The sequence below is a fragment of the Ursus maritimus genome, unplaced genomic scaffold, assembly GCF_017311325.1.
Source record: "Ursus maritimus isolate PB19 unplaced genomic scaffold, ASM1731132v1 scaffold_8, whole genome shotgun sequence".
Taxonomy (NCBI): Eukaryota; Metazoa; Chordata; class Mammalia; order Carnivora; family Ursidae; genus Ursus; species Ursus maritimus.
This window is the reverse complement of record NW_024426996.1, coordinates 3,389,640-3,522,838: the sequence shown is the minus strand read 5'-3', so window position 1 is coordinate 3,522,838 and position 133,199 is coordinate 3,389,640. Positions and strand designations below refer to the sequence as shown.

At 39.8% G+C, this 133,199-nt stretch overlaps 2 protein-coding genes across 3 annotated transcripts; one reads left to right on the top strand and one right to left on the bottom strand.

The window, feature by feature from the left end:
- Positions 1-44,160: 44,160 nt before the first annotated feature.
- Positions 44,161-108,792, top strand: METAP1 (methionyl aminopeptidase 1). 2 transcript variants are annotated; one of them, XM_040625301.1, is made up of 12 exons: positions 44,161-44,300; positions 78,147-78,198; positions 84,151-84,263; positions 85,419-85,479; positions 89,522-89,613; positions 90,767-90,850; positions 93,021-93,159; positions 94,666-94,797; positions 98,487-98,630; positions 102,484-102,549; positions 107,108-107,294; positions 107,382-108,792. In XM_040625301.1, exons 1-11 carry the CDS (start codon positions 44,187-44,189, stop codon positions 107,269-107,271), a joined length of 1,161 nt encoding a protein of 386 aa, XP_040481235.1. In that variant the 5' UTR covers positions 44,161-44,186; the 3' UTR covers positions 107,272-107,294; positions 107,382-108,792. The 2 variants fall into 2 exon arrangements, with proteins under 2 accessions (XP_040481235.1, XP_040481234.1); XM_040625300.1 differs by having other exon boundaries at positions 107,108-108,792.
- Positions 108,793-117,480: 8,688 nt separating this feature from the next.
- ADH5 (alcohol dehydrogenase 5 (class III), chi polypeptide) lies at positions 117,481-131,827 on the bottom strand. Its single transcript, XM_008707189.2, has 9 exons — positions 131,713-131,827; positions 128,229-128,330; positions 126,321-126,462; positions 125,711-125,798; positions 121,686-121,905; positions 121,275-121,535; positions 120,302-120,437; positions 117,943-118,081; positions 117,481-117,807 (listed from the first exon to the last, which is right to left on the bottom strand). The coding sequence occupies exons 1-9, from the start codon at positions 131,722-131,724 to the stop codon at positions 117,783-117,785; spliced, it is 1,125 nt and encodes a 374-aa protein (XP_008705411.1). The 5' UTR covers positions 131,725-131,827; the 3' UTR covers positions 117,481-117,782.
- Between the last annotated feature and the right edge of the window lie 1,372 nt (positions 131,828-133,199).

Here is a 133,199-nt window from a genome sequence, read left to right as displayed (position 1 = left end):
AAGAGCGTGTGACTCTTGATCTCAGGTCGTGAGTTTGAGCCCCACTTTGGGTATAGAGATTACTTAAATATATTTAAAAAAACTTTAGAAGAAAATACCAACAGCATTTTTCACAGAACTAGAACAAAAAATCCTAAAATCTATATGGAACTACGAAGACCCCAAATAGCCAAAGCAATCTTGAAAAAGGAAAGCAAAGCTGGAGGCATCATAATTCTGAACTTCAAGTTACATTACAAAACTATAGTAATCAAAACAGTATGTTATTGACACCAAAAAACACATAGATTGATAGAATAGAATAGAAAATCTAGAAACAAATCCACAATTATACGGTCAATTAATCTTCAACAAAGCAGGAAAGAATATCCATTGGGAAAAAGACAGTCTCTTCAACAAATGGTGTTAGGTTTTCCCAACTGGACAGCAACATGCAAAAGAATGAAACTGTATCAAACATAAAATAAATTCAAAATGGATTAAAGACCTATGTGAGACTTGAAATGATAAAAATCCTAGAGGAGAGCACAAACAGTAATTTCTCTAATATTAGCTGTAGGAACTTTTTTCTAGATTTGTCTCCTGAAGCAAGGAAAACAAAAGCAAGGATAAACTATTGGGACTACATCGAAATAAAAAGCTCTGCACAGCAAAGGAAACCATCAACAAAACTAAAGGCAACCTACGGAATGGGAGAAGATATTTGCAACTGACATAGCTGATAAATGGTTAGTATCCAAAATATATAAAGAACTGATGCAGTTCAACACCCAAAAAGCAAATAATTCAATTAAACAATGGGCAGAAGACATGAACAGACATTTCTCCAAAGACATACAGCTGGCCAACAGACACATGAAAAGATGCTCATGATCACTTATCATCAGGTTAATGCATATCAAAACTACAGTGAGATATCACCTCACACCTGTCAGAATGGCTAAAATCAACAACACAAGAAACAACAGGTGTTGGTAAGGATGTGGAGAAAAAGGAAACTCTTGCACTATTGGTGGGAACGCAAACTGGTGCGGCAACTGTGGAAGATAGTATGGAGGTTCCTCAAAAAGGTAAAAATAGAGGGGCACCTGGGTGGCACAGCAGTTAAGCATCTGCCTTCGGCTCAGGGCGTGATCCCGGCATTATAGGATCGAGTCCCACATCAGGCTCCTCCGCTATGAGCTTGCTTCTTCCTCTCCCACTCCCCCTGCTTGTGTTCCCTCTCTCGCTGGCTGTCTCTCTCTGTCAAATAAATAAATACAATCTTAAAAAAAAAAAAAGGTAAAAATAGAACTATTTTATGATACAGCAATCATACTACTGGGGTATTTACCCAAAGAATACAAAAACACTAGAGTGCTTAGTTGGCTCAGTTGATACAACATATGGGTCTTGATCTCAGGGTCATGAGTGCAAGCCCCATGTTGGGTGTGGAGCCTACTTACAAAAAAAAAAAAAAAAAAAAAAGGGAAAAAAAAGAATACAAAAATATTAATTCAAAGGGATACATGCACCCCCATGTTTATAGCACAGCATTATTTACAATAGCCAAGATATGGAAGCAGCCCAAGTGTCCATCAATAGATGAATGGATAAAGAAGATGTGATATATATATATATATATATATATATATATACACACACACATACATACATATACATTTATATATGTATTTTATATATATGGAATATTATTCAGCCATAAAAAATGAAATCTTGCCATTTCCAATGGCATGGATGGAGCTAGAGAGTATAATGCTGAGTGAAATAAGTCAGTCAGAGAAAGACAAATACCATTTTATTTCACTCACATGTGGAATTTAAGGAACAAAACAAACAGGCAAAAGGAAAAAATAAAAGAGTGAGAGAAACAAACCAAGAAACAGACTCTTAACTATAGAGAACAAACTGATGGTTCCCAGAGGGGAGAGGGTGGGGGATGGGTGAGATAGATGATCGGGATTAAGGAGTGTGCTGAGCACCAGGTTATTAAAATAAAAACTTAAAAAAAAAATCACTGGGGAGTGAAATTCCTCCAAATGAGCACACCGTGCACTGGATTCTCCACTTTGCATGGAAAGATAAGTGGCCTACTGTTAGAATGTATAAAAACCCACGTCAGTGGTGAATGGCTCAGCCAGCTACAAAGAGGCCTGAAAGAAGAAATATCAGAAGATTAGAGCCAAGCAGATCTGGGGTAGAACATGTGGATAAACATATGTGATACAAGTATGAAGATCCGTGTGTCACATGTTCATGTCCACCAGAGAGCATCTATCATGGAAGAGTCTCTAAACGACCAAGAAAACAAAATGACTTGGCCACTCGACATTACCAGCCTCTGTCATCAGCCACCTCAGTGCTTGCACCATGGGTACATGGACAGAATACCCATGGGGACAGTGAACGGAGGCCACACGAGGCCCCCAAAAATGAACTCACCAAGGCTGATGTAGCTACTGCCACTGGGAAGCTCCAACATGGCGGACAAAGGAGGACTCATTGTTCCGTCAGAAGTCATTGACCCCGCGGATCAGGATGGGGTAGAGCTGCTGGTAAGCAGTGGGGCAGGGAGGATACGCTCGGTGCCCAGGAGATCCACCCGGGGGCCTCCCGTTACTTCCTCGCCTAATTTTAAAGGCAAATGGACAAAGAAGGGCATAGCACCCTGGGAATCAGACCAGGGTGAGGACCTGCGCCAAACCATGGGCAAACTATTGAGACCAGCACAGGTGCTTTCTGAGGGTGAGGAGCCTCTGGAGTGGCTAGTGGAGGAGGGAGAGGAGGAGGCTCAGCCACAGCCCCGACAGCAGCTGCTGGCGTGGAGTCTGTAATTCCTCCCACTCATCTTCCACTTCCAAATTTCCCTTGGAAACCAGGCCCACTGTGACCTGGTTCAGACTCTTCCAGAATATATGTGATGCAGTGGATCTGCACACCTGAAACTAATGCAATACCGTGTGTCAACTGTACTTCAATAAAGAAATAAATTAAACTTGAAAAAACAGGAGCGGATGTGAGCAGCACAGGGTTTAAACTATCGTCGATGCGATGGTGACCCACCAAGATCTGCCTTTAATAATGACTCGTTGCCTCAAGCTCTGCGTCAGAGTGTAGAACGAGCAAAAACCAGTTACGTGATACTTTGTTTGGAGCAGGTATAATTAGATATATAGGTGTAGAAGAACATCTATATTTAGTACATTTTAAATGAAATATTTTTAAAAATATGTACCAACAATTGAATAGGCCTAGAGAAATTCGTGATTGAATCATAATTTATGAATAAATTAGAAAATATACAATGCATAATTGTCATAAAACCCTGAGTACATAAACTGAGCTGAATATGTAAATCAGAGTGAAAAATATTAAATTGCAATGTGACACATCTGGCTACTTAAGCTGTGATTTCCGGATTTTTTTTCGAAATTGCTATATAAAGAATTCATATGTTCTGACTTAAAGGATTATTATTGCTTTTTAGGGTAATACAGTTTGAGAATGTGGCTGAATATTATTATACTTAGATGGGTGGCTTACTCATTTCTATATTTGGAAATGCTAAAATCCTGAAACTATACTTTATGTTATTTATAATGTTCCTGCTATTTTTTTTGGATTGAGAACAGGTAAAAATTCATTTAGACATGCTGACCCCATAGTCTCTAATCCTCACAACTAAATTCTAACTCAGGCTGCTAGGACAAGACCTTCCCAGTAAGTGATCTTATGTGAATATATTAGGGTTCTCCAGAGAACCCTAACCAAACAGAATAATATCCTGCTATAGGACATATATGTATCTCCTATATAAATGACTTATAGGAATTGGCTTATGCATTTACAGAGGCTAGGAAGACTCGCAATCTGTTGTCTACAGGCTGGAGAACCAGGAAAGCCAGCGGGAGGATTCAGTCTGTGTCTGAAGGTCCGAGAACCAGGAGAGCCAATTGTGTAAGCCCTAGTGCAAGTGCAAAGGCTGGAGAACCAGGAACACTGATGTCCAAGGGCAGGAGAAGATAGATGTCCCAGCTCAAGCAGAGAAAAAATTCACCCTTTCTCCACCTTTTTATTCTGGTTTGGATGTTGCCCACCCACACTGGTGAGGGCATTCTTAGTCTACCAGTCGATTGCTAGTGTCTTCCAGATGCATCCACACAGATACACACAGAAAAAATGATTTGCCAGCTATTTGGGCATCTCCTAGCCCAGTCAAGCTGACTCATAACATTAACAAGCACAGTGACACTGAAATAGCTAAAAATAGTATCTGGGACTCACCAGCTTAAAGTAGAATTGGAGTCTTATTAACCAGCCTCCTCCAATGTTGACCAGATGTTTTATTTTTAAAATAAAGTGTTGCAGGGGTGCCTAAGTGGCTCAGTTGGTTAAGCAGCTGACTCTTGATTTTGGCTCAGATATTGATTTCAGGGTCGTAAGATCAAGCTTGGCGCTGAATGTGGAGCCTGCCTCAGATTCCCTCTGCCCCTCCCCTACCCCACAACCCCCCCAATTGCAGGCACATGCTCTATCTCAGAAAAATTTTAATAAATGAATGAATGAATGAATGAATGAATGAATGAAGTGTTGCAGGGGCACTTGGCTGGCTCATTTAGTAGAGAGTGTGACTCTTGATCTTGGGGTCATGAGTTTGAGTCCCATGTTGGGCATAGAAATTACTTAATAAAAAAAAATTTTTTTAAGTGTTGCAGGTATTGTTGCAACCCCTTTTGTATTCCTCCTACATCACACTTCCCTCCAACCCTCCCAAATAGTCCTAGAGCATCCTTCCTAAAGACTCAACCTCTAAAAATCCTTTTATATATTGTTGGTCATATGTAACTTATAAGGGTTAGTAATCTTTCCTGATTTAAAATGATTGCTGTTTACCAGCCTCAAGAAAATTTTCAAGAAATTAATATTAAGATACTTTGTCGGAACCTGCCAAATGGAATTCCTAGTTTGAATACTAGTAATTAATATGACATGTAATTCATCAAGAGATTGTGAATAGAATTGATGAAAAATGTGCTTTTAACTATGAAAATTATGGTTGTATAAGATGACAGAGTATGTTTATGTGACTCTTACATCAGTCTTGGTGATTTCTTTTTTTTTTAAGATTTTATTTTTAAGCAATCTCTACACCCAACATGGGGCTTGGACTCACAACCCCAAGATCAAGAGTCCCACGCACATTCCACCAACTGAGCCAGCCAGGCGCCCCAGTCTTAGCGATTTCTGACTCAAAGAACATGATATGATCCTGATTGTGTGTTTGCTCACTGCATGTTTTCTTTTCTTTTTTTTTAAAGATTTTTTTTTTTATTTATCTGAGAGAGAGACAGAGATAGTGACAGGGAGCATGAGCCTGAGAAGAGAGCGTGACACAGGGATCAATCCCAGGACCCTGGAATCATGATCTGAGCCAAAGGCAGATGCTTAACTGACTGAGCCACGCATGTGCTCCTCACTGCACGTTTTCATCCACGCACTGGCAACAAGGAAAAAGTACTGATAGTCTGATCCAGGTGATTCTACATGAGTGGTCCTTGAAGAAATAGCATCCTATATTCACAACTTTTGAGGATCCTATTAGTGAAAATAAAGTTCAAAACACCCTGTGTACCCCTTAATGACATATCTCGAAATGTCTTGTTTTGTTGAAACAAAGACAAGAATGAACTAACTCTCAGGAACAAGGAATTTGAACGACTTCAAAACCTCCTCTGTCTGTTATTTGCGCTGTGCAAGTCTGCTTCATTCTTTCTCACTGCAAACTGTCTCGAAATTGTAGGAAACACGGCTGCCCAAAACTCTCAACTTCATTGTCATACTATAGGACTTGCCACCATTCTGGTACTGACTCCCACGGTCCTGTGCTAAACTGATCGCAGGGAAGGAAGGGTTCTAAGTCATGGGCCCACATCTAGACCACAGCCGATGAAGTCCGGCAAGGGTGGGCTGTTATGATTGGCCTGACAGGTTACATACCCCTCTTGGACCAGTCAATTCTGCCTGGGAAAGAGGTAGCATTTGTAACAATGTAGAAACTTCTGTGGGAGTCAGAGAGCTGGAGGAGACGAAAGAGTAGGTTACAGAAAGGTGAATGGAGTGATGTGTTGCCAAGAAAAGAGTGTAAATTTAGTATCGAAGAAAAACCAAGACAAAGCCTTCATTAAAATCATACACGGGGCGCCTGGCTGACTGAGTCAACTGAGCGTCAGACGCCTTCGGCCCAGGTCATGATCCCGGAGTCCTGGGATTGAGCCCCGCATCAGGCTCCCTCTTCAGCAGGAAGCCTGCTTCTCCTTCTCTTCTCCACTTGTGCTCTCTCTCGCTGTCTCTGTCTCTTGCTCTCAAACAAATAAAAATCTAAAAAAAAAAAAAAAGGTCATACATGGATGAATAATTAACCTGCTCGACCAACCTAGATATTATAAGATAAATAATCTCTAACAATAGAGTAAAAACCAAGCATATTTTGAAAGAACAATAATATGAAAAGATCCAGAGGAATACATATCCATATATTAGCAATGGTAATTTCTGGAGAATGTGTGGGGGGAAGGGTCGTGCAGAGACTTCCATGTTTTACACATCCATAGTGTGACATTTTTATGATTATATGTACATTTGTAGTGTACCAAACTTGTGAAGAAACAGCAAACAAAGACAGAAGACCCAAGAGTCCTTAACAGTCTGTTAAGCAACAACAATAGAGGACTGTTACGTACTGGGAAACCACAAGAAGTGTCATGTGGGATGAAAAACACACCAGAACCTAAAAAATGCAACAGTCACTGATTCTGTGAATCTGAAATGAAGAGAGGGAACGGTTCTTTTGCTCTCTGGGAGAAGAGTATCTGCAAAAGAAATAACAGCCAGGCTCATGAAATGGGTAAGATACTGACTTGAGGTCACAAAATGCATTGGAGGCTAGATAGATAAAAAAAGAAAAATAAGTGATTAGAGGAATCTGAAGCAAGAGAAAGAGAGTTAGGGATAGTTCAAAGATTTCTAAGGCCTAGGTTGTCGAGGTAACCCGTAACCAATACCCCCCAAAGGAGGTAGAGAGTAAATTTCGTTGGTTCAAGAAGCTAAAAGCACGGTATGACACAAAGTGATCAGTGCACTTCCCCAGTGAGAATGGAACTCTGGAGTGTAATGTGCTGTCTGTTCAGGGAGAACTTGACATTTGTGGTAACAAATTTAAAAATTGCCAGGCACTACTCTAAGCAGAGACAGAATTTCAGTTTAGAGCAGATTTTTTTGAGGCTGGGGGAATAGAATCACCAGAGTGGCTGCTTTTGGTTACATAAATGTAAGAACACAGGCATCCCAAACCCTTTATTTTGTCTTGACAAAGGCTGCCCTTCCACATGCTTCTTTTTTTTTTTTTTTTTAAAGATTTTATTTATTTGACAGATATAGAGACAGCCAGCGAGAGAGGGAACACAAGCAGGGGGAGTGGGAGAGGAAGAGGCAGGCTCATAGCGGAAGAGCCTGATGTGGGGCTCGAACCCAGATCGCCGGGATCACGCCCTGAGCTGAAGGCAGACGCCTAACCGCTGTGCCACCCAGGCGCCCCCCACATGCTTCTTGATATGCAAATTTTCATAGAAACCAGGGAGCCTCCTGGGTGGAAAGGAACTAAGACCTTGACCTCTTCTCTTCTGATATTCCAATATATTACAATCTATTTAATAGATTGAGATGGTCTCAAATGATGCCCTCTGGCAGTAAAGGACACTGAAGGTACGAGGAATTAGCCATGAAGAAAGGGGGCATCTGGGGACAGGGACAAATCCCTATGTCTCATAGCATTTGGCTCACAAGTAAGCTTTTCTCCTTTTTTTTTTTTTTTAAAGATTTTATTTATTTATTTATTTGACAGAATGAGAGAGAGAGAGAGGGCACGCACACAAGCAGGCAGAGAAGCAGGCAGATGGAGAGGGAGAAGCAGACTCCTCCCTGAGCAAGGAGCCCCATGTGGGGCACCATCCCAGGCCCCCAGGATCATGACCTGAGCCAAAGGCAGATGTTTAACTGACTGAGCCACCCAGGTGCCCTGCTTTTCTCCTTTCTACCTCACAACTTACTTGTCTTGGAGAGTGTGTTCTTTAATATGTTAAAATGCTATAATTTTGGGGGTGCAAACCTACAATGACCTGTGCCCCATTTGGACCAGCGAGGTATTATTGTATTAGTAAACAGAATCATAACCTCAAACTAGAGCTGTTGGTGGACTGGTATGCTTCTCCAATTCTCTTTTCTGTAGCTAAGCAGTTTAGGATTAGAACAGGCCTTCTCGGACTGAGTAAGTTTCCAGGCTTTTTAATAATTCAGGGGTTAATGCCAAAACACAGCATCCTCCTCCAGTAATGAGTGGACAATAACAAAATTCAATAAAGATGTCCTAGGTATAAATTTAGAGAAGCACAACTGGATTGTGATTTTAACCAAGAAACTGAAATGAAGTGGTCACAGTATATTCTGGCTGAACAATTGTGCTTTAACAAGGGAGAGGGAGTTGGTGGTAGGTAGTCTCCCTGTCATATCTAAAAGGAAAGTTGAGAAAGATAATTTTGGCTGTTCTGCCTGCGTATTCAGGGCCTCGGAACACAAATATGGTAGCTGACCTGTGAGCCAGGAATCTCTCCCTATTCTAGACTGACAAAGTTGGTGACACTTGTTGTTTTTAAATAGGACATAAAACTTAAAGGTAACCCTATAAAATTAATCTTAAAAATGGCTTCCAGATGAATGCTAATGAAAATAAGTGGAATCCAAAACATTACTAATCTCTCTTCTACCTAACCAACATTTTTCTTTTCCTGAATTCTTTATCCTGGTTAATGATAAAAATCACCTTCTAGTCCCTCTTTTTTCTACAAATCTTGTCATCAGCCCTCCACTGACTATCTCTCTCATCTTCCATATCTAGAAAATCATCAGGAATACACAATTCTTTTAACCTTCCGAAACATCCCCTCATCTCTTCATTCTCACTATCTTACTGTAGTGGACATCTTTTGGTCCCATAGCTCAGCTTTCCCCTTCCTCTGGTAACAGTGATACTCTTCTTCGGGTGACCTACTCCTCTCCCACTCTAACCCTGTGGTCCTCCTGGGGTCCCTCTCAGAGATCTCCTTACTCCAGCCACAAGTGGGGCACAGGACCCAGGGGAGGAAATTAAAAGGGGAGGCAAACTTGAAAGGATGTGCTTCAGAAACTTCACCTTCTGCAAGTCAAGGTTACTGTGGTGGTCTTGGGAGATGACTCCCCAGCAGTGGTCTCTCCCCAGACGATTAGCCGAAGTCAGTAAGTCCCCACACTATTGACATTTGCAGTCAGCTAATTCTTGGTTGTGGGGGCTGTTTGGCACATTCTAGGAGGTTTAGTGGTATTCTTGGTTTTTACCTCTTAGATGCCAGTAGCACCCTTCCCCGAAGTTGTGACCAGAAAGCCTCCAGATATTGCCAGATGCCCCCTGGAAGGCAAAATCACCTCAGGTTGAAAACTACTGGTCTAAGCTATTTACAGTAATTCTCCTACTTATTCCAGTGGTGGATGTAGGACTGGGTGGGTATCCCAAACCGGGCCCCTGTGTTATTAAGGAATTGCCCACTAGAGGGCTTCTAGGAAGAGTTCCTCACTCCTAGGAAGAGTTCCTCACTCCTAGGAAGAGTTCCTCACTCCTAGGAAAGTGAACCTGAAAAGAGACACGCTTGCCAGAAGTTGTGTCTGCATGCAGGTACTTAAACTGCCGCAGCTCTCTCGTAATCACAGAAGAACAAGCTCCAGGATGAAGCCAATATGGAGGGAGAAATGGAGAAATGTAGGAATGTAGAGAAATACAAGAAATGGGCATCCTTAAGTACTGACCTGATGATTTCCTTGCATGTTCCTATACACAATCTTATTTCTGGAATACCACTTATTTGTGGCTGTATATACACAAATGTAGTCATTCGGTGCATATATATATATATATACACATGATAAACAGCAGTATATATAGTGTAATCCACTTGGGTGTGCATATATTTTTGAGTGTATATACACTTTTTTTCATATATAGATAATATTTTCACATAATACTTGTAGGCGATCCTTCCATATAAGTATATATAGAAATAATTCCTTCTTTTCATTGACTGTAAATGATTCTATTTTATAGATGAAGGGTGATTTATTTAGCCAGTATCCTGGAGGCTTTTATGTGTTTTCTTAAACATTTTTTAAGGCAAAGAATGGTTCGACAAATTTCCATATACATAAGGAATTTCACATGTGAGTATGTGTATGGAAGAGAATCCAAAAGAGGAATCACTAGGTAAAAGTGTATGTGCATATGTGATTCTGACAGATAATTGTAAAATGTCCTGGACAGATAATAAAATACGTAATACTCATTAGCAACACATGACAGCGCCTACTGACTCATAGCCTCACGAAAAAGTGATCAAGCTTTGTGTACTTTAGTAATTTCATGAAGTATGGTATTGCAATGTTGTAGTTTGAATGTCTCTTCTAATGAATGAAATTGAGTGTTTCTCCCTATATTTAAGAACCATGTGTAGGGGCGCCTGGGTAGCACAGTTGTTAAAGCATCTGCCTTTGGCTCAGGGTGTGATCCCAGCGTACCGGGATTGAGTCCCACATCGGGCTCCTCCGCTATGAGCCTGCTTCTTCCTCTCCCACTCCCCCTGCTGTGTTCCGTCTCTCGCTGGCTGTCTCTCTGTCACATAAATAAATAAAATCTTTAAAAAAAAAAAAAAAAGAACCATGTGTAATTTCTAGTTTTGTGAAATGTCTTTTCGTATCTTTGCCCATTTTTCTATTGAGTTGTGAAGTCATCTTATTATTGACTTTAAGGATCCCTTTATGTAGTAAGGAAATTTTCTCTTTGTGACATGAATTGCAAATATTTTTTCCCAGTTTATAGTTTGTCACTTTTCTTAATTGTTGATGAGTGTTCCCATTCAAGAATTTAAAAAATTGTTTTATGTGATTCATTTTATCAGTTTCATGTTTGACGGCTTGCGGGTTTATTTCATACTTAGGGTACTCTATCTTATTTTAAGAGCATGATTTTTGGTTTGTTGTTTTAAGTAGGCTCTGTGCCCATCGTGGGGCTTGAACTCACGACCCCGAGATCAAGAGTTGAGAGCTCCACCGACTGAGCCAGCCAGAAGCCCCTCTAAGATTTTTTTTTAATCTCTTTTATGTAGTTTTATATTTTTATTTTTACATCTAAGTTTAAATCTGTGAATTACTTATATTTTTTAGTGGAATGTGTTGTGTAAGAATCCAACTTTATTTTTCTAAACTATCAACCAGTTGTACCATATGTTCTTTTCTTTCTTTCAGTTCGTACATTTATTTATTACTGCAGGGTTTTTCTTCGTAGTTGCATCTACGAGCAATTCTATCCAAGTCTGTGTTTTTGTCCAAAAAATATTATTGATGAATTCTCCTTGGTTGCTCAGTATCTCTCTACCTGGGAACTGTTAGACTGTCCTATAATATTAGGGATGGGTAAATTTTCTTTGTTATAACAACCAATATCCCTTATTGTGATACGTAATATGTACAAACCCAGCTTCTGGAGCCAGAATGTTGCATTGTGTCTGTTGTTTACTAGCCGTATGCCCTTGAGCTTTTTTTTTTTTTTTTTTTTGTAAGATGTTATTTGTCGGAGAGAAAGAAGAGCACAAGCAGGGGGAGCGGCAAGCAGAGGGAGAGGCAGAATCCCACTGAGCAAGGAGCCCCATGCAAGACTCAGTCCCAGGACCCTGGGATCATGACCCGATCTGAAGGCAGGTGCCTAACCAATTGAGCCACCCAGGCGTCGCTGACTTTGAGCTTCTTAATATCTCTGTGGCTCAGTTGCCTTACCTGTAAAATGAGGCTGTTGTGAGGATTAAGTGAGTTTTATGCTTGTAACACATCTAAAATGATGCCTGGCATATAGGCAAACTCTGTAAGTGCTGGGTATTACGAACATTACCCTCCTGTGGCTTGGAAGAGGGAGGAAGTGGGCTGAGGCCATGGGCAACTTGAAGGCTTTGTACGTCTTGGACTTTTAATTGAGAAATGATTGTATTCTTAGCCTCTAATGCTAATGCCTCTCCTTTAATTTTTCCTCAGTTTTGCCCAAATGCTTCTGTATTTGGAAGATGTTTCTCCAAGTTTGGAAACTATTTCAATTTGTTTTTAATATAGAAAATTCCAAACATATACAAAAGCAGTAAAAATCACAACAAACTTCATTCCAGCTTTAACTATTACTGACGTATGGCCTTCAAAGTTCTTGGTATGAGGTTCCTTAGTTGCCACACAAGGGAGGCTGTTGTCCTGACACCTAGGACAGGGATGATCTCTGGGCTTATACCTATCCTTCCAGGTTTCTAGAAAGCCTCAAACCTAATACTTGAGCTATCCTGATTAGCTGCTTTTTCTTGCAACTGTAACAGCCTATAGAAGTATCTCCACTCTAATTTCCTTACTCTGAAGATTTTATTCTTTTAAAGTAAATTCCTCACCCAATGTGGGGCTCAAACTTACGAACCCATGATCAAGAGTTCCATGCTCTACCAACTGAGCCAGCCAAGCGCCCCATAATTCCCTTACTTAGGACCTTCATCACTCTGTATCTGAATCATTGCAGTAGCAGCCTAATTCCTGTATTCAGACCTCTATGTCCAGTCTACCCTTGCACTGATGAGAGATTATTCTTCTTATACCTCAAGCCTAATGATAACACTCAGAATCCCAACAATTGCTCTCCGTTGCCCAGACAACAAAATTCAAATTCTCTTTTTTTCCACAAGAATCTGAGATGGGCCTTCTAAGCCTTCCACTAGAGTACTTTTCACTACATGATCGCTTTAAGAACAGCCTCTGGGTCAGGAAACAAGAGCACAGTGAGCCCTATACATTGTGGATAAGATACATCATGATATCACAAGTATTAAAATGTAAAGACATATTTAATGATTCTTATAATCGCAGATACAGTATTAGGGAAACAGCAAGAAATAAGTGGCATAATAAACTGAGTGATTCCAGGAGAGTTTAGCAAGGGAATTACTTATAAGACACGAACAAAGTTTAGGTAGTCAACAGGACATGGTGCAGTATCCTTAAGTCTAGCTCTGGGATAGGATGGGGGGGTATTACAACCTCTAAGTCTGAAGGGGCAAGTGAAGGACCATTACCAAGACCTACCAAGGGAAGTATATTGAGCAGGCCTCTAAACGAGAGGCAGCAAGCCAGGGAAACTGGGCAGGGTGGGGTACGGGGAAGAAATATCCCTACCTCACTCTTCCCCCACCCTCCTATCTTCATGTTAGCTGAACCCCATCGGAACCCAGAGGAAAAGCAAGTTTATGAATGCAGGCAAACTTCCCGACACACAGATCATGATGAAGCAGACGGGAACACAGCGAAGAGGGAAACCGAAGGGGCAAATGGAAGATAGCTGGCACAGCTTCCATCCCGTTCACTCTCCCTTGTGAACCACACATTCAATCGCCACAGGTCTGTAGACTTGTATTTTGCATCTAGTCTTCAAGCCCAACTTAATTTCCACCTTTTCCGTGAAGGCTTTCCGACGTCTTTAGCCAATTAGTCCTCCAATGTGTTCCCGTTAAATTCCATTTAAAAGATTTAAATTTTACACTTTATTAAGAGCTGTCTATATGTTTATCTTCTCTGACATGGTATAAACTCTTTGATAGTGAGGGACATTTTACCATCATTTTGTCTCCTAGTTCTCCCCGAAAATACATAAAGCTACCTGTCTGAATGTCTCCTACCCAGAATCAAATATCTCAGAGCTGGAAAAAGTCCTAGAGACATGTAATTGAACTGCCTCATTTTATAGGTGAAAAAATTGGGTCTCAAAATCAGCATTGGTAAGAGCCCCATAAATGCTAGTTGAAGTGAAAATGAAGATTCAGCCAAATAAGCCAAAGGGTGTCTTCAAGAATGCTTTGAAAACAGTAGGGAAAAAATTATTGGGCAACCCTCTTGGTCCCCTCCCTCTCGGGGTGCTTTGTACTATCACTTTACTATCACTCGATAAACTTTGCTTTGCTGTCCGCCAAAAAAAAAAAATTATTTTCTTGTAGAAAACCTATGGTGCTCTGTCACCTGTGATACGGTCTGTGATTTTGGTTTTTACTCAGGCTTCGGTGCCTTTATGAGAAGAATGAAATAAGTTAATGCATATGAAGTGTCTTAGCAGAGTGGCGGGCACATGGTAAACCTAAAAGTGGGTATTTGTGCTAGGGAGATTATGGTGAGATCTTTCAATAATTTAGAAATAAGGAAATAAAATTTTCCTCTGATCTTAACCTTAAAATTAACCACAAATAAACGACAGAAAATTCATGCAATGTAATAATCCATACCTGTTAATATAATAACATACATTTCTAGTTATTGACAGAAAAATATCTATAGTATATTATTGACTAAAACAGTACATTATATAAAAGCATGTATAATACTTTTTTAAAATTGAAGATGATTGGAAAGGATGTTTACCAAAATGTTAAAAGTGGTTTTAGCTGGGTAGTAGGTCTCTGGTCAATTTTACATTCTTTATGCTGTTCCGGAATATTTAAGTGTGTTATAACCAGCTTGTATTATTTTTAAAATCAGAAGATAAGTGTTACTCTTATGTCAAAAGCAAAAACCAATAATGGTAAAGTCATCTTAACCAGAGTGGCTTCTAGACCAGCTTGACTGGACTGTAAAAGATAGAAAGCATCAACAAATCAAAAGAAAGAAAGTGTCAACGTGTCCGCCAGCAGGGACTTGTCTGCTATAGGGCAGCATGGAATGAGAAGAGTCAGAGACACAACTTTAGGCAGTAGCCATCCAAGTGCTGTCCGGGAGAGGGAGGGGCTTGGCCGGTGGAGCGGCTTTATTGACAAGACCATTCCTACTGTGTTGATGAGTTATTTCAGGCACTCTCAGCCTCATGGCGTTAAATTATAACAAAAGAAAGCAAAAACCCAAAGCTTTCATGTGAGGAATGAGAGAGAATGAAGCCAAAATTTCAGAAAAGAGTTTTAAAACTCACATGAACATGTTATATACAACTTTATTGCAAAAAACATTTTTTAAAAAAAGAATTTAGTCAAGAGATACCTGGGTGGTTCAGTTGGTTAGGTGTCTGACTTAGGCTCAGCCAAGAAGGGTCATGGCTGAATATACTAGTAAAAACACGGAAAATTGAGAAGATGGTCAAAGAGTTAACTCTCCCCAAAACAAAGGGTCAAAATGGTTTAATTGATAAATTATATCAGATTTCAGAGAGCAGATACTATACATTCTATTTAAATATTTTGGAGCAAATATAAAAAGATAGAAAAATTTTCTTTTAAGAGGCTAACATGATTCAGACTTCAAAACCAGAGAAAGAACAAAACTTAAAATTAAATCTATAGAAACAATCACTTAAAAATAGAGAAAAAAGATGGGGCACCTGGGTAGCGCAGTCGTTAAGCGTCTGCCTTCGGCTCAGGGCGTGATCCCAGCGTTGCGGGATCGAGTCCCACATCGGGCTCCTCCGCTGGGAGCCTGCTTCTTCCTCTCCCACTCCCCCTGCTTGTGTTCCCTCTCTCGCTGGCTGTCTCTCTATAACATACATAAATAAATAAATAATCTTTAAAAAAATAGAGAAAAAAGAGGGGTGGGAGGTGATTGAAATGGGCAAAGGGGGTAAAAATACAAACTTTCAGTTATAAAATAGTTAAGTCCGGGATGTAATGTACAGCCTGGGTAGTATAGTTAATAATACTGTATTGCATATTTGGAAGGTGCTAAGAGAGCATATCTTAAAACTTCTCGTCACAAGAAAAAATGTTTAACTATATACAGTGATATATGTCGGCTAGACTTACTGTGGTGATCATTTTTCAATATATACAATTTTTTTAAAGATTTTATTTATTTATTCGACAGAGATGGAGAGGCATAGAATGCATAGTATGCATTCCAAATGGTATGATAAATGAGAAGGCAGACGCTTAACCGCTGTGCCACCCAGGCGCCCCTACAATTATTGAATCATTATGTTGTATACTTGAAACTAATATAACATTATATGTCAATTATTCCTCAATAAAATAAAAAAGAGAGGAAAAACAATTCCAAATAAAATATTAGACAAATATACCCATGTGTCTTAAAATGAATCATGGCAAAGTATGATTTATTCCAGCAATGAAAAACAATGCATTTATTAAAAGCCTATGATATGTATTCGTGTATTATATATAAAATTGATGACCTTAAACCCTTATAGGAAAAAGTTCACAAACTCATCGAGATAAATACCGAAAATATGTTTAATAAAAATTCAGTGCCCACTTCAGATTCAAACTAGAATTGTAATCTACTTCTTTATTATCATAATAATTACTTATCTGAAACAAATAGCCAGTTAGTCATTCTTAACAATGAAATCCTACAGGCATTCGTCTGAAGCCACTCCCGGACATTTTTATTCTTCTTGAAATCTTTACCAAGATAATAGTTGCTAAGGCTTTCTTTACATATTCACTTAAGCAAAGTTTCTGAACATAGACCAGAAACTTCAATACCTACAAGACCAGGCAGATGACATAAATGCATATGACACAGCCAGGAAATAAAAAGTATATTTTGCTGCAAAAAAGAATGCCATCTTCTTTTTTTCAGGAAAGCAGGCTCCCCGTGGAGCAGAGACCCCCATGTGGGGCTCGATCCCAGGACCCCGGGATCATGACCTGAGCCCAAGGCAGACGCTTAACTGACTGAGCCACCCAGGCACCCCAAATTTTTTAAAAATCTTAAAAAAAAAAAAAAAGAACAATTTGTCCTGAACTGGATTAAAGTTAACTGCAAGAGGCGTCTGGGGGGCTCAGTCAGTTAATCGGCCCACTCTTGACTCTGGCTCAGGTCACGATCTCAGGGTTGTGAGATGGAGCCCAGAGTCAGGCTCATGCACTGGGCGTGGAGCCTGCTTAAGATTCTCTCTCTCCCTCTGCTTTCCTCTCTCTAAAAATATAAAATAAAAATAAAATTAACTGCAAATCTGATTATAACAAGTCACTAATGTAATTGACTAATCTGTTTTAGTTCCTACTGAGTTTACGTATTTCTTCGGTTCCTGTAGCTGGTTGTTTATTTGTTTACTTTTTAATGTTTGTGCCATTCCCAGAAGAGCATTTTTTTTCATAGTATGCATTCCAAATGGTATGATAAATGAGAAGCAAATCAATGGTTGGCATGCGTAAAAGAAAGACTATTTCCCTTCAGTATTTTGGCCTGTGGTCTCCCAGCAACGTGGCGAAGTGGCTGGGGGAGAGCCACATACTAGAGCCACCCGGCGTGGTTCACAGTCTGATGCTGCACGTGTTAGCAATGTGAGCCTGTACGATGTACGTTACATCTCCATGCCTCAGTTTCCTCATCTGCAAATGAGGATAATAACAGTCCTTATGTCATGGGGTTGTGGGGGAGATTAGACACATAACGTCCTTAGAACATTGCCTGACATGTGATAAAGCAGAAGTGATTTCTATTATTATTCCTTTAACTTATGTACAAATACTCTTTCAGTTAAAAAAAAAGTTGGGGGCACCTGGGTGGCTCAGTTGGTTAAGTGTCTGCCTTCTGCTCAGGTCATGATCTCAGGGTCCTGGGATTGAGTTCCACATTGGGCTCCCTGCTCAGTGGGGAGTCTGCTTCTCCCACTCACTCTGCCTGCTGCCCCCCCCCTTGTGCTCTGTCTCTCTCTCTCTCTTATAGATAAAATCTTTTAAAATTTTTTAAAAATTTAAAATTTTTATTTATTTATTGGAGAGAGAGAGAGGGAGAGAGAGAGCACACAAGCAGGGGGGAGGGGTGGAGGGAGAAGCAGGTTCCCTTCTGAGCTGGGAGCCTATGTGGGGATCAATCCCAGGACCCTGGGACCATGACCTGAGCTGAAGGCAGACGCTTAACTGACTGAGCCAACCAGGTGCCCCACAGATTGTTCTTGAATCCCTAATAAATGCTTTTGACATTTCTCAACAAAGCTAACTGAAAACTTCATTTTATTTTCTCTGTTTAATTCTGTTTAATTTGGATAAAAACTTTGCTTTAAGCAAATCTAATTTAGTCACTCTCTTTGAATTACCATGATAGATTCAGTCTTCATTTGTTCTTCAGTCCTATGAATTACTGACAGCTTTCTAAATTATTCTAAGATTCTGGAGTGCAATGATTTATTATTTGTGCAATAATTTTGGCAGAGCTGTTGAAACCTGGCAAGTCTATAACTAATTACATATATTAGACTAAGCATTTGGCTCTGACATGAAGTGAGTTTTGTTTTTCTCATCTCTACAGTTTTTTCTGTCACTGTGTTATCACTCCCCTATCTATAGGAATGCCTTGTTTCTGTTTTAGTGGTGTAGAGAGCATATGTATTTGTGCACATTACTTGAAGATCTCCTTTTAATCTAGAAGATAGAACTGGGAAAGAACAATATATCAAGTAGTACTGAAGTATAGAGTGGAGTCCCAATTTGAAATCAGGGTAAGTTTCTGGCATGAGCAGGGATGTCTGGCAAACTGTAGGGTGGGCTCCCCCAGAACCATGTTTATGAAGACAAAGTGGTCCCTTGGGAGAAATCCCTTGAAGAAAGACCAAGTCAGAAACAATGGACTTGAGTTTGTCAGAGAGCCTTATTAGGAAGAGAATGGTGCTCTGTGGGCCTCCTGGTGGCTGCAATTTAGCTCATTCTCATTTACAAGTGGGGAATCTAGGGCTTAGGGAGAGAGAGGGCTCTAAGTAAAAATTGTAAGTGTGTTTCACTGAAGGCCATAAAACACTGACATTGCTGGTTTGGATTCCCCCTATCAGAATTGATAGGGGAGAAGCATATTCCTGCAGTGCCTTTGTGATAGTGCGTGCTGACAGACGCTGGCAGGCAGAACCAAGGCTAAGGCCAGTAAGAACCGCCATGCCTGCTGGAGAAGAGCAGAAGCTGGGATGCCCCATGGAACATCGCAGTGTCTGCCGGGAACTTGGGACCTCCAGTGCCCATCAAGTGATCTGTAGGCCTCCCTGAACACCAGCAGAACCCAGCAGAAGTTGCCATGCACAGTTCCTGCTAGGGAAACAATGCTGGGGGAAAAGTTCCAGGCTCCTGTGAGCAAATGTGGTACCTGGTGGGTGGTTGCTGAATCAGGGTGTGTTGGTGAGCATATGTGAGACACCCACTGAAGATGCCTAAAACACCTCAAGAAAGTGAGATTTCAAAAAAGGACTGAAGTCCTGCATTATGCAGGTGATGACATAAGCCAGTGACTATTGGGTTATTCCTCTTAACATGACCTTATTTGCATCCACAAGCTAGTGGAGGCTGGACAGATGGATATATAAAATAATCTAGAGGTCAGAAGTCATCATCAGAACTATCGAGGCTATTTGAAGGAAACTTGTGTCATAATAATGTAGACACACACGGAACGTGTAATCTGATTTTGTAGCCATAGGCTACCTTGTTGTGTAAGGTCTTGTTTAAGACTAAATGACCCAGACTTTGGAAAAGGTACCAGTTTGGACTCTGGTCATTGCCTTACAGAGGTCATGGAACCAAACCATGTCTGCATGGGGCAGGATGGGGTTTTATCCCCAAAGGAAAGGATAGGTTTATATTCTGAAAGCCATATTTCCTTTATTTACTCCCCTTTGATAGTAGCACTGAGCAAGCGAAGCCTTAAGAGGTTCTTGTCTGTAATATTCCAGAGTTTTACTTCTACATAGAATTCTCTTCTTGTATAAAATCACCCTGTCATCTTAGCCACAGTTGTTGTGAACAAAAGCAGTTAGTTATCTGATCCAAGGAAAGCCAATCACCCATTCGGTCAATAACATACAAGTTGATCTTTCATAGAAACTCAGTTGGGAATAATTGTAGTTAGTTAGGCCAATGACTATCCTCTTTCCTTGAGAGGTGCTCAAATGGTAGCACAGGCAAAAATTGAAAGACAAAGCTTGAGAAAAGGGAATTAGTAGAGGCCCATATATAAGCAGGAGAAGCCAAGAATGAGGAGAAGCTAAAATTAGCAGATGTCGGTATTTTGAGAGAAAGAAGCTGGTCAGTTTAGCGGTGGCCTCTGGAGCAGGACAATCAGACACAGAGTAACTGAGTCTTTGTGATGGTCGAGCATACAGTGAAGGTCACTGGAAGGTTACCCAGTCACTAGAACTGCTGAACATCATGACGGACCTTGTAGTTCCCGAGCCATATTCTGTCCGCTTGAGTTCTGGTAACTTGAGTATGTCTCTATTCCTGTAACCTGCTAGACCCTAGCTACCTCCTACACTACTGCAATGAATTTTGTCAGTTTAAAAAAAACAGTACTGATTTGAATAGTGTACTTGTTTATATGATATACCTCATAAAGTTAATGATATGAGAATGACAATCTGAAATCAGAATTTAAGAATAATAAATTAGTAAATATCCTCACATCAAGGTTCTATAATTGTTATGTGTATTGAGCATAAAATTGGAACCCAAGCTTCCAGGTATCAAAGGCAAGAATCAAAAAAAGTAAGACCAAAATATTTCAAAACATTTAACTTTTATCTCTTTATTTTTCCCTTTCCTTTTCCCTAGGTAGGTGGGCCAGATCTTTGCTTTCTTCACCAAGAAGAAGTATGTACTAAGGATGGATATGGAAGTTGCTGGGAAAACTTTCTGGCTCTTATTTCAAAAGGCTAAGCCTCAGTAGAGGAGAGAAGTTGCAGGTAGAGACAAAATTGCTTGGAGAAAGTTGAAGTAAAAGAACTTCCCTCACTTTAGAACAAAAAGATTCTATAGGCTCGATGGGGGCCAGAGGACTTGGGTTTTGGATGCAGGAACCTGGATCATGCCCTCGAATAGTATTGTTAGGGAGGAAGCAAGATAGACCTCAGAAAGGGATGGCTGCAGGGTACGTGAGACCTCAGGCTTGGAATCCTTGGTAAAACTATCCATTCTGCAAACCTGGTGCAGAAGCAGCTGAGAGGGGCTGGACCTGGAGGCACAATGCAGACAGAGCATGGTCTGGGCTGTGAGTGGATGACCCACAACCGACAGCCTTTCTTCCACCTGAGTGATGCCTTGGCACCGCAGAAGACTCCAGCACTATGAACAGCCCCATGCAAGTTGGGCTCGGCTCCAAGAATGAACAAGGTCAAATTTCCACACATCCGGTGGAATGATGGTGGTAGGGGTCAGCAGTAGGAAGTACTTTGATAGAAAACATTTCTGCAACTTTATATCTTCGAACTGAGATTCACAAGGCACTATACTTGCATTATCAGAAAAGAGAAAAGTACCAAGATCACTTCTTAGTTGCAAATGAATCATAGTGGCTACGAGGACAGGCTCTTTCAAATCACAAGCCAAAATGACATGCTAGGGGAGCGTAAGTGATAGGGCTTTAAAGTAAGGCAGACAAATAGCTGTCCTGCAGTCAGCCCCCCCCCCCGCCCCCACTGGAGTGAATCCAGAAGGTCGTTTGGGATATTAGCATTGTGTTGTCGGGCTGCCATGGATCCCTGCTGCAGTCCTATACCATCCTGGTGACTCAGCTACTCTTTGTAGCTGCTCTTCCTGCTATTCCATGCTCTCCATTGTCTTCCTTAGCTTTTGCCATTCATGGTTTCTGACTACTGTTGGGTTTTATTGTCTCGTGGCTTCTGATTATTGCCTTTTCTCTGGGTGTCTGTTTGGTTTTGTTCTTTTCATTTTTTGAATTCTACCCCCATAATAAACTGCTGACCTACTCAGTGCGTCATACACTCGGCCTTTGCGAAAGAGGATACTGGTCCATTCATTTAGTTATACGGCCACCTGTCTTCAGTGGCGCTCTCACACCTGTATCATCCTGCTGTAGCCAGCGCAATGGGTTCTTGAACTTTTCAGGGCCTACCTCAACAAGGAGTGTTTTAGGGACAGACTCTTTGAAAATAATAACAATAATATCTAACACTTATGGAGAGCTAACTATGGGCTGGACATTGTTCCAAGTGCTTTACAGTTAGTCTGTTTGAACCTCTGAATAAAATCCCCATTTTATAGGTAAGGAAGCTATTTAATGGTTAGAGGTGAGCAATATTTCCAAGGTCACACAGCCAGTAAGCAACCAGGATTCTAACCAGGCATTCTGGCTTGTACAAACTACCTTTCTAATTTGACTGAATTTAAAGAAATCTACACTGGAGCTGCTGTGCACAGCAGAGGGCCTAGCTGACTACTAACGGCTCAAATTCTGTGTTCATAGTGGAGGGTTGTAATTGGGAAGGAGTCGCCCAGCCAAGGACTATGTTTTTTGGTCCCTTTTTTAAAATAAAATTAGTCTATTTATTTTAAGTAGGCCCCACACCCAACATGGAGCTTGAACTCACCTGCTGGAGATTAAGAACCACATGCTCTACTGACTGTAGAGCACCCCTGTTTTCTAGCCCCTTTGAACCTAAGTAAGAGCATATGACTGGTTCTTGCCGATGTGGACACAAGCGATGTGTTTCACATTCAGGTCAGAGAGCTTAGTGTCTGGTGAGCCTTCCTCATGCTCTATTCCCCTTCCACGGAAAACTTGGAATCTACCTATTTAAGATGGTAGTGCCATAAGATGGAAAGTGCCTGGTTCTCTGACTGACCACTCGGAGAAGAATTGTCTAGGAGAGCTGCCAATCAGGAACATCTGCAAGAGTTCGCAAAGGGGAGAAATAAACTTTCACGGGCTGAGCTTTGGGGGCTGTTATGGCAGTTAGCCTATTCCGACACGCGCAACATGTAAGCACGAATTTCTTGACTAAAATTTGTAAATTTGTTGATAAATGTGTGGTTGAGATGTTCTAACCATATAAATGTTTTAGACATTGATGTTAAGTGCCCTCAACAGTTTTAACAAAGGCTCTGGGAAGAAAATGTTGTTAACTCTTTACTGACCTTTACTAAAGATTAATACCTTCCAGCAGTAATTGACTCTTCTCGTCTACATATGTGTCTATCTATGCAAATACGGTTATATGCTGGGGCATCTTTCCTTGAACCTCCTAGAATCATTATGTGCATAATTAAGGTCATCCGTTGGGAAATACTGTGAACTGCTTCCACATTTCCTGAATCTAGATTCTGATAGATCTTATTGAGATTATATTTCTTAATATTATGGGCTGAACTATTTCCCCCAAAATTCCTATATTGAAGTTCTAACCCCTCAGTACCTCAGAATGTGACTGTGTTTGGAGATAGGGTCTTCAAAGAGGTAATTAAGGTAAAATGAGATTGTGTGGATGGGCCCTAATGTAACAAGACTGGTGTCCTTCTAAGAGATTAGGGCACAGACAGCACAGACCAAGAGAAGACTATGTGAGGACACGACAAGAAGGTGGTCATTTGCAAGCCAAGGAAAGAGTGGTCTCAGAAGAAACCAAACCTGACAACATCTTGATTTTGGACTTCTAATCTCCAGAACTGTGAGAAAACAAACCCTGTGAGTGACATTCTGTTATGGCCACCCTAGCAAACTAATACATCCCAAAAGACCTTTTGTCCCTCAGAATTAACATTCTGCTTCTCTATTTTATTTATTTATTTTTAAAGATTTTATTTATTTATTTGACAGAGATAGAGACAGCCAGCGAGAGAGGGAACACAAGCAGGGGGAGTGGGAGAGGAAGAAGCAGGCTCATAGCGGAGGAGCCTGATGTGGGACTCGATCCCATAACGCCGGGATCACGTCCTGAGCCGAAGGCAGACGCTTAACCGCTGTGCCACCCAGGCGCCCCATCATTCTGCTTCTTTAAATCTCCTGAATCATCACAGGTATAATCTTGCACACTGTGGGTAGGATTTTTATGTACGAGTTGATCTCTAAATATTATGAACACAAACCTTTTTTTTTATTTTACCAATTCCATGGCCAAAGCACTTTTCTAGCGTCCTATAAAATCCCCGTGTGTTAGAAGTTGTTCCTTTAGGGGCGCCTGGGTGGCACAGCGGTTAAGCGTCTGCCTTCGGCTCAGGGCGTGATCCTGGCGTTCTGGGATCGAGCCCCACATCAGGCTCTTCTGCTATGAGCCTGCTTCTTCCTCTCCCACTCCCCCTGCTTGTGTTCCCTCTCTCGCTGGCTGTCTCTAACTCTGTCGAGTGAATAAATAAAATCTTTAAAAAAAGAAAAAAAAAAAAAAGAAGTTGTTCCTTTATTTTCTGACTTGAGACAGATAATCCAACTCTTCAATTAAGTCAGGAATATCCCCACCAAGCTGCTGATTGCAGTTCAACCTTTAAGTATCACTCACAGAAAGATTCTTTCAAAAATCTCACAAATTCATTAAGCTTTTTTTTTCCTAAGTAAAAAAGAAGATAGAGATCTGATTATGGTAAATATTTTTCTTCAATATTCAAAACTGTGAGGAGCGTAACGTGGTTTTGCTGGGGACCTCTATTTTTGTTTATTTTAAGGAAGCCTTAGAAGAGTGGTTTCACTAATATCAGACTTTTCAGAGAACCCTTTAAAACTGTTTTATGGTTGGCGTGCCTGGGTGGTTCAGTCGGTTAAACATCCAACTCTTGATTTTGGCTCAGGTCATGGTCTCCGGGTGTGAGATTGAGCCCCACATCGGGCTCCACAATCAGTGTGGAGTCTGCGTCTTTCTCTCTCTCTCTCCCCCTCTGCCCTTCCCCCTGCTCATGCTCTCACGTTCTCTCTCAAATAAATAAATAAAATCTTTTAAAAAAGTGTTTATGGTTATGTCACATTCAGTTTTTATAAATGATAAACCAAGTATTTATAATCCTGATGTTTTAAATATGATAAAATGGGGGCACCTGGGTGGCTCAGTCGTTAAGCGTCTGCCTTCGGCTCAGGGCGTGATCCTGGTGTTCCAGGATCGAGGCCCACGTCAGGCTCCTCTGCTGGGAGCCTGCTTCTTCCTCTCCCACTCCCCTGCTTGTGTTCCCTCTCTCACTGGCTGTCTCTCTCTCTGTCGAATGAATAAATTAAAAAAAATAAATAAATATGATAAAATGACGTAAGGATTGGAAGACTATGTTGTTCGTCATTGTAAAAAATACCAGAATACATGGAGAAACAATGATAAAAAAATAAAATTACTTCGGAATCCTTAGAGAGACATTATTAATATTCTTGTTGTAAAGACTATTACTTTTTTTAAAGTTTATTTATTTTTTTAGTAGTCTTTACGCTCAACGTGGGACTTGAACTCATGACCCCTAGATCAAGAGTTGCATGCTTTTCCAACTGAGCCAGCCAGGCGCCCCCATAAAGACTATTATCGAAAAAAAACTTGCCTAAATGCACCAAGTGTTTGAGAAGAAATGTGGTTTAACTGCAAGACAAGGAAAGAGAACTGAATTGCATTACTCAGTTACATTATTCATTTTGATGCTGATGAGATTGGACTAAAGCAAAGTAGATAGCTTATGCGATCCCAGGTTGCACGTTGATACTTTGAATTATCAAGAGATAATTAAGCAGCATCACACCATCACACTGGCCATTCTCACACAGCAGCTGTACTCACAGCTGGGTGAAGTGGCATTCTCACAAAGGCAGTCTGACCTTGGAAGCATGTCTGACCTCTCCTTTGAGTCTTCTCTGCTAGCTTCTGTAGATCTCACCTCTTGCACTGCTTTTAGACATGCCCAGAATGGAGCTGAAATGGAGTCCTGCCATAAATCAAGGTCCGTGAGCGGATACCATAAATTTCCTGATTTATATGCTACATGGTGTGTGTTCCTTTGACAGCCATAAAGCTATGCAAATAGAGTAACTAGAAGGCATGATCGAGAAGGACCATTTTGCTTCCTAAGAAAGAAAGCAGTAGAAATCAGTAAGCTTGTTTTCCTTGAGTATCCCACCAAGCAGTGCCAAAGGGCAGCTGTAGAGGGCCTTGGAAGACGCTCGGCTCAGCTCTCAGAAAAGAAGCGGATAAATTTATCAACAGACAGCTGCTTGTCTTTCACTTCCAAACGGGTTTGGTGTGGTGTAGTTGTCTTTCCCGCCATCTACCTGGAAGGTATGACAAACCATTCTGTGTAATTAAAGCCCAAAGTGAAAGATGTAAAAAATTGTACTTCCCCTTGCTTCTTTCCAGGGCCTCTGTCTTTGCTAAAAGGGTTGCCATGAACATAAGCTCTTTCCTTGTATATAAATTGTAGATGGGTAATCAAATCTCTTTTAGATCCTGCCAGCCTGCAGATGACATGTTCCTTTCGCAGTGCCGATGATAAATAAAGTTCAGAATCTGCAGTGTGACTTTGGTGCTAATATATATACGTCACCTATTCCACAATTTATGGATATTTGTCTCTCTCTAATCACTCAAGGATTTCACTTTTTAAAAAAATTTATCACAAGCACTCAAGACAGAACACGAGAACGGTGCTGATTGTACACTACATCTCCAAATCCTCTTTTAAAAAAATCACTTTTAGTTCAACTTGTATGCCTAATCAATCTTAGAGCCGTCTTATAATACTTTGAAGAATATGTCAGCAGAAATAAATTCAAGCAACTCTTCAGTATCTCTTGCTGCCTCAAAGGGTTAGCAGATGATGCCACTTGACATTTTAATTTGTTTAACAGTATTGAGGGAAACCAGACTGTAACGTGGAACACGTATTTCAAATTAAACTTTGTAGTGCTTGGTTTGGTATTTATCTGAGGCATTGCATTTTCGAGTTGTATTAGCACAGAATTTGAGTCAATTAATTCTGAGGCTGACTTGTACCTGAAACATGTGTTTTCCATGAAAAGTAATGAAGATGATCCCAGGAGTTTGCTGGGCTTTTGAGTTCAGTACTCTTTCTTAGACACTATATTTTAGAAATGCAGGTTGAAAAATCCCCATCTTTATAATCGAACTGAAATCCAGAACTTGTAATTAATTAAAAAGAAAATGGAAGGTTTGGACAAATAGTGTGGCTATTGTATTTCTTATTATTTATAAGATTGTGTAAGTTAAAGAAATATTTTTTCTTTTTAAAACAGCTTTCCTCCTTCATTCTAAGAACATATTCATTAAAAATACTGGAAAATACAGAAATGTATAGGAAAAAAAAAACCTATTTGTCATTGTTCCACCATGCAATGATAGGTATTATCCATATTTGAGTATGTTTCCTCTATGCTTTTTAATATTTCAGTTTTGAGTTTGTATACAATTATTTTTTTATTCTGCTCTTTTTAGTTAACAGTAATAATACCATTTATCTATGTTAACACATATCTCTACAATTTTAAAGGGTCATACAATTTTCTATTAAATGTGGGGTCTGCAAATTATCTAGTCCCAGGTCATTACATATTTAGGTTATTGTAAGTTTTAAATTTCATAAAATATACTACTGTGAACATCTTTGTGCATAGGACAAACTTTTAATTTTGAATTTTAGATTATTTATGTAGGCTTTCTTCTCAAAAGGGAAATCATAATTAAAGACTTTAAAAAAAAAGGACACTACTATCAGATACCATCAGAAACTTATGAGAATGCTGTTGAATGGCATTATTGTACCAGTTATCATTTAAAAAAAAGATTTTATTTATCTGAGCGAGAGAGAGAGCACGAGTGGGGTAGGGAGGGGCTGAGGGAGCAGCAATGTACAGTATTATATATATGACTTCCTGTAAAAAAGCACCATGACCATATACATTTATTTTCTTCTCTACTCAAAGCTTCATTAAAGAGGCAGTAAAAAAAATTATGTATTCTAACTCAGAAGATTAAAGAAAATGGGAATGAAAATATGAACTCTGGGAGCACCTGGGTGGCTGAGTCGGTTAAGCATCTGACTCTTGATTTCAACTCAGGTCATGATCTCAGGGTCCTGGGATTGAGCTCCGTGTGGGGCTCTGCGCTCAGTGGGGAGTCTGCTTGGGAGTCTCTCTCTCTCTTGCTCTCCCTCTAGAAAAATATGAAATCTGGACCACAGGAAGCAGTGACTCCGGGAGTTGACCAGAATCAAGGGAAAATATGCAGACTCTTTGCTGGGGGTTGAGGCTGTCAGATATATACAACTTCTTGGCAGGAGATAAGAGAATTATTTTCTGGAATAACTTAAGATCAGGAGAAAAGACCACCAAATAATAACATTTTGGGCTCTTAACACAAGGGCTGGCTTGTTGTCTGAAATATTCAGACAGAAACTTAGAGAAGAGAAAGGGCAGAAAATGTAAAAAAGAACCTAAGAGTCACATAAGACACAGAAAAGAAATTGAATATATGTGTAATTGGAATTTACTTTAAACATATGTGTAATGAGAGATACTAAGAATTTTCAAAATCTGACAAGAGATATCAAGCCACAGAGCCAGTAAGCAATAGTATACAAGCAGGATACAAACAAAGAAATTTATGTCTAGGCACATCATAGCAAAACTACTGAAAATCAAAGGCAAAGAGGGAAATCTTTAAAGTATTCTGGTGGGGGGGGTCACTTTCAAAGGAACAACAACAAGCTAATGGCTGGCTTTTTAACAGAAGCCCTAAAGACCATGAGATAATAGAATGATAACTTTAGGGGCATCTTGGGTGACGCAGTCAGTTTGGCTCTGCCTTCAGCTCAGGTTATAGTCCCGAGGTCCTGGGATCGAGCCCCTGCTCAGTAAGGAGTCTGCTTCTCTCTCTCCGTCTGCCCCTTCCCACCCCACTGATGCTCTCTCTTTCTCAAATAAATAAATAAAATTAAAAAAAAGAGTAACTTTTTTTTTTTTGAAGATTTTACTTATCCATTTGACACAGAGAGAGAGAGAGAGACAGAGCTCACAACAGGGGGAGTGGCAGGCAGAGGGAGAAGCAGGCTCCCCGCAGAGCATGGAGCCCAATGTAGGAATCGATCCCAGGACCCTGGGATCATGACCTGGGCCAAAGGCAGATGCTTAACCAACTGAGCCACCCAGGCGCCCCGAGAATGATAATTTTAAAGTCCTTTTCAGGAGTATCTCCATGAATCAGTCTTTACGTATTTTTTCCTTTTTTGTTTCAAAGTAACTTTAAAAAATTGAGATATAAGTCATATATCATAAAATTCACCTTTTCAAAGCATATAATTGAGCATATAATTAGTATATTTACAAGGTTGAACAACCATCACCAGTATCTGATTTTTGTTATGCAAAAAGAAACCCTCAGTCACTCTCCATTCTTTTCGCCCTCATCCCTGGAAACCACTAATTTAATTTCTGTTTCTATGGATTTGCCTAATTTGGACATTTCATATAAATGGAATCATACAATATGTAGCCTTTGTGTTTGGCTTCTTTCACTTAATGTAATGTTTTTGCGATTTCCCCATGTTGTAGCATGCATTACTCTGCCACTCCTTTTTATAACTGAATAATATTCTGTTACATAGATAGAATGACTTTTAAAAAATTCATTTACCAGTTGATAAACATTAGTGTGGTTTCCATTAATTTGGAAAATGAATGTATGGATTTACTTCTGGACTCTCAATTCTATTCCATTGATTTATATGTCTGCCTATAAGCCAATACCACACAGTTGTGTATTTTTTATGAAAGCAGTTATTTATTTGATTCTTGTCAGAACCTTCAAGAATACAAAGTCTATGTTGTCTGTTGTATCCTGAGAATCTAGAATAGTGCGTAGGATATGGTAGGTAGCAATAAAACATGCTAATTCTACTGTATATCCAGAGTAAAAATTATTATTATTATTATTTTTAATGATTTTTTATTATATTATGTTAGTCACCATACAGTACATCCCTGGTTTCCGATGTAAGGCTCGATGATTCATTAGTTGCGTATAACACCCAGCAGAGTAAAAATTATTATTGGAGATACAATTTACCATATCCATTATCTAACAAACACCTGGATATTGCAGATAAGCACAGGGATATGCTTTATGTGGTTCATAGCCGAAATGTGCATTTGTGCGATCCCACTGTGCTTTGTTACTTGGTGCACATAAACACATAAAAACATACACAAATATGTACATTGCTAATATTAATTGTAAAAACACTTTCTAGTAGAATTAAAATACAGACATGTAAAAATTAAAGCATTTGAATCAGGGTCAAAGTACCACCTCAAAGTGGATCAGTCAATTTTCACAATACCTACAGGTAACTTTTTTTTTTAATTGTAGGCAGAGTTTATTATGCAATGCATTAGAAAAATTAACTAGCATACATTAAACATGATTTTTTAAAGATTTATTTATTTTAGAGAGAGAGAGAGATCGAGAGAGAGTATACAAGCAGGGGGAGGGAAAGGGAGAGAGAGAGAGAGAAGCAGACTCCTCGCTGACCTCAGAGCCAGGCATGAGGCTTGATCCCACGACCCTGAGATCATGACCTGAGCTGAAACCAAGAGTGGGAGGCTCAACCAACTGAGCCACCCAGGTGCCCCCATAAAATACTACTTTATACATACTTTGCATAGGATGAGGCTACTTTTCTTGAAACTGTCGCAAACTTAGAGAAAAGTTGTAAGTACAATGCAAAAATTATTTTTTCTTTAGCTATTTGAGAGAAAATTGCCTACCTGATGTCCCATCACCCCCTAATACTTTAGAGTGTATTTCCTACAATGAGGAGGACATGGCCCTCTGTAATCACACACTACCATAAAGATCAGAAAATTAAAAAAAAAAGACAAGACAATTACCATTGACACATTACTACCATCTGATCCGCAGACCCCACTCGAGTTTTACCAGATGTTCACATAATGTCCTTTATAGCAGAAGGATCCATTTCACAATCATGAGTTGTGTCTGACTGTCATGTCTCTTTAGTTTTCTTTGTCCAAAACAGTTTCTTAGTCTTTCCTTTATTTTCATATTAAGGGAGCTGTCTACATAGCGTTCAATTTTGGTTTGCCTGATGTTTCTTCGTGATCAGATGCAGGCTATGCATCTTTAGAAGAGACATCCATTGTCATTGCATCCTATCAGGTGGAAGGAACACTATTTCGATTTGTCCCTTTGCTGCTGATGTTTGCTTTGATTACTTGATTTAGGAGGCATCTGCTGGGCTTGTCAACTCTGAAGTTACTTTTCCTCCTTTATGATTAATAAGAATTTGTGTGGTAATATTTAAAATCGTGTAAAGAGGGATGCCTGGGTGGCTCAGTCGGTTAGGCATCTGCCTTCAGCTTGGGTCCTGGTCCCAGGGTTCTGGGATCGAGGCCTAAGTTAGGCTCCCTGCTCAGCAAGGAGTCTGCTTCTCTCTCTGCACCCCCCCCCCACTCATGCTCTCTTTCTGTCTCTCTTTCTCACAAATAAATAAAATCTTTTAAAAAATAAAATAAAATGTAAAGATTCTATTCCTTATCAAACTGGCAACTTACTCATTTATCATTTTATAGCAGTAAATGATTTATGAATCATTATTTCTTACTTTATTTAATGGACTATAATCTACTACCCTTATTATCATTATTTTGGTTCCTTTTAGCAGAGACTGATATTTAGGAGCTAAGATCTGGCACTAGGTATGATCTTTGCTATTGGGGTGATGCTGGTCTCAGCCTCACTCAGCGGATAGAGCTAGGGAATGTGTCTTTATTTACATACACACATATACTTACAATTAAATGTATACTTGTGTCTATATCCATCTCTGTATATTGAAAATCATAGCTCACACTGATTCCATCCAATTTCATTCACCCCCCACAGGGTTTCTTCCCGTGCTCCACCTTTCCATATTGGCAACTACCTTCTCTGACAGAGAGAACTGGCTTCGATTATTCTTAACAGATTTATTTGCTGGATCCAGCATACACAACCAATCCCCAGTGGCAACTGTGTGTGGCGTCGGGCTCTGATACTTAGCTTCAAGCTGCCCCTCACATGGACTCCCTCCACACCTGCTTAGGTTCTGACACTCTATTCTGAGCTGCACTAACCACCACCCCTCCCCCCCACTGCCGCATGGACTCTTTCCTCACCTCTTTAAGCTCTGACACCCTGTGTCATTTGGTTCCCCTCACCTTCCCGTGGACACTTTTCTCACAGCTCCTGGTGCTAAGTACTGAGAATCTTTTGAAAAAAAAGAACTAAGTAGAAGGACTTGCTCTTTCAGATATCAATACTTGTTATAAAATTACATTAATTAAGGCAGTACAGTATAGAGCCAAGGGATAGCCAAACAGACCAACATCATTTAATAGTGTCAAAACACAAATACACTCACATACGGACCTTTGATTTAAGACAAAGATGGCGAGTGGAGCAGAGGGAAAAGGGCAGACTTCAAAAAATGAAGCTTTGTGTCCTGTTTACGAAATTGCTAGCTTCCACAATGTCATGGAGATATTTTCCAATGTTACTATCTAGAATCTGTATTGTTTTACTTTTCATATTTATATCTATAATCCCCAGAAACTGAATTTTTCTGTGGCTATCCATAAAAAGGAAAGAAAACGAAAAGAAAAAGAAATGTAAGCCCAACACAGAAGTCTCAAGGAAGTTAGACTTCCTGCATGGTGGTTAGGCACCCACAGGGAATATTCCAAGAGGAGTAAAAGTTGAAGCTGCAGCTCTCTTCAGGTCTGGCCTCAGAAACTTCAGCATTCACTTGATGACACAAGTGTGTTCACCTGTGTGTAAACTGAGGCAGGGATGATGTCGCTTCAGAATGGAATAGACAGGGATTACCTTTTGGACAGCAGATCGAAATTACAAGCCTTCCATGTGAGATTTTGGAAGCAAGATTTCAGGAGAAGGAGCTTCTGGCTCTGTCTCTTAAGGAAGGTAGACGTTGGCATGATGCTGTTAGAGAACGGGTCTAGTAATGGGGCAGCAGCAGCATTTGCTAACCAATCTCCCCAGACCCCACCCCTGGGAAATGAGACTCTTGAGAAACTACTAGGTTCTCAGTGGACCTTAACAGCACGCAGTGAAAAAGCTGTAGTCACTTTAGCTGACACGAGTTCAATATTAAGGTACTTTTTAAGGCTAAAAAAAAATAAATAAAATAAAGTGGATGTTAGGCACATGCATATGTGTCTATTTCATTAATTTATTTATTCCACAAATATCTATTGAAGGCCATAGCAAAGACTGGCTAGATGCTGATCAAACTCATTTTCTCTTATTTCAAGGCTACAGGGACTACATTTTCTAGCATCACTTGGAATAGGACATGGCCAGGGACAGACTTCTGGCTAGCAGAAGAGACTAGAGTGAAGTGTACCACTCCCAGGATTGGCCTGTTCAGTCTCATGCACGAGAACGCTCATGCGCTAGCCTAGCCTCAAGCGAGGATTCCAAGAATCTAGGAGGTGGTGGAGTTAAAAGATGGGTCTGGAATCTCTGATGACTAAGCGGCAGGGCTTCCCTGCTTCCCTGGCTGACCTACAGCTGACTCTGATAAAGAGAGATACAAACTTTTTTCTTAAATCCCTGAGTTTTGGGATTGTAACAGTAGTTAGCCTTCCTTATTTAATACTAATGCAATGCCTATTCTGTACCAGACCTCATTCTGGACACGACAGCAAACAAACAAGAGAGACGAGGTTTCTGCTTTTACAGGACATGTTATACAAGAGGAGGCAGATAATGAACAGTGATCTTTTACATTCATATGGTGCTTTACAATCTACAAAGTATTTTCATAGGCACCAATTAATTTGATTTTCATAATATTTTACAGATGAAGAAACAAAGCTCAAAGATTTTCCATGCTTTGACAAGACAAAGTTATAAACTAGGTACATGGAGCTCAGTTTTCCAACTCCCAACCTATTGTTTATACCATGTTTCTCCAATATAAAGATATGACAGAGCAAAGAAAGAGTTCTTGTCAGAAAAATCCATCATTCAATTTTATTTAAAAAAAATGACATATTATGTGAAATCTTTACGGCTGTACTGATTGTAAGAGCACAATGTGGAAAACAACGTAAATGTGTATCAGCAGGAGAATGCATATACTGCGGTATATTCAGAGAATCGAGTACTCTATCGTAGGGAATGTAAACAACCTAGAGCGGTAAGTGTCCACAAGGATGAACCTCACAGTCATAATGAAGAAGGAAGGTAAGACGAAGACCACAAACACTTTAATGCCATTATAAAATTTGAAGGTATTCATGGGAACAACAACCTGAGGATAATGACTCCCTCGCAGGAGAGAGGGAGGCCATAGGGGAGGGGTACACTGAGCACTTCAGCGGCATTGGCCATACTCCATTTCTGAAGATGGGTGGTAGGACGGTGTTGTTCTGGATTATCTTCCATTTGCCACTGTGGACCCACGTTCCATCCTTCTCAACCCAGCCCTCGGCCCTGAGAGGCTGACTTGTAGGGTCCACTGTAGATCAATGGGCTCCTTATCCTTTTTAGCTTTTAGAGGATTGGAAGGAGGGAAGACAATGAGGTCTCAGATTCCTAACTTTAGGGTGGCTTTGGGTTGGCTCCTGTCAGAGGCTCTTTCCTTCCAACTTACTCTAAGTTTTGGTATTTTCCCAGTCCTCTTACTCTTTCAAGCCTGGGAATGGGAATATTGCCCCATCGTTAACTGCTTATTGCACTATTTCTGTTATTTTTCCAAGACACTGACTTGCCTTGGTACATAATCACTTTATGAAATCTTTCCCTCTTCCCAAATTATCCAGCTTGCGAGTGTCATCTGCTTCTTGCTGGGTTCTAACTAATAAACTAGGTATTCTCTCTTTTTCTTTCTAAACACACCCCCCCCACACACAATCTTTTTTCTCTTTTGTATATTTGAGATAATTTATATTTACAAAAACCTTAAGGGAAAACATTTATTGAACATTTATTATATGTCAAGCATTGTGATAGGGTTAAGGATTGGGAATAGAGAGGAAAACAAGATATAAACCTTCATGTCCAAGAAAGTCACACTCACAAGAAAGTCACAGTAGAAGAGACAGGTGAAAACTTCCAGGCAATGAAGTATAGTGGTTAAGAGCAAGGGATTTGTAGTCAGACTTTCAGACTTGAGCTCAAGTCCAGGCTAAGCCACCTACTGGCTACGACATCTTGGGCAAATACCTTCCTCACAGGGTCATTGGGAAGATTAAAAGTGAACCCATTAGCATCTATACTTACTTACTATACGCTCAGCATAGATAGATACTATGATCTACTTGTGCTTAGCATAAATTAAGTCTTCAATAAATACTACTTAAAATTATTGTTAATTGCAAAAATAGCACTTTGTGCCTGGTTTAGAGGTAGCACAGAGAAGGTATTGATTAGCTAGAGCTGAGGTCACCAAAGTTTAATGGGTGAAATAATGTCTGAGCTGGATCTTGAAGAAATAGTAATTTCATCAAGAGATCAAATAGGGAAAGACAGTTGAGAGAGAGGGAACAGCATGTATAAGAACATGGAAGAATGAAATAGCATTGTATGTTTAGGGAAACACGAGTGATTTATTTTTGCTGGAGGGTAGAGGCCAAGACATGAAGAATAGTGAGAGTTGAGGCCAGTGAGTTAAGCAAGGGCTTAACACGCAAACAGCCTGGTTTGGACTTGATCGTGCAGGTCATGAGCAGCTAGAAAAACTTTCAAAACCCTCTTTTATATTGAAATAATTCAAACTTAGAGAAAAGTTACAAGAATTGTAATTGTAAAAAGAACACTGGTATACCCAGGTTCCCTAATTGTTAACATTCTACCACAAATGTCTTATCATTCACTTTCTCTGTCCCTCAGAATTTTGACAATATAACTGTAAAAATCAGGGAATTCTTAAGGATACAATACTATCATTATATTTCCTTTATGGCAAAACCATTTTTTTTCTTTTCATCCAAAATCCAACCCAGTTGTCATATCTCTTTAGTCTCTTTTGATCTGGAAGGGTTCCTCAAATCTTTGTCTTTGGGATATTGACATTTTGAAGAGTACAGATCATTTATATTGTATATTGTTTTCCGTTTGGGTTTGACTGATGTTTCCTCATGATTAGAATCAATTATGCATTTCTGCCAAGAATACCACAGAAGATAGATTGTGTTCTCAGTGTTTCATATCAGAAGATTCACAAAGTCAGTTTGTCTCATTACTGGTGATTTTAACTTTGATAACACAGTTAAGAGAGTATCTGCAAGGTTTCTCACTGTAAAATTATTATTTTGCCTTTTTATTATTTTTTAAAAGATTTATTTATTTGAGAGAGGGAGGGAGAGAGAGCGAGAGAGCGAGCGCGTGTGGCAGGCGCAAGTGAGTTGGGGGAAGGCCAACGGGAGAGGGAGAGGGAGAATCTCAAGCCGACTCCTGGCTGAGCTTGGAGCCTGATGTGGGGTTCCATCTCATGACCCTGAAATCATGACCTGAGCCAAAATCAAGAGTCAGAAGCTCAACTGATAGAGCCACCCAGGCATCCCTATTTTGCCTTTTTAAATGATAAATATTTTGTAGGGAGTTTCACTGAGACTATGAAAATATCCTGTTCCTTAAGAACCTTTCACCCAGTGAAAGTGTCAAGTTTTGTTTGTTTGTTTTTTTTTAGCATCCTCTGATGATTCTGGCCTGAATAAATTACTGCTATAATGATTGCCAAATGATGATTTTCTAACTCTTTCTTTCCATTATTTATTTTTTCTAGTCTTATTTTATTAATTTATTTTTAAAAAAGATTTCATTTACTTGAGAGAGAGCCTGATGTGGGACCTCACCCTGGGATCATGACCTGAGCCGAAGGCAGACACTTAACCAACTGAACCACCCAGGTGCCCCTTTATTTTTTAATTGAAGGATAGTTGACACACAATGTTACATTAGTTTCAGGTGTAAAACATAGTGATTTGACAACTCTATACATTACGCTATGCTCACCACAAGTGTAGCTACCATCTGTCATCAAACAATGCTATTTCAATACCTTTGACTATATCCTCTATGCTGTACCTTTCATCCCCACGACTTATTCATTTTATAACTGGAAGCCTGTACTTCCCATTCCCCTTCACCTGTTTTGCTCACCCCCCTACCAACTCCCCTCTGGCAACCATCAGTTTGTTCTCTCTATTCCTGCTTTTTGTTTGTTTGTTCATTTGTTTTGTTTTCTAGATTCCACATATAAGTGATCATACACTATTTGTCTTTCTCTGACTTATTTCACTCACCATAATATCTTCCAGGTCCATTTATGTTGTTACAAATGGTAGGATCTCATTCTTTTTCATGGCTGAGTAATATGCCATTACATATATATATGCCACTTCTTCTTTATCCATTCATTTATTAATGGACACTTGGGTTGCTTCCATATTTTGGCTATTGTTAAGTAATGCTGCAATAAACGAAGGGTGCATATATCTTTTCCAATTAGTGCTTTTGTTTTCTATGGGTAAATACCCAGTAGTGGAACTACTGGTGTGTGTGGTATTTCTATTTTTAATTTTTTTTAAAGATTTTATTTATTTATTTGACAGAGAGAGAGACAGCCAGCAAGAGAGGGAACACAAGCAGGGGGAGTGGGAGAGGAAGAAGCAGGCTCCCAGCAGAGGAGCCAGGATCACGCCCTGAGTTGAAGACAGACGCTTAACGACTGAGTCACCCAGGCACTCCTATTCTTAATTTTTTGAGGAAACTCCATACAGTTTTCCACAGTGGCTGCGCTAGTTTGCCTCCCCACCAACAGTGTATGAGAGTTCCTTTTTCTCCATATCCATGTCAATACCTGTTATTTCTTGTCTTTTTTATTTTAGCCATTCGGACAGGTGTTAGGTGATATCTCATCGTGGGTTTAATTTGCATTCCTCTGATTAGTGATGTTGAGCTTCTTTTCATGTGTCTGTTGGCCATCTGTATGTCTCTTTGGAAAAATGTCTCTTCAGATTCTCTGCTCATTTTTAAAAAAGTTTTTTTAAAAAAGATTTTATTTATTTGAGAGAGAACATGAGAGAGAGAGAGAGAGAGCATGAGGATGAGGAGGGAGAGGGGGTGGGAGAAGCAGGCTGCCCGCTCGGCAGGGAGCCTGATGCAGAGAGCTCTATCTCGGGACCCTGAGATCGTGACTTGAGCTGAAGGCAGCTGTTCAACCGACTGAGCCAACCAGTGCCCCTCTACCCATTTTTTTTAACTGGATTGGTTTTTTTTTTTTTTTTTTTTTTTTTGGTGTTGAGTTGTATAAATTCTTTATATATTTTAGGTATTAACCCCTTATCAGGTGTATCACTTGCAAATATCTTCTCTCATTAAGTTGCCTATTTTGTTGATAGTTTCCTTTGCTGTGCAAAAGCTTTTTATTTTGGTTTAGTCCCAATACTTTATTTTTGCTTTTGTTTCCCTTGCCTGAGGAGACATACCCATAAGTATTTTGCCAGGGCTGGTGTCCAAGAGATTACTGCCTATGTTTTCTTTTGGTTTTATAGTTTCAGGTCTCACATTTTGGTCTTTGGTCCATATCGTGCTTCTTTTTGTGTATGGTGTAAGAAAGCGGTCCAGTTTCATTCTTCTGTATGTGGCTGCCCAGTTTTCCCAACACCATTTGTTGAAGAGACTGTTTTTCCCCCATTGCGTATTCTTGCCTCTTTTGTCATAGATTAATTAACCATATAGGTATGGGTTTATTTCTGGACTTTCTTTCCTGTTCCCAATGATCTATGTGTCTATTTTTGTGCCAGTACCATACAGTTTTGATTACTACAGCTTTGTAGTGTATCTTGAAATCTGGGATTGTGGTATCTCCAGTTGTTTCTCAACATTGCATTAACTATTCAAGGTCTTTTGTGGTTGTATACAGATTTTAGGATTATTTGTTTTATTTCTGTGAAAAATGCTACTGTTATTTTGATAGGCATTGCATTGAATTTATAGATTGCTTTGGGTAGTATGAACATTTTAGTAATGTTAATTCTTCCAGTCCATGAGCATGGAATATCTTCCCATTTGTTTGTGTTGTCTTCAATTTCTTTCACCAACGACTCACAGTTTTCAGAGTAGAGGTCTTTTACCGCCTTGGTTAAGTTTATTCCTAGGTATTTTATTCTTTTGGTGCAATTGTTAATGAGATTGTTTTCTTAATTTTTCTTTCTGCTACTTTGTTATTAGTGTATAGGAATGCAAGAGATTTCTGTAATTAATTTTGTATCCTGCAATTTTACTGAATTAATTTATCAGTTCTAATAGTTTTTTGGTAAGTGTTTGGGGTTTCCTGTATATAGTATCATGTCATCTGCAAACAGTGAAAGTTTTACTTCTTCCTTACACAATTTGGATGCCTTTTATGTCTTTTTCTTGTCTGGTTCCTACAGCTAGGACTTCTAGTACTGTGTTGAATAAAAGTGGTGACCATGGACATCTTTGTCTTGTTCCTGATCTTAGAATAAAAGCTCTCAATTTTCTTCCAATTTCTTAGTTGACAATCTATTGTAAAGAAGTGCTTACTTTTGCCCCTCATTTGGTTGTTTATCTATATATTTTTTTATCAGTATGGGCTCATGGAATACTATTTTTCCTCAGTGGGTTATCATCTGATACTATCATTATTTATTCTGGTGTTCAAATTATATTCAGTTTGGCCAGTGGGAGACGCTTCAAATTAGCTACTGTGTCCTTTCTATAGTCTCCATAATTTGTGTCCTCTACCTTATGTTCTGGTACAATGAGACTTTCCAGAATTGTACTTGCTCTGCTCTGGTCCTGAAATGAGCCAGCTCTTCAAGGAGATCTGATTCCTTTTAGTGAAGAACACTATTTTGAAACCAAGATCTGAAAATTAAGTGTGCTCATTGCCTATAGGTCCCCTTAGTGGTCAGAACTTCATATATATATATATATATGCACATGTCCATATTATCTATTAATCAAAACCTTGAGTTCACGTCAATAGTTCTAATTCCAATACAACATGACATGATTCATCCTAGCCTTCATCCTTTTCCTATTTGTAACTCCCTCCTCAGACAGTGATAAACTTGGCTCTCATTATCCTTAATTTAGTTACTTATTTGCTATTTTCCCTTTTATGTACCAAGCCCCTGATCTCCTTGACTGTGTCTTTAGCTTTGGCCTTGGTGGTCCACAGATCTCCTTAGTCCTGACTGTTTCCTTGCCACCATTCTGCAGGCTCTGGCCACCTTTTGACCCTATCCCCAGCTCTCCCATATTAGCCAAGGCTTTTAAGCAGGGGAAAGGTATGATCAGATTTATCTCTGAGAACAATCAGCTTGATGGCAGGGTAGATCCAGTGGATTAAAGGCAGTTAAGAAGCTACCATAATAGTCTAAGCAAAGGCTTAAAATGGCCTAAATTAAAGCTGCAGCCATAAGAATAGAGAGAACACATTAAAAAAATATTTAGAGGATAAAATCTACAGGGCTGAGCAATTCATTTGACGTGAGGGGATGGAGAAGAGAAGGGGCCCACTTTTTAACTTGAGAGACAAGAGTTGGTAAAGGATGTCACTAAGCAAGACAGGGAAGTCAGGAGAAAAAGCAGATTTAAAGGGCAAAAGTGGGTAAACAGAAGATAATTGTTTCTTTTTGGCCATGCTGGATTTGAAATGTCCATGGACACTGGAAATATAGTAGCTAGTTGGACAGATGGCTTTGGGCATGTGCTTAGACACAATCTCAAAGGGGCTTCTCTCTGTGCAGAAGTCCCAGGAGACAAGTGCCTTCCAAGGCCAAAGGACTCTTTATCATTGCCAAATTCTCACTGAGATTCTGAAGTCCACTCTTCCACCTGGAAGTGGGTTGGCTGAACTTTGCCCACAGGAATTAAAATAAAAACAGGATGTCCAATGGGGACTTTGAGTTAAAATCTCAGAATGAAGAGAAGAATAAAACAGGGACTCTGACTGATATAATTTTGTAAAAATCTCCTATTTCGTCACTTTTTTATGCTTAAACAAAAGGGATCTGCATGATTATCTTAAGAAAGCTGGTCTTAGGAAGTTTCTCTCACTCGATAGCTTGTTTTGTGGAGGGTGAGGAGGACCAAATAAGGAGGACCTAGTAGCAAGTCTAAGTATCACTTACAAAAAATCTAAGCACTTCACAAAATCTATCCAATGTAATTAGCATAAAACTCTATGGGTAAGTACTCTAGCCGGTGTTTTTCAAATATGGAAAATGAGGTTAAACAAGTTGCTTATGGAAACATGACTCAAGAAGAAGAGTTGGAGGCAGGGGTTTCAACCGAGGTCTGCCTATCTTAATGCAACATCTGTGTTCTTAATTGCCTCACAGCCTAAAGGTGCAAGGACACAGCAGCTTCCAAAGCAGACAGCCAGCAAAAGGAGAGTTTCCAGTCTCCCCTTGCCTGAGAAGAACCCCGAGGGCCTTTTGGACTAGAATTTTCAATAATTCCTGTTCTTCTATTTGATTAGCTTAATCTGAACACAACCCATCAGGGGAAAACAAACTGGAATTCCTCCAGATTAGACGGAGAAAGATTGCAAGGGATCTAAACACACTACAAGATAAAAGGGGATGCTGTTAAGACTGACAAACCATAAGACATGACAGTCTCAAACACATAAAGAGCTGTCATGTAGGAAAGGAATAGAACTTAGTGTTTTTCCTAAATCGAAGATTAATCCGTGGCCTAATATTATATGAAAATGTAGAATAAAAAATTTTATCAGTAACTGCAAATAGTAAACACTGAATATGCACATGGATAAGGACTGAAGGTGACAAGGACAAGGCGAACAATGTGTTTAGGTGATGGTATTGTGGCTAATTTGTCTTGGCTTTTTTTAAGTATTGTTCTGCAAAAAAGAAAAATTGACAAATAAAAGCAAACACATACAGGAAAACGTACAAATGCTGATAATCAGAGACAAATGTTTGGCCTCATTATAATGTAAAATAAAAAAACAAGATACAATTTTCCATTTATCAAAATGACAAGCATTAAAAATAGGTAATAACTAGCACTAGTAAAGTCTCAGGAAATAATATGTCAGAATTGTTCTGACCATATTGTAAATTTGTATACACTTTTTTTTTCTGAAGATTTCATTTATTTATTTGAGAGCGAGCGAGCAAGAGAGTGAGTGCACAAGCAGGGTGAGCGGCAGGCAGAGGGAGAGGGAGAAGCAGGCTCCATGGGAGCCCTACCTGGGGCTTGATCCCTGAACCCTGGGATCATGACCTAAGCTGAAGGCAGACACTTAACCGATTGAGTCACCAAGGTGCCCCTTGTATACACTTTCTAAAGGAAAATTAGACAAATTATATTATAAAAAATAAATAGTGACAACCCTTTGATGCAGTAATTCCACTTTTTAAGAACATATCTTCCTGGCACCTGGGTGGCTCAGTCAGTTAAACATCCCACTCTTGGTCTCAGGTTGGGACTTGGTCTGGGGTTGTGAGTTTGAGTCCCAGAGTGGGCTCCATGCTGGGTGTGGAGTCTACTTAAAAAAAAAAAAAAAAAAGAATATATCCTAAGTAAATAAGGATGTACACAAAGTTCTAGCTAAAAGAGTATTCACTGAAGCCTTGCTTATAATATGTAACAATTAAAAATAACTTAAATGCCTATTTTTAGTGAACTTGGTCAGTAAACTATCCATACAAAAGAATATTATGCAGATGTTAAAATTATATGGTAAATTTAATTATAATTAAGTCAAAATTTAATGATTTAATTATAATTAAATCAATAATAATATATTAAATTATACCATATTTAATGACAGTAAAGGAGGTTCACAATGACTGAAGAAAGCAAGTAACTAAAGACTGCATGGTATGGCCCAGTTTTTGTTAAAAAATATTTTATATATATACACACATATGTATCATTTATACATATACACCTATACACATATATATTTACTGGTTGGTTTCTTGTTGCTCAGGTCTAACCTTTTAAAGTGTATTTGGGGGCACCTGGGGGGCTCAGTCCCTTAAGTGTCTGCCTTTCATTCAGGTCATGATCCCAGGGTCCCAGGATTGAGCCCTGCATCCAGCTCCCTGCTCAGCGGGGAGCCTGCTTCTCCCTCTCCCTCAGAACTCCCCCCATCTCTTCTCTCAAATAAATAAATAAAATCTTTTAAAAAATTTATTTGATTTTATTACATTGTTTGTATTGCTTACCCAGCAAAACTTATTAAAAATAAAAGTAACATGGCTTTTTCTCCTCTATTAAGTATGTTGTTTAAAAAAATATGGATTAGATAACACGAAGTTCACAACATTTAGTTGACGATCAGTAAGTACTAGGAAAGGGTCCCTTCCCTAGTGACAGGAGGTATTCAAGCACAAGTTAGAAAATGGCAGATCTGGGACGTAGTTGAAGAGATTTGGGCAACAAGTTGCATCAGATGACCTCTAAAGCTCCTTTCAACCCTGATGATTCAAGATTAATACAATTCTTCCCTACTCACCTTTTAAACAATCGACTGGGATAATACAAAATTGTTTTATTGAATATCTAGTAGTCGTAGTGTTACTGTCACTAGCATTGCACATTATGAATGGGAAGGGGGGGTTGTGTGAAAAAAAATCAGGCACGAGGGAGGGCTGATGCAAATCTCAGCCCACCTCCTCCTGACAGCTCTCTGGCTCCCCTTTCTATGAATGACTGAGTGGTGGTCCTTAGGCCTCAGAGCAGACGCTGTCCGTGAGAAACAACTTTAAAAAGGGAATTACTTTCCTTTTCCGAGGAGCTGCCGGGTGACCAACGCAGAGGAGCGGGACGCCCTTTCCAACCTCCTGTGAGTGTGGGGGATATTCAGGACCCTGCGATCCAGCAAGGCACGACCAGGGCGCTGTCTCTGTAAGTACAGAGAGCGCAAGACATGAGGGGCCCTCCCTCCCGGCCGCACCTGGCCTTCTCCGCCCGGCGCCAGAAGGTCGCGCTGGTCCGGGACACACGTGAGACCGCGCGGAGCTGGTGGAGACCTCCGCCAAGCTCCCTCTAGCCCCCACGTGCGCGCCTGGCGCCGGGAGGCGGGGGCCGCGGGCGGAGGCGGGGCGAACGCTGCGGGGCGGGGCGCCAGTTGCGCGCGCGGGGCGGGGGCGGGGCGCGCAGCGTGGTCTGGGCCGGCCCGGCGCTCCTCCAGCTTCCGCGCCCAGGCCCGGCGGGCCGAGCTCCTCCCCCGGCTCGGCCTCTGTCCCCTCCTCTGCCCTCCCTCCTCCTCCTCCTCCTCTTCCTCGGTGAGGCGCTCCTCCAGCAGCCAGGCAGCATGGCGGCCGTGGAGACGCGGGTGTGCGAGACCGACGGCTGCAGCAGCGAGGCCAAGCTCCAGTGTCCCACCTGCATCAAGCTGGGCATCCAGGGCTCGTACTTCTGCTCCCAGGTAGACGCCTGCTCCCCCGCGGCGCCGCCACTGGCGGCGGACTTCCTCCCCTCTCAGCCTGCCCTCGCGGCCGGTTGGGACGCGCTCCTCCTCTTCCAACCCCCCGGGCGCGCCGGCCGCGCTTCCTCCTCCCCCTAGCCGCAGCGCCGCCGCCCCCTCCCGCCTCCGGGGATCCTGGGCCCCTCGGACGCGGGCGCGGTCTTCCAGCGGCCATGTGGGCTGGGGGCGGAAGCGACTTGTCCCGGGTAGCCCGGCGGTCCTAGGGCGCCGCGTTTAGGGGCGGGTTCCCGTCACGCATCCTCTGCCCTTGCTGGGACTGCCAGGTGTGCGGGCTACCTGAGACAGGTGGGGACGCCCGGGGAGGGGGAGCCTCAGCCGTGCGTGTCCCCACAGTCGCAGCTCCCGGCAGGACTCTGGTCGTGGTCGCGGAGGGTTGCAGGGCCGGGTAGTCAGTCACTCTGGTCCCGGCGGGATTGGGGGTCGGAAGAGACCCTCTGGGTTTTGAGGAGTGGGTTGCCCGGGGACGCAGAGAGGAGGAACGCTAGCTCCAGCCCCACCTCTCTCCTTGTGTTTTACTACCGCGCTTTGACACTTAAGCAACTTTGGGCTTGGGGGTAGATAAGGGTCTGTAATTCATTCTTTTGCTTTGGCATCCAAAATTATTAACGTAGAAAACCATAAGTTAGCGCTATGAGTCACCGTTCTCATTTACAGAATTTCCCACTGAGTGAAAAGTCAGTTCCATTAAGGGTTATGCTTTAAGGCCGTGGTGTATTTTAATAAGTTTTGTGCAGTGAAGCAAACCCAGCACTGAATGGGGTCCTGACTGAAACGTGTGCTCGTGTTTATGTTTACTGAAAAGTACTAGTGTTCCGGTTGCATTTGGACACTCAGAGTATTGGCAGGGCAGCAGTGGTATGGCTCTTAGTTACAGTCCAGGTTTGCTGAAGAGAGAGACACAGGAAAGTTCAGGTATTAAATTAGTAGCGTCCTGTGGGGAGGAGAAGAGCATGAACAAAGAGTCTGAAGGCCTGGTCAGGGCCCTGCCCTTGCCAAGTCCTGTGCAATCTTGAACTGGTCAAGTTCCCTAACCTTTCTGAGCTCCAGTCCTTCCACTGTGCAGAGGGGAAGATGATACTCTTACTTACATATTTCACAAGGTTGTTCTGGAGCTCAAATTATCCAGTGAATGTGAAATGCTGAAGCATTTTTTTTTTTAAAGGCTGTAAGTACAATGCAACACTGCCATACGACAAATATAAATGAATGGAATGAAAACAAATACATAAGAATTGTATATACAGGTAATATGAATATTTAAAATATGAAGTATGTAAACATAAAGGTGTATGTAAAGTACAAATAAATCCTTCCGGTCACACCACTTGTACATAAGCCATTATAAGAGATCTTAGAGCTATGTTGTATAGGTCTTGTTTTTAGATAGGATATGCTCCTTGACCTTGTTAGTATCATTTGGAAAAAGTTGCACATGAGAAGTGTTGCTCTTTCTAAAAATAGCATTGGGACTACTCAGCATGCTAAACCTGGTATGAGTCTATTTCTTTGAAATAATTTTCAAATTTTAATTTGTTGAAGCCTGTGTGGGACCTGGATTTAAAACAAAAAACCCAATAATTTGCTTTGGAAATTGTGTACCATGAGTGGAATAATGTAGTTTACATTGAGTTTAAAATTAGGTTGCATTTTATAATGCTAAATGAGTTATAGACACTACCTGTTGAGATTTTGAAAAGGTACTGTGAAATCATATTCATCAGGCATAGGTGATGTTCTCTTACGCATGGTATTATTCAGTAGAAAGAACATTGTCTCCTTATGATTTGTGGAAAAATGCGAACACGTTTGTGAAAACTTGACACTAGGGCTTCTCCTCGCCACTTCTCTGGTCATCTTCACTAGGAGTGTTCTGTCTTCTGTCTGCCTGCTTCTCTGGTCCCCAGCTTGGCTGTCTGGCCAGCTTGTGTGGGAACAATCTTGAGAACAAAACTATAAGAGAACATAACAGAGGTAAGCCTTTCCCAGTTACTTTCTCACAACACCTTCTTGATTTCCTTTAGAATATTTTACACAATCTGTAATTATCTCATTTGTTTTCTTATTTATTTTTTAATCACAAGGTGAGATTCATGAATAAGCTATCTTGTTCACTGCCCTCTCATTTCTCAGCACAGTGCTATGCATGCAGTAGGTGGGCTGTGAATGTTTGAATCAATGTTAAATGTATCACAAGGCTGAATAGGGAGGTACACACTACAGTTGAATGATGACTCCATCGTTTACTAGCTGTGTGATTGTGGGCAAATAACTTGACTTCTCTGTTTTATGTTACATTCTTTTAAAATGGGGCCATTGATAGTACAGAATTTTGGTGATTGTATGTAAAACACTTTGCACATTAGTAAATTTAATCAATGTTAGGCCTTTTTTTTTTTAAACATTAAAAAAAATTTATTAGAGCACACGCTAGTGGGGGGTCGTGTTGAGGGAGAGGGAGAGAACCTCAAGCCGACTCCCCACTGAGTGGGGAGCCCATCGCCCCGCCCAGTCTCAGGACCTTGAAATCACCACCAGAGCCAAAATCAAGAGTCGGATGCCCAACCGACAGAGCCACCCAGGTGCCTCTCGGTGTTAGGTCTTTTTAGTATTATGCTGTGTTTAATGCTTAAGGTAAAAAATATTTTTAACTAAGATGCTTAATTTATATTTTAAGTTTGGTTTTTTTAGTAATCTCTGTACCTAATGTGGGGCTTGAACTTACAACCCTGAGATCAGGAGTCACATGCTCTTCTGACTAAGCCAGCCAGGTGCCCCTAAGATGTTTAATTTTAAGAAAAGTTTTCGTTCTTTATATGAGTAAAATCCCTTTTACTTGAAAATTGAGCTTTTCTGATGTTTGATGGTATTTCCTTATAGAAGTGTCCATTCTTATTTGATAGTAGTTTACCAGTTTTAATAGTGTAGTAGCTTAGGCCTAGTTCCTAGGAATCTGTAAGAGTATTTTGAGGATGGAGTCTGTGCTTTACATATTTTCATTTTCTCTACCTTGTACACCGTAGGCACTCAGTTTCTTAACAACGAAAAGAGGTGGATGGGCCTGAGAAGGAAAGCAAAGAGCATTCAAGCCCCTTAGTAAATAGCCCAGCGTAGATGCTATCTTGTCTGTAAAGGATCAGCTGAGAAGGACCTGAGTGATTTGTAACCATTCATAAGATATAAGAACTTTAAAGAGTATAGTATGAGTGGAAGTAGACAGGGTTTATAGACTGACTTGGGGTTCTTTGCTGCCAGATCTTTGGCCAAATTCTCTCTTAAATTTGTAGTAGAGGGCTAATGGTGTATCCTCTTCATGGAGTTGAGAGGAAGGTGAATAAGAGAGTATGCAAAGTACTTAGCACAGTGCTCAGTGAGTGGTTTTATTATGCATGTAGCCTCAGGTCTAATACTATTACACTTATAGTTTTTTTTTAAGATTTTGTTTATTTGCCAGAGAGAGAGAGTGAGCACGCACAAGCGGGGGGAGCAGCATGGAGGGAGAAGCAGGCTCCCCAAGGAGCAAGGAGCCCAGTGCAGGACTTGATCCCAGGACTCTGGGATCATGACCTGAGCTGCAGGCAGACGCTTAACCAGCTGAGCCACCCAGGCGTCCCAGTTATAAGGAAGGTTTAAAAATGTTTAGAGAGAAGTTACCATTTGTTATGAAAATTTTATTTTTGTTTTTTTTTAAATTACAAAAGCAATTTTTGTTTTTCCATAATAGCTATTGAAAAATAAAATTATGAAAGATGTTATAGTAGCACCCAAGGAAATCAAACAACTGGGAAAAATCTGATAAAAGCAACAAAAGATCTCTACACTAAAAAATTCATATCATTCCTGAGAGAAATTAAAGAAAGCTAGAAGTGGAGGTATACATAGGTATACCTATATATGTATATGCACAGACATATATACGCCTGTTTTATTGTGCTTTCACATACTGTGTTTTTTACAAATTGAAGGTTTGTGACAATCCTGTGTCAAGCAAGTCCCTTGGCCCCATTTTTCTAATAGCATTTGCTGACTTTGTGTCTCTGTCACATTTTAGTAATTCTCACAGTATTTAGAACTTTTTCATCATTTTTAAAAGTTTTTTAGTTCGAGTATAGTTGACACACAATGTTAACATTAGTTTCAGGTGTATAACGCAGTGATTCAACATCTCTACCTTAGGCTGTGCTCACCACAGTGTAGCTACCGTCTGTCACTATACAACACTATTACAGTATCATTGACTGTATTTTCTATGCTATGCCTTTTATACCTGTGACTTATTCTGAAACGAAGCCTGTATCTCCCACTCCCCTTCATCCATTTGCCTATCCCCGCCACTCCTGCTCCTGTTTGTTTATGGGAATTTTGAAGAAATTCTTGCAGTAGATTGTTTCAAAGGGGCAGTGGCAAAGTGGCAAAGTAAGGTGATGATTTTGGTCTCCAGGAAGAAAGTGAGTAGCTGGGCATCTTGGGGGTTGGAGTTGGGAACTGAGGGAGGAACTGCCCTTCCAACATGTAGCATCTTTGAAATGTGACTGTGCCCTCTGAAACTCTTTGTCTTTNTAACAAAGTTCCTGATAATGCAGCGTGTTTCTGGAACTCATCTTCATCATTGATGGAGATATTACCATATTATAGTTTGTATTTATAGGGATTATCTTTCAATTCCTTGCATTATCTCACACCATCCCTAGGTACCACTGTAAGTTAGGTGATTGGGTATAACTATCATAGCTTCTTATAAAGCTCATTGATCTTATAAAAGACCATTGTTGGTTAGAGGACATTGTGGTGGTCAGTGGAGATATCCTTTCATTGACACACTTATAAACAGTTATGCTGGGGTTTTGGCATAGTTATATTTGTATTCCAGTAGAACTTGTAAAAAGCAAACGTCATTTGGTAGGTAATCAAAAATTGAACAAGTCTTGAACTCAGTTGTTTTTAGAGATTGAAGGGCTGGTGGAAGTAGATGTGGTCTTATATTGTTCATACAGTTTGTGGATAGAAGTTCTAGTCATTTTTTGGGGGGCGAATCTCATGTTTGGTATACAGAATTTTTATTTTTTTATTTTTATTCTTCTTAAAGATTTTATTTGTTAGAGCACAAGCAGGGGGAGCAGCAGGCAGAGGGAGTAGCAGACTCCCCGCTGAGCAGGGAGCCTGATGCAGGGCTCAGTCCCAGGACCCTGGGATCATGACCTGAGCCGAAGGCAGACGCTTAACCCACTGAATCACCCAGGTGTCCTGACATACAAAATTTTTAGTTTGGTTTTAGTAAATTTGGTAGGGGTGGTGTAACAGACACATGAGCGCATAGCTAAGAACATACTTAGCTCTAGATGTTAGAAGAGAGAAGCAATAGCGTGGTAATTCCTATACTAATGAGGAATTGTCCCTGGTATTAATAGCAAACCCATTTAGTAGATGTAGTATAGGCAGGCATACTCTATAGAGCAACCGTGAATCTCTGCATAGTAAAGTTTTAATGTAATGGAGTATAAATATAATTATTACCTTTTCTGCTTGATCCCGAACCTCTCCTATCTCTCTGTTTTAACATGAGGCATTTGCTTGTTCATGCTTGGGCAGGTAGTACTCCTAGCTCAACAATTATGTCTTTTTATTTTGATTTCTTTGATTGGTATCAGTCTTGTGCGTGGCTTTGAATAAAGAGCAATTCAACACACTCTGTAAGCTAGGTCTTCTTTTCTCAGTGTGTTGGCAGCTATAGTTGAGCCTGGTAGAAGGACCCTGTGATACTTCCCTCAAATTATACATTGCAAATAAGTTCTCTTCTTGTAGCACTGTTCACGGTGGCTAAATTGTGGAAACAACCAGAATATCCATGGATGGGTGAATGGATAAACAAATTGTGGTATATACATGCAGTGGAATACAATACAGCCTTAAGAAGGAAATTCTGCAATATGCCACATTGTGCTACCTGAAATAAGCCGGTTACAGAAAGATACTGTATGATTCCGCTTACATGAGGTTATCTAAAATAGTCAAATTCATAGAATCGAAGAATGTAATGGTGGCTGCCACAGGCTGGGAGGAGGGAGAAATGGGGAGCTACTAACCAATGGGCTTAAAGTTTGAGTCACACAAGATGAATGGGCTCTTGACATCTGCTATTCAACCTTGTACCTACAACAAGGAAAATTATATTGAGACTTAAATTTGGTAAGAGGGTAGATCTCATGTTAAAGTGTTCTCACATTAAAAAAAAGTTTTCTCCTGTTTTTGTCTCCAGTAACATCTGTTTTATTGCAAGGTTCAGTAGGGACTTCTTCCTGATACACTAGAGTGTGCCGTGCCTGTTGGAAAGCATTCTTAAAAACCCTGTCAGCTGGGGTCCGCCAGTGTGGCATTTATTTGGGTCATAGGCTCAGGCCTCTAGTGGTTAGGGTATAAAAGATAAATGAAATTGTGATGTTAGCAGTTTCCTTATCATCATAAAGTAAGAGGCAACAGAGACTTCTCTATATTATGAACCTGTATTTAACGATTCTGCCTTGATAAAAGGTGCAAAAGGGCAACCTTTTGTATCGGATTCTGAAAGCTACTTTGTCTTATCCATCAAGCTATGAGCTTAAATCATTCAGTAAACTAGGTAACTGTAGGTGCCATTAGATGTGGCATGGCTTTTGTTTTTTTCCTTAAATGGGCATAGCTTTTTGGGTGGAGGGATTTATTTTATTCCTCATTTTTTTGCTAATTGGTACTACTGATAGGTCTGACTGTTTGAATAGTGACCACTTTGCATTGTTCACTGCTAAATAAATGGTGGAGAACTGTAAGTGCAGTTATTATGTGAATAATTTAGTATTGTTTTTGAATTGAGGTTTTATGTACCTTAAAGTCAGTTATTATCTTTTTTTTTACTCAGTTATTAGATTTTGAGTAGAATAAAAAACTAATAGTAAATCATTAATAGAATCTAAAAAAAATGATATAGTAAATGCCTGTGTACTTAGCACCTCATTTATTAAAAGAACATTACTAGTAAAACCAGAAGGCTTCAGTGTGTTCCCCACACAAGAGGAACTGCTTATCCTGAATTTTGTGTTTACATTCATTTTCTTTTCCGTATGTTTGATTCCTTAGATAATGCATTGTTTACCTTCGATGTTTTTGAAATTTTTATAAATGAAATCACTGCTAGTATTCTTAGGTAACTTGCTTTCTTTGTTTAACATTATGTTCTTGAGATTCGTTCATGTGTGTAGCTCTAGTTCATTCATTTTCATTGCTTTATGATACTCCAGTGAATTCACATATGATAGTTTATTCATTTCTTTGTTAATGGAAATTTGGGTTGTTCCAGGTTTTTGTTGTTGTAACCAGTGCTGCTTTAAATATTCTTATTCCTAATTCCTGGTGCCTATGTGCGAGTTTCTCCTGGGCATACACCCATCAGAAAATTTCTCGAGTCCTAGCATATGCATGTGTTCAGCTTTATTTTGATGTTGCCAAATTGTTTTCCAATGTGATTGTACTTACACTCCTATCATCAAAAGCTTTATATTGTTCCATATCCTTGCTAAGACTTGAAATTAATAGACGTTTTGATTTTTATCAAACTGGTTTTTTGTGTTACTTATGAATAACTTGTCGGTTGGGCTATTTGCGTATTTGTAAACCTGTAAAAATTTAACTGTCCTCAAGGGACTTAAGGTTACTTGTACAGACAGGAAATACTTTAAAAAAAGATAAGTGATTGAACCAAGATTTGTGCACCTGAAACTAATATGTGAAGTATGCTTTAATTAAGAAAAAGATAAATCACAAGGAGATGCTAAATGAAAGTTAGAGACAAGGAGTTATTTTTCCCCTTACTTATTTTACAACTTTATTAAGTTTCCCTAGCTTTTTATTGTGAAAAAATTCTATTAATAACTAATTGCGGTATACTCATCACCTAAATTAACATTTTGACCTGTTTGCTTTGTTTTTGTCTGCTTATGTGTGTATTGCATTTGTGTATTTGTTGAAACATTTGAGAGTAAGTCACAGACAACATGACACCACACCCGTGAAATATTCAGCACGCCTCTTTTAATGACAAGGACATTCTTCTTTCTTAATTACAATGCCATGATTACATTTAAGAAAATTGACAAGAATTCCCTAACATCATCTAACAGTCAATCCTATTCAGATTTCTCAGTTATCCCCCAGGCATCTTTAAGAGTTGTAGTTTTTGCTTTTTGTTATTTTTTTGGAATTAAGCTCTTATCAAAGCTCACAGATAGCATTTGGTTGTCATGTCTCTCAGTCTGTTTCAATTTAGAAGAGTCCTCTCATCTTTATTTCATGATGCTGACTCTTTAAAGAGACTAGCCAGTTGTCTTGTTCTGTTGTATCACGTTAGGAGACGAAGATTGCCTGGTTGTCCCACTCCTGAATTTGATCATTTGGTTAAAGAGGCTGCTGCCACATCGCCACTGTAAGCATACATCTTTCACTTTGCCATGACTGTGTAATCTGTGGGGTGATACTCTGGCATGATGAGAATAGGCTTTTCGTCAATGATCTTTCTCCAAGTGGCTTTAGTATCTGTAATGATCCTTGCCTGGTAATTATTTCAATAGGGGTTGCAAATAGTGATTCCCCTTCCAACCCCATTCTGTCATTTACTAGCTGATTTTTTTTTCCCTCTAAGGAAGTTCTTCCTCATCAACTGGTTAGTAAACTATGTTCTACCTAAAAATGATAATATTCCTACTCAAAAGATGTGTAATGGTAATATATTGGTCACTTCCAGTGATCACAAATGTTTGTTGTAGTTTCCTCATTTTTCAGTATAGGGACATTTGGATTTTTTTTCCCTCCATGCCCCCGCCTGGAGAGAGAAACAGAGCATGTAAGAGAGCGTGCCAGCGATCATAGTGGGGGAGGGGTAGAGGGGGAGGGAGAGAGAATCCCAACCAGACTCCACGCTCAGTGGGGAGCTGGAAGTGGGGCTTCATCTCATGACCCTGAGGTCACAACCCCAGCCAAATTCAAGAGTCAGATACTTGACCGACTGAGCCACCCAGGTGTCCCTTCTTTCATTAAACATTAAAATAAGTTAAAATCCTTATTCTTTTTGATGTTCAGGTTGTCTCAGTTTCGGTTGGTGATACCACTTTCAGAGTGGCTTCTATATCCTTTTGACCCTCTTGCATTAGTCTCTGATTACTTCCTGGCCTTCTGGCGCAAGACAAACCAGACTTACCTGGTAATTTTCCCGTCCCAGGTCTGGAATCAGGCCTCTCTCTAAGGAGCTTTTGTTTCTTGTAGGAAAGTCTTTAGAAATCCAGATGTAGAAATCCAGATGTCGGTGCCAAGTATGTTTCATGCCACTGGAGTGTCCTTGCCTGTAGGAGAAGGAGTAGTAACAGATTCAAGGAACTTTGCTGATGGCTCTGTGAGGGCCATCATACAGATAAAACCTCTTTGGGGCAGTTTTTCAAAGCAGCATACTAAATAGGTGAAAAGTGGTATAGGGAAGGACAGGAAAGCCTCCTGAAGGAGGTGAGTTAAGAACTGGATTTTGATAAATTACAAAAATAAATAAAAGTGAAAAGGTAAATCAGAAGGTGTGCATTAGAGTGTAGGAGAGGGTATTCTGGGGGAAGGATAGCTTATGGAAGTAGAGAAGCAAGCTGCAAAAGCATTTTATGGCAAATAGAGTAGCTTTACTGTAGTGGAGAGATCAAAGTAAATAAAGTCATGGTTAGTAGGGACAGAGACCTTGCTGTTACATTAAGTATACTTTTTGAAAATGTCAATCTCTCTTTTTGCTTTTCATTATAAAAAACAGTACATAATCTTTTCATAAATTTAATAGAAGCGTATGAGGTGAAAACTGCATCATGATCAGAGAGAATCTAAGAGAATGTTAATAGTTTGGCTTATTATCTTTCCGGACTTTTCTATATGTATTACGTAGAGGTTGAGAGCATGGATGGTGTCTCAAGAGGGCCTGCATTTAAAACCTGACTTTGGGGTGTGCCTGGGTGGCCCACTTGGTTATGCGGCCATCTCTGGATTTTGGCTCAGGTCATGATCCCAGGATCCTGGGATCGAGTCCCTCACTGGGCTGTGTGTTCGGTGGGGAGTCTGCTTGAGGATTCTCTCTCTCCTCCTTTCTCTGTCCACCCCCCTACTCCCGCACGTGTGCATATGCATGTGCTCTCATGCTCTCAAATAAATAAAGCTTTAGGGGCATCTGGATGTCTCAGATAGTTAAGTGTTTGCCTTCCATTCAGGTCATGATTTTGGGGTCCTGGGATCGAGCCCCACATTGGGCTCCCTGCTCAGTGGAGAGTCTGCTCACTCTCCCTCTGCTCCTCCCCTCTGCTCCTTCCACCACCCAACCCCGTTTGTGCTCTTTCTCTCAAATAAATAAAAAATCTTTAAAAAAAACCAACACCAACCAAAACAGAAAACCCTCTGGCTCTGTGTTTTTTGGACATGCTAAGTAACCTGTGTCTCAGTTTTCTCACCTGTAAAATGGGATAGTAATAGCATTACTGACCTCTTAGAGTTGTTGTTGTAGGATTGACAGCATTAATACATAGTAAGTGCCTAAATCAGAGCTTGGCATATAGTATGCACCCAAATGTTAGCTGTCTTTATTTTTTTCAAAACAAAAATGGGGTCATTGCTCTTCCGTACAGCTATACAGTTTTATCACTTAACTTTTTTTTAAGTGTGTCTTTTTTTTTATTGTGGTAAAAAAACAAACTTTATCATCTTAACCATTTTTAAATGTACAGTTTCAGTATTAAGTATATTTATATTGTTGTGGAACAGATCTGAAATTTTTCATTTTGCAGGAATGAAACCCCTTAAACAAGAACTCTCCTTTGCTCCTGTCTCCCAGCCTGATAACCACCATTCTACTTTCTGTATCTATGAATTTGGTTATTTTAGATATCTCATACTTGTGGAATCATGTAGTGTTTGTCCTTTTGTGACTGGCTGCTTTCTTTCTTTTTTTAAAAAAAATTTTCTTTATTTGACAGAGAGAGAGAGAGCGCGCATGCATGCAAGCAGTGGGGGGGAGCAGAAGAGGGAGAAGCAGGCTCCCCGCTGAGCAGGGAGCCCAATGTGGGGTTCAATCCTAGGACCCTGGGATCATGACCTGAGCTGAATGAAAGCAGACGCTTAACTGACTGAGCCACCCAGGCGCCCCTGTGACTGGCTTATTTCTCTTAACATAATGTCCTCAGGGTTCATCTATGGTGTAGTATGTGACAGGAATTCCTTCCATTTTAAGGCTGCAGAGTATTCTGTTCTGTGTTTGTAGCACATTTTGTTTATCTGTTCATTCTTTGATGGACATTTGCGTTGCTCCCAGTTCTTGGCTTATGTGAACAGTGCTGCTTATGAACATGGCTGTGCAATTGTCTCTTTGGCCCTGCTTTCAGTTCTTTTGGCCATATGTCCTGAAGATGGATTGCTGTATCATTAACTAGTTCTATTTTAATTTTTTGAGGAACCATTATACTGTTTTCTGTAGCATCTGCATTATTCCACTGTGGCTTACACAGTAGTTTACGGGTCCATCAACAGTGCACAAGGGTTCCAGCTTTTCCAAATTCCTGCCAATACTTGTTATTTTCAGTTTTTTTAAAAATGTAGTTTAAATTTTTTTGGTAGTAGCTATCCTAGTGTGTATGAGATGATCTCTCATTGGGTTTTGGTTTGTATTTCTCTGATGACTAGTGATATTTAGCATCTTTCCAAATGCTTGTTGGCCTTTTTTTTTTTTTTTTAAATCATTCTTGGAGAAATGTCTATTGACATTTCTTAATCAGGTTATTTGATTTTTTTTCTAGTTGGGTTGTAGAAGTCTTTGTATATTCTGGATATTAACCCCTTATCAGATACATGATTTGCAGACCTTTTTCCATTCCATAGGTTGTCTGTTCACTGTCAGTTGTGTCCTTTGATGAACAAAAGTCTTAATGTGTGGACCACCTGGATGGCTCAGTTGGTTAAGTGTCTTCCTTTGGCTTAGGTAATGATCCCAGGGTCCTGGGATGAAGCTCCATGTTGGGCTCCCTGCTCAGTGGGGAGGCTGTTTCTCCCTCTCCCTCTGCCCTTCCCGCTGCTTGTGCTCTCTCTCTCTCAAATAAATAAAAAAAATCTTAAAAAAAAAAAAGTCTAAATGTTTGATGTAGTCCCACTTTATTTTTGCTTTGTGTACCTGTTCTTTTTAGTGTCACATTCAAGAAATCATTGTATCTAACGTCATGAAGTTTTCCCCCTGTGTTTTATGGTTTGGGGCCTTATGTTTAGGTCTTTAACCCATGTTGAATTTATTTTTGTATATGGTATAAGATAAACGTCTAACTTTAGTCTTTTGCTTGTGGATATCTAGTTTTCCTAACACCATTTATTGAAGGGATTGTCCTTTCCTTATTGAGTGGTCTTGGCACTCTACTAAGGTCATTTGACTATATTTACGAGGGTTTATTTCTGGACCCCATTCTATTCCAGTAGTCTGTGTATTTATCTTTATGGCAGTACCATACTGTTTTGATTATTGTAGCTTTGTGGTATGTTTGAGATCAAGAAGTGTCAGTCTTCTAAGTTTGTGCTTTTTAAAAATGATTGTTTTGGCTGTTTGGGGACCCTTAGATTCCATATGAATTTTAAGATTTTTTTTGAATTTCTGCAAAATAAGTCTTTGGAATTTTGATAGTGATTGTGTTCAATCTGTAGGTTGCTTTGGGTATTACTGACATTTTAACAATATTAAGTCTTTCAATCCATAAACATGGGACTTCTTTCCATTTGTAGGTGCTTTTAATTTCTTTTAGCAATGTTTTGTAGTTTTGGAGGTATAAGTCTCTCACCTTCTTTATTAGATTTATTTCTAAGTATTCTTTTTGATGCTATTGTAAATGAAATTGTTTTCTTAATTTCCTTTCCAGATTGCTCATTGTTAGTGATAGAAACACAATTGTTGCATGTTGATTTTGTATCCTTCAACTTTACTGTTTTTATTAGTTCTAATGGTTTTTCACTTAAATATCTTTAAGAAGTTTTCTATATATAAGATTATGTCATTTGTCAACTAAGATAATTTTGCTTTTCCTTTCTAGTTAGATGCCTTTTATTTTTCTTGCTTAATTGCTCAGGCCAAGAATTCCAATATTATGTCGAATAGAAGTGAGGGGGGCATCCTTGTATTGTTCCTGGTCTTTGAAAGTTTTCACTCTTTCACCATTGACTGATGTTAGCTTTCAGCTTTTATTATGTTGAGGTAGTTTCTACTGTTCCTAACAAGTGTTTTTATCATGAAAGACTGTTGAGTCTTGTCAAATGCTTTTCCTGCATCCATAGAGAGGAGTGTGATTTTTGTCCTTCATTCTGTTAATGTAGTGGTGATTTTTAAATGCTAATCAGATGATTGTTTATATGTTGAACCATCCTTGAATTCCAGGAACCCATGTCATCATGTGTATAATTTTTTAAATGTGCTGTTGAATTTGGTTTGCTAGTATTTTGCCGAGGATTTTTGCATCAGTATTTATCAGGGATGTTGTTCTATAGTTTTGTGGTGTCTTTTGTCTGGCTTTGGTATCGGGGTAGCACTGGCTTCATAGAATATAAGCACTGGGAATTTACCCTCTTTTTTGTGAATTGAGTCTTCTCTCTTTTTTCTTAGTTTATTTGGCTAATGGTTCATCAATTTTGTTGATCTTTTAAAAAAATTAAACTCTTAGTTGGGTTGATTCTCCGCCCCCCCCCGTCATTGTTTTTCTGTTTTATTAATTTCTTGTAATCTTTATCATTTCCTCTCTTCTGCTAGCTTTAGATTTAGTTTGTCCTTTTAGTTCCCTGAAGTGTAAAGTTAGTGTTATTAATTTGAGATCTTTCTTCCTTTTTAATTTTTTATTATTTTTTTATTTAATATTTTTTAAAGATTTATTTTATCATTTTTGAAGGGGAAGAGGGAGAGAGAGAATCCAAGCAGACTCTGCACTGAGCGCAGAGCCCAATGCAAGGCTCAGTCTCTCTTTTTTTTTTTTTTTAAAGATTTTATTAATTTATTTGACAGAGATAGAGACAGCCAGTGAGAGAGGGAACACGAGCAGGGGGAGTGGGAGAGGAAGAAGCAGGCTCATAGCGGAGGAGCCTGATGTGGGGCTTGATCCCACAACGCCGGGATCACGCCCTGAGCTGAAGGCAGACGCTTAACCGCTGTGCCACCCAGGCGCCCCAAGGCTCAGTCTCTTGACCCTGAGATCATGACCCCAGCCAAAACCAAGAGTCTGTTCCTTAACCAACTGAGCCACCCAGATGTCCCCTTTCTTCCTTTTTAATATATGAATTTATAGCTATAAACTTCACTTTAACTGCATCTCATAAGCTTTTTTTTTTTTAAAGATTTACTTCTTTATTTTAGAGAGAGAGAGCACAAGTGGGAAGGGCAGAGGGAGAGGGAGAGAGAATCTGAAGCAGACTCCCAGCTGAGCATGGAGCCCAGCATGAGGTTGGATCTCACCACCCTGAGATCATGATCTGAGCTGAAACCAAGAGAGGGTCCAGGTAGGGAGACCAGTGGGAAGCTGTTTTGGTAGTTTGACAAGTCAGTCAAGCCCCAAATTGGGTGGGAGATGTTGGGATTAACTAGATAAAAAGAATAAAATAGGAAATGATGTGTTATAGCAGTGAAATGAAAATACAGGTCTCTTAACCCTTTTGGTACTTTTTTGCTCTCCAGTGAGACACAATCCTGGAAATAAATAAGAATCACCTACATAGCCTGTCCTTGGAGATTCTGATTAAATTTGAGGTAGGAAACAGCATGAATATTTTTAAAGAAAAGCTTTCCAGAGGATTCTAATAGTAGATGGGACTAAGAACCACACTATCTCCTCTCAGGTCCTGAACTTGGTAGACCTTTTTGGTGCTAAAGAAAAAATATGTTCTCTTGGGGTGAAAACTCAAGGTTTACAACTAGTTATAATAGGTAATCAATAGACAGCGCTTTGGTGCTTTTAAACAGGTGCAGAATAAAGCAGCGAGACAAAGTGCTCTCACACAAGTATCAAATAAGCACATGTGACCTGTTAGGTTTGGGGGTGGGATGGGGTGTGGTGTGGGCACTATATGGAGAAGGTAGCATTTGAAATTGACCTGAAGGGGTAGGTAAAGCTTCTGAGAACTGAGATGTAAAGGGGAGTGTCAGCAGCAGATAGGTCCGGTTGTGGCAAGGAAAGCAAAGTGTGTTTGGGGAACTCTAAGTCTAATTTAGTTATGTCAGTGGTATGTTTTGCAGAGATGAGGGAAAGATTGCCCAGTTAAGCATTCAGAAGTCTGAATGGGTAGTCAGTCACTCATAGTTTTGGGTGGTCCTACTCTAGTAATGAATGGGAGAAGAAAAAGCGAGATTGTGGCTTAGGGAAGGAGCACTGTTCAGCCATCAAAAGTTATTAGGAGATGTAGGGATGTTCTTGATGCCCTCGGTGATTTTGAAGGCTATGACCAGGTTGCTTCATGGCTTCAGCAAGTAAGAGGAAGGTGGGTGTCCTTATTCAGGTGAGAGGTGTTTATTATGAATACTTTAGTTCCTTTGTTTACTTGAACCCTCATATATCTTGAAATACAAGTCTTTAGCTAATTAAGCTGTTCTATGAGATAGCTTCCCTGTTTATTTAATGAGAATAATCCTCTTAGTCCTCTTATTAAAAAGTTGGGATTTGATGTAAGTTTCATGAACCAAATATAAAGCACTCTGAAATCCTCTGGGGAAAGTAGAAGGCTAGTTGGATAGCTGCTTTTCAATAAATGTGAAATTTCAAAATGTTAGTCAGTGATGGCTACACTGAAAATACAGTTGGGGGGCGCCTAGGTGGCACAGTCGTTAAGTGTCTGCCTTCAGCTCAGGGCGTGATCCCGGTGTTCTGGAATCGAGCCCCACATCAGGCTCCTCTGCTGGGAGCCTGCTTCTTCCTCTCCCACTCCCCCTGCTTGTGTTCCCTCTCTCGCTGGCTGTCTCTCTCTCTGTCGAATGAATAAATAAATAAAATCTTAAAAAAAAAAAAAAAAAGAAAATACAGTTGGGAGAAAAATTAAGTGGGACAGAGTAGATCCCCAGTGCATTGTAAGCTTCTTTAAAATACCAAGTAGTCTGAAATATGTAAAGTGTGTTGTGTTTTTCCAGGAGTATGTTCATAATCTTGTTGGAAGTGTTCTTTGCTGAAGTAGAATCAAGAGTGATTATTTTTAAATCTTGGTAATTACTACATAGTTTATGACTTTTCAGAATAGATATGAAAAAATACTTTTTTTTTAAAAAAAGATTTTATTTATTTGACAGAGAGACAGCCAGCGAGAGAGGGAACACAAGCAGGGGGAGTGGGAGAGGAAGAAGCAGGCTCTTAGCGAGGAGCCTGATGTGGGGCTCGATCCCAGAACACTGGGATCACGCCCCGAGCCGAAGGCAGACGCTTAACAACTGCGCCACCCAGGCGCCCCATGAAAAAATATTCTATGAATACTTAAGAGGTATTTAAGTTTTAGTCTTTATATATTATTTTGGGTTGTTTTACTCTGCCCACCATGAAGTGAGGATAGAGTAGAAGGGTTTTGAAATATGGTTCCTTTAGAAAATTATACTGCTTTAAGTTTGTCCAGGGTTTACCTGAGAATCGAAATCAATAATAGAAATCACAATGGAATAGGTTAAGTAAATTGTAGAGGCAGTAATTGCTAAAGGGTTTAGAAGTGTCAGTTCCCATTGAGGGACAGATGGTATTTAAAATCAGTTATTATTATCTTCTGTACTCTTGAAGAAAGGTGAGGTTTGAATGGAGGAGAGGAGGGCATCTGATTATTTAAGCTTAATTGCTTTGAAAGATACCTATGGAGTTGGGCACAAGTGGGAATGGCACCAGCTCCCTGCTCTTCTCTCAGTCAGAGCCGCTCTTTTTTCTGCTTTAAATACTGAAGACTGCTCTAGATTTCTTTTTAACAAGAGTTCCTTGATCAAGAGGGGTAAAAAGAAAAACGTTTGGAACTTCAACATACTCCAGATGGCAAACATTTGCTATTGGAAGCAAGACATCTTTGTTTATTTAAAATTCAGGAAGATTTGATGATTGGGTTCTGGATGTTGTCCTGTCATAAATAACATTATCTTCTGAGCATCACCTCGGAACGATCCAATAATGATGACTGTGTAGACATATCCCCTGTAAGGGGGTAAATCACTGAATACAACAGGTGTTAGGAGGGAAGTAAGACCCATGTGAAAGAAAGGGGCAATCAGTCCGATTGATATTCTTGATTCCAGTCTTTCAAGCCTAGTTCACCAGAAGGGTCATGTCCCCCAGGGAAGAGGCTGAAAAGGTGGGCTGTGAGTTTTGCCACTTGGGATATTCAGCTGTGGGGTTGAGAGTAACTTGTTTCAGTCACACTATTAGCAGAAAGTGTAAATATGTTGCTCTAATTCTGTATTAATTGGTGTAATGCCTTAACTCAGAATAAGAAAGCAACTTGTCTTTTAGATGGATTCTTCATGGACCTAGAAAATGGCATTCAACTTACAATACTGACTGGAGGAGATGAGCCTTAGTGTATGTATCTACACTTTGCATTATAGGGAATGTGGTTTTGATTCTTGAAAAGACAGGCTTAGAGTCAAATCTTCTATAATCCTCATACCACGTAATTTCTTTCAATATTTTTTCCAATTTTACTGAGAAGTAATTGACTTAATTTTGTATAAGTTTAAGACGTATCAAGTTTAATGATTTGCTATATGTATATATTGCAATGTGATTACCACAGTAAGTTTAGATAATATCCATTACCTCGTTGGTTACAAATTTTTATTTCCTTGTGATGAGAACTTTTGGATTTATGCTCTGAGCAACTTTCAAATATACAACACAGTATTGTTAACTTAGTCATCATGTTGTACGTTATGTCCTCAGAACGAACTTATCTTTATTTCAGCATTTTAAACAGATTATTTTGGCATTTAATTCCATATCTCTAAGTAACATGATTATATTGCTATGTCCTGATGATTTGGCTCAGGCCTTCTCTCGGTTTCCTGGAATGCAAGAAGATTTAGTTGTTTTACCCCTTGCCTGCCATATGCTTATCTTCTGATTTTTAAGTGGTTTTGACAGCAGTCATGTATCCTGCTTGCCACTTAAATAATCATTTATCATCTGTGTGTTTCAGTTTTCTCATCTGTAAAATGAGTATATAAATAGTACCTACCTCATAGGGTTGTTAAGAATTCACATCTGTAAAGTAATTAGAATAGTGACACATAGTAGGCATTACGTGTCTTACCTATTATATTATATTGGGATTACTTTTTCTTTCCCGTGCAGATCCTTTACTTAGCTCTCTGTGTACTTATTTTTAATTTACCCCAACCCTTCCTTTGGTTTTGTAAATCTCTTTTTAGTATATTTAAAAATACTTGGTATTCTCTCAGTTTCCATGTTTCTGTAAGAATCCTCTTTCAGGTCTTCTGACCTTTTCATCCTGGAAAGGATGGTGGGTCTCTATCTCTGCTGTATAGTTTTTTTTTTGGGGGGGGGGCGTCGGTGGGTATTTATCTCACATCATTCCGGGGTGTGCTTGTACTTTCTCTTGTGTAGTATTTCCTGATTCCTGCATCCTGCTAAAATACTTGTGGCAGATTTTTTGAAAAACAGCATTTTGAGAAAACTTTCTTTTCTAAGGTTATAAAGCATGTATTTCTAATTTAAAACCACATATGGGTGACAGTTTTTTAATGACCTTTAGTTGGAAGTAATTTTGATATTTATAGTTACAGAAATCAGTAATGGTGAAAGCTATTGAATAATGATTTTACATGGAATACCTTAGTTTGGACTCAAAATAGGTACTTTCAAATGCAGTAAACTGTCAGTCAGTAATGCTTTTTATATGTTGAACACTCACTTAATAGTAATTGATTGATTTTGGCAACTCTTTTTTTTTTTTTTTTTTAAAGATTTTATTTATTTATTTGACAGAGACAGCCAGAGAGAGAGGGAACACAAGCAGGGGGAGTGGGAGAGGAAGAAGCAGGCTCCCAGCAGAGGAGCCCGATGTGGGACTCGATCCCAGAACGCCGGGATCACGCCCTGAGCCGAAGGCAGATGCTTTAACGACTGCGCTACCCAGGCGCCCCTGATTTTGGCAACTCTTAATCCTTCTATTTGATGAAGGTTTTACAGTAGAAACAACCAAGTCTTTTTTTTTTTTTTTAATTTTTAATTTATTTGACAGAGATAGAGACAGCCAGCGAGAGAGGGAACACAGCAGGGGGAGTGGGAGAGGAAGAAGCAGACTTATAGCAGAGGAGCCTGATGTGGGGCTCGATCCCACAACGCCGGGATCATGCCCTGAGCCGAAGGCAGACGCTTAACCGCTGTGCCACCCAGGCGCCCCGAAACAACCAAGTCTTATAGTTAAAAAACCGCAGTATGACATTATAGTTGCTAGTTTTAGTATTTCTGGAACTTACAAAACAGGCCTGTATCTTCTTGAAAGGACATTTTCCTGAACTTTCTAATGTTACTCTGTTCCTTTGTTTTCCTTATGTCTAGTAGGTCTTCTAGAGTAAGCAGTTTTTTTGTTTTTTGTCCTCTCTATTTCAAAATGAAGAAGAAAGCACTTGCTTATAGCCTAACAGAGGGGTTAAGAAACTATATTGTATAATGTTCTGCCTATGTTTGCTCATTTTTATTATTTAGAGGTAGCATTTTACCAACAGAAAGGATTAGTAATGTAGTGGAGTGACTTACAGCATTTAATAACTTTTCACTAGTACAACTTAAAAGTTCTCGAGTTCATTCTGTTCATGTAAAGTCCTTTCTGGGAGCTGCTGATGCATCAGGATGGTTAACTTCTGTTCATTGTTGTTGAGATGCTGAGTATTTTTCTGTGTATATGTTTTAATTCCATGAAAATCTTTGAAATATTTTATTACCATATCCTTTTTTGTTGTTGTTGTTAAAAGAAAGGTAATTCGTGTTAGTTGCAGAGAATTTAAAGTGAGAGGTGCCTTCCCCCAAATTTCTCTCTTACCCCTTAGGAGTAATCTCTGTGAACAGGTTGCTGTGTATCCCAAGAAGTTCTCAAGGTACGTAATACATCTCTTAGTGAGCATCTTTATTCAGCAGAATTCAATAAGAAACATCCTGTTTTCCTGTCTGTGCTTGATAACGTGGGTTACTATAGTTTCTAATAAAGCAATAATTACTTTTGGTAAGAGAATTAGCATACTTACAATAATATAAGCTCCCTGGATGAGAACATTTAACGTTGTAAAATGTTTTTAAATGGTAATGTGATTCTGCTTGGGACCAGTCTCATATTTTTCCCTTTGATTTTGTCCTTTTGCCAGTTCTTGGTGTATGCTGAGAAATTCTTCATATTTTTCATATTTATATTTTTAAAAATCTTAAGCTAAAATTTTTTATTTAGGCTTTTCTCTAAAATCTGTCCTCCTTTACGTCGATCTCATCTGCTTCTTCCTCTCTCTCCTCTGTGCTGCTAGATTGTTTTTGTTTCTCTTTACATTTACTGATTTATTATACGGCATACAACTCAAGGACAGCCAAATGGAAAAGATACACAGGGCACGGTATAGCGGTGGGGAGCAGTGGTGCAGACGAGTATCTTACCCCCCTTATCTCCTTTACCTAGCTGTCACTTCCTCTGAGCCCTGCCCTCATGAGCCTTGCAGCTGTATAGAGAGTGGACTTTGAACCAGAAAGCCCTATATTTATATTCCAGCTCTGCCGCTCAGTAGCTGTTTGAACTGGCTATGGAGTATTATTTCCTACTTTAGTTTGTAGGAAGGGTTTAAATAACTTCCCCGTCTATAAAATGGAGAAGTTAATATCCAGTTCATAGGATTAGTGTGATGTCTGAATGAGATAATGCATCTTAGGTGGCTGACAACAAATGGTGGTTCCCATTAATAAATGTTGAATGGAGGCTCCACAGGCTTTTATCTATAATGGAAGGTGATGTCCTGCTAACCCAGCTTGATGGGAACCTTCCTCTGTAGATATTTGCCACCTGGGCCTTTTTATTCATTAAGAAAATGGCAGGGCTATTTATATTTTTGAGACAAATTCTCTCTTGGCCAATAATAATAAGGATTGGCAGTAATAGTGAAATGGCAGGTAGACAGGAAAGGGAAGAAGGGGGGCAGCAAGGAAGCCCTGAATTAAAATATCCAGCAATACATGGTGAGAGATGTAAAATGCCTACACTTTGCAAAACAAATATTTTCAAGTTGTATTGTGTAGTATAAAAAAGAATAATCCACTGTAGTCAAGTACTTTATTTCAAGGAGGTAGAAATCATGAAATAATAGGAAAAGCTATTAATATAATAATACATTAAACCACTATGTCAAATACAAAAAAAATTGGTTCTGTAGATGCTTAAGATGCATTTGATGAGATTCACCGTCAGGCCTTATTAATTATTTTTAGAGTAGCAGTAGGAAAAATTATTCCCTTAACAAGAGAAAAAGTGTAAGATTCCTCCAATTCTAGTCTTCTTTTTCAAAATTGAGCAGTTCTGCTTTGTTTGCCTTTTTATATAAATTTTAGTCATACTCCATGCACACAAGACCTCTCTCTATTTATTTAGATCTTACTTGATTTATCATTGTTTCTTAGTCTTCAGCATATAGCTGCTGTACGTGTTTTGTTATATTTATACTCTTTACTTAATTTGGGGAGGAGTGATTGTAAATGTTATTGCCTTTGTGTCATGTTCCAATTATATATTGCCAGTATCTAGAAATACAGTGGGCTTTTGTGTGTTGACCTTGTATTTGTGACTCTGCTAACCTGATATTTTAGTTCTGGGAGTTTTTTTCCTTTGTATTTTTATATAGATACTTATGTCATCTTTGAATGGGGACAGTTTTATTTCTTTTTTTCTTGTCTGTATGCCGTTTAGATTTATTTTTCTTGCCTTGTTGAATTCTAAGACTTCCAGCGTGGTGTTGAATTAGGAATGTTGAGAGTGGACCTCATTGTCTGGTTTCTGATCTTAGGGAGAAAGTGTTGTGTCTTTCACAATTAAATGTGACATCTGTAGACTTCTGGTAGATGATTTTTTTTTTAAAGATTTTTCATTTATTTGGGGGCGAAAGAGAGCAGAGAGAGAGCGAGAACACAAGTGGGGGATGAAGGGTAGAGGGAGGGAGAAGCAGACTCTTCGCTGAGCAGGGAGCCCAATATGGGACTCAATCTCAGGACCCTGGGATCATGACCTGAGCCAAAGACAGACGCTTAACCGACTGAGCCACCCAGGCGCCCCGGTAGATAATTTTTATCAAGTTGAGGAAATGCTCTCCTAGTTCACTCAGAGTTTTATTATGAATGGATGTTAATTTTTGTTTCCAACTGTACTGCGGATTTTTCTCTTCTTTCACTTTTGTCCTTTTTCATGTATTTTGGAGCTCTGTTCGACATGTACAATTTAGACTGTGATATATCATCTTAGTTGACCTGTTTTTTTTTTTTTATCATTATGTAAGTTCCCTCTTTACTGTCAGTAATTCGTTATTGTCACATTCGTCCCTGAGGCTCTGTTCATTAAAAATAAATCTTTTCCGTGTTCGAATGGGATAATTTCTTTTGATCTTTTAGTTCACCGGCTCTTTCCTCTGTCATCTCCATTATGCTCTTGGATCCACCCAAGTTTTTTATTTTGGCTGCTGTATTTTTCAGTTGTAAAATTTCCATGTGGTTTTTCTTTATGTCTATTTTCCGTTGCAAAGATTTTCTCTTTTTCCACTGGTATTAAGAATGTCCTTATTGCTTGTTCGGTGTTTTAATGATACCTGCTTCTAAGTCTTTGTCAGTTAATGGCAACATTCATGTCGTCTTAGTATTGCTGTCTGTTGACTCACTTCCCTTGTGAGTTGAAATTTTTATGGTTCTTTGTATGTCAAATAATTTTAGATTGTATCCTGGAGATTTTGAATATTATGAGCTCTTGAGGCTTGTTTAAATCCTATGGAGAATGTTGATATTAGGCTGCAAATTCTAACCTGCTTTCTGACCCTGTGTTTGGTCTGAGACCTGGATGATGGACTTTGGATTAGTTCTGTTCTCACAAGCATCGGTGTATTGTATTGTGAACAACTCTGTGGGGTCCCTTTCTGAAGCTCCCTCCTGGGAGTTGCTGGTTTCTCAGGAATTCTCTGTTTTGGTTCTCTGGCCAAAAAGCTTTGGTTTTGTTACCTGCTTTTCTGCACACTTCATGACTGTGCCTGTATCTGGGGCCAAATGACAGGAGGGCAGAGAGAAGAAAGTGGGGTTTGGTCCAACCCTCTGTGGACTACAGCTTCACTGCCCAGAGAAGGAAAATGCCTCTTCCTCAGAATTTTGGCTCCTACAAGCTCATATTGTAGGTGGCCCCTTCGGGATCACTTGGGGCCTGGGGCGTGACAGGATAGAAGAGAGAGGAGAAGGTGGTGTCTGTGCCCTTTGAGCATTGGGAATTCCCTCTTCTGTTCCTTGAGCCAGTATTAGAGGATTTCTCTTGGAGCACTGTGTGTTCGTGCCAGGTGGTCACTTCTCTGGTGCCCCTGAAGATATGCGGGGTCGGGTGGGATGGCGAACTCATCACCAGCTCAGTGGAACTTCAGATTTCGGTCTTCCCTAATCTGCCTGCTACTGTCTGCTTTTCAGAGTCGTCAAATAACTGCTCTAAGCATTCTGTTCACGTTTTGTAGTTGGGCTAAATCTGTGACTTTTGTCTCCTTTGCAGTATGGCTACTGGTGTCACCGATCAATGTTGTATTTTTTATATATATTTTAAAAAAGGCCTGGCTTTCTAAGGGTTGCCGCTATGTCTGCAAAGCTTAGTATTCTGCCAGAGATTGGTCCCTGCTTGTCCTCCGACACCGTGAACCAGCAGGCTTTGTTCTCTCTGAAGGTCTGTGTGGTGGGAGCACGTTCAAACTTGGGGTTACATACCCTTCCCCACTGTGCAGCTTCCGTGGGCAGTAATGATGCTAGTAAGATACAAAGCTCGCAGTAATGATTAACTGCCTCGTTGCCATCCGTTTTCATAAGCCGAGAATTTGGGCCGGGGTTGACACGTGTTCAGGATAGATATTTAGGTACATCATCTTTTCAAGTTTAAAATTTAAATTGCTTCAAAAAATAATAAAATTGATGATAATTAGAATTGAGCACTTACTGGCCACACATTGTACACAGTTGCTTTCCCTGCGTAACAGTTGAGGAATGCAGAACTTGAGTGATGCCGAGTGTCGAGTGTTGTGACGCTAGTACGGGACCGAGCTAGGGTGCGAGTCTGTCTGCCTTCAGAGTCCCTGAGTTTTAGCCCCTGGCCATTTTTGAAAAGGAATGTTTTAGAAAACCTTGTGGGTTTTGAGTTGTCCCTACTTATAAACCCTTTAGGAATTATGAATTATCCTTAGTAATAAGTAGGCAACGTGTTTTTAAAAAGTATTTGTGTTTTAGTATTAAAAAATTAGATGAATATGCTAAATTTTTGGTAACATTTAAAATGTTTCTTTAAAGAAATGGTTTCTTCCCCTCCCTTTCTTGTTTAAATTGGTATGTATCCCTGCCCCCATTTAAATTGGTATGTAAACTTCTGTGTTCTCTAAATGAATCAGTTGGGATAGAGATTTTTTTAACTTAAGAAAATGTGTGTCAGCTTCTGTGAGGGTAAAAAAAGATGCTGGGTGATGCAGAAGTGTTTTGTTCACATAACCTATTTAGAAAAGTTTTATAAATAGGTTGTATCAGAGTGCCAACGATATAAAGGCAGATCTTTTTTTTTTTTTTTTAAGTAAGCTCTACGCCCAACGTGGGGCTTGAACTCATGTCTCCAAGATCGAGTTGCATGTTTTACCGACTGAGCTAGATAGGTACCGCTAAAGGCAGATCTTATTTTGCAGTTTTGATATGCATGAATTTAGTTGCCATAGTTAGTTAAGCGAAACCAGTCTCCCAACGACACAGAGTCATTACATGAAGTACACACTTCACGGGTAGCGCTCCAGTCCTAGGATCACTGTGTAAATCACAGGTGTGCACCTTGATCAGTGACCCGTCGTTCCCTTCTCTTAGAACCTGTCAGCGATTGGCCATCGTGCATCTCTCACTTGTTTCTTATCCAACAGCAAAGTCTGTAGTTGTGTTGCTTTCTTGTTTTCTGATGATGACTTCTGTGATATTTTACAAAAATGGAAAATCGAAACAAGGAATTGGCCAACAAAGATGAAAGTGCAGCAAAGAAATGGTAAATGATAATGCTGGAAGTGAAATCCAAATCCAATGTAAAGGGAGTTGTAGAAGAAATAGCTGGCCGCGGGAATGTTGGCGTTACTCACCATTCTAGAAACTCTCGATGTGCAGCCAGAGCGACTCTGTGAGGCCAACTTGTTGGCATAAATGAGGAACATGGTTGTGATGACAAGAACGGCAGAGACATAGGGGAAGCGATACCAAAAAAAACTTTCACGGAACTCTCAGAGGTGTTGAAAGGGCAAAGGATAAAACTTGGAAGCTGTTCCATACCTGGAAAGGAGTAGGACAGTTTGGCAAGCATAAACACGGTGCTCACTCTGTTTCATGCGTTATACAATGGCAAGAAGGCAAACATTCAAGCTGGGCTTGTAAGTTTTTAAGTAAAGAAATAAAATGCTCTAATTCTGTGGTACAGTGTCCTAAATGTGAGTTTTACTCCCCCCACCCCGTTCTCTGTGTATTTATAACTGACGGTGAAAGAGTTTTTAAAATTTTAAAGGTCATGGAACAATTGTAATTTCCCATTGATTACAAAGATCGCTTTGCACAGTTATAGCTTGCATGGTCGTTTTTATGGTTCTGCACTACTGTGCAAAGCAAGGACTGCCTGTATTAAAAATGAGTTCTTGGGGTGCCTGGGTGGCTCGGTGGGTAAAGTGTCTGGCTCTTGGTTTCGGTTCGGGTTGTGATCTTGGGGTCCTGGGGTCGAGCCCCACGTGGGGCTTAGTGCTCAGCGTGGAGTCTGCTATCCCTTTCCCCCTGCTCTTTCTCTCTCTTGAATAGATAAATAAAATCTTAAAAAAAAAAACCCCACCCAGTTCTTCAAGACCATTCTTTAGATTATTATTTAGAAAAAGGAGTTTTAATTTTGGGTTTATGGATTAAGATCAGGGATGCCATGAACTCAAGTCTTTATCAGGTTGTTCCTTGGTTTAAAACTTTGTTGTTAACTAGAGTAGACCGGAATCCTTAACCTAATCTGACCCCTGCCTGTATCTAAGATAGATTCCTCCTTCCCTCCCTCCTTTCCTCTCTTCTTTCTTTCTTTCTTTCTTTCTTTCTTTCTTTCTCTCTCTCTCTCTCTCTCTCTCTCTCTCTCTGGATATGGAGGTTTAATTACATGAATATTTCATAAATGAAATACAGACTTTAGAGGATAATTTTATCCTGTTATTCTTGAGGCTTTAGCAATCTTTAGAGCAGCAAAATGGGCGCTGTCTCTTTGAAGGGAAACAAATGTCCAAGACACAGAGAGAATGAAGGTGAGGAGAGAATGAAGGTGAAGTCCCTGGGATTTTTCTCTTATTATGAAAGTGATCAGTACCCACCCTGTTGTCCCCAAATATTTTTCTTCCCTCAAGTTCCTAGCTGTATCTTTAGCGCTTGTCCTCTACCTTTTTTCATAGCACTATGTAATTTTACTTTTTAGCCCTTATGACTTAAACTATGTAATCGTGTAATTAGCCATGTAATATTTGTCTAGAACAGGCCTATATTGTTCACTGCTGAATGCCCAGAACCTTGCAAGTGCTTTGGGCGTAATGTGTACCTCTTTATGAATGAATGAATTAGTAGAATTGTGTGCACAAGTTTATATGTGCATGGATGTTTTTTTTTTTTTTTCTGTGGCGGCAAATGATTGCTTTCTCGATTCTCAAAGGATTTAGTGTTCTAAAAAAAAGTTAAGTATCACATTATAGGAATTGATACAATGAAATGGATACTCAACCTAGATGGTATCATTAAATACTAAAGATGTTTACTTTTCTGGTTTTTTAAAAGTTTTTATTTAAATTCTAGTTGGTTAACATATAGTGTAATTACTTTTCAATTTTAAACTATATTTGAGTATCTGGATATATAAGATGTATATGGCAGTGAGCAAGCATTTTAAATTGTCTGTAGAACATAAAATTCATTTAAAAAAAGTTATATAATAGCATTTTAAAAATCTCTATCATTTTTTATGTAACTTTTATGACAACACAGTAGAGGTACTGTTGAGTGGGAGACTACGTGATTTCATGTTCTATAAAATTGTAAATTTCTTGTAGCTTTAAAATTTTGTTTTCTTTTTAAAATTACCTATTGATTTTTTTAGATGCTAATTCATTCATATTTTAAACTTCTTCAAAAATTTTTTTTAGTAGTGGATATATAAATATATAATACATGTTTTAAAATATTTTATATCGAGGGGCGCCTGGGTGACTCAGTTGGTTAAGTGTCTGACTTCTGCTCAGGTCATGATTTCAGGGTCTTGGGATCAAGCCCCACATGGGCTCCACACTGAGTGGGGTGTCTGCTTGTCTCTCTGCCCCTTCCCCCACTCATGCTGCCTCTCTCTCTCTGTCTCTCAAATAAATAAATCTTAAAAAATGTGTTTTATATCGAAACAACTCACAATAAAGTAACTTAAATCTTTTTTGATTGGGTTTATGTTTACTGTCTCATGTCATGGAGGCAAAATGTCCATAATTAAAAATAAATTTTCGTAACTTTTTAGTTGGTTATTCAAATTATTTCACATACCTAGTCAAATGTTTCTAACTTACAAATCCCCTCATCCCTTTCCTATTTCCTATTTTCTTTTCTTTTCTCTTTTCTTCTCTTTTTTCTTTTTCTTTTTCTTCTCTTTTTTAAGTAATTTCTGTACCCTGTGTGGAGCTCAAACTCACAACCCCAAGATCAAGAATTGCATGCTCCTCCAACTGAGCCTGTCAGGTGTCCCTATTTCCCATTCTTTTAACAGTTTCTTTTAGTCAGTTGCTCATTCGTCCCCAGACTCTTCCACAATTGTATAGAATTCCTCTCAGTACTTTTAAATACGTTTGGCATTTAGTCAGTTTTACCTGGGAACACTGGCAGCCTCCAGCCGGAACTTCTTGCTCTCTGCATTTGCTTCAGAACAATCATCCTTACATCCCTCTTCAAGCATCATCCTTTACTTCTCTTTTGTCTGTAGCATAGCTTCCTCTCTCTGGGTTAATCCGCATGTTTTATGTAATTCTGAGAAAGATTGCACGGGAGGTAAAATTTTGAGACTCTGAAAATATCTTGCTCTACCCTGACACTTGATTTTCTGTTTGGCTGGGTTTGGAATCTAGTTTGGAAATTGTTTTCTCAGAATTTCTATATTATTGCTCCATTTTCTTTTAGCTTTCAGTGTTGTTGAAAGTCTGTTACCATGGGATTCATAATCTTTTACATATTTTTGCCCTTCCCCAATTCTCTGGAAGCTTATTAGATCTTCTCTTACCTCATATTGTATGCCTTGGGCAAGTTGAGTTGTATCCTTTGGGGGTCTTTTCAGTCTGGAAACTTCTGTCTTTCAGTTATGGAAAACTTTATATCTTTAACTCTCTCTTTTCTTTTTGAAACTTTTGTTATTCAGGTATTAGACTTTTTGGTTTCTTTTTTTATTCCCTGAGATTTTTTTTTTTAATTTATAAATAATCTCTGCACCTAATGTGGGTCTCGAACTTAAACCCTGAGATCAAGAGTCCCATGCTCTACTGACCGAGCCAGCCAGGTGCCCCAGACTTGTTGGTTTCAAATCCTTTTTTTTTTTCAAAAATACCATCTCTTTATTTTCAACTTTTTGTCATTTTGCTCTACTTTGGGGGAAAGATTAACTTTGAGATAATCAGTTCTACTGTCACAGGTTTTTAAGAAATTGTAATCTCTTCTGTAATTACTTAAAAGATAGAATCCTGGGCTTGTGGAGCTGAAGAGAATCTAAAAGTCATCTTTTGATATCCCTGTTCTGTCCAGAAGTTTCTTCTCTGTTGTTCTTGACATTATTTTCATCTCATTTTTTGGTGGTCTTCTGCCTTTTTACATCCTAATTTTAGTGGTGGCTGGAAAAGGGAGAGCCAGGTTGAGGGTACAAACTGTGGTGCTTACCTGACAAGTGGAGTACCTTCGGATTTTGGAGAAGAGGGTGTATGTGATGGGCAAATATCTGTCCTTAATTTTTTTCAGGGAAGACCATTTATTACATTGCTACAATCCTGGCTGTATCAGTACCTGGGAGACATGTAAGCTGCTTGAGCCATACGTCGTTCTCATTGGGCAGACGTTCGGTTGATTTATTCTAAGCTGTCCTACTGAAAATGAATTTAAAATTGTACCAAGTGTACTTAGTATGCAGATGGTTTGCCTGGTATTAAGGAAACATTGGAGTCAAGGCCTCGAACTGAAGAACGGCATTGGTTCACCAAGCTTGCAGCCCTGGTGGGATTTTGCCTCTGGGCCCGGGCTGACTCTTAGACTGGAGTTCTAGGACCCCCCCTGCACGCTCCTCTCCACTCCCTTCTTCCCCATCCCTGAACTTTTCCTTGCTGACAGCCTTACTGCCACAAATCTCTCCGGTATCAGGTAGGCTGGAAGAAGGAAAAACAAGTGAAACACCAATCTGTCTCATCACTTTTGCCAGTCTTATCCATGATGATGAATAGTTTGGAAAGGGGAGGAAGAGAAGCAGTTGAAATTGCTGACTGAAGTTAAGTTTCTTAAAATAAGTCATGTGCCTTTGCTGATCCCATTTAAAAAGTGCTGTGCCTAATTGGGAGTTGACCCCATGAATAAGTACATGTAAGCAGAAAAAGCTTCAAGAAGACTGTAATTAGTCTTTCGACCTCAGTGCCCTAATTGGATTCATTCTTTTGGTGTGTGCCCTGGTGTCTTGTTATTTACTGCGTTAGTTTCCTGTGGCTGTTGTAACAAATTGCCACAGGCAGAGTGGCATAAAACAACAGCAATGTATTCTTTCACAGTTGGGGAGGTCAGAAGTCCAAAATCAGTTTCACTGAGCCTAAATCAAGGTGATGACAGGGCGGTGCTCCCTCCAGAGGCTCTACCACATTACTCCAGTCTCTACCCTTCTGGCCATATTACCCCCTTTTCTGTGTGTGTGTGAGCCTCCCTCTGCCTCCCTGTTTATAATAAGGACACTCATGATGATGGCATTTAGGGCCTACCAGGATAATCTCCCTATCACAAGACCCTTAATTAAATCACATATGCGAAAATACCCTTTTTCAAAATAAGGTGACATTTACGGGTTCCAGGGATTAGAACCTGGTGTCTTTGGGTGACCATTATTCAATCTGATCTAGTTGTTATGGCTGCCTTCATCCAGTGCCCCCTTCCTCCACCCCCACCCCCTGCCTTTTAGTCTGTTATCAAACAGGTGAGTGATTTGTTTATGCCACTGTTCGAGTTTTTGTTTCTCATAATCCAGTGCAATTTCTAACCAATACATCTTCCAAAACTAAGGGTGTCGAGTTATTTTAATGATTAAGAGCCTGGAGGTGGGTATTTTGAGACTGGAACAGCAGCTTCACAAAGTCATCAGGGACCCAGGCTTCTTGGGGTGCACTCATTGCTTTGTGAATACCAGATTGCCACTTCACCTCAGCTAGCGTCTCTGGGTTTGAAGCAGGGAAAGGGCAAAGAGGAGACAATAGGTGCCTGTTTTCTAAGAAGCTTTCTAGAGGCACCACCCAACAACTGGGCTCAGATGTTGGCCAGACTAGGTCATGAGGCCGCTTGTATCATCGAGGAAGCTGTGGATGTTTTTCGCGGGGTCCGTTACAACTCTGTTATAGCAGGGTTCTGTTGGTGTCAGGGAGAGGGGAGAATGGCTGTGGAGTAGGCAGCCTGCAGTTGGTCCTGGAAGGTGATGGAAACAGTTTACATTTCCATCTACAACCAGAAGAAGGCTTTGTGTATATGATCACATTAATTTTCACTCATTCTCTAATAAATACACTGAGAAAACCTGTTTGATGCCAGGCATGGTGATAAGCTTTGGAATGTCAGGGACTCCCATATTTTGATACTTGCTATGTGCTAGACACTTTACTTTCCCATGAGTTATTTACATGATCTCCTTTAATCTGCTATATTATCTTCGCCTAGAGATATCAGCCCCACTTTATAGGTGAGGCAGTTGAGGATCGATGAAAATGGTTAGAAGTTATCATTTCCTAGATTTAAAGATAAAATTTTATTTATTTTTTCAGATTTATTTATTTTGAGAGAGCTCAAGAGAGCGAGCACGAGTGGGAGGAGAGGCAGAGGGAAAGAGAGCATCTTAAGCAGGCTCCACGCCCAGTGGAGCTCCACATCCCATGACCCTGAGATCATGACCTGAGCTGAAATCAAGAGTTGGGTGCTCATCTAACTGAGCCACCCAGGCGCCCCTTAAAGATAAAATTTTAGAGCTTATAATGGTAGAGCTTAATTGCACACATCTTTTCTAGTTCTGAGTTTGGTGCAAAGTTGATGCTTTGAGTTGAGTACAAACTCTCCACACACACCCACACCTGCCCATCCACACACTACAGCAGTGAGAAAGCCTGACCTTAGTCAGGTGATCCTGGATTTGAGTTCTCGTTCTGCCTGGTGTGATTCTGTTATGTGACAGACAAATGATTTAGCTCTCTGTGCTGCAGTTTTGTCATGCGTAAAATGGGGATAATGCCATCTGCCTTGCAGGGTTTTTGTGAGGATGAAATGAGATATAGGTGTCTAATGCACATGCTTAGTAAATGGTAACTTATAGTTATTTATTATGGTTGTCTTCAAATTACAGTTTAACACTCACTTTACCTTTCTTTTTTTAGGCTGAATAGGGGTAGTAGTGAAGAAATCACTTATTCCCGTTTCAGTTCTTGGGGATTTTCAATTAATTATAATACCACTTATGGCAGAATCATAGATAAAAATTTTTTTTTTGCCAGTTTTCTATAACTTCAGTGTGGAGAAGAACTGATCTTTTTGCCAGTTGTGTGTGTTTTTGCAGTTTGACAGCAGAGAGGGATAACTATTTCCCCTCCTGTATTAGTTTTCTATAGCTGTCCTACCAAATCACCACACACTTGGTAGCTTAAGACAACACAAATTTATTTTCTCACATTTCAGTAGGTCAGAAATCGGACATAGGTCTCAGGGCTAACGTCAGGTGTTGGCAGGTTGGCTTTCCTTTCTGGAGGCTTTGGGAACTATTACTTGCCGATTGTAGTTTCTGGAGGCTAGTGTCTCGACTTGTGGCGCCTTCTTCCATCTTCAATCCTAGTAATGTAACTTCTCTCCGAACCTGCCTCCATTATTCTTTCTCTGATGACTCCTGCCTCCCTCTTCCACCTTTTAAGGATCCTGTGATTATATCGGGCCCAACTGGATAAAACAGATAATCTCCTCATCTTAAGGTCAGCTGATTAGCAACTTTAATTCCCCTTTGCCTTAGTTGTAACCCAGCACATTCACAGGTTTCAAGGATTAGGACATGGCCATCCTTGGGCGTGTCATTATTCTGCCAACCACATCACCCATCCTCTCCAAAAGACTGAGCTTAGTTTTAGCTTCAAAAATGAAAAAAAATGTTGACTGTTGAGGATACCACCTTTTTATACATTTGAAGTCTTGAGGTTTAACATTGCAGTGGGAGGTAATAGGTATGACTGGGTTTTCTTAACCTAACAGTTGGCAGGCTGTGGAGGATACAAGGAGAGGAAAGGGGAAGTTGTGAAGATTCTGGCCTTGGAGGGAGAAACTAACCCCTCAGAGCCCTTGGACAAACCTTGGGGGAGAGTAACTTTAGCATCACTGGTGTAATGTGGTTTGATTACTACATAGTTCTAGGGGTGCTTTCTATTTTTTTCTTATCCCTTACTCTTTTATATTTGCAAAGTCAAAACATTTGTAGGAGTTTGTGAATTTTCTTAGTATTGAAAATGATTTGTTTGAATAATTTAAAATTCTTTGAAGGAAATACTATAAAAATGAAAGCATAAATAAGATCTAAGGTTGAATTCATTTTTCTAATTTATTACTTGAGTTCATTTTCCCAATACAGTACTTCTACTGGCATCTGAAATATGTCACGTGAACTTTTTTCCTAAGTGAAAAGTCGAGTCTTCGTGGTCATTGATCCATTCTGATCAATCAGCAAGTACTCACTGAAACTCCACTGCGTGCTAGCTACTGTTGGCCCTGGGGATGTGGGGGTAAACTTGACATCCTCTCTTCCCTCACGGAGCTTACAGTGTAGGACTGTCAGCATGGAGAAAACAAAGAGGGTATAACTAATCAGGAATCAGACTACTGTAAATAATGGAAAAATCTGCAAATTTTTCCTTGTTTTTTTTCCCTAGTGTATGATTGATTAATTGGGTCATGGTTCTTTTCAAACACTTCAAAACAATTTGGTGACCTAAAATTGAAATACGACTAATATTTATAATATATGTTGTTTCTTATTTATTTGAAGTACTCTCAAGTTTAGGTTGTTTTTTGAGGTGAATTTTTAAATAGGTATCATCATTTCTTAAGCTTTCCCGAATACCAAATGTAGTAAAGTCACAGATTTTGACTGGTGCAAACAAAGTTTCCAGTGTCTATTTCTTACATACAGTATTCCTTAAAATGTCTCTGATGAAGAAAGTCCTGACACTAATTTTCACGTTTGCTCTTTTAGGAATGTTTTAAAGGAAGTTGGGCAACTCACAAGTTATTGCATAAGAAAGCAAGTAAGTAAAATCACATATTTCTATACCATTTGTCTTAGAAGTGACTTATGCAGAAGACTAGAAGTCTTCCAGTTTTGAAAGTGTGTATTTGAATTTCTGAAAATGTAATCCCAAGAGCTAGAATTAGCACATACTTGAAAATTTTTATTCTTTGTGGTTTGTAATCGTGGAAATAACATGTGGCTGAGTAGTCTCTTTGTTAATCTTGTATGTGACATAGAAACATGAGATGGTTGTTAGGATAGATGGATCTTTCTGGAGCAGTACCTGAGAATGTCCTAATTTTCTGGCATCCACTTTCCTTTGCTAGAAGTGTTTGCGTGTTGTGGGCAGGGACACATGAGCTGTCTGGTTTCTAAATTTAGCCGGATCTCTTGTTTTTGTTTTGTTTTCAATATTTTATTACTTTATGTTTTTGGTGTTTTAATATTATTATTTGCAGCTGGATGTTCAGTTTTTCTTTTTTAGAGTTACTTTCTGACGGGGCGCCTGGGAGGCTCAGTCGTTAAGCGTCTGCCTTCGGCTCAGGGCATGATCCTGGTGTTCTGGGATTGAGCCCCACATCAGGCTCCGCTGCTGGGAGCCTGCTTCTTCCTCTCCCACTCCCCCTGCTTGTATTCCCTCTCTCGCTGGCTGTCTCTCTCTCTGTCAAATAAATAAATAAATAAATAAAATCTTAAAAAAAAAATAAAGTTACTTTCTGAGATACCACAAAGTGAAACTCTTAGCTACTTCTTAGCTATTGCTCTCAGCCACGTGGATCTATCACCAATTCACATGATTTTCCTGCTTTGGCTACTCACTCATTCTGTGAATTCATTTCATTAGTGGGCTGCCTTAAGGGCTTAAGACAGTTCGTCTGCAGTTACCTAAAAACTGACAAGGGCTTTCTGGTCTTAAAACATTGTCATCCTGATGGATGAAGGCTTGGCAGACAACACATAGTTCTTGGTATAAAGTTTCTCTTTCAGCCTACTGATCTTGGTGTTTTATATTCATCTAATTGTATATTTTTTAGGAATTTGCTGGTTTAATAAACATAGGTAGATTATTTTATATCTATCTATCTATCTTAAACTCTCATTGAGGTCAGTTTAACCAGCATTTGAAGGAAAGGGAAATAAAAATGTAGAAAGACAATTTCTGTGGTTCTGTAAAGTGAAGTGTACACTGAATGGAAATGCTAGGTTATTGTGGGAGGAAATGTGGTTAGAGAGGAGGAAGAAGGATCAAGAACAGATGAGAGTTTAACAAAGCATAAATAACAGGATTTGTTACTTCAAATCAGAGTATAGAGGTTGGCTTAAATAATGCTATTTAACTTTATTCAGTCATACACTAAGTACTGTATTTCTAATGTGTTAGATATTTTTAGAGCTCTTTGAGCCAGTTATTAACATTTTTATATCCAGGAGGTTAAAGCATAGGGAAGTGAAGGATTGAGGTGAAATAGTATGTTAGTAAAACAGCTTAGAATGGGTCTCTACCCCAGGCGTTTGCTAACTCATTGAAATGTGTGTTTCTTTTGTTTTGTTTTGTTTTGTTTTTTTTTTAAAGATTTTATTTATTTGAGAGAGAGAGACAGAGAGAACAAGAATGAGTGGGGAAAGGGCCAGAGGGGAGAAGCAGGCTCCTTGCTGGCAGGGAGCCCGACGTGGGGCTGGATCCCAGGATGCTGGGATCATGACCTGAGCTGAAGGCAGACACTTAACTGACTGAGCCACCCAAGGTGCCCCAAGTGTGTGTGTTTCTTTAATACTGGATTCCTACAGGAAATTAAGGGCCATTATCACCTATACTCCAAGAGAATTAAATAGCTGATGTCCCCTAAGTAAAAAGATCATAATTATTACTGCCTTAGACTGAAACTATTTGCATTTTATTCATTGCTCTAGTGTTTACTGTGGTGCCATCTTTTAGATGGTGCCCTCTTGGATCTTTGGGGATAGTTTTCTTTTTGAGTGAGCACTGTTCTTGATCCCTTTGGGCTGTGTTGGATAGAGACAGCCCCTCAGCTGGCCAGCCCTGTATCTTTCAGATCCCATTAAGTTGACCCTGACTACACCGATTGGGGAGGACAGTCCTAGAGGAGGGAATGGTGTGAGGAAGATTGGTATCCAGGGCTAAGAGGAGTATCTGGAAAGGGATCAGGGGAAAAGAATGTTGGGCTGGCAAGGAACCAGGGCATATTAGAAGATCACATCTTATTCCAAGAAACAATAGTGAGATAACATATAGCTTGCAGTTCATTTCATGAAGATGATATACACAGCCTTTTTCTTTTTCTTTTTTTTTTTTTTGGTAAAGATTTTATTTATTTGAGAGAGACAGATATAGCGAGGGAGAGCAGAAGCGGGCAGGAGAGGGAGAAGCAGGCTCCCCGCTGAGCAGGGCGCCCGATGTGGGCCTCGATCCCTGGACCCTGGGATCATGACCTGAGCTGTAGGCAGACACTTAAATGACTGAAGCACCCAGGCACCCTCTTTTCTTTTTTTTGGTAACTGTAATGTGTACTGATCTCTAATTAAGGGTGCTTGATCTATATTTATATTGGTGCAGGATATTGGTCTGTCATTTGCTTTTAATATTTTTGCCTAGTTTTGGCATGAGAGTAATCCTGGACTTACGAAATGGGAGATGTTCCCTCCTCTTTTCTTTTCTAGGAGAGATTGTGTAGAATTGGTATTATTTCTTCTGTAAATATTTGGTAGAATTTACCAGTGAAGCCATCTGGACCTGGAGTTGTTTTGATTGCAGAAGCTAATCAGGCCTCAGAAAAATTTCAAGTGTGAGTTAAAGAAATGACTCAAGGGCAGAATTTACTTTTCATGTGTCCTAGTGAAGAAGACTGGTTAGATCGCAAAGCCCTTCAAGGCACATAGTGTTGACGCGCTCGGTGCATACTTCCAACGTCGTCAGAATGCGCACAGTACCATTGGCTTTTAGTCTGACCTGTAAAAGTTTGTCAATAATAATATAGTATGTTTTAGATTGTCACTTTTTTTTAGTTTATCACTGATAAAATCAGTGTGTTTCCTTGTCGCCTTTGCCTACAGTAAAAGGTAGGAGGAGCACTTTATAAGTATTTTTTGAATAGCCACAAGTATGATATGAAAACTCTATTTAAAAAAAAAACAAAACTTTAAATAATCCTCTTTATTCTACTTCTCTACCCCTCCAAACCTAGCATGCTTGATGTTTGGATTGCAGAGAGAAGGTGTTATGTAATCATTCAGAACTGGTTCCACCAAGCTTTGGGAGCACGGATTATCTTAAAGCCTTACCTCCAAAATGCTGAAATTATAGGTTTGCTGTGAAGATTAAATAAATAAATCCACATATGTACAATGCCTAGTAAGTGCCCAACAATTGTTTAATAATCATCTCTGGAAGAACTGAGTCAGGATTGTGAGCAGAAAATCCCGTCCCAGGCAAAGCTTAGACGTGTGCAGTACTTCCGTGTCAGCTGACTAGGAGGAGGCCACCTGCGCAGGACCTTTGCAAGAACAAGGCCTGGTTGTGCTGTGCTTTGGGTCACAGCTTGTGCATACCAGATCCTCTTTCCGCTCCCTGCAAGGTACCTGGCTGGCCCTTTTGCGTTGTGATGTTTGAAAGGCAGCTGCAGATACTTATTTACACTGTCCTGTGTGGTCAGTCTTTTGACAAAGACCAATTAGTATAGAATTTTGTTCCTGACCCCCCCAGGGCAGTTCATGCTTACTAGGTATCTGTCAATATGGCCGGCATTAAGAGATCAAATTGATCCTCAAATGTAAACTAACTTACTTTTGGCGTGTAACTTTCCCTAAATAAATTATACCTAGGGAGTAGAAAAGAAATTGCCATAATTCAGTCTTCACGTATTTAGGTAGCTTTGAGTTATATTATTTGTTGGAGGTCTGCTCTTAATTCTCTTTTGAAAATAGATTGTGGAAGGGCCCCAAAGCACATCAGCAGGAAGCTTTTAAAGATTGTACACCTTTTCTTTTCCCTCCACGCTCCCCGGGAGTGTGTCAGACCAAAAAGCCTACATCTTGATTGCTATTCTGTCCTAGGTTTCAGGTGAAAATTATTCTTGAAGTTCCTGTTTTGGACAGAGCACTTGATGCAATTGATAGCGAAGCAGGCATCCATTTGCCTGCATTTTGAACTGTTTTCTGTAATGTTTGACACAGGGGGTAATGAATGGAGTCCGTTTTGTCCTGGAATGCAAAACAGTTTTCCTGTTGACAGTCACGTTCACGGTGGCTTTCTCGAACTCCAGAGGGGAGAAAGATCTAAAATTCAGAAGCATGGTGGAGCTTTTCTTTTCCTTTGCTACTCTTAATTCTTATTTTCTAGTCTTACTCTTTTCTATTCCTTTACTTTATATGTAATATTATAATTGCATTCTCTTCCAAAGTAATGTGACTGGAGTGGCTGTATTTTTGCAGTCTTGTCCGTTGTCCCTCAGCTGCCTTTCAGTCCCAGGTTGACGACGGGCTCTGTGGAGAGGGTACTGCGCTGGGAACCAGTGTTCCTACATGTCTCAGCCACACTGCCTCAGTTTCCTCCTCTGTAAAATGAGGAGTCCGTTAGTGTAGACTGTCTTTTTGTTGTTGTTAACTTTAGTCACCATGCTGTACCTGATATGCCTAGACTTACTGATCTTATCAACTGGAAGTTGACACTTTGGGACCCCCCCCTTCACTCATTTCATCATTCCTCTCTAGCTTAACATTATGTGAGTATCTGTTCTCCCCCATTTTGGATGTTTAGATTGTTTAAAGGGGGGAGTTTTATTTTTCTTGTGCACTTCAGAAATTATTTGAAGTCTGACTTTTATTTTTTTGTTTTATTTTTTTATGTCTGACTTTTAAAAGCTATGATAGCTTAACAGTAAACAGGAGAAGGTCAGTGTGCGTTGGGAGGTGTAGGAGGGATTTGAATTCCTCCTGTGTAAAAGTCTTAGGTTACTTTTATTTTACTTGGTGGATAAGAGATGTAGTCAGGGCGCTGACATCAGACACCATCGAGGGTCTGTTCCATGTGCAAAGAATTCTTAGGTGCATTAACATGTATTAATAACTAGCCTGGTAAGAGTGTGTGTGTTAATTTTTCTACTGAGTTCTCAGTAATTTTCTATTGATCTCCCTCCTCTTATCTTTTTTTTTTTTTTAAAGATTTTATTTATTTATTTGACAGAGAGATAGAGACAGCCAGCGAGAGTGGGAACACAAGCAGGGGGAGTGGGAGAGGGAGAAGCAGACTCCCAGCAGAGGAGCCGAATATGGGGCTCAATCCCAGGACTCTGGGATCACGCCCTGAGCCGAAGGCAGACGCTTAACAACAGAACAACCGAGCCACCCAGGCGCCCCACCCTCCTCTTATCTTTGACTTTCCTACTTCTGTTACTCCCTTTCTGAAAAAAGGCATATGATGACTATAGGATTTTCAAAGCATTCTGAAATACTGGTCTGAAAGCTATTCGTCAGCTAAGTGGGAAATTTTTGGTTTTTACTTTAAATTTGCTGTGGAATTATTTAGAATCTGTTCTTTCAGTAAGAGCACAGAATACATTTATAACATCTGTTCTCAGCTGGAAAGTTTTGCCTAGGTTTAGATTTTATATTTCAAAAAATGGGCTTCCTATAAGTTGACATTGTAGAGAGAATACATTTAGCATTTTCTTGGGAAAGGAGTTCTGTGAGCTACTCCTATTTGATATTGTGTAAAATCTTATAGTATCTTTAGCTTGGGTCTTTTCTCCCAAGATACTTTAGATCTTTGAGGAGTCATAGGGTTGTGAACATAGCAAGAAAGCTGATTTAGGTTAGGGTGGAAGTTTGCTAGATGTTTATGCCTGGGCTGCAGGGCTAGATTTCCAAACAAGTGATGAAGTATTCTGGTGCTCAGTAGCTTGACAACTGAAGTATTTCTTTCTCTTTTTTTTCTTGTCTGCCCACCTCCTAGAAGATGAAAAGGCCAAGCGAGAAGTGTCTTCCTGGACTGTAGAAGGTGATATCAACACTGATCCGTGGGCAGGCTATCGATACACTGGTAAACTCAGACCACATTATCCACTGGTGAGTAAATAAGGTAATAAAAATTTTACATTCTTTTTTTTTTTTTTTTAAGATTTTATTTATTAGAGAGGGGGAGAGGATAAGCGGGGGAGGGGCAGGAAGAGAGGGAGAAGCAGAGTCCCCACTGAGTGGGGGAGCCTGCTGTTGCTTATTTGGCTCAATCCCAGGACCCTGAGATCATGAACTGAGCCAAAGTCAGACACTTAACTGACTGAGCCACCCAGGTGCCCAAAATTTTACATTCTTTTAAACCGATTTTCAGAATTTTCAGTTTCCTAAAAATGATCCAAATGTTTTATATTCTACTTATAAATCATATAATCAGGATTAAATTTGCATTCTAGCTCTTTAGGTTTTATGATGTATTACTTAGAATTTAGGATAATTGACAGTCATGGGCAAAGCAGAAAAAATTTTAGGTGAAAGAATTAAAAATTCTTTAGTCTTAAAAAGAATGAGGTAGAATAGGTATTTTTCTGGGCAGCAAAGTGATGGTGTCTATTACTATTTTCCTCATTTTTTTAAAGCAGGATATATTTCCACCTTAATTTAGATACGGCTTTTCTGCCACTCCCAGCCCTTCCTATGTTCTTGGCAGGTGGACCTCAAGAATCTTAACATAGGAATCGACTTAAGTTGGCATCTGTTTGCCATCCTTAAACATTTAAAAATGCTTTACTGATGGTTTTCTTTTTATCAAAGGAGTGTATCTTTAATTTTTTTAAAATTTGGAAAAATACAAAAAACATGAGAAAGTCTCTTTAATTCTACCTCCAGAGATAATGACCAGGAGCACACTGATGTATATTTACTTCGAGACATGATTTTATTATTGTTTTTGGTTTGCTGGTTTGTTTGTAGCAAACATGGGCACCTTGCTGTGTGTGTCATCTTAAATCCTAACTTGTCCGCTCTCCTTCTTTCTTAAATATCCTCAGAAAGTGGCATTAGTCTGGGAAAGGAAAGCTTAGTCTTCATGAAATAGGTATGATATTTAAGAGGTCATTTAAAACTTGTTTTCCTTTTATATGATACGAATGAACTTTTATCTTTAGTGTTTTTTCCTCTACTTTTTTTTCTTTGTTAGCAAATTTTAATAATGAAAGTTACTTTCAGATTTGAATTGGTTTTAACTAACCTCTTTGATGTTTTTAGATGCCAACAAGGCCAGTGCCAAGTTATATTCAAAGACCAGATTATGCTGATCACCCTTTAGGTAAATTCTGTGCTGATTCTTCATTTTTCAATTTGTGGGCTTGGTGACTACTGCAAAGGAAAGGAGTGTTTTTTTTGGTAGAAATTTTTCAGTGCTGGATTTCCAGTAAATGTAAACATGTTTTTCCGAGAACATTTGCAAGAATTAAAGATTCTTTCCTCCCTTTAGAAATCTACCCAATTCTGAAAACGTTGTTTATGTAGCTGCTAACGGCTACATTCAACATAAAGTATTTTGTGTTGTTCTGGCAAATTCTAGATTAAAAAATTGTTTTGATTTTAACATGTCCTCCTACCTCAATTATGTAGTATCTATTTAGATAAAAAACAGCTTGTGGAGGCCTTGATTGAATGCCTAACTAAAGACTCTGGGCTGTAGCAGTAATAGAAATAGGATGATTATGATTCTATAACTGGTACTTATTTTTTCATGACTCTGTGTCAGGCACTGTGCTTACTTCTTTACGTGCATTCCTTTCTCCATTTAATACTTTGACCACTCCTGAGTTGGGTTCCATGGTCTTCTCCATTTCATAGCTATTGATGGATATGGAGAGAAGATAGGTAATTTGCAGCACAGGGTAGTGGACCAGTCTGATTTTAGGGTCTGCATACATAGCTTAAGTTGGACTATGGGAGATTACTGATTTTGCATGTCTAAAATGTTGAGTATCAGCGTTTTTCTGTGGTTTAATCTACTAAGCTAAGTTACCTTTGCTTTGTTCTCTAAGAAGTGGGGAGGTGTATAACTTCTTATGAATATAATTTTATTTTTTTAAGATTTATTGATTTATTTTAGAGATAGAGAGGGAGAGTGTGCACGGAGAGTGGGAGGGACAGAGGGAGAGGGAGAGAGAATCCGCAAGCAGACTCCCCAGCTGAGCACGGAGCCCATCTCCAGGCTCAATCTCACGACCCTGAGATCATGACCTGAGCCGAAATGAAGAGTTGGCCAGAGTTGGCCGCTTAACGGACTGAGCCACCCAGGCGCCCCATAAATATAATTTTAAGATTTAGTTAAACTCCACAGTTTCAGCTGAATTGAAGGACAGGACAGTCTGAATGACAGAATATTGTTAAGGATGTATAATTTCATTACTCTATACTTAATATTCTTGAGTATAGTTTTAAGTTGTTTAAAAAAATACATAGACAAGGTAAATTCTAATAGGATAAAATGTTATACAGTGAAAAGTAAGTCCTGCTCCCCAGAGGTAACCACTGTTAACAGTTTTTTGGGGCACTTTCTAGAGATATTTTATGTGTGCACACATAAATACCCTACCCCCAATTCCACACAAAAGGAACAAACTGTATACCCCTTTTCACCTTGTTATATTTTCTTAATCTTTTTTGGAAACATTCTGTATAAACCCATGTAAATCCACCTCTTTCTTTTTAGTGACTGAGGTGTATTCCATTGTGTGGAAGCATCATAGTTTGTTAAACCAGGCCTCTGCTAATGTATGGCTAGTTTATTTCCAGGTTTTTGCTTAACAATTTGACTGCAGTAACTCTTCTTATAATTACATCTTTGTGAACATGTGAGGTTATTTCTGTAGGTTAATTGCCTGAAGTAAATAGGTAGATCAAAGGATGCATGCATTTTTTATTTTGAGAGGTACTGCAAATTTCAGAGATTTTGCCATTTGTTACTCTCATTAAAAACATGTGGGGGTTTCTTTTCCTATATCTTCCCCAGTATAGAATGTTGCCAAGTTTTATGATTTGTGCTGATTTTTATTATAGTTTATATTTTTCAGTTGTAAGGTTGAGCATCTTTTTATATGTTAAAGGTCATTTGTATTTTTTTTTTTTTCCCTCTTGATCTGTTTATATCCTTAGCCTTTTTTGCCCTGGTTAGATTTGTAGTTTTTTTCTATACTGAGTTATAAGCGCTCTTTCTATATTTAAAACATAATTCTTTGATGTATGTGCTATGCTATAAATGTTTTTTTCCCAACTAAACATTTACATTTTTCTTTGTAGCATTACATTTATGACAAACTTTCAATGTTTTTCTGTAATAAAATTTATCAGTGTGTTCTTTTAAGGTGTCTGTGGCTTTATGACCTAGAAAGACCTTTTTGGTTCAGATACTAGAAAAAGATTTTCTCCTCTTCCACTGTTCATGGTTTCACTCTTTTTGTGTATGATAAGATTTTTTTTATCATTTTTATCATTTATTATTAGTTGTTAAATAGGGATGCAACTCAATTTTTCTCAGAAGAATATCTCATTTATCATATCACTAGTGTTTAAACAAATCAGTTGTCTTTTAATTGATTTAAAATGTAATCTATGTCTTTATAGTAAATTCTCACACTCTGGGTGTGTTTTTGGTTTCTAAGCTGTTTCATTAACCCATTTGTCTAATTGTGCTGTTGCCAAATTCTTTTAATTATTATTGCTATATAGTGTTTTAATACTTGGTTAGCCTTGTTGCCCCACCTTTCCTCTTTTTCAGAATTTTCCTGGCATTCTTGCATGTTTGTTTTTCCATGTGAAATTTATTTTATTTTATTATTTTTTCCATGTGAAATTTAGAATCCGTTTGTCTGGTTCCCGGAAATATCCTGATGCCATTTTTTATTGGGATAGCATTAAATTTATAGACTAATACTGGAAGAATTCTCATCTTTACAGTATTGAGTATTCCTACCCAAGAATAGGGTGTTTTTCTCTTTTGTCTCCTTTTATGTCTTTTAGTGGCCTTTTCAATTTTTCTTCATTAGGTTTTTTTTGTTGTTGTTAAGATTATTCCTGGATACTTTATCTTTTTTAGTTACTCTTGTGAATGGTATTTTCTGTATTTTCTAGCAGTGGTTTGTATAGGGGAAAGTTAGTTGACTTTGATGTATTTATCTGATATTCTGCCAGCTTGCTGCACTCTTATTTCTAGTCATTTGTTATGTATTCCCTAGTTCTAGGGACACGTAATCATATCTAAAAATGATGAGGATTTTGTTCTTTTCTTTCTAGTTTTATACATCTTTGTCTTGTTTAATTATGTTTGTTAGTACCGTCAGAACATTGTTAAATAATACTCCTGACAAGTGGACATTCCATGATGGTTCTTAACTTGAGATTTGTGTTTGTTGTGTTAAGGTGATAGCTGGCCGTGTTATCAGAATTATCTTTCATGATGGTCATTTATCTTTCCTCTCTTAATCTGTGGCTCTGATGAATTATATTAATAGATTTGTAATATTGAACTATCCTTGCCTTTCCAATATGAATCTCATTTAAGTCATGCTCTATTATGTTTTTTGAATTCTGTTTGATAATATCTTATTTGGGATTTTTATATCATTTATAAAAAAGCTTAGTTTATGGTTTATTATATTCTTTTTTGTCAAATTCTGAAATTATTATACTGGCCGAACACTTTCTAAATGTATGAATAACTTGAATTAAGCTAATTTTATTAGTGAAGATTTTTAGGGAGGTATTTTTCAAACTTTTTTGCCTATGACCTAGAACAAGAAGTGGATTTTATAACATGATCTGTGTGAGTGTGTGTGTATGTATGTGTATAAATTAACAAACATTCCACAACAGCATTTACTCCTACTCTATATGATTTAGTCTAATATCTTCTCCTCCATTTATTTACTTAAAAAAATGTTACTCATGGTCCACAACACTGACTTAGGTTCTTGTTTAAAAAAAGTCAGTGAGTGTAATTGGTTCATCAGTTGATGATCATGAAAGCAGTTTGTAAATTGTATGGTACTCTTTAAGTCTGAATCCTTCATTGACCTTATCAGCTTACTGCCTGTCATGTAATAAGTATTCCATATTGACTGATTTCTGATAGATCTGGGAGTTTGTTCTTTAGAATTCTTTCTTCAGTTTGTTTAGCAACTTTCGTTTTCATGTTGAAAATATTTTTAAAAATATCTGACCTGGCCCTCCCAAATGATGAGATACTGTTGTGTGAAATAATGAGGCTTGACGATTATTGTGTCATCAGGAAGACAGTTATGCTAATAAATACTACATCTTTCCATTCATTTTGGCTTTTCTTACTGATATTTCAGGAATGTCTGAATCTGAACAGGCTCTTAAAGGTACTTCTCAAATTAAATTACTCTCATCTGAAGACATAGAAGGGATGCGACTTGTATGTAGGGTAAGAGTTATTTTTTTCCCCATGGGGTAAGATATGTTTAAGTGGACATGAAATAATTAGACATGACATCAGTGATTTGTTGATTTATAAAGGTAGCTAATGTTACATGTGAGACGATAGTGAGCCATACTTGCTTTTCATTAAACTATTGTTAGCATATAGTTTTATGGAACTATTGTTTTCTACATCGATAGCTCAGATATAGCCTGTTTGAAAAATAATATGGCAGGTAACCTAGTTTAGTTGGCAGTCAGGTTTTTGGCCCAGTGTATTTTTTTTTAAGAACCAGGTATTTATGATATTTTGTCGTTTTATTTTCACAAGTCATCATAACATAGGGCAAAGTTTAAGGCTTTATATAACATGAAGTTAAAGCCTCTGTTACGAAATACAGTAGCCCACCCTTAGCTGTGGTTTCGCTTTCCACGGTTTCAGTCTGGAAGCAGGCGGTCCTTTTTCTGATGTGTTCTCAGAGGGTCGTTAGTTTCCCAGCGCTACATCGCAATGCCTGTGTCATTCACTTCATTTTATCTCCTCATGGAGGCATTTTATCATCTCACATCATCCCCAGAAGGGTGGGTACGGCGTAGTAAGCTATTTTGAGAAAGAGAGCACATTCATGTACCTTTTATTAGAGTATATTGTTATAATTGTTCTGTTTTATTATTGTTATTAATCTCTTACTGTCCTTTATTTATAGATTAAATTTTATCATAGGTTTGTATGTAGAGGAAAAACATAGTATATGTTGGTTCTGGTACTGTCTGGTTTCAGGCATCCAGGAGGTCTTGGAACATAGCCCCTACAGATAGTGGGAGACTACCGTACCTAGGAAGTATAAAAATGTGAGAAGACTTAACTTCCATCAGTTGATTATTGTTTAGATTCCTAGGATATGCATTTTTACATAGAAGTCAGTCACGCTTGCTTATTAAGCTAGTTAGCCCAATTTTATTTATATATTTATACACACATCTATTTATTGATGGACATTAGATATGTGAGTGGTTTTAAAATGAAAATTCAAGATTATAATACTCAGGGTGAGATTTGTTTTACAAATCTCTCACAAAATCTGAGATGGTACAAAGGGTACCGATTTCTGTTTCTGATTCATTTCTTCTTAAATGTATTAAATGTTTCTCTTTTACAGCTTGCTAGAGAAGTGTTGGACATTGCCGCTGGCATGATTAAACCCGGTGTAACTACTGAAGAAATAGATCATGCTGTACACTTAGTAAGAACTTTACTTTTGAGAATGTTTTTCACACTATTAGATGTTTCAGGCTTCTAAAAATTAAGTAAACTTAAGGTCTGAATGTCCTAAGTAATGTCTAAATTAACATAGCTAATTTGAAAGCAGATTTTTACTTTATTTCAATATAGAAAATATTCAAGTCTTTATTCCCATTTTTAAGTATCTGTGATTTTGAGGTCTGAGGCAAGCTTGAAATATCTTGTTTCTAAAAACCTCACATTTTACAGTGTTTTAGTTTAGTTTTTATAAAATGATAATTTTATAAATTTTTAGTGCTTTATTTTTTTAATACTAGTGCTTTAAATAAATCATGCCATTACATACATTAAATATTCTGATATAAAGAAGAATATAACTTCTGAAACTAGATTAGTAGAAAAATGTTCCCTTTCATATCAAAGCAATAAATAGATAAATTTTTGTAGTAAGTATGATATAGGGATATCTTTTATATAAAGATTGCCTCTCCATCATGGAGAAACCTTAGTACATGAGTAGTAATGAATGCACACGTCATGTTAATAGATTGTTCACAAGAGAAGAGCCATAATTAGTTAATAAATCACATGGAAAACTGATTAAACCTGCTGTGGTAATAAAATGCAAATCATGAAGACCTACTGAATTAGTTCAGTATTTTGAAGATGTTTATTTATGGAGAAGATGAAGCTGGTACTCTTTTACGTGGTGGTGCTACTGTAATTTGGGACCACCTTTTTGAAAGAAAATTTGACAGTGTGTTTTGAGCCATCAAAATGTTCATAAAATTATTTATTTATTTATTGAGAGAAAGTGCGCGCCTGTGCGTGTGAATGGGGGAGGCACAGGAGGGAGAAGCAGATTCCTCCCTGAGCAGGGAACCCGATTTGGGCCCTGATCCCAGGACCCCGGGATCCTGACCTGAGCTGAAGGCAGATGCTTAACCAACTGAGCCACCCAGGTGCCCCCAGGTGCTCTTTTACATTCTGCTTTTACTAACTCATTTAATCTTGGCAACAACTCTACGAAGTAGGTATCACTGTTGTCTCCATTGTATAGGAAAGGAAACTGAGGCAGGGGTTAATTACCTCGTCCAGTGTTAGATACACCTTGTAAGTGATGGAATTGGCATTTTTAATCAAGACAGTTTGCTGTGTAAACTACTGTTTATACTTGCTTTGAGACGTATGGAAGCATATCATTAAATAAGGGGAGAGTGACAGGCCTGTAGTTATATTGGATGTAACATTTTTTGTAATTGAGGAAACTTAATTTAAATTTCCAACAGTAGTGGAATTGCGAGTAAAATTGTGTATTTCACAAATCTTATTATATGCAACTATTTAGAAATTATTAGTCTGAAGACTGTGTGGCAATATGGAGAGAGAAATCATGTATGCTATGACTCCCACTGTATAAAAACATTCAAGTAAAATAAGACTTGTTAAGGAAAACCAGAACATTTTCTTAGAAATTCCTTTGTTCTTCCATATGAATGTAGTGATTAAAATGTATCTGGAAGTACTTTATCATCTCTTAATTGTGTTGGTATTTCTTTTTTGGTCATAGGGATATAGGCTTGTTATATAAAATATTATAATTACATTAAAAGCACATGTTAATATTAACTTTAAATATTATCTTTATTTTAAGTAATATATTTTTAATAAAGAGTACTTAATTCTAAACTAGAATCTTCATATACATATCATTTGTGTGTATTTGTAAATATTTGTAATATGTGAATTTGCTCTTTTGCAATTATTAGTAAAGTAGTTTGCATACAGTCTGGTATATATCGTTTAAGATAATATTTACTTTTCTAAAATATTAAGTTCACTAGCATCTGTGCAACAAATTTTTTCACATTTTTCAAATTTTAAATTCTGGCTAATTGGGGTACCTGGGTGGCTCAGTCCATGGAGCGTCTGACTCTTGATTCGGCTTAGGTCATGGTCTCAGGGTGGTGAGATTGAGTCCCACATTGGGCTCTGTGCTTGCGGAGTCTGCTTGAGATCCTCTTCCTCTCCCTCTGCTCCTTTCCCCACTCGCACACTCTCTCATTCTAAATAAATAAACAGTCTTAAAAAAAATCTGGTTAATTGCATACTGATTAATTTTTTCTTTTGCACAGTCCAAATTATTTTCTCTGTATTTTAACTTATTATAGGCATGTATTGCAAGAAATTGTTATCCCTCTCCCCTGAATTATTATAATTTCCCGAAGTCTTGTTGTACTTCAGTGAATGAGGTGATCTGCCATGGGATTCCGGACAGACGGCCCTTGCAAGAAGGTGATATTGTTAATGGTAAGAAATACGCAAGTGTGACATTTGTCCCCATCAGTGAAGCAATAACAAAGTTCTGGGAGTCTGATAGTGACTTCTGTTTTGTTCACTCGCTTCCTATCTTTAACTTATCCTTTTTTTTGTATTTAAAGTTTAAAAGAAATCTTAAATCTATGGAAACATTTTTTATGATTTTAAGATACTGCTTTTAAGATACCTCTAATATATGTTTGGTACAGCATGAATTTCTTTAATGCCAGTTATCGTATGTGATTGATAAATAGGTGAAAGATGTCAGTGAAATGTGGAAGTAATGTTAATTCAAGTGGGGTTTTTTCCCCCCTTTTCTGTTTCGCCCTGATGATTTCGAAGAGATCAGGGCAGGCTTTCTTACAGATAAGGAGAAGTTTTTAGTAATACCTGAAGACCCTAAGAAAAAAGCTAAAATCCTATAGAAGTCCTTACCTTGATGTAAGAAGCTCAGAAGGTGGCTTTAAGGACGACTGTGTTAAACTATCTTGCAAGTGCAGAGGAAGGGGCTGCCAAGATATTTCCCTCTGATTAAAAGAAATACCGACAAAGAAGGCATCCCTAGATGGTATTTTTAATATTGATGAACTCGGTCTCTTTAGTAATCAGTTATCTTCAAAGGCTTATGTATCAGACGGGGAAACATGAGCCCAAGCGGTAAAGGCTGCCGGGACTGCACTGCCCGCGATGCCGGCTGGGAGCGATAGTGGAGACAACCGACACTTCTTGTTCCGGTTATAACAGTTAGGGTGTCTGTTCGTAGTTGTTGAGTGCTCTGCCCAACCCTGTGTTTTGTACAAACCGTCTTATTTTTGTTACATGCATAACGTCTGTGGTTTTTCAGGGATGTATGTGTCATGCTATCCAACACACTGTATTGTGATATTGTAGGTTGATTGAAAATTCATGGTTTAAAAATCCTATTTTAAGGTACACATTTAGTGTATTATAGTTGTGTACTAGTAGCCTGTCCTCTTAACTATGGAGACAACGGGAGGGATGAATATTCACAAATAAGGAGAAGGCAGATGAGTCTTTGAAAAATAAGTGTAGAAGAGTGCAAGTTTTTCTATTCACGGATGTGCTAGGGGGAGGAAAAAACTTGTCGAAGATGGTAAGTGGAAGCAGTATTTTCTTTTTAATGTCAAAATGTAGCATAGTCCCCCATTTAATGCTATTAATGTGGCTTATTGATGTTGCATGAATGTCTCCTCAGTGCATTTCTTCTGCCACACATGATCTGATTACTACTGTACGTCTGAAAGCCCGCCTTCTGGCTTGTGCTGCATGACCCCTCACTTTTATCCACAGTGAGTTTAGCTGCATTTCAGGCAGGGAGTGTCTTTCAGGAAGTCACTCTGTATCCCGTAGCGTCTACTTGGAGACCACAGAAAGTGTCTTGCTCGTGAAACTGCTTGATGCTGTCATGTTGGAGAAGTGACTTCTATTCTGAAATAAAAACAAATGTGGTCTTTTTACTTGTACGTTGTTTTGCAGTGGACATCACTCTTTATCGCAATGGTTATCACGGGGACTTGAATGAGACGTTTTTTGTTGGAGATGTGGATGAGGGAGCGCGGAAACTGGTGCAGACCACGTATGAGTGCCTGATGCAAGCCATCGACGCAGGTCAGTGTCCGTGCTGGGCACCCGCTGGAGCTGCTGTGTGTTGATGGGGCCTCACTGGCTCCTTCGTGCACTCCTTGTCCCCGCCAGCTCCGCCTCTGCCCTACCCTGAGTTAGCTTGGGGTTTTAGCGGTGCTGGATTTACGGGTGATTTGGGACTCTCTTGATGAGGTGGACCACGTGACTGCTTGTCATCCTTTATCTCTTTTGTGATTTATCTGCCTTTTCTTTGGCTGATAAATGAGGCGTGTATAGGAATGTATAGTTCTTGACTGCGGTTTGCTGCTTGTTAATTCTTTCATAAGTATGATGTTCTCATTATAAAAAAACAAGATGCCAGATGATGAGAGAAAAAGGAATGATCTTTATACTTACCTCTCCTCTTTCCTTTTTATATCTTTTTTCCCCTACTTTTTTTTTTTTTTTTTTGAAGATTTTATTTATTTATTTAACAGAGAGACAGCCAGCGAGAGAGGGAACACAGCAGGGGGAGTGGGAGAGGAAGAAGCAGGCTCATAGCGGAGGAGCCCGATGTGGGACTCGATCCCGGTACGCTGGGATCACGCCCTGAGCCGAAGGCAGACGCTTTAACGACTGCGCTACCCAGGCGCCCCTTATCCCCTACTTTTTAACATTTACATTTTTTCTACTTTCAGCATTTAGTTTTTTTCTCCCCTGTGCATTAACAGACAGACAGACACACAGCACATATACCTGTACGTATGTGTTTAGTTAGGGTAAATGGAGTTATAATATTGTTAGTATTCTCCAATTTGGTACTTTCTCAGTAGGATCTTTATGATTTTTCCAAATTAGCGTGTGCATCTGCGTGCATAGGTCTACCCCCTTCTTTTAATGGCTACATGTTATATTCCACTGTACAAAAATTTCTACAGCTATTCCCTTACTAGAATTTGGTGTTTTCCAGGTGTCTTGCTATTATAGTGAATAATAACTTTTTTTTTTTTTGGTAAATAATACCTTTGAGTAGAAATGTATTTCTGTAGGATTTTACTCAGGCTGTCTTTGTCCATACAGATAGCTCATACAGTTTTTTTTTTTTTTTTTTAATACTGTCTTATGAGGAGAGAGAAGGAATGGCTAGCAGAATGTTATAAAAGGACAGTTTGAGTGCAAACAACTTTTTCAGTTGAAGCCCACATTTTAGCTGTGTTGTTCAGTATATTATCTGAACCCGCCTCCCCTTTCCCACACAATAAACCTGATATATCATCAACAAAGTATGGGACATGACCAGGTTCTTTGGCAAACACATAGTTATCTCTAATGAAGTAGATCTGTTATTTTTGTTTTGAGTCTGTTTTAACGTGCATGGGAGATGATGAGATTTTTACTAATAAAGTTGGAGGAATGATAAATGAAAACATGATATTCTCATGTATCAGTGTATGAGATTTCTTTTTACTTATTGTTGATGTTTTTTAAATTTTTTTAAAGATTTTATTTATTTATTTGTCAGAGAAAGAGCACAAGCAAGGAGAATGGCAGGCGGAGGGAGAAGCAGGCTCCCCGCTGAGTAAGGAGCCTGATGCGGGACTCGATCCCAAGACCCCAGGATCGCGACCTGAGCTGAAGGCAGACGCTCAGCTGACTGAGCCACTCAGGCATCCCTATTGTTGATTATTTAAAAACTAATATTCTTTAGTGTTTAGTTTCTCATTTGTGGAAGTTGTAGTTTAAAACAACTCTTAGGGTTTCTGCCAGATAATGTCTTCAATGCTTATGTCCTTTTGCTTTTCTGTGAGTTGATTGAAATAACCAGACACCGAAAGTGTTGTTTTATGAAGACACAGGATTAAAACTTGCCAAGAAACTATCAGAAACCAAAGTCTTTGTAGCAGTAGCCAGGAAGGAACAAAAATTCTTAATCTCTGGAAAATGCTATTAATACCTTTGTGTGTATCATTCTTGCCCTTTATTTTCTATTAACTTGGCAGCTCAGTGTGGTTTAGCCAGTGGAGAGCTTGACCGTTGTGGAAATTATCCTAGAATAGGGCTTCTCAGCCTGAACATCATTGGCGTTTTGAGTCTGGGAATTCTTTGTTGTGGGGCCTGCCCTGTACCTTGTACGGGGCTTAGCCACGTTCCTGGTCCTTCCCCACTAGATGCCAGTTGCACTGCGCTCCTCCTTGTGACAGCCAGAAACGTCTCCGGATTTTAATGAGGTGCGTCCTTGGCATGAAAATTGCCTCGGATTTGAGAATTAGGGAGGAATCTTCTCTCTTTTACTCTCTCATTATTTTTGAACAGGGATTTTCTTTGTTGTAAATTGTGCAAAGTGGGTTAAAATTTTGCTTTCCTCCCCCACGACTGGGGCTGATAAGAAGTCTCAGATGGGAATACAAGCAAATCATTATGAAAGTCAGCATGGTTCCTCAAAATTATTAACATCCCCCCCCCCCCCAAAGTTAAGCTGGGACATATAGTTAGGAGTATATGTTAATTGAAATGGTTCCTGGACCTTTTTGCCCAGAGATTTGTTTGGCTGGAGAAGATACGTTGTACCTGAACCTGAGGTTGGAAGTCAGGTGGGCAGAGTAGGAAATTGTAGGGGGTCTGAGAACCCCCAGAACCATGGCTAGGTTCCCCAGGAGCCTGGCAGGGCCCAGCTCCTGGGGCCTCAGTGCCAGGGGAGCCATGACAAGAAAGAGAACCACTTCGTTGGTTTTGGTTTTTATAAAATGAAACAGTGGTAAAAGCTATGCAAATTAAGCAGAGCAGGAAGTATACAGTAAGAAGTATCTTTTTTTTGAAGAATTTATTTATTTGAGTGAGAGAGAGAGCATGGACGAGTAGGGAGGAGGGGCAGAGGGAGAGGGAGAAGCAGGCTCCCTGGCTCAATCCCAGAACCTGACCTGAGCTGAAGGCAGCCGCTTCACCACGAGCCACCCATGCGCCCCAAGAAGTATCTTTCTGTACCCTATCTCCAGGACTGTTCAGAGGCAACTCTGAATAATTTTAGGATCACTTTTATGGGGATAAAGAACCCCAGGGGAAGTAATTCTTTGAGAAGTTTATCAGATTGAAACCGAGGACAAGTCAAGTTACTTTCTGGACATTCCTTTTTCTCCCAGTGCGCTCTCTTCTCCTTACCTCTCTGTTCACTTTAAAAGATTACCACACTTGGGGTGCCTTGGTGGCTCAGTCTGTTAAGTATCTGATTCTTGATTTCGACTCAGGTCATGATCTCAGGTTAGTGGGATCCCCCACATTGGGCTCTGCACTGGGTGTGGAGCCTGCTTTAAGATTCTCTGTCTCCCTCTGCCTCCCCCCCCCCCCCCCCCCCCCCCCCCCCCCCCCCCCCCAAAAGAGTAGCACACTTGACCTTAGAGAAGGAGAGGAAGAGATGCATGTTTTCTATTGTTTTGTTTATTCAAAAAACAAAAGGTACATCTCCCCAAAGCCTTAGTACTGCGCATGTGTCCTTTTCTACACCGAAGGATGGAGTACAGGTGCTCCTGGTTTGAATCTCAGCTTTGCCACTTACTGGCGTACAGCATCTCTGTCCCTTGGTGTCCTCATCTGAAAGTTTTGTACAGATCTGTTTACCTGTAGGCATACAACGGAGGCACATAAAGCATTTGGAAAGGTTCCTGGCACATAGATAGTAATTGCCCAGTAAATGTAAATTATTACTACTCTTTGTCATGAATCTTCTTTTTTCCTTTCAGTGAAACCTGGTGTTCGATACAGAGAATTGGGAAACATTATTCAGAAGCATGCCCAAGCAAATGGGTTTTCAGTTGTTCGAAGCTATTGTGGGCATGGAATCCACAAGCTTTTTCATACAGCCCCCAATGTACCCCATTATGCCAGTAAGTACTATCCAAAGATTTGGTCTTTGCTAGCCATTTATTTAATATTTATTCAAACATTTAACAGGACCTACCATTTTGTACTTACTAATCTATAAATTGTTATAATTGGACTGTCAGATGTATATTTGCTCATACACAATACACATTTGTGTCCTGCTCACGTAACAGTCCAGACCATGTTGTTTAGTTACTGTTGGGGGTGGTGGTAGGGCAGTTATTCTACGACGCAGCTTCTGTCAGCCTATACCTTTCAGGGTCACTTTCGGTTACTCTTCTAATGTATAGATCCTGGGAAGGATGAGGAGAGGCCTGAAGGGCTGTGTTTGGGAGGTTTTCATGAACCAGCCTGGAACTGGCATAAATCACTGACATTGACTTTTCACTGGCAGGAATGCAGTCACATGGCTACACTAACTGCAAAGGAGGTCGGGAAGTGTGATCTAGCTGAGTACTCAGAAGAAAAGTAAACTAGTTTTGCTGAACAGCTAACGCCTCTGCCGTGGGTCTAGCTATCACTATTCTGATTCCGTAAATGAGGTTGCTTGGGTTTGGTTTGATTTCGTAGTGCACGTCAGGTACAGGGGAATAGACAGAGTATCTTTCCTCAAGTTGAGCGGTGTTTGATAGAATAACAAAGGAAGCGTGGGACAATTAATGTCTTCCAGAAACCTTTTCTCTTGGAGACCTAAGGCATGCAGGAATACGTCGCTATTTAGTGCTAAAAAGGAAAGCTGCCCACACTAAGTGACCTAAGAAGGAATTTAACACGTATGTATGAGTTATTGCTATGTAGACACACATAGCTTCTTGTTCTTCGGTTTTCTCACCTTGAACAATGAAGTAGGGAATGGCTTCTCCCCTACAGGTGTTACTAGGAGTGAGGGAGAGAATACATGGAGAGCACCTAATGTTAACTTTTAGAATGACCATGATGATGACGATGATATACATTATTTCATTTGATCATCACAACTCTGAATAATTTCTTAGCCTTATTTGTTTATTTATTTATGAAGTTCCACTGGGTGTGGAGCCTACCGTGGGCGTGAACTCACGACCCTGAGATCAAGAGTCAGATGCTTAACTAACTGAGCCACCCAGGCGCCCCTTTAGCCCTATTTTAAAGAGCAGATTGTGAAGAAAGAGAGAGGAAGGAAGGAAGGAGGGAGGAGGGAAGGAGGGAAGGGAAAGAGAGAAAGAATGATTGATTGATTGATTCTGTGCTTAGAGCAGTACTTGATTTACTCAGGTTCACACAGACTGGTAAATATATGCCAGGGCTAGGAGTGGTACCTGGGTTCTGTCTTCCTAAAGGCAGTCTTTGTTTCTGTACTTTGTACTGCCTAGTGAGGACTAAGGCAGTTGGGTGTAGGTCCTGTGGGAGACATACGGAATGGTTGAAATTCTGGTTTGGGGGAGAAGATGACGAAGAAGAACATTCCAGGTGGAGGTTATCAATAGTAGATGCTTCAAGCTGAGACTGAATAGAGGCAAGTTAAGCTTGGGCTGAGATTTTGTATTAAAAACTAGCAGTAGGCAGTTCCAGACCAAGGATATTTGACTTCATCTGTAGGGATTTGCAGAAACATTTTTGAGCAGAAGAAGGACAAGGTGAAGTTGCTATTTCGGGAAGACAAGTTTGGCAGTGGTGTCTAGAATGTATTGCAGGTGTGAGCGAGTCAGGCTGGCCAGCCCGTTGCACAGTTGCTGCAGTTGAGGTGTGAGCTGGAAAATCCTAGGTGTCAGTAGTTGTGAAGAAAAGGGAAATGAGTGAGAAGCCTCTCAGCAGGAGAAGCTGGAGGAGTAGTTTTAGAGCACAGCATTTGATATATTATCAACAAACATTTATTAGCAGACCACAGAGTTCTTATTTAAGCTGTGAATTGTACTTGAAATAAAAATTAGCAACAGAAAATAAGTTACTAACTTACTAATTCCTTCCTGGTAGGCCCTGTTATCACCTGATGTGCATTCCATTAACAGAATGGAAATAGCTAGTCCGATTACAGTGATAACCGTGTATGTTTGTGTATGCGTGTGTAAAAAGAGTGTGTGTAGGGGAAGGGGTAGAAAAAGTCCCTTTACTTACTGAATTGACATCTCAGGTTTAGATATGGATTATATAAAGAGAGACTGAAGAAGGTAGAATTTATGGGAGAAAGGGATATGGGTCGATGATGATAACGTCCGTAAAACACATAAAACCATTTAATTAGGAATAAAAAACAATTTTGGAAAAAGAAGCAAGGACCAGGAATATACTTGTTCCATAAATTTGAGACATTTATGAAAAGTCCAGTATAAATTGGGTTTACGTAAATTAAAATATGTTCTGATCACTTTAGGGAAGTGTAAAAGGAAACTGCGGAGTCTTTGTACAGAAGAGACCTTTTGAAATGTAAATGATCCCTGCTTTGGCTTGTCCCTCCATATTCCTAGCCAGCTGAAGGTGGAACTAGGAAATTGTTGTGTAACTCCCCTCCACCCCTTCTATGTAAGAGAAGTCCTTGTTCCCTTAGGGTGATTCCCTTTTATTTAAGTCATCATGGTTGGGAAGTGACGATAATACCCTACACTTAGAAGGTTATTTTACAATAATTCTTTGAGGTAGATGGTCGAGCAGGTACAAATCTTTTAAAAAGTACATAGCATAGTGTCTGCAGTCGTGTAGTCAATCAGATAAGGTATATTTGCTGAGTGAGGTAGGTTGAGAAACTGAAACCATGAGTCAAGTTGAGTGGGAGCTGTAACTTTTCTAGAATAATGAGTCAGTGGTGGAAACAGGAGTGAAACTAGAGTTCTCTGTATCAGCACTGTCCGCTGGTAATATGTTATGAGGCACATATGTAATTTAAAAATTTCTTGTGGTCGTATTCAAAAGGAAAAAGAAATAGGTGAAACTGATTTTAATGGTATATTTTATTTAATGCGTTGCATTCCCAGTGGCAGCATTTGAACATTTAGTCAATGTAAAAATGAGAAGTATCACATACTTTGTCTTTGAGATTGATTCATTGTTTACGCTTAGAGCGGATACCGTTGTGACTGGCCCCTTTGCAAGTGCTCAGTGGCTCCGTGCAGCCGGTGCTGCCGTGATGGCACAGCTCGGCTCCAGAGTCCTTTATCCTTTCTCTCTCTGACACCACACCGACACTCTTGACACTCTTGACACTCAAAAAATATACATATCCCCGGGGAATAGGACCAGTTCTTTAAACGTACTAAGTTGCAGGTCTTTGGGAAAGAAAGTTCATGGGATCAGAAATAGAAAGTCAGAATTGCTTCTTGCCTCTCAGATTTTATGACAATGTACAAACTTCAGGTTTAGAATCTGCGGGAAGTGTATTTACGGAAGATAGCGGAGAGCAGCACGATAGCTGTTCACAGGGAAAGATGTGGAGGTAGAAATGCGTGGGTGAGGTGAGACCATACCTAAGAAGAATGGTGGTTAGTAGATGCGGCCTGTGGACACCTGTCCCTCATCACCGAAGTCACGGTCGCGAAGAGCAGCAGGAAAGCCGGTGCCCTCGCCATCTGGTGGTCAGGCGGAGCAAATGCAGTCACTCGTTCACCGATATGCACATCCGTTCTTGTTTTTTGATTTGAACTTTAAACTGGTTCTCCATTTTTGTCTGAGATTGTCTCCAAAGGTCTGTCCCTCTTTTTACCTTCTGGCCTTTTTTTGGAGGATGGCAGGTCTGGATACTTGAATTCATAGTTGTGTTTTTCATGGTGGTCCTGAAAAATACTCTCACATTCGTGAACAATGTGTACTCGTGCCAGTGAGCTGTTCAACAGTACACTGTTGAATTTTTGCTGTGTTTTGAGAATTTTATTTCTTTAATTTCAGAAAATAAAGCTGTCGGAGTGATGAAGGCGGGCCACGTATTTACAATTGAGCCAATGATTTGTGAAGGTGAGAAAAAGGGATGCTGTAATGTTCTTTAATTGAATTTTTATTTACTTTTGGTTACTCACGATCAGATTAGTAGTCTGCTCTGTTTATTTTCTTTTTGGTTCATTTCTACTTCTTGTCCCATCTCAAACTCAGACCTCAGAATTGTAAGGGTTGGCAAGAAAGCAATATTTTCTGCCTGCTAATTCTGTCAGGAGATGCTGAGGTGCTTGAATCCTGGTCCCCCTCCATAAAAGATGCTGTCAGAGGGGGCACTGTTAATCTTGAGCCTCTGTCACGTGTTCCTGGCTTGGGGGCGGGGCGGGGGGCTCCGGGGGAGGGAAGAGGTAGAGCTACTCACTTTGAGGCAGACACAGGTATGTGATTTAATTCTCCACAACTTAGGAGGCAGGTGCTGCCCCCATTATATAGAAGAGCAAACTGATTCCTGAAGAAGTTAAGTACCTTGTCCACAGTCACTGAGCTAGTTATGTGCCAGAGTTTGTCCAACTCTAAACTCAGGAGCTGTTCTGCCTCTTCAGGTTCTGTGGAAGCACAGCCCAGACATAGTGCTGGCACATTTATGCCCTCACTGTCACTGCTCCCCGTGGCAGGCTTGTGGCCGTGGTGAAGACCCGGTGTCACGATTAGGCCTTCTCACCCAGACGCTCACATGTTCTCCCCACCTTTCTTCTTAGCCAGTTCTCTGTTGGCATTAGGGCATGCAGGGAGGTGATGGTAGTGGGGCTGGTGAGTCCTGGGGCCTCCCTGAAGGATACCTCCTTTCTGGATCCTTCCGGTCTTTTTATAACCTGACCTTGGGAGTGACATCCCATTACTTCTGCCAGATTGCAGTGACTTGGAAGCAAGTCACTAAATCCAGCCCCCAGGCTGCCTTATAACGTGATCCTTCGCTGCCTTTTCTGTAAGATGGAAATGACAGTCTTGAACCTGCCAACTCCCCAGGGCTGCAGTAAGGGTCGAGACGACTTACAGCAGCAAAAATACCTTGTGTGCTTTAAAGGGCTGGACAAATGTAAGGTATTGTTTTTGTCATCCTCGTGGAGTGAGAATCAAGTTCTGATCATGTGCAGCCAGTAGCAAGGGCAGTAAGTACATTAGCAGAGAAAGGCAAGAAGCTGGAGGGGGTGTTTTCATCATGGACCTGTTTTCATTAACCGGCACCTGGTTGGTGAGGCATATGTGGTATTTCCAGGTACAAGCAAATAACTCTCCAAGGAGCCCGGTCAGATATTCATCAGATTGTAATGCCCATACTTCAGTGTAGCTCGGCTAGGTTAAATCCTGCCGCTCGCCTGCAAAGTTTCAAATCCAAAGAGGAATTTGGATTTTCTCAGAATAATATCCGGATAGTTTGACTTGACATTAGAAAAAAACCTGTTTTAAGCAGATCACAGTAGTCAGAGAAGTATTATACCTTAAATGCAGTTGTGAAAAGGTTACTCATTACATCAAGAAATATCCAGTTACTCATCTTTATTTGTTTATTTAAAGGTTTTATTTATTTATTTGTCACACAGAGAGAGTACAAGCAGGGGGAGCAGCAGAGGGAGAAGCAGGCTCCTGCTGAGCAGGGAGCCTGATGCGGGGCTCAGTCCCAGGACCCTGGGATCGTGACCTGAGCTGAAGGAAGATGCTCAACCGACTGAGCCACCCAGGCACCCCAGTCACTTACCTTTAGATGTTTGACAAAGCATGAGTTAACTTTCCTCAAGCTACCTCGTATTTTTCTTTTTAGGCTGGGATTTAATATTGCAAAATAGGTCACTTCACTGCAGAGTTTATGTTCTGGGATTTTTCTGAGTCAGTGAGACCTAATCTTTGATAAAGGTTACTCAGAATGAAGAATGTATTGATTTTTTTGACATCTCATATGGAGACAAGAAAGTAAGTCTCTGTGAACAGTTTTATAGCAGTGTCCAGGATTGTAGAACTTTCTCATTTTACTTCTGCCTCCCCTCCCCCACTCTCCTTCTCTCTCTCTCTCTCTCTCTCTCTGTCTTTTTCATTGTCTTAGGGCTGTTTTCACTGTCCCTTTCTTTCCTTTCTCTAGTCTCAGCCCCTCCCTAACCTGTTTTGCCTAATTGTAATTTCTTAACTTCCCTCACCAATCCCTGTTTCTTTCTCTTAGCCCCTTCTTCTGGTTACAGGGGTGCGTGGTCCACAGAAATTGCACAGTATCATCTGTTCATCTGTTCTCACAGTCTGTGTGCTTGCCATTTAAAAATAATATCAGGAATTAAATGCTGTAATAAAAGTGTAAAAAGATTATTTTCCTTCACAATACACATTGGCTGCATTTAAGTCAGATGCCAAAGTTATATCAGGAAAGAGCTAAATTCAGGGGCGCCTGGGTGGCGCAGTCGTTAAGCGTCTGCCTTCGGCTCAGGGCGTGATCCCGGCGTTCTGGGATCGAGCCCCACATCAGGCTACTCCGCTGGGAGCCTGCTTCTTCCTCTCCCACTCCCCCTGCTTGTGTTCCCTCTCTCGCTGGCTGTCTCTCTCTCTGTCAAATAAATAAAGAAAATCTTTAAAAAAAAAAAAAGGAAAGAGCTAAATTCATTAATTCAATTTTTAACTCCTAGTTCTGTAATGAGTGATATCAGTGTGTTTTCTACAATGAAACTCAGTGCCTTTATTTTGGAAATACCATCTTGATTTGATATTTGGGAGGTATAAAAAATGTGAAATTATAACACACCCCAGGAAATTTAAAATAAAATATCATCATTACGTCATTGGACTAAAGACCAAAATGAAGTTGGAAAGACTAAAACAGTTGAAGTATAAATAGGAATCTTTTATTATTATTATTTTTGCCATCATTATTACTGAAGTATAATTGACATACAATGCTGTATTAGTTTCAGGTGTCCAGTAACCATACTGATTGGACAGTACTGTATATTACTCAGTGCTCATCCTGATAAGTGGAGTCACCATCTGTCACCATACAGCACTACAGTATTACTGACTGTACGCCCCATGCTGTACTTTTCATCTCTGTGATTTACGTATTTTATAACTGGAAGTTTGTACTTCTTAATTCCCATTTATCTATTTCACACACACACATGCCCGCCCACGCGTGCCCCACCATGCATCTCCCCTCTGGCAACCACCAGTTTGTTCTCTGTATTTAAGAGTCTGCTTGATTGATTATTCATTTGTTTTGTTTTTTAGGTTTCACATATAAGTGAAATCATAGGGTTTTTTCTCTATTTATTTCACCTAGCATAATACCCTCTAGGTCTGTCCATGTTGTGGCAGATGGCACAATCTCATCCTTTTTTATGGCCAAGTAGTATTCCATTGTGTATGTCTGCCAGACCTTCTCATCCGTTCATCTATCAGTGGACACTAGAGTTGCCTTCATATCTTGGCTACATGCTGCAGAAACGTAGGGGGGTATATGTGTTTTTGAATTAGTGGTTTTGTTTCTTTGGATACATACTTAGTAGTGGAATTACTGGATTGTGTAGTAATTCTGTTTTTAATTTTTTGAGGAGCCTCCACACTGGTTTTCACAGAGGCTGCACCAGTTTGCACTCCCACCAGCAGTCCATAAGGATTCCCTTTTCCCTCTTTCCTCACCAACATGTGTTACTCTCTTTTTGATTTTAGCCATTCTGACAGGTGTGAGATGTTTTCTCTTGTAGATTTGATTTGCATTTCCCTGATTATTAGTGATTTGAGCATCTTTCCATGTGTCTTTTGGCTGTTTGTATATCTTCTTTGGAAAAATGTCTATTCATGTCTTCTGCCCATTTTTAATTGGATTATTTGTGTGGGTTTTGTGTTTGTTTTTTTGGTTTTTGGTTGTTTTTTTTTTTTGGTGTTGAGGTATATAAATTCTTTATGTATTTTGGATATCAACCTCTTATTGGATATATCATTTGCAAATATCTTCTCCCATTCAGTAGGTTACTTTTCTGTTTTGTTGATGGTGTCTTTTGCTGTGTAAAAAGTTTTTTATTTTGGTGTAGCCCCGATAGTTTATTTATTTATTTAATCTGTTTATTGGGGGGTGGCGGGGAGAGGAGCAGAGGGAGAAGGAGAATCTCAAGCAGACTACATGTTCCGCGTGGAGTCCTTGGCGGGGCCCAGTCTCACGACCTTGAGATCATGACCTGAGCCGAAACCAAGAGTCGGATGCTTAGCCAACTGAGCCACCCAGGGACCCCTAGTAGTTTTTTTTTTTTTTTTGCTTTTGTTTCTCTTGCCTAAAGAGACAGATTCATAAATATGTTGATGAGGCTGATAGTCTAAGATTACTGCCTGTGTTTTCTTTAAGGAGTTCCATGGTTTCAGGTCTTACATTCAAGTCTTTAATTCACTTTTAGCTTATTTCTGTGTGTGGTGTCAAGAACATGGTCCAGTTTCATTCTTTTGCATGTAGCTGTCCACCATTTGTAAGTAGGAGTCTTAATAGTGAATTTTCTAATTGTTTCTGTGATATCCGAGGATATAGGAGTACCTGCAAATACACTTACCTAGAGAGTTTGTTTAGAAATCTGAGCAGTAGAATTAAGCAATTGTTCTTGTTTGTTTGTTTAAGGCGGATGGCAGGATGAAACCTGGCCAGATGGTTGGACCGCGGTGACGAGAGACGGCAAGCGGTCTGCTCAGTTCGAGCACACCCTGCTGGTCACGGACACTGGCTGTGAAATCCTGACGCGGCGACTCGACAGCACGCGGCCTCACTTCATGTCCCAAGTTTAATTTCTCCGAGATGGCGCGTCTCGGTAATACCTTCTGGCTGTCCTATGCATTCTATAGAGAGTACAGAACGGAAGAGGAGATTTTTATTCCTTGTTTTGTTTTGACTATAGATAAGGAAGGACTACGGCATTGGATGTGTGTCTCTAGAACTTGTCTCGGGTCTGAGGAAGCTGAGAAGAGTAAAGGAAACATTCTCAACTCTTTTCAGTGCTCCCCTCTCCCTCCAGAAATCTCTGCACCCCTGTTTTCTCACTTGGCCATTGAGCACTTTTTTCTTAAACCTGCTTCTAGTTGCTTTTATCACTGCCACAACTGGGCCAGCAAGAGCCAGCTGCTCTCCAGGTGAATGTGGAAGATGAGAATCCTTGAAACTTTAGCAACATATGTTGTTCCAGATTTTTTTTATTATATATGTATGGAAATATATATGTATACATTTTAAATTCCAAGTATGTGATTACCGAACACTATATGACCTGGGTTTGTGTTGATTCTGCTCTGACAGGGTTATATGCTGTCGTAAATGGACCCGTAGTTTGCAGTGACTTATTTCCCAGTTGGGAGTTGGCCTCCCTCCTTCCCCATGCTGATTATTTACCCTCGTAATTGTGTGTAAGGAAGCACTCGGTCAGTGAGACTTTCTTTCTAATGTGGACTCTGTCAGTGTATGGATGTGGCAAAATTCACTTTGGAAAAGAGTTGTCAGGTTTTAAAAAATCTAGTTTATGGCAAAAATAGCCATGCTTCAAATGGTAACTGGCTGTCACAGAGCATGAGAATTTTGTAATATGTTGCTATTTCAGACCTCTTGTTTGGTCGAAATGGGAGGGAGAAAGCTCCCTTTCTTGCCCTCTGTTTTATTTCAAGGGCACACCTTGGAGATATTCAGAGAAGGGCGAAGGTTGCACTGTGGAGGTTGATGGGAAAAGACAGTTCTGAAATCTCTTGAGCAGCGAGCAGAATAAGTCTGGTGGGCTTTTAGCTTCTGACATTTAGTAAACCTGGTAGTGATGAAAAGGGAACTTCTTTCGAGACTGGACTGTTCCCTCGCAGTAGAGATACAGCTGTCCTTGGGTGTCGAAAACACGCTTTACCTTCACATAGTTGGGAACCTCATTAGAAATGACCTCAGCTGCCCACTGTCTGTGTTCCTTTCAGTAGTTCAAGTCCAATGGGAGTGCGTCAGTGAACACATATCAGATCGAAGGTACTGTCATTGGAGTGTACTTGATCGCTGGGTATCTGGTAACTTTCTTGTAAGATAATTTGATACCACTGACACGTTAATACGAGAACATCTTTCCCAGAGTGCCTCAGACCTTTATTGCTTTAAAAGAATTATGATAATGTTTTCATTACTTTTATTATTTTAATGATTTAGTGCAGTGACTGAATCTGGTATAGACTTTTGGGGGTATGTGTGTGAAGTTTTTTATCAAACTGTAATATTTGTGAATGGAATGCCTTGCAATATGAATGTTAATATAATGTGTAAAGGGAGATTAAAAGTTTGAATGATTATCCCGCTGTGTAGTCGTTCACTTTGCTGCATTTGTCTGGGATTTCTGAGGGCAGTGGTGGGAATAGGGTGGCTGATTTCATCATCTCAAATAGACTCATGACCATTTGAGTAAAAAGAGTTTTTCGAGTCTAATGACTCTGTAGAAATTCCAGTGTTGTGTTTGGTTCAGCAGAGTCGAGATACCAGCAGCATTTGAGTGGAAGCCATATTTGGAGAGCTAATTTTAAGATAGAACGCTGAATATTTAGAGGAGCATTTTACGTACTGGTTGCGGAATTAACAGTGAAGGCTTCTTTGATGTCTGTCATTAGAAAATAAGCTGAAGGGAAAAAAAGTCTTGATGGGATAGTATTTTTGTAAAAAGATAAACCAACACATTGGTGATGATGCTTTTCTCGCTTTGGGAGATTTCAAAACAATATGGGCTCGAGTCTAAATGTAAATATCTAATTTCAGATGTTTATTAGATTTAGATGAAAACCTTAAGTATCATTCTGCCAACTTTTCAAAATAAGTTGAAGGTATATTAAGTTTTCATTTTTTGTGTTAACTTTTAAAATAATACATATATTTTTTTCCTGCTACTCCTCCATCCCCCTTGGAATTAAAATTTAGAAGCAGGGAAACATATTTGCCTTTTATCTTCATTTTATATCTTTTGCTGATAAAATGGATTAAGGTACATTAGAACCCATTCACTGACCCTTTTATACCGCTTGCCACAGGTCAAAATTAATAGGAGAAGGGTTAGGAATTTGTTTGGCATCGTAACTTGATTCCTTTGTCCTGAAACCACTTCTGGCTTTTCTGTTTGGTGAAAAATGACAGCCTGGTGCTTCACTTGGCTAAGGCCCCCAAATCACCCTCACGGTATCTGTTAGCTGTTTCTTCTTAAAATTTTTTTTTTACTTCCAACTTTTTATTTTGAAAATTTTCAGATTTATGGAAAAGTACAAAGTATAGTATAATGAAATAATCCTAAATCCTTTCCCTGGCTTCAGCACCTGTTACTTTGCCGGATCTCTCTCACGAGGCACTTCCCTCTGGAAAGCAGTGGCTCCTACCTCGCTCATTACTATCGGAGCCTTTCATAAGCACATTTCCTACCTGATCGTAATACAATTGCCACATTCCAGGAATTTAGCAGCGATAAGGATTATCTAACGTATAGTATACATTCAAATGTGAATCTCAATTTTTCCCAAATGTTCTTTAAAGCTTTTCTACTTTTGTAAAAATCCAGGATCCAAACCCATGGCACTTGGTTGTCCTGTATCTCTAGTGTTCTTTATTCTTGAACAAGCCTACCTTTTTAAATAATTTTTTATTTTTATCATTTATTTCTAGAGGGAGCGTGTGTGTGCAGGGATGGAGGAGGCAGAGGGAGAGAAACTCAGACCTCATGCTGAGCTCAGCATCTGACTTGGGGCTCGATCCCAGGACCCTGAGATCATGACCTGACCTGAAATCAAGAGTCGGCCACCTAACCGACTGAGCCACTCAGGTGCCTCAGACCTACCTTTTTTGATGTTTGCTTAAGAAGCAAGCCAGTTAGCTTGTGGAATTCTATATTTCTCTTTCTCATGAGTAGGTTCAGGATAAATGTTTTGGCAGAAGAGTCCATTGATGGTATGCAGTGTGTCTCATTCATGGTGTCACATCACATCATGAGACAGTGTTATTGTCACATTGCCAATATAAGTTTGGCACTTGCCTTGTTACGTTGATGGCTGCAAATGGAGATTTTCTAATTTTGGCATTCCATCTACATTTATTTATACATCATTTATTAGCTGGCACTCCTAACAAAGAAGCATTTTTCCCCCTCTACCCACTGATTTTTGAGTATACATGTGAGCTCATGAATTCATAAAATTCTACTTAATTACTGTAATTGTTCCAACTTTGGCCAGCAGAAGCACCTTGCAGCTCACCCATGCGTCATCTTGACCTGTGCCCATCAGTCTTTGAGCACTTTCTTGCTTTTTGCCATAGTAAGATGGAGGTGTATCATCTAGTTTTCTTGTCCCGCAGTGGGACAGGCTGTTTCTTCAAGGAGCCCTAGTTTCTTTTCATGGGGACTGGTATTTGGAAATCAAGATCTGGGTACTACTGGGTGTCATTGTTTCCAGTCACTTTCAGGGAACAGAGCCAGGAATTGTATTTTTTATAAATTGTGAGTTCATTCTGATACTTGCAAATCTAACACTAATCTTCCTCACCTTTTCCTGTTTCATATTCGTATCTGCTTTATCCCACGGTGAGAACTTTGGTTCTGAATAACATTAATATTTACGTATTTGCTGGATTCTATAAGACACGTCGAATTTAGAATTACTATATCAAAATCACTACCAACAATGAACTTAAGTGTAAAATTTGCAATTTTTATTCTTGGAACATGACTCGCTGTGGGAGCACAGAGTATTGGTTTAAAAATTACGTGAAGCAGTTTTGTTCCTACTGTATTCTAAATTTCATAAACCGAGCTACTTTTTAACAATGATTACAGCGAATGTTGGGGGCAAAACCTACCGTAGGAGGAGTGGGGATGATATTTTAGTGGTCTGGGAGTTAGAAATATTGCAGCTGTTTGAGACAGTGTGATAAGATTCTGTCTGCAGCTGGTATTTGACTTCTGCCAAGCGCTCCAGCTACAAGAGGAGCAAATCCCACCATGTTATGTGGGTGTGTGGCCCCTTTTCCAGTAGAGAAGAACATCTGGACATAATGCTTTAGGAACAAATTGTTTCACAATGTCGGCTACATTATGCTAATATCCTAAAGGCTTTTAAAGTGTTGTTTCATTTTAATAATGAACGTGCAAGAAGAGGTTCGCTTAGCAGCACAGGCTCTGTGCATGGGATTGCCTGGCTCTCCCGTGTTTGAACTCTGAGGAGCCAGCAACCTTTGGTGGCAGCCTTCCCCTTTACCTCTTCTTCCTTTCAGTGCTAAGGATGAAAAAGAATAGTGGTTTGTATTTGGTTATTTTGAGAAAAAGGAAGGAGGAATAAGGTGGCCTTGGCTACCTGTTACCGTCTGCTTTTTATTTTGGGGACTGTGGATGAGCAAACAGAGCTGCCCATCCATGGCGATTCTGTGGTTATATTAAAAAAATGTGTTAACATTGGTATATCTTATTCAAATGTGCCGGAAAGTCAATAAGTGGAACACTTGAGGAAGGGCTTCCTGGAAAGTTATCAGTAATATGTTTGTTATAGCTCAAAGTATTTTAATAATTTTTTATGGGTGTTTAATCTTTTTGCCATTGTAAAGTTTTTAAGAGAGTAATTGCTTACATCTCCTGGGCGCTTAGCCCTTTTACTGTTACCCCAGCCACTTCGTCCCACTCCCAAGAACAAACATGCGAACACTTTCCCAAACCTGTAGGTCCATCTGTACTTTGGTGTCATGAGAAGAGCACAAGACCAACAGTCAGGACCCCAGGGCTCTGATTGCTCCAGTTTTTTACGTGGTTGCGTGACTAGCACAGATCACTGTACTTGACTCTCTGGAGCCCCCCTGTTTGTGGGGTGATAGCGTAACTTAGGAACTGTTTTAGTCTATGGATAATGTGACTATAAAACAAATCTGCATTATTTCAGTAGTTGGGCCGGGGGTCAACAGAAAACTCAGGCTAGATTTAAAACCTCGTTAGTAAATCTGAGCCCTGAGTGATTCTGAGGAAACAAAATAGCCAAGGATAAGAACGTCTAGTATGAAGATGTGTGTTAGGGACCGAGAGCAGCAGATCTGGTTAGCTGCTTGTCTTGCCTCGGATAGCCTGGGTTTGGTCGTCAAGGACGTTCGAGTCCATTCTGAACTGGAGGGGGTTCTCTGGTGGATTAGCACTCCTTTCTTGAAAAGAACATGTGCAAAATTTATCTCACCACAAGGAGTTCTGGTATGATGTCCACTTCGATAAACACCAGTCCGCTTAAAAGCCATCCCACCTGCTTTGTGCCCATAAAGGAAAGTTCCACCAAAGGAATTTGTATAATGGAGGACTTTGTATGTCCCTGTTCACTTTGTTTCTTTAAAGACACAATTCCCTTAGTTCCTTGCATTTATTATCTAAGTATCTCTTTAAATATAATTAATGTTTTCCAAACGTGTTTGTGGTATACTTTTTCTAAAGGGTATTTGCTAACAAAGAATCTGGTCTTGCATATTAACTGAAACAAAATTGGCTGAATCCGAAGTTGGTCTTTTTCCCGGGTCACAAAGTGACTCTAGGCCCAAAGAACTGTCAGTTACTTTGGGACTTTGATCACCAGCTTAATTGGCAGATTGGTAGCCAAGCAGAAGATGTTCTGAAGCTTTCTGTGCATGGAAAAGATGTTCCCTCTATCCCCAAATCAACAAACGTTTTGAGAATTACCAGCTATGTATAATTTTGCATTCAAATTGGATAAATGGAAATATCACTATGTATATTTTTTGGAGAATTTTTTGTTTGGTTTCAGTTGTACATACATAAATTGGTTCCCTGTGACAGAGTTTTGGATCTAATGCAGTTTTTTCCTGCCTCCACCCCCAAAACCTCATCATTCTATATGTTCCTACTTTATAGGTTAGTTCTCTGCATGTAATAAAGAACTTGTTCCAAGTCAGACATGTCTGTATATGGACTGTCTTACCCCAGTGAACGTCAGTAGGGTTAAATAGAAAGAACAGCACAACATGCTGAAAATGCATATGCAAGCAAGATTTGAAAAATATTAGCTAGGTATAAGAAAAAATTTCAGTAAAAAAGATGCTTAAAGGGGCACCTGGGTGGCTCAGTCAGTTAAGCGTCTGCCTTCGACTCAGGTCATGATCCCAGGGTCCTGGGATCAAGCCCCACATCGGGCTCCCAGCTCAGCGAGGAGCCTGCTTCTCCCTCTCCCTCTGCCTGCTACTCCCCCTTCTTGTGCTGTGTGTCAAATAAATAAAATCTTAAAAAAAAAAATGCTTAAAGTTTTTTTTTTTTTTTTTTTTTTTTGAGAGAAAGTGCAAGCATGAGTGGGGGTAGGGGCAGAGGGAGAGAATCTCAAGCAGACTCCCCTCTGAACGCAGAGCCTGATGCAGGGCCAATCCCATGACCCATAAAATCACAACCTGAGCCGAAACCAAGAGTCAGATATTTAATGGACTGAGCCACCCAGGAGCCCCTAAAGTTAGTTCTTAATACTGTAAAATTTTAGGTACTTAAATTGAAAATACATTTTGCTAGCTTTCATGAAATATACAGTGGGTCAGCCATTTGTGTTAAAATTATGTATCTGTCCAAGAAAGCAGTTTAAGATACTTAAAAAAAAAAATTCCAGCAATGCTTCTAAAGTGCTAGACCCCAAACTTTGGACAACCAGGATAGCTTCGCTCACATGCACATAGTGAATGGATTTTAGCCGTGTTTTATCTATACCTTATTCCAAAACCTATTTTGTCTAGCATTGTACATAACATCCTAGGTGCCATCTGAGAAGATGTATTAAAAGGATCTTGAAAATGCTTTAAGTCCCATGATCCAAGAATCTTTATAATCAGGATCTTATAAACTTGATTGTTTCTGCTAGTTCTTTGAAAAGAGACAATTGTGCTTTCAGCCCGGAAATGCTCATACTTGTTAAACTGAATTACCTGGCTCGAGAGTATGTACTTAACTGTGGCAGAAATGAAAAGTAGACTAATTGGCTAGCTACAAGACTTGGAGTTGTTTTACATTTTAGAATGGCTTTACTTCCTCACATTGGTGAACCTAAAATGCCATCTCATTTGTGTGTACCTCATTGTACATATGAGAAGAAAAGTAATGGGGAAAAAAACTTTTCAAAGAATTATTAGCTCTCCATTATCACCCTACATGTCCATTTTCTTAGTGCAATTGCTCAGGGTAATAATATACTTTGTTCCTAGAAGGCTAGGCTAAATCAAACCTGATTAAAAACCTCTTTTTTTTTTTTTTTAAAGATTTTATTTATTTGACAGAGAGACAGCCAGCGGGAGAGGGAACACAAGCAGGGGGAGTGGGAGAGGAAGAAGCAGGCTCCCAGCAGAGAAGCCTGATGTGGGGCTCGATCCCAGAACGCTGGGATCACGCCCTGAGCCGAAGGCAGACGCTTAACGACTGAGCCACCCAGGCGCCCCTAAAAGCCTCTTTCTTACAACTTCGGTAGAAACTAGTTTTAATTTCTTCTGGTTTTCTCAGGGCAATAGTTTGGGGCCATTTGGGCCGCTACTGCATCTCCAGCCCTCTAGGTAAAATGAAAAACTAGGCTGCACTGCCCGGCTCTACAAATGCACCAAAGATCCAAAAGGTGGGGTCCTGACCATAATTGCTACTTCTACTTTTCAGTCCGCTAGATAGTGTTCAGAAAAACCACCTTTTTACAGGAGCAATTAAGCCACATCCATCAAAAGGATTAAAACAACAAAAAAGCACATGGCTTCAATCCAACCAAAAACAATCTATGTGCATGGCGGAGCCAAGGTGTTGATATAAAGACCGTCTGCAACATGCTTTTGTAATTTTAAAGGGTATGTATAAATGCTATTTACATGCACTGAAACTTCTGGGAAAATACATAAACTTAATAGCAGTCAACTGTTTTTATTGTGGGACGGGAGTGTCGCTCTTCTTGTATAATTTTCTCTATCTGAATTTTCTAACTCTTGGATATGTTGCTTTTACGTTTTATTTTTTCAGTGTCAATGGATTACCTGGATGGGAAGACTATGAATCATTTTTGCTTCTTTATATTTGGTCAGAATGAAAGAAACCTAAGTGTTATTATGTTAAGAGCACCACGAAAAGACTGATATATTTGACTATTTTAAAAATATAAAATATATTAAAATAAGATATAAAACTGATGGACTGGCATCTATAACTCCTCAAAATTACTCAGAAAAAGATAATTAATCCAATAGAAAAATGAGCAAAGGACGTAAACGGATACTTCACAAAAAAGGAAATGCAGACGTACGGTAGTGCGTCAGTAACTGAGGGGAACGCCTGGTAAAGTAATGAAATCCCATTTCATGCCCATCTCACTTGGCAAGTTTTCAGCCATTTTGAGGAACAGTCTGGCAATTTCTAGTCAAGTTAAGATGTGCTAATCCTATGATATATGGTTGACTCTTGAACAACTCAGGGGTTAGGACCGCCGACCCTCCACGCATTTGAAAATCCACACATTACTTCGGACTCCCTCCCCAAAAACTTAGTACTAACAGCTTACTTTTGACTGGAAGCCTTAGGAGAACAGTTGACTAACACATTTTTTATATATGCATTATAAACGGTATTCTTACAACAAAGAAAGCTAGAGAAGGGGCACCTGGGTGGCGCAGTCGTTAAGCATCTGCCTTCGGCTCAGGGCGTGATCCCGGCGTTCTGGGATCGAGCCCCACATCAGGCTCCTCCGCTAGGAGCCTGTTTCTTCCTCTCCCACTCCCCCTGCTTGTGTTCCCTCTCTCGCTGGCTGTCTCTCTCTGTCAAATAAATAAATAAAATCTTTAAAAAAAAAAAAAGCTAGAGAAAGAATGTCGAGAAAATGCATTTACAATACCATAATGTAGAAAATCCATGTTAGTGCATCTGTGTTCAAACCCATGTTGAAGGGTCTGCTGTATATCCTAAGTAACTACACAATGAGCAAGACGTACAATGTTTCACCAGTGTTGTTAGCAACACAGAAACAGTTTTGGAAGCTGCTTTATGCCATCATCTGGACAGCAGATAAATTGTTATTTCATATAACTGACCACTGTTGCACAGTGTTAAAATAGTGAATGTGAGCATCACATGGATTCATTACACAATAATGAGTAAAAAATGAAAGCTGCAGAATGAGACGGTATTAGGTTTTCAGTACCAAAGACTAGAGGGTTTGGGGATATTTATAGTGAAAGTATAACAACATGCATGAGAGTGAAAAAACACCAAATTCTGGGTGGTGAGGAAAGGATATGGACAGATAATTCACAAAAAACCTCTAGAAAGGAAAGGCAATGTGGTTTAGAAGTGGTGAAATGTTAAGATTCGAAAGAGTGCCTGGGAACTTTGAAATTCAGTACGTACTTTTTATATGCTAGAAAGAGTTCACAGAAGCCACCACCAACACACATATACCTTATGCCCAGAAGGTAGTTTCATCAGTGAAGTTTAGTGCCCCGTGTGGGCCACACTAGGAATTGGGAGAGTAAGTCTGAACAAGGTATGGTAACTGTTCTCAAGAATGTAATCTCACAGGGGCTGATTAACTTTGCCCCTGACGGTGAGGGAAATCTGTTCTTTAGTAAATGGGCCAGAGACTCTTAAAAATTAAGCAAAAATTACTGAGGATGGAAGAAGGCAAGGTTCAGATACTCACCACCGCCCCGTTTCCTCTAGGTTTCCTTTTTTTTTTTAAAGATTTATTTATTTATTTATTTATTTATTTATTTATTTATTTGAGAGAGAGCTAGTGAGTGAGCACAACCTGAGGAAGCAGCAGGCAGAGGGAGAAACAGGCTCCCCACCGAGCAAGGAGCGTGAAGCAGGACTCGATCCCAGGACCCCAGGATCATGACCTAAGCTGAAGGCAGACGCTTCACCGACTGAGCCACCCAGGCGTCTCTCTAGCTTTCCTTTAAAGAATGAAGATTATAGGGGCAGGAACCATGAGAATGAGTTCAGCATAAAACAGACGACAACATCTACATACACAGAAATTACTTTTATTATGTTAGAATATTCCCTAATGACCTGGCAATTATTCATGTGAAGGAGAGTTCAGAAAACAGATATATGACTGTATTAGCCTTGTCCTTGATTAGAGATTTATGAATTATACAAGAAATACTATTGCCTAGAGTAGGTTACTCTAGAAGTAGAAGTAGCAGTAGAGAAGGTCTAGAAGGTCTACGGGGCTGTGGACTTGGAAGATCGTCTCCTTGCTTGTCTGGCTCTTCAGCTGGACCACAAGCCTTACGTACAAGGATGAACATGTTTTCTCTGCTGAATTTAAAGCTTTACAACGGTTCGAATGCTGTAAGAGAAGGAAGCAATAAACAGGTTTTAAATGATTTTTTTAAGACCACTAAAACTAATTTTTTTTACCCTTCCTCCATAATCCCTAACTCATCACTACATTTTCCAGTCCACAGCCACACAGGAGGTTTACCTCTTTCCTGCATGCATCAGTTCAAAGGCTTCATTAATTTGGTCAAAAGACAGATTATGAGTCACAAATTCATCAACTTTTATCTTTTTGGACATATATTCAGACACCAACTTCGGGACACTTTCCACACTCTTCCATCCTGAAAGAAATCATACGTCTATTAATTCTCCCAACAAATCTTTACAGTTTAGCTTATTACTTAGTGGGTGACAGGCATTTAAGACAATACATTTTATCATGAATTAAAGAGGAATGAAGAAGTTCAGAATCAGCAGAGAGGAGGATGAACTTAATGTATGTCTTTAGTAAATGCCTTTTGAGTATTTTCCTTTTCCTGTATTAAGATTTACGAAAATCTCATTAAGGTTTTAGCAAATTGAGACAAAATTTTAAACTACCGAGGACAGAACTCTGGAAGTCTTAAAACAAACTTACTTAGGTCCACAACAGAAAGACTTCGGTAATCGTGAAATTCAGGGAAGAATAAAACTGATGTGATACATGACTTTATTTCTTTGGTTTTAAATTTAACAATGAAATTAGTGATAGCATCTCACCCTAGAAAACTGTGAAACTGAAAACAAAAGTGGGAAATTTTTAGCTCCTTAAGATTTTAAAGAAAATCAGGTGCTTCAGTCTTTCACTTATATTGAAAGAAGCAATGAATTGACAAAGAAGCCTTCCCACCTTTTAAACCAGGGACATTTCAAACCTCTTCCAAGTCTTTTCCAAATCTGCCTCCTTATGGCTTCTACCAATTATTCTTCCCCTACAAATTGTGGGCCTTTTTCATTCTCCTTTTTTAAAAAATTATTTATTTATTTATTTATTTATTTAAGGTAGGCTCCATGCCCAACATGGGGCTTGAACTCACGACTCCAAAGATCAAGAGTCGTGTGCTCTACCCACTGAGCCAGCCAGGCGCCCCTTTCTTTCTCCTTTAAAACTCCCGGTAACCGAGACAGGCATAGCCACCACTCCTCTCTAGACCAAAAGTTCTATTTCCATCTGTGGGTCATGCTTTACCACCACCCATTGCGCCCCAATGCTCCAGCTTATTTCCCAACCAGCACGTGCTGGGAGGATGAGGCTTCAGGGAGAGGTTAGGCTCAAACCCCCTGGCTCAGCTCAGGACCTGAGAGGATGTGTGGCTTTAAAAGTCTATTCTGAGATACTCAAGTGAGGCATACACCTGGTTGGAAAGGCAAGTAGAGTCAGCTTCACACTTTTCTTGAATATAATTTTTTTTTTTTTTTAAGATTTTATTATTTGAGAGAGAGGGGGCTTGCTCGAGTCGGGGGAGGGGCAGAGGGAGAGAGAAAGAGAATCTTCAAACAGACTGAGCTGAGCCTGACGCAGGGCTCGATCTCAAGACCCTGAGATCGTGACCTGAGCTGAAACCAAGAGACACTAACCGACTGCAACACCCAGGTGCCCCTTGACATTTTTTAATGGTGAATTCTACAGTATAAAGACAGAAAACTTGGCTAATCTCCTCATACTTTCCTCATCTTTTCCTCTGGCCTTCAGAAAAGTGGACATAGTAGTATGAGGATGGGGGTCTTAAGAGACACTTTGTTAAATACAGATTATTAAAATCTCGTGCTATGTGATTTTTTCCCCCAAAAAGGATGGTGAGACTATAAATAATAAATATATATATATATTTAAAAATCTATAAAAACTTCCGATTTCAATCATTCATATTGTTGGGATATAAAAGCATGATCTGTGCTTCCTGGCTGAGCAACCACGAAAAAGATGGAAGTGATTTTTCAGCATTCTCCCAGTAGTCAGGCAACCCCAAACAACCATGTACTTTTTATGATCACAAAAGGGAAAAAAGATCAGTCTGGCAGCCTTTCAATTCTGTTACAAGGTCTGGTCTCACACAGTATTCTCAGCTGAAGACCTTGTATTGGTTACAGCTGACGTCAGTGCTACGGAGACGGGGGGATAATCACGTCCAGCGACAGCCGCGCTCTGCAAAAGTGAGTAGAAATGCCAATCATCTGTTTCAGTCCCCAACACAACAGTGTGGCTGACACTGTCGTCTGCGTACCCTGGAACCAACTTCTCACTCCTGCCCTACCCCCAACTAGTTCCTCATCAACACGGTGCTGAGTTTTATGTGTGTGAAGCGTGACCTTGTGCTTCAGAGGAAGCCGAGCGTCTTCCCAGCCCCAGGGCTGAACACGGATCAAATGTGCAACCCTCCTATTAAAATAACTGTATGCAACAACTTGTGATGGGAAGGTAGTCTATGAAAGTTGTTGTTAAAACAAAAAAAATCAGCTTGGGATTCAAATTCTGCCGGTGGAAATAACAAGAGAGAAAATGTGCTCATCCACTGAGCTACCTCCAAAGGCAGTGCCTTTCCACGTGCGGCCTGTGACCAGCTGAAACGGGCGAGTGGCGATTTCTTGACCCGAAGCAGCTACTCCAACTACCACGCTGACACCCCAGCCCTTGTGGCAGGCCTCCAGCGCTGCTCTCTGCAGACAGAGACGGGGCCAAACGACAGAAGTCAGTGCATTCTGCTGAGAAGATCAGCGAAATATCTTTGCGGGGAGAGGGTGGTGGCACAGAGCTTTTAAAAAAAAATCACAACAAAATGATCACACTGAATATTTAATAAATGTAATTTCATTCAACAGTTTTTTTAAAAAAATTAATAACCTGGTGGAATATTAACACAAAATGAAAGAATGTAAAGCTTTTATTTGCTGTCTAGTTTTTTTTTTAAGATTTTATTTATCTGACACAGAGAGCACTCAAACAAGGGAGTGGCAGGCAGAGGGAGAAGCAGGCTCCCCGCCGAGCAGGAAGCCCGACATGGGGGCTCGATCCCAGAACTGTGGGATCAGGACCTGAGCCAAAGGCAGATGCTTAACTGACTGAGCCATGCAGGTGCCCCTTGCTGTCTAGTTTTTAAAATAAATCCTAGTTCAAATTCTAAAGACTCTATTAAAGCAAGCAGTGGAGAATAGTAACATTCCTGCTGAGCGTCTGCCCCGTGTCAAGGACGGGTCATTACCGTCTGTGTTTTACACAAGAGGAAACTGAGCTTAAGGGAAGTTGTTGCTAGAGGTTAGTAACGTGGATGTACAGCGGACCCCTGAACACGGAGGCTGGGGCCCGACCCTGCCATGCAGTTGAAAATTCACATGTAACTGTTGATTACCCCCAAATTTAACTAATAGCCTCCTGTTGACTGGAAGCCGTACCAATATTATAAACAGTGATTAACACATTTTGTGTATGTATCATACGCTCTATTCTTACAATAAAGCTAGAGGAAAAAAAAAAGGAATGAAGCGAGACGTACTTACCATGACTTTCACGTTACCAATACACTCGAAGGAATAGTCCACTCCCCCGTCAGTCATTTCAATGAGCACTTCCTGGATGGGTTTACTGAAGTCCTGGGGGTTAATACATTCAGCGGCTCCAAACTCCTTGGCCCTTGCAAATTTATCTTTATTGATGTCCACACCAATGATCCGGGATGCACCAGCCACCTTACAGCCCATGATAACAGCCAATCCAACTCCTCCCAGGCCAAAGACGGCACAAGTAGAGCCAGGCTCCACCTACCAGTAAGGACGGTCTGTTAGGTACTCATCGCACAAGTGTCAAGGAAATCATTAGGTTTCTTACACGCTGGGCCAAGTGCACTTTCTAGCAAAGCTCTGTTGTATCAAATTAGAAGGCAGAAGCTAAAATCCAGGCCAATCTCTTACCTTGGCTGTGTTCACAGCAGCACCATAACCAGTTGAAATGCCACAACCCAGAAGGCAGACTTTATCCAAAGGTGCTAAAGGATCAATTTTAGCAACAGAGATGTCAGCCACAACTGTATATTCAGAAAACGTGCTGGTTCCCATGTAATGTAAAATGGTCTTTCCTTTGCAAGTAAATCTGCTAGTACCATCTGGCATTAATCCTTTCCCCTGAGTAACTCTAAAGAAAATAAAAAAAGGAAAAAGGAAGGGTAAAATCAGGTTTCCCAAAATGCACAGGAAAAAGAAATCAATTTTAAATACGACAGATAGACAGGAAAGTGTGCTAAGACCCAAAGTCTAATTTCTTTTTTTTTTTTTAAAGATTTATTTTAGAGAAAGGCAGCGTGTGCGCGCCAGAGAGAGCATATGCGCACATGAGCAGAAGGGGCAGAGGGAGAGGGAGAACTCAAGCAGACTCCCATGCTTAGGCACAGAGCCCCACGCGGGGCTCATCTCACGACCCTGAGATCATAACCTGAGCTGAAGACGAAAGTTGGACACTTAACCAACTGCGCCATCCAAGTGACCCCCCGAGTCTAATTTCTAACGTATTTATTAAGTACTTTAGTTACTTTCAGCAGTGCCTTATTAGGGAAATCTAAGGAAGACTTATGATCTTACATATCTTTTCCAAGATTCAATATCCTTCTGGATCTCACTGTTGGGTATTGAAATAAATTTAACAGCTACAACTTATGGGTCAGATGAAATAATTTTAAAATTCCATCATAAAACTGTGAGCAAATATAACTTCTGAAAGCACAGAGCCCAAACCAGAATCCACACAAGCAGAGATTATGAGCAATTATGCAGATCAGGTGATGCAAATAGACAGCCACACTGGCTAATTTAATTTAGATCTTCCAGGAGGCTTTTGTTTTTTAAACAGTCCTCAAGGATGCAAGTTATCTTTTCTTTTTCTTTGTTTTTTGCCTATGTAGTTGGTAACACTAATGAAAGATAAAGAAAAAAAACCTCACAAAGGCAACCAGTATGATACATGGCATCAAATATTATTTTTGACATTCTAAATAGGTAGGTAATGTAATGTCCTGCTTTGGAGTATAGGCCCTAAAGTCAAACACGGCTGGGTTCAAATCCTGTGTGATCTTGGGCCAGTTAATTAAACTTTGTGCCTTGGTGTCCTCACTGGAAAATAGAAACAATTATATCTTCCTTAGAGACTGCTATAAAAATCACATGTGATCTTATGTAAGGCATTAATATTGTGCCGGGCACAGGGTGCTTCATAAGTATTTGTTATTTTTAGCAAAAACAATGCACTATAATTTGATGTACATTCTTAGGCTCATCTTTTGGAATACACAGAATAAACAAATACACAGATGAAGAGAGAATGGACTGCCTCTAGACTCCAGAGTAAATACACTTCCTTTGAGAGAAAAGTATGACCAGAAACAAACAGCTATGTGACAAAGCTCTACCACAAATAACTGCTAGATCTTTAAGGGAGCGACTTGTTTGTTTAGCCTTCGTTACTGTAAGAAATCACTTCTGTCCCAGAGGAGTTTCTTGAACCAAAGGTGACATGGTACACATTTTAGGCTTTGAAAGGACTTGTCCCTCTAAAAGGCTACAGCCAGCCACAAAAAGCCCGTTACCGTTATTATACTTGATGGGTCCCACCCAAGCTTTTAGGCGGTGTTGAGACTACCTTTCAAAACAAGACTTATTTTGGTTCTAGCTTAGCCAAAACTAACTGGACTTCTGTTATAAAATAAATGGAATCTTGTTTCCCAAAAATATAAACTAAGTTTGTCAATGGCACTAGAAAACAAAAGTAAGATCACACGGATCTTCCATAGATGACTCAATCTTCCAGGTCATGGACTCAATTCCAATGTGTGTGTCGGGGGGTGTGTTCACAAACAACACTGAACAATTCTTGGACACCAGCGGGGTGTCTGAGAATTCAACTCAATTCTGATTCCAGCCACCTGGACAGAGCATCAGATTCCACAGGTTAAGGGCTCAGTTCTACAACATGGCCCCCTACCCTCCACTTCAGAAGCCAGCTGCAAGCTCCAGGCGGTTACTGGTGTCTTTTTTTTAAAGATTTTATTTGAAAAAGAGAGTGCGTGCACGCACACGTGTGCACACGAGTTGGGGGAGGAGCAGAGGGAGAGGCAGAGCATCTCAAGCAGACTCGGTGCCGAGTGCAGATCCCAACACGGGTCTCAACCCCACGACCCCAATATCGTGACCTGGGCTGAAACCAAGGGTAGGAAGCTCAACCGAGTGAGCCACCCAGGTGCCCCATGTTACCTATGTTTCTGAGCCATAGGCTACAGATGGGAGGTTCCAAAGACTTCCTCCTTAGGTTCTTTTAATTCTCCAGAAACACTTAGTTATTAGAGGATATGATAAAGAATCTGAATCAACAGCCAGAGAAGAGACGCGTAGGAGGTATGGGGAGAAGCCGAGGAGCCTCCACACGCTCTCCAGGTAGGTCGCTCTCCCCAGTCTCCATGTGCTCACCAGCCCCAAAGCTCTCTGAAGCCAGTACCTGTGAGGTTTTATGGAAGCTTAATTATCGTCATGATTGACTAAGTCATTGGCCATTGGCTGATTCAACCACAAGAGCCCCTTTTCCCCTACCAAAGGCCAGGCCATCCATAGGTTTCCTAACAGTTTTCCAAAAGTCACATTCATTAATATAATAAAGACACCTATACAGCCCACATCACGGGAAATTCCAAGGGTCTGAGCCAGAAACCATGGCAGAAGACCAAACACATGTGAGAAATGTAAATTTGGTCATCACCGTATTACACTCAGCAGTTCCAATCTTAGGGAAACACCGAAGAAAAAGTAGTGCATATATTCACTAAGACATATGAATAGGAACGTTCACAGCGGCATCAATCATGACAGCCCCCAAACATTTAAGGAGAAACTTAAATGTCCACCAACAGGGAATGGATAAATAGAGATAAATGAATGAAACATGGCAGAGCAACAAAAACAACTGATGCACAGAGCAACTCGGATACATCTCACAGACATTATGAATGAAAGAAACCAGACAAGGGGCGCCTGGGTGGCTCAGTCAGTTAAGCGTCTGCCTTTAGCTCAGGTCATGATCCCGGAGTCCTGGGATCAAGCCCCACATCAGGAACCCTGCCCAGTAGGGAGCCTGCTTCTTCCTCTCTCCCCTGCTTGTGCTCTCTCACGCTCTCTCAAATAAATAAAATCCTTAAAAAAAAGAAAGAAAGAAAGAAACCAGACAAAAGAGCACACAGTAGGTGATTCTATTTATATCAAGTCCTGTAGGGAAAGAAATCAGAAGAGTGGTTCCCTTTGAGGGAGGAGCTACTGACGTGGAAGGGATACGAATGACTCTGTAGGGTGCTGGAAAGGTTCTCTGTCTTGATCTGGGTGGTTATAACCATCGGCTGTATGTATACCTAACAATTCATGGAGCTGTCCACTCAAGATTTATAGACGAAGTACTTTATTGTATATATTCTACCTCAAGAAGAAGGCAAAAAAAGGCAAATATGAGGAGATCTTAAATTGCCTCAAAATAGTAGTTCTTTAAGTGTGCTTCCTTACTACGATAAAATAGCCACCTTTTCTGTGTCAAGGGTTATTTTATCTCTTGTAGTCTTCCTAGTAACCTTATGAATTTTATTACTTTGGTTTCATGGGCAATAAAATGGCTCATAAAAATCATTTCATTTAATTTCATAACCATGTCCCTCCTTAATATATATTTTGGCAAATTTAGCCTTGTGTTATGGAAGGAGAATGGGTTCAGAAAATTCTGTTTTATCTAAAAGTTATGATATTGGGTAAACCACTTAATTTCTGAGTCTTAACTTTCTCATCTATGAAAGTGGGGATACCAGTGATAGTGAGGTTGCCATTAAGCTGAAATGAAATAATTCATGTAGAATATTCTGTATAGACTGCCACACAATTACTTACTATTTTAAGAATAAAATAACAAAGATACTAACCTTATCTTCTGGCAAAGGTTTGTTTTAGGGTTTAGACAAAATTTGCATTCTCCACACTGTGGGATGTAAAGTGGGATGACAGTATCACCTGGGAAACAAATGCAGAGACATTCTCCTGAATAGGGAGCACCCGTTTCTAAATGGATACAGCAGCCCCTGCAAATTCCCACTCCTGTCAACGCATGTGGCTTTGCAAAGTTAAAAGCTTCAACTTAGAACCTTACCTATATAACATCATTCAGACACTGACTATACAAGAAATACAAGTTTTCAAAATTTTGATTGAAAAGAAGCTCTTAAAATTGTAACTAGAAAACAAGGTCATGGGCTTCAAAATACTGACTCACAGATAAATCTTTAAAAATTCTTGTTTAATTGGTCGAAACTGGCTTTGGAAATAAATAGTTTCAGATGAATAGCAGTCCACAAAATCCAAAAGAAAAAAACTCAAATATTTGTGCTTCCCAGATAAGGAACAAAATCATTCTTGACAAATGACTCAGGTGATAACTTGTTCATGAAGAAGCAATGTACAGCTTATTGGAAATATAATTTCCATGTAGAAATAAGTCGAAATTATGAAATTAAGTGGTTCAAATATCCTCCTTACCTGCCTTCAGCTTAGTAACTCCTTCACCAACACTTTCCACGATTCCAGCACCTTCATGTCCCAGGATCACTGGAAAACTCCCTTCAGGATCAGCCCCACTCAGGGTATAGGCATCGGTGTGGCAAACTGCAGTGGCAATAATCTAGCAGGATATTAAAGAGCATGTAGTGTGTTTGTCTGCATGCATTTCGGGGTGAGATATAGGTCAAAGGTAAGGCATTTTTAATACCCTATTTCATTGATGCTAAGAAACATTTCTTTGATATTTTAACCTCTTCAAAATCAGCCATGTGCTTATAATCTATGGCATCTTAACAATTAGAATTGACATTTTTTAGTGATCCATAAAATAATGGTGTGTTTATATGCAGAGGAAATGGTACATCTATCTCCTTTCCAGTACAGGCTAGCAAGAGCCGGTAAACAGTGATTTTATGGGCATTGGGCCTCCAAGTGTGGAGAGGAATATGACCCATGTACAAAGCAGGTGGAGCTCACTTCATTGCTGGGGTCCTCCTGGCTGCTGACAAATGTGATTTCTAAGAAGGTACAGTCTACTTCTGAAATACAACACGCTGCTTATTCTGGGCCAAAATTCAGAGCTTTTAGTGAAACCAACTCCCTTTTTAGCAGACACACACAATTTCTACTTAAATAACCCTTTATTCCCATATCTCTGGCTTTTAAAAAGTAGTATCTTTCTAAACCACTAAAAGCACAGAAAAGAAATCTTGGAGGGGCACCCGGGTGGCTCAGTCTGCCTTCAGCTCAGGTTATGATCCCAGGGTCTTGGAATCGAGCCCCGCATCAGGCTCCCTGCTCAGTGGGGAGTCTGCTTCTCTCTCTCCCTCTGCCACTCCTCCTGCTTGTGCTCTCTCCCTCTCTCTCTCTCAAATAAACAAAATCTTAAAAGAAAAAGAAATCTTGAAGTGTTTATATTTACGCGTCTTTGTTTCTCACGTATACCTGCTATTTGTTAGTAGTTTCCCATATAGCTCATCTTAGTACGTCCCAGGACACATTTTCTTTTTCGGTGGCAAAATCACAATCAGGTTAATTTCTGAACTTAAAGAAAAACATATAAACTGTACAAGATTTCAGATTCCTGGGTCCAGGTTGAAAAGGATCTTAAAAAGTTATTTGGCCCTGGGCTCCTCCACTTGACATTTGATCCCTGGGAGTATGAGCGTTTGGAGGTGGGATGGGGAAAGTATACTCTAATTCAGGAAAGTTTACTTTTTCTAGAATGTTAGTTTTATTCCATGGTCACGACTTTAAAGTATTAATTTTATATCAAAACAACAGAGTAGAATGCTAAAAATATCCAGGTGGCTGCCTTGGGCAACATCCCTCTTTCCAGGGGTAACTTCCTTTCTCTGCCACAGCAGAGGTTGAGTGGGACTAGACTGATGGATCCCCTGAACCCTGGCCTTGCCTGCAAGGGTGAGTACATTTTAAAGCTCTCGAAGCAAGCAGACTTCACTTGCTTGCTGCTCCAGTCAAATCCGGAGTCTCTTCCCAAATCTTATGTGAAACCTCCTCTAACAAAACTGAAGACCATTTCTACTTTTGTTTCTGAAGTGTCATCATACATTTTAAGTCATGGGATCAGGAGAAAGGGGAGCATCTTACAAATTCATCTTAAACACAGGCTATGGAAGATAAATTGCAATAATCCAGTGATCCGTGGGGAAGGCTGCGGAGCTCAATGTCAAAGCTAAAAAGACGGAGAAGAGTGCTGCAAAAGTGAAGGGGGTAAAATAAGAGGAGGATGTTGTGATTCTAAGGCTGGACGACTTTCGATACCTTCTCCTTGACACTGGCCTCTGGGATTTCTCCTCAGAGGATTCATCTACCCAGAGACCTAATTGTAAGTCTTCTCTTCCAGTGCCTTGGATGTATCATTACCTTAATTCGAACTTCATGAGCCTTTGGGGGTGCCACCTCCACCTCCTCTATAGAGAGAGGCTTTCCTGCCTCCCAGGCAACCGCAGCCTTGCACTTGATAACCTGAAATGGGCAAAAAAGAGAGCAAGTTATTTATCCTCCTGCATAATAATGACCTACTTATTAGTTAATTTAGATCCTGACGAATGCTAACCTTAGAAAGTATATCAGACAATCACAAAAACTATACACCCCGAAGTGATATGGAGAACTGTTTTGCATGTTTTCAGATTTCATATATATAATGTTCACTAAAAAAATTTAATTGAGGTGACCACATGGTCAGATATAAAAGCCTCTTTTGGTTAAGAAGTTTTATTAATCAAATATTTAATGACCTTCTACAATGCAGAAGCAGGAGCACATCAAGAATACGGATTCCAGGGGCACCTGGGTGGCTCAGTGGGTTAAGTGTCTGCCTTCAGCATGGGTCATGATCTCAGGGTCTTGGGATTGAGCCCCATGTCGGGCTCCCTGCTCAGCAGGGAGTCTGCTTGTCCCTCTCCCTTTGCCCCGCACCCCTGCTTGTGCTCTCTCTCCCTCGCTCTCTAATAAATAAATAAAATCTTAAAAAAAAAAAAAGAATACAGGTTCCAAGACAATCTGATTCAATAGGTCTCGCATAGGATCCAAGGAATCTGAACGCTTAACATTTACCCTAGAGTATCCCTTTGCTAAGGCTGGTTTAAGTTAACACTGGTTTAGTGCAAAACTGCAAAGTGGGAAGAAGCATAAAGAGCACCAGAATGCAGGAACTTTAAAATACCACATCGACTCCTTTAGCTGTGCTATCCAGTACACTGGCCACTTGCTATGTGTGGTACTGAGGAGTTGGAAAATGGCCAGGCTGAACTGATATAAACTGTTAAGTGTAAAAGTTACCCGGATTATGAAGACTTAGTACAAAAAAAGTAAAAGTATTTCAGTATTTAAAAAATATTAATTATATGTCAAGATAGTAACTTGAATACAGTAGTTCTTCCTTATCTGTGGAGGATACATTCTCAGACTCTCAGTGGATGTCTGAAACGATTATGTTTTTTCTATACAAATATACCTGTGATAAAATTTAATTTATAAATTAGGCACAGTAACAGATTAACAACAATAATAAAATAGAACAATTATAATAAGTTATGTAAATATGGTTTCTCACTCAAAATATCTTATTGTACTGTATGCAGTCACCCTTGTGATGATGTGAGATGATAAAATGCCTACGGGAGGTGATGTGAAGTGAGTGACAAAGGCACTGTGATGTAGTGTTAGGCTACTACTAACCTTCTGACAGTATGTCAGAAGGAAGATCACCTGCTTCTGGATTATAGTTGACCTTGGGTAACTGAAAGAGTGGATAAGGGGGGGATTACTGTATAATGGATTAAATTTTTATCCAATTTTAATGTGGTAACTAGAAAAATAAAAATTACATACGGGACTTGTATCTATAGCATAGCATTGCCTTAGAAATTCTAGTCAGTACACTCCTCCTTTACTAGAGAATCAGGTGTAATGAGAGTTAAAAAAAATTTTTTTTTTAACTGAAGCATAGTTAATATTGAATATTACTTTCAGGTGTACAACATAGTGATTTGATGTTTAAATACATAAGGAAATGATCACCATGGGAGGTCTAGTTATGATCTGTCACCATACAAAGTTATTACAATATTTTATTGACTTTATTCCCAATGCTGGACTTTACATTTCCATGACTTCTTTATTTTATAAGTGGAAGTTTGAACCTCTTAATCTCCTATTTTGCCCTCCCTTCCCCACCCACAGGAAAGTTTTGATTAGTTCACATAATGCTTATGAAATGTGTTGACAGAATAAACGTTGCAAACTGCTGGGTTTATAGGAGGCAGACCTGAAAGTCAACAATTCCAACAAGTGTAAGTTAAAGGGAGAGGCATAAAGTGCTACAGAATGCACAAAGTAGAGAAAGAAAGTTAATTTTGGTTGGTGGGTTTGAAAAAACTTCACTTTTACCTAGGATACCAAAGGATGAGAAAGAGTTACAAACAGTGATAAAACAGCTACAATTACAAAAAGCAACTGTGAGAAGTAAATGAAAATGAAGTCCCTAATACAATCCTTGGCATGGTGTAGCTTGGCAAAAACGAATCAATATTTATTGGTAGCAGAGCAGAGAGTGGAGGAAAAGGAGAGTTGAATTATATATAGAGATGAGTGGTTTGTGTAAATTGGTGAGGCTGGAAATTATTGCTTTTAAAATTAAAGTGTATATATTAAATCTGATGGTGGAAAAATTCAGACATTGCATTAGAATCTGTTTTCAACTCAATGTACCATTAAATCTCAAAACAAAAGTCCCAAAGGTTAAATTCAGAATGGTCCTGGATCCTAGAGAACTTGAGCAACACGCATAAATAATTCATCTATAATCTAAGTTTTTATGCGCCTTCCGCTCATTTCAGGAATGTTTGAAAGATTAACCTTTTCCTTTCAATGACAATTCTAAGCAAAACAAAGCTCCACCCTAAATCCACAGGCATTGCCCTACCTCAACATTTGAACTATCACAGGATTATAATTTTTCACCTTCTCCGAATAAAGGCACTTGGTAATAAGGAAAAACAACTTGCCAATGTGTAAAGTCTAAAAGATCGTCTGGAGTTTACTATTTCTTCTCAACTTCAACATTTAAGGTCCTAAATCTTTCTAGAAAATTTCTAAAGTTTTCAAAACATTAAAACACTAAATAACTTTTATTGTTATTCGTATATTTCTGCCTTTATTGTCCAATGCATATTTCAGGAACCTGGAATAGCTCCTCGCACAGGGACAGACCTGGGACTGGAATCTCGGCTATCTTAAAGTGACCACTAAGGACGCCGAACCTCTAAGCCTGTAAAATGGAGACAATATCTCGCAGAAGTGTCACGGGAGGATTAAAGAAATATAAACTTCTGGTGCCTAAAGTGCTCAAAAATGTTACTACTGAAAGGGGCCTAGGAATCTTCCCCAAATACATTCTTTGGTGTCACCATAATTGTTCAATTATGATTTACAATCCTGAAACACAGCAACCTTAAGGGTTAGGAGCACGGGTTCCGCTACCTGCAAGTATGACCGCAGGCAAGTTAGTTATTTTAGCATACGCAAAGCACAAGCGCTCCTAAACCACTTCTAGCAGGATACCGACCACCCCGGTCCCCTAATCTCCGGTTCTCCCCACCCCCACCCCGCTCCGCTATCCCAGAAGCAGCAAAATCCTTTCAAGGAAGGAGCGGAAACAAAAGATTCTTTCCCTTCCTTCCCCCAGAGCAGCTCGCCCAAGGCACTGTTTCGGATCCGGCAGCTCATGCCTGTCTACGGGCCGAGCCCCGCGCCCCCCGCGCAGTCAGCGGCCCGGTTCCATCCTACGCTTTCCCTGTCTCCTTCTCCCTTGGAGTCGGTCGCGCTGCACTGCCCGGCCTACCTGGTTCGCCATGGCCTCGGACTCGGTCAGCGAGGGGCGGACATCCGGGGTGGGACCCACCGTATTGGGCACGTGGGCGGGGCGTGCGGCTGGCGCAGGGGGGCGGGGCGTGCTCTTGGCGTGGTACCGCCTCCGACTGCCCAGGGGGCGGAGCGTGAACGAGGTTTGCTAGGCGGGCTTTGGGCGCGAAGGGCGGGGCCTGAGCTTGGCGCGGGCGGCGCTCTAGCGCGCGCCCACGTGGTTTCAGCTCTGAATTTGGCGGGGTTTGGGCGAGGCCACCAGACTAGATGCGAAACGTCTGTGTACGGAAGGGGTTTTCCCCTTGTCACTTTAGCCCAGGCAGCGTAGATCAGGCTTCTGAAGGGGAGAGATGGAAGGTGAGGAACCAGGAATTTAACTGGAAGCACGTGAGAAACAGGACTGCACCATTTTGTGCTCCTCTACACACTGAGTGTGCGCTGCGTCTTGAGATCCCATGAGTAGGATCTAGCCCTTCGAAGGACTCCATTGAGGGGGAAACTCAGCTGGGAGAAGAGTGGTTAAGGGGGCACAAAGGAGGTACCCATTGGGGAAACTCCCCGGGCTCTATTCCAGCTGCTCCTGAAGGGTGAGTAGGAGTTTTGGCGGTCGGTGGGATTCGGGGAGTGAACTTTGCGAGGAGGGACACGAGTGAGTGCAAAGCCTCCGGAACGTGGACGTGTTTGATGTGGTGTGGTTTAGGAGTGGCCAGAGTGGAGAAAGAGGGAAGATGGAGTATTTGCCAGTTTCTCTTAAACTCTGATTGTTGCGAATGCTGAATTAAAAATAAAAAATAGCTCTAACAGACCACTCTCTTCCTCTGCTTTCCGGTCTTTTTCATGGGTTTTTTTGCTTAGTATGTATCTTAAGTTAATGCTGGTGATCCAAAAAAATTCTGTCCAACGGCTTTCCTTCACTCCACTCTCTCATTTACACCATGGCTTTTAACTTCTTTTTATATAAGGACAGCTTCTGGATTATAAATAAGGATGGCTGTGGTGAACTCCAGGCTTGGGCATACAACTGGCTGCTAGACATCTTTCTGTCTCCATTAGGGTATCTCGTAGTTATCTCAAAGTCAGCTTGTTCAAAACTCATCTTGTCATCTTTTCTTCTTAAAGTTTATCTTCTTTCTGTCTGTGTGTGACACCACCATTCCCTCCCTTCTTCCCTTCCTCCCTTACTTTCTTCCTTCCTCCCTCCCTCCCTCCCTTCCTTTCTTTTTTTAAAGATTTTATTATTTTTGAGAGAGAGAGAGAGGAGAACGAGAGAGCATGGGGGGAGGGGTAGAGGGAGAAGCAGACTCCTTGCTGAGCAGGACCCTGTGATCATGACCTGAGCCAAAGGCAGATGGTTAACTGACTGAGCCACCCGGGCACCCCCACCTTCCTTCCCAAGCCAGAAACCTGGAAATTTCAACTTCTCCCTGACCCTCAGTGCCTGCATTCATTCTGTCACCTCTCATTTCT

What these genes read in the sequence shown, in the direction of transcription:
- METAP1 (XM_040625301.1), top strand. Translation starts at nt 44,187, where the DNA reads ATGGCGGCCGTGGAGACGCGGGTGTGCGAGACCGACGGCTGCAGCAGC. An exon ending in TCAGACCACATTATCCACTG is followed by an intron (nt 84,264 to 85,418) that starts GTGAGTAAATAA and finishes TGATGTTTTTAG; the next exon opens with ATGCCAACAAGGCCAGTGCC. An exon ending in TTATGCTGATCACCCTTTAG is followed by an intron (nt 85,480 to 89,521) that starts GTAAATTCTGTG and finishes CTGATATTTCAG; the next exon opens with GAATGTCTGAATCTGAACAG.
- ADH5 (XM_008707189.2), bottom strand. An exon ending in CTGCTGTGAACACAGCCAAG is followed by an intron (nt 121,536 to 121,685) that starts GTAAGAGATTGG and finishes CCTTACTGGTAG; the next exon opens with GTGGAGCCTGGCTCTACTTG. An exon ending in CTGATGCATGCAGGAAAGAG is followed by an intron (nt 117,808 to 117,942) that starts GTAAACCTCCTG and finishes CTTCTCTTACAG; the next exon opens with CATTCGAACCGTTGTAAAGC.